This window comes from Bubalus bubalis, chromosome 18, assembly GCF_019923935.1.
Source record: "Bubalus bubalis isolate 160015118507 breed Murrah chromosome 18, NDDB_SH_1, whole genome shotgun sequence".
In the NCBI taxonomy this organism is placed as follows: domain Eukaryota; kingdom Metazoa; phylum Chordata; class Mammalia; order Artiodactyla; family Bovidae; genus Bubalus; species Bubalus bubalis.
Window position 1 is genome coordinate 53124140 of NC_059174.1, and position 121896 is coordinate 53246035.

The 121896-nt window shown below is 50.8% G+C and overlaps 7 protein-coding genes, 1 long non-coding RNA gene, 2 other non-coding genes and 1 pseudogene across 12 annotated transcripts; 6 read left to right on the plus strand and 5 right to left on the minus strand.

Moving 5' to 3' along the window:
* The first annotated feature begins 1405 nt into the window (after window positions 1-1405).
* Window positions 1406-5557, plus strand: PNMA8A (PNMA family member 8A). Of its 2 annotated transcripts, none has more exons than XM_006067472.3 (2): window positions 1406-1690; window positions 1836-5557. In XM_006067472.3, the coding sequence occupies exon 2, from the start codon at window positions 1924-1926 to the stop codon at window positions 3394-3396; it is 1473 nt and encodes a 490-aa protein (XP_006067534.2). In that variant the 5' UTR covers window positions 1406-1690; window positions 1836-1923; the 3' UTR covers window positions 3397-5557. The 2 variants fall into 2 exon arrangements, with proteins under 2 accessions (XP_006067534.2, XP_006067533.2); XM_006067471.3 differs by having other exon boundaries at window positions 1406-1594.
* Window positions 5558-20604: 15047 nt separating this feature from the next.
* On the plus strand, window positions 20605-20677 carry TRNAG-UCC. The gene has a single exon. It is a non-coding gene; the product is annotated as a tRNA-Gly (tRNA).
* A 4588-nt stretch (window positions 20678-25265) lies between these two features.
* LOC102407595 lies at window positions 25266-26502 on the plus strand (annotated as a pseudogene).
* Window positions 26503-31105: 4603 nt separating this feature from the next.
* On the plus strand, window positions 31106-32416 carry PNMA8C (PNMA family member 8C). Its single transcript, XM_044931860.2, is given in 2 exon segments — window positions 31106-31750; window positions 31753-32416. Coding segments are annotated over 2 exon segments (678 nt in total). The 5' UTR covers window positions 31106-31542; the 3' UTR covers window positions 32223-32416.
* A 9949-nt stretch (window positions 32417-42365) lies between these two features.
* Window positions 42366-45741, minus strand: LOC123465151. Of its 2 annotated transcripts, none has more exons than XR_006640272.1 (2): window positions 45552-45741; window positions 42366-43039 (listed from the first exon to the last, which is right to left on the minus strand). It is a non-coding gene; the product is annotated as an uncharacterized LOC123465151 (long non-coding RNA). The 2 variants fall into 2 exon arrangements; XR_006640271.1 differs by having other exon boundaries at window positions 45442-45741.
* Window positions 45742-45772: 31 nt separating this feature from the next.
* On the plus strand, window positions 45773-48661 carry CCDC8 (coiled-coil domain containing 8). Its single transcript, XM_006067470.4, has one exon. The coding sequence runs from the start codon at window positions 46546-46548 to the stop codon at window positions 48076-48078; it is 1533 nt and encodes a 510-aa protein (XP_006067532.1). The 5' UTR covers window positions 45773-46545; the 3' UTR covers window positions 48079-48661.
* Window positions 48662-50502: 1841 nt separating this feature from the next.
* On the minus strand, window positions 50503-53845 carry PNMA8B (PNMA family member 8B). Its single transcript, XM_045163223.1, is given in 8 exon segments — window positions 50503-51249; window positions 51679-51822; window positions 51824-51910; window positions 51913-52276; window positions 52278-52345; window positions 52347-52739; window positions 52741-52847; window positions 52850-53845. Coding segments are annotated over 8 exon segments (1566 nt in total). The 5' UTR covers window positions 53076-53845; the 3' UTR covers window positions 50503-51072.
* A 19096-nt stretch (window positions 53846-72941) lies between these two features.
* Window positions 72942-73013, minus strand: TRNAA-AGC. The gene has a single exon. It is a non-coding gene; the product is annotated as a tRNA-Ala (tRNA).
* A 16974-nt stretch (window positions 73014-89987) lies between these two features.
* CALM3 (calmodulin 3) lies at window positions 89988-97719 on the plus strand. The gene is made up of 6 exons (XM_025269361.3): window positions 89988-90130; window positions 94372-94402; window positions 96561-96704; window positions 96845-96951; window positions 97331-97466; window positions 97547-97719. The coding sequence occupies exons 1-6, from the start codon at window positions 90128-90130 to the stop codon at window positions 97573-97575; spliced, it is 450 nt and encodes a 149-aa protein (XP_025125146.1). The 5' UTR covers window positions 89988-90127; the 3' UTR covers window positions 97576-97719.
* Window positions 97720-103253: 5534 nt separating this feature from the next.
* On the minus strand, window positions 103254-108889 carry PTGIR (prostaglandin I2 receptor). Its single transcript, XM_006067467.4, has 2 exons — window positions 107498-108889; window positions 103254-106445 (listed from the first exon to the last, which is right to left on the minus strand). The coding sequence occupies exons 1-2, from the start codon at window positions 108263-108265 to the stop codon at window positions 106059-106061; spliced, it is 1155 nt and encodes a 384-aa protein (XP_006067529.2). The 5' UTR covers window positions 108266-108889; the 3' UTR covers window positions 103254-106058.
* Window positions 108890-115377: 6488 nt separating this feature from the next.
* GNG8 (G protein subunit gamma 8) lies at window positions 115378-121308 on the minus strand. Its single transcript, XM_044930777.1, has 3 exons — window positions 119905-121308; window positions 115971-116056; window positions 115378-115632 (listed from the first exon to the last, which is right to left on the minus strand). The coding sequence occupies exons 1-3, from the start codon at window positions 119915-119917 to the stop codon at window positions 115504-115506; spliced, it is 228 nt and encodes a 75-aa protein (XP_044786712.1). The 5' UTR covers window positions 119918-121308; the 3' UTR covers window positions 115378-115503.
* Window positions 121309-121896: the final 588 nt, after the last annotated feature.

Genomic DNA, 121896 nt, shown 5'->3' on the forward strand with positions numbered 1-121896 from the left:
TCTTAGTTCCCCTACCAGGGATTGAACCCATGCCCCCTGCAGTGGCAGCCTGGAGTCCTAACGACTGGACCACTAGGGGAGTCCCCAAACCCTGTCTATTTTAAAGAACCAACTTAGCCCTTCTGTGACTCCTGGGTAACTGCTAAGCCTTACAGGATCCTGTACTAAAATGTGAGTGATGGTCGTGGCCTTGGGCCTTGCAGCATCTCTTCGATTTCTGAAGATACTGAAGGCTGAGTAACTAAGGTCAACCACAAGTGTGCTCCATGCAAATGGACTCAGGAAAAAAAAAAAATCCTGGACACTAAGGCGCAGGTGAGCTTCCCTGGTTAATACTCCGTACGTGTTGTCACACGTTGCTGGGAAAAGTAAGCCCATCCATACAACTCTTTCCCAGACTGCCCTTTTCTTTTCCCTTTGCTGACCTTAAGCAGTATCCTTTTCCTGTAATAAACTATAATTGTGAATAAAGAATCCGCTTGCCAAGTAGGACACTCAGGTTCGATCCCTGAGTCTGGAAGATCCCTTGGAGGAGGGCATGGCAACCCACTCCAGTATTCTTGCCTGGAAAATGCCATGGACAGAGGAGCCTGGCGGGCTACAGTCAGTGGGGTCTCAACAGTGTCAGACACGACTTGGCGACTAAACAACAACACCGGAACTGTGAACACTATGATGTTTCTGAGTCCCAGGAAAACTCTCAGCAAATCATTGAACCTGGAATCAATGATATTCCTACTGTGAAGAACAGCAAGGAACTCAGAGAGCTCAAATTATTAGTCTAATACTGAACAGTTAGGAAGCCTCATTGCTAGCTGTATCACTGAGGGCCTGACAGGAAAACCCAAACTGAGTCACTGAGGAGCATTTCATTAATTATTAATAAAGGTGTTCAAAACAAAACAAAAGGGGTTGCCAGAAGGCAGGAGGTTGAAGAAACCGGCAAGGAAATGTGAAGCCCTATCCCCAGGCTTGGAGGGGAAGCGGGGGAAGTCAAGACATTTCTAGAAACTTCTGGATATTGCAGGAACAAGAAAATGTAGCTGAGACGGCTCTCAACAAGAACTGTGGCTTTTGTTGGGGAAACTCAGGGGGCTTGAAGGCGCTCTCTCCTCTCGCCTTACGCTTTCTGATGTCTCCTAAGGGGTCCTGTTGGCTGAACCCAACAGGAAGGAGGAGAATAAGAGGGGTAGTTGGCACAGCCACGGAAGTCAGCGCCCCCAACCCCCATCCTGGAGGCCCACATTTTGAGTAGAGAAGGGTTGAAAGTCTGGGTCAGGAGGGGCTATTGGAGAACATGCAAATCCCTGGCTCGGTCAATAGGTTAACAGTCGCGTTCCCAGCGGCTCCTCAGGCCCAGTTGCGTAGCCCACGCGCTCGGAAGCAACCACCGGTTGCCATGGAGACCGCGGGCAGATGGCGGGAGCAAGCGCGCCCTGAGATGCCTGCCTCGGCTCCGCGCGGTTACTGGGACCTAGCCGAGGCGCCGGGAATCCTAGGAGGGGCGGACGCTGGCGTCCCGGCCCATTCGTCCACAGCATCCGTGCTGGAGCGGCCCGAGCTGGCACCTGGCCAGCCCGGCGGCTTCTCTGTGGTTCGTCTGGGCGTCCAGAGGCGGGGCTGCCTTATCCCTGTCCCCAGGCCCGGTGGGAGGGGCTGAGCGCGGTTTTCGGCAGATTTCAGGACACGTGTGAGCACCCGGGGCCCGGTTTGGGGAGGAAGGCCCTGGGAAAGCGCGAGGCCTCTTGCAGGCCCACCTTGGAGGGGGCAGCTGAGATCTCTGAGCCTGGTCGTGTTTATCGGCTCTCTGACCGCCCTCTCCTGTCACCTTTCAGGATTGCTGCTGAGGGACCGCTGCAGGCTCGGTCCGCCTCCTAGACGCTTCAGCACACCTGGGAATCGAGCCCCGCGGTGTCCACGACCATGGCGGTGAACCTTTTGGAGGACTGGTGCCGGGGGATGGAAGCGGACATCCATAGGTCCCTGTTGGTCACGGGCATTCCAGAGGACTGTGGCCAAGCGGAAATCGAGGAGACCTTGAATGGGGTCCTCTCCCCGCTGGGCCCGTACTCCGTGCTCAACAAGATTTTTTTGAGGGAAGAAAATGCCAAAGCTGCCCTCGTTGAGGTCGGGGAGGGTGTGAATCTGAGGGCCATACCCCGAGAGTTCCCAGGAAGCGGGGGCATCTGGAGAGTGGTCTGTCGGGACCCCACCCAGAATGCTGAGTTCTTAAAAAACCTGAATGAATTCTTGGACGCGGAGGAGCGCACCTTGGAGGATGTGGTGCACCTGCTTGAACTCAGCAGGGCCTCACCACCCCAGACCCAGAATCGGTCCACCGAGAACTGGGCAGAAGCTTTGGGCGTGTTTCTGGGAGCTGTGGTGCAAATCATCTACTATATGGATGCCGAAATGCGCAGCCAGGAGGAAGCTAGGGCGCAAGATCTTGCCAAGGCCCAAGCGGTAGCATCCTTGGCTTCAGCAGCAGGGAGGAAGGTCAAGAAGGAGCCAGGGAGGGCTGCAGAGAGGGGCTCTGCCTTGCAGATGGAGAACCCGGATGGCTGGAATGACGTGGCAGATGGGGGTGACGGTCCTAAACCTTTGGTTCGAAAGGCTGGAGCTCTTACTCACTCCAGGAGGATGAAGCAGAAAAAAACTCCCAAGCAGGAGCCAGTGCCCTGGAAGAAATCCCAAGGCAGCCATTCCCACAGCTCGGCCTCCTTGAAGCATCCTGAAGCTGATGATGGTAAAAATAGGGAGACGTTAGAACAGGTCAGGAACAACAAAAAGCCATGTGTGAAGCAGGAGGGGTTGGCTTTGAAGAAGGCCCCAGTAAAATGTGCCTGGAAGTTTCCCAGCAACCTGCCTCATGTAGCTGCAAGCCGGGGAGTTGCCTCTGAGTCAGACCAAGATGGTGGTCTGGAGGGCCCCCCGAAGAAGAAGGCCATGGGCTGGGCCTCGGCAAAGAGCCCTGCCCACATGAGGAAGAAAAAGAAGGTGAGCTTGGGCCCTGTGTCTTATGTCCTTGTCAATTCGGAAGACCCCAGGAAGAAGCCAGAGGTTTCAAAGAAAGGGCCAGGCTCCGGCCGGGATGCACCGGACCAGAAGGCCCCTGGGGACCCCCAGCCCCATGAGTCACCAACCTCAGCCTCACAGGGTCCAGAGGCCAAGCCACAGGGCCCTCCGCGTGCCTCCAGTGGTGAGAATGATGGCAGAAGTCATTTGGGTTGTGTCAACAAGTGGATGGAGGGGGAGGAGTGGCAGGGGAAGGCCGGGGCACAGGAACCCAAGGGGGCAGAGAGTCAGATGGTGGGTGAGGACCCCAGTGCAGTGGAGGAAGCAGGTGAGCCACCAATTGAGGCCTCAGAGGCCGAGAGCCCTGACCCCCCCTCCTAGGAGCCCCTGAATGCCGACACTTGGGGACACCTGTGGAGACAGGTCAGAGCAAACCCACTCAGCCATCCCTTGTAGATGAGTGTGTCTCTGTGGTACTCTCCAGTCATCTCTCCCTTCGTCTGACGCATCTCCCTCAATAAGGGTGGCATTGTTTGGGGTCATGTTTGTCAGAGTAGAGGCCTTGAGGCTGGAGTTTTCTGGAGGCCTGGTTGGGAGATCAACATGTTCAAAGACTTAGAAAGTCTCAGGAAGTGAAAAATCTTTCCCAACACACCCTGCTTCTCCTCTTGAGCTGTTCTGACTTATCCACAGAACACAGCAGGGACCATCTGCACCTGAGCAGTTGAAGAAGAAAGAGGCTCCAAGTTGGGAACAAAGTTGCTCTCGTTGACCTTTGATTGTTTTAGGAACTCACTTTGTAGAGATCGGACTCTCAGAGGTAAATGGTGTGTAAGGTCTTAGGTGGAAGGAGTTAGGGAGGGAGGCATAGCCCCGTGCTTTTTTTTCCTCGGCTGGTCCTGCTTTTTCACCTCCTCCTAGACACAGCCTCAGAGGATGGAGAGTCATGAAGTACATTGGAAAAGTTCTAGAACATTCACTGTGACTCACAGGCTGGTTCACTGTTACGGTCGCTTATGTTTGGCCTTTCTCCCCCATTCCCTGCTTCCTTTTCTGGATGGTGAGCCAACCTCTCTCTTCAGGGCCTGGCGAGGTAAAGAGGTCGGCAGCCCTTTGCTCCCTTATATCCTCTCTGCTTCGACCACTGGGTAGGTTAAGTCAGGAGCGTCCCTGCAGACCTCACTTCCTCACTCCCACTACTTTTCAGTGTCCATCCTCCAGTTCTCTAACCGGAAGGTGGTAAGGTCCCTACCCACTTACGGCTTGAAGTGTTTGCTTTAAGGTTCTGTTACTAAAACTGGTACTTGGATTCCCATGTGGGTGAAACCCTTGCAGGAAACCTGCAGCCAGAAAAGAGTGATGGGGGGGGTGGGGGCAGGACTCTGCCATTCCTGGGTTCCCTGGCTCTACTTCCATCCCATGCCCCTCCCAGACTCTCTTTGAGGCTGAAGACCAAATCTCCCATTATAGGAAGAGGCGGGAAAATATTCTTTAAAAATTGGCTGATCATTTGTGCCCTCTGAATAGACCAGAATGCCTTGTCTCCTGTGCGTGCAGGAGGAGGGGGAGGGCCAGGTTATCCGAGCTCAATGATTTCCAGACAGTATCCTGGAGAAGCCCAAGGTGTGCTCAAAGAAGTAATCCGAATCTACTTTTTCACATATTTATTTTTAAAAAAGTGACTATTTGAATGTATCATAAGCCAAACAAGTCACACCAGAGACTCAGAATATTACCTTTTGTTCATCAGTGTTTTGGTACAGGTATCCATTTTGTTGATTTCACTATTTGCATATAATCTAATTTTCTTGTAAATGCAGCTGATAGGAAAGGTTCCAAGTGGGAGAAGTTGATCCGGCAAATGCCCTGTCATGAAACAAACACTCTGAAAGAATCCCTTGGTAATCCACATGTTATTGTCCTACTGTGATGCTGCGTTGTTTGATGGCAAAACGTATCAACACGGCGCACAGTAATTCATATTCTGTTTTGTGGTCTATCTTGTGACTTAACGTTTTTGTGATAAAGGATGTGAACAGTTATTAGATGTCGTTAGTGATTCAGCAGGTTTCTCATGGCAATTCATTTCAAAATTCTGGATGAGTCTGAGGATGCAGGAAAAAAGGAAACGGTTTCCATTTGCAGCTCTTCATCTGTGTGTATCACGGTTATCCTTGGGTCGATCGAAGCAAAACAAAACACGGGAGTGAACTGGCTTTTCAAGCTTGTGGCTCTCCAGCTCCTGATTTCAAAATCAGGTCCATTAGGGCTTCATTGTGTGAACAAATTGACACCATGATTAGTAAATGTAGATGTACGTGTCATCAAATAAAGTTCAGCAAACTAAGTGATTGTTGAGTCTCTTATAGATGCAAGTGGCATGAACTGTTTCATTTGAGGAAAGGGTTCCCCCCACACTGAATGATACACACTGTCCTAGACTCCCAGCCTGGGGCGTGTGCATGCTAAGTTGCTCCAGTCGTATTTGAGTCTTTGCAACCCTATGGACTGTAGCCCTCCAGACTCCTCTGTCCATGGGATTCTCCAGCTAAGAATACTAGAGTGGGTTGCCATGCCCTCCTCCAGGGGATCTTCCCAACCCAGGGATTGAACCCTCGTCTCTTACAGCTCCTGCATTGCAGGCCAGTTCTTTACCACTAGTGCCGCCTGGGAAGCCCCAGCGTGAGCTCTTGTCAAACCTGGGTTCAAGCTGGAAGAATCATCAATTTTCCATGAGAGAAAGTCATCAAGATATCTGTCCCCATTGCTATATGACCTGCCACCAATGTGAAAACTCCGCCCCCCCAACCCCAGATCCTGGGGTTTCTAGAGGTTTCTAGGACAGGTAACAGGTGGTATGGATTACCTGAAAGGGCGAGTTTACTTGTAAAAGCAGCTAGAAGATGAAAATCCTCTCTTCCCCTCAGACAGAAATTGAGGTTTTTTTCAGCAAACAATCGAGTTAAATTTCCTCTGCCCAAGCCCCTCCCCTGTTAGGGACCCCTGAACCATGGTGATCACTGTACCAGAGTCATGTGATGCCCTGGAGACCATGGGAAGCTGGACTCTGAGGACAGGGGAGCTAATTACACGCTGGAGTGTGAGCACAAAGACCCCGGTCAGAGGTTAATTTATTGAGTCCTCGCCTCCACCCCTCGCGGGGGAAAGCCGGATTTGGCCAAGATCTTTAAGTACCTCCCAGCAGCAGTCACTCCCTCCAGTTAGACCCAGTCCACCAGGAAAGACTGGTAGTGGGGGGAACATGACCCGAGGTGGGGGAAGACCCAGGGGTGGGGCTCCGTGGGGTACGGGGAAGTCTCCAAGGAAGCCTCTCAGACTGTCTCTGGGATGGGGCAGTGTTCTGTTTGTGGTGTACCTTGGAGCAAGGCCCGGCCAGAGGTGCCTCCCGGGCAAGAGGGTGGGGGTGGGGCGATGCTGGGAGGAGCAGCTTGCACACAGACAGGAGGGACAGAAGGTACAGTTTGGTCATCCATCCATGACTCTGTTTAACCAAAATTTATTGGTCATCTACCTTGAGACAGCCAGAAACAAGACAGACCCCACGGACTGCAGCACACCAGGCTTTCCTGTCTTTCGCTATCTCCCAGAATTAGCTTAAACTCATGTCCGTTGAATCAGTGATGCCATCCAACCATCTCATCCTCTGTTGCCCCCTTCTTCTCCTGCCTTCAATCTTTCCCAGCATCAGGGTCTTTTCCAATGAGTTGACTCTTCGCATGAGGTGACCAAAGTATTGGAGCTTCAGCTTCAGCATCAGTCCTTCCAATAAATATTCAGGACTGATTTCCTTTAGGATGGACTGGTTCGATCTCTTTGGTGTCCAAGGGACTCTAAAGAGTCTCCTCCTGCACCACAGTTCAAAACCATCGGTTCTTCAGCGCTCAGCTTCTTTATGGTCCAACTCTCAAATCCGTACATGACTACTGGAAAACTGGAAGTAACACAATATTGTAAATCAATTATGCTCTTTAATTAAAAAAAGGAATGAAATAGACCAACAAAACAGTGGGACAGAATAATGAGTCCAGAAGTAGAAATTTATTTTGAGTTAGCAGGGGAGAAAGAGGATTTTCTAAGCATAGCTAGTGTTAGGAAAACTGGACAGCCATTTGGAATAAAGGACTAAAGTTCTTTACTAAAGCCGGGTTCTCTACTTCCTGCTTTGTATGCCATTACCTTTCAGAAGGATCACAGTCGTACATTTAAAAAGAAATTAATAAGTGTTTAGATAAAAAGAGAAGTAATTGTTCTTTAGTCGCTCAGTTGTGTCTGACTCTTTTGCACAACCCCTTGAACTGTAGCCCGCCAGGCTCCTCTGTCTGTGGGATTTCCCAGGCAAGAATACTGGAGTGAGTTGCCATTTCCTTCTCCAGGGGATCTTCCCGACCCAGGGATCAAACCTACATCTCTTGCATTGTAAACGGATTCTTTACCATTGAGCCACCAGGGAAGCCACAATATCTTCAGTTCAGTCGCTCAGTCGTGTCCGACTCTTTGCGACCCCATGAATCGCAGCACGCCAGGCCTCCCTGTCCATCACCAACTCCCGGAGTTCACTCAAACTCACGTCCATCGAGTCCATGATGCCATCCAGCCATCTCATCCTCTGTTGTCCCCTTTTCCTCCTGCCCCCAATCCCTCCCAGCATCAGAGTCTTTTCCAATGAGTCAACTCTTCGCATGAGCTGGAGCCTCAGCTTTAGCACCATTCCTTCCAAAGAACACCCAGGACTGATCTCCTTTAGAATGGACTGGTTGGATCTCCTTGCAGTCCATGGGACTCTCAAGAGTCTTCTCCAACACCACAGTTCAAAAGCATCAATTCTCTGGTGCTCAGCTTTCTTCACAGTCCAACTCTCACATCCATACGTGACCACTGGAAAAACCATAGCCTTGACTAGACGAACCTTTGTTGGCAAAGTAATGTCTCTGCTTTTTAATATGTTATCTAGGTTGGTCATAACTTTCCTTCCAAGGAGTAAGCATCTTTTAATTTCATGGCTGCAGTCACCATCTGCAGTGATTTTGGAGCCCCCCCAAAATAAAGTCTGACACTGTTTCCACTGTTTCCCCATCTATTTCCCATGAAGTGATGGGACCAGATGCCATGATCTTCGTTTTCTGAATATGGAGCTTTAAGCCAACTTTTTCACTCTCCTCTTTCACTTTCATCAAGAGGCTTTTGAGTTCCTCTTCACTTTCTGCCATAAGGGTGGTGTCATCTGCATATCTGAGGTTATTGATATTTCTCCCGGCAATCTTGATTCCAGCTTGTGCTTCTTCCAGCCCAGTGTTTCTCATGATGTACTCTGCATATAAGTACTCTGCATATTGTACTCTGCACAATATCTTATTTAAGCCTAAAAATAATAATAATAATAATGGAGAGGGAGGTGCTATTATGTTCCTCCCCATTTTTATAGATGAGGAAACATCATCTACAGATCAATAACCAGGCTAAGTTCACTCCACTGGCAAATGACGCAGCCCAGGTTTGGAGCCAGGGCTTCCAAGATAGGCTGTTACCCAAGATGCCACCCTGCTCCCTCACCTCTTCCATGCATGATTAAAGTAAGTGCAAAGCCAAACAGTCATGCGATCTCATCATTCACATAACAACTGGGCAATAATGCAAAAGTTTAGGGGTGCCCAGTGCTGGAGAGGGTTTGGGGGAGCAGGCTACCAGCTAGCCCTTGTTTGTTTGTTTTTTTTTAATGAGAATGGCATGATGCATTCAAAGTGCTGAAAGGGAAAAACCTGCAACTTAGCAGACTCTACCCAAATGTTCTTAACAGGCATGGAAATCAGTACATCCTCCTGAGAGTGACATGGTTCTGGCCAAATACACTCATCAAACTGTGCTGAGAGATGCCAGGACTGCTGATTATAGCACTTTTGTAAAAGGGAGGTGGAAACTGGAAATAGTCTTCCAAAGATTTATGTGACACCATAGAAAAGAGCACTGTGCGGTTGTCAAGATAAAATGGATCTCTGAGCGCTGATTGTCAGGCCATATTTTTAAAACCTTTTTCTTGAAAGGTAGGTGCATCATACGTGTTCAGCTGGATCCATTTTCACAAATGGAATCCACCTGTGCAGCCCCCTAAACGCCTAAGGCTCCCCCCACCAAACTCTATTCTGTACCCTGCCCATCCCCTTCCGCATCCACCTTGCAGAAGTAAGTTTCATCCAAGCCATATTATTCAGTGAACAAACCATGGTGCCAAAAAAGAAAAAAAAAAAGATGCTTTAGGATCTCTTTTGTTGAATATTTTATCAGAAGAAATAAACATACATTTTTGTGTTAATAAATGCATACAAACATATTTGTTTTAGGAAGGTACAGGTACATATATTTATTTGATAGTGATTACCCTTAGAATGGGAATGGGGCTTCCCCAATGCCTCAGCTGGTAATGAAGCCACCTGCAATGCAAGAGACACAGGAGACGTGGGTTCAACTTCTGGGTCGAGAAGATCCCCTGGAGGAGGAAATGGCAACCCACTCCACTATTCTTTCCTGGAAAATTCCATGGACAGAGGAGCCTGGCGGATTATAGTCCATAGGATCGAAAGAGTCAGACATGACTGAGTGACTAACCTCACATGCTCACCCTTAGAGCTTGGGACTGGGTGGAGGACACTGGAGGCCAGGTGAAGGGGGTATAAGGGGGGCTTTGCAGCTGTCCATACTTTATTTTGACTGCTTGTACTTTGTCAGTTTCTAACCATGCACTCATATTGGATGTTTTGTTTGGTTGGACCTGCAGCTTGAGGGATCTTAGATCCCCAGTCAGGGATCAAACCCATGCCACCTGCAGTATAAGCTCGGGAGTCCTAACTACTAGGCTGCCAGGGAAGTCCCATAATGGGTGTTTTTTTAAGCAGTCAATATTCCGTCATAAAATGATGTGAAGTGCTGACATACACTACATGTGGCTGAACCTCAATGCAGGAGACCTCGGTTCAACTCCTGGGTCAGGAAGATTCCCTGGAGAAGGGATAGGCTACCCACTCCAGTATTCTTGGCCTTCCCTTGTGGCTCAGCTGGTAAAGAATCCACCTGCCATACAGGAGACCTGGGTTCGATCCCTGGGTTGGGAAGATCCCCTGGAGAAGGGAAAGTAAGAGAAGCCAGGCACAAAAGGCCACATATTGTGCAATTCTATTTATATGAAATGCCCAGAACTGGGAAATCTGTAGAGACAGAAAGTAGATAGTGGTCGTCAGGGCTGCAGGGAGGGTGAACGGGTTCCTCTAAGACTGTCACACTTCTACTGCTTAATGAGTTCAGGGTTTCCTTTTGGGGTGATGAAAATATTCTGGATCTAGATAGAGGTGGTGGTTGCCCCAAACTGTGATTGCTAAATGCCAATGAACTGGACACTGTAAAATGGTTAATTTTATGTCTTGTAAATTTCAATGCTATTTTAAAAAATTGTAGTAAAAAAACTCTAGATCATGGACCTTTTCAGGGGGAGGTGGTACTATAGAGACTCTCCTTTATACTTTTCCCTATATTAAAAAAAGCCACAAGGGACTTCTTTGGCAATCCAGTGGTTAAGACTCCGCCCTTCCAGCGCAGAGGGCACGGGTTCCCTCCCTGGTCAGGGAAATAAGATCCCACATGCCTCGGGGTGAAGCCCCCTCACCCCCTAAAAAAAGCCACCATGCCAAATGCCCTCGTTGGCTGCAGACACCACATCATCTCTGGCTGCCGAGTAAACAAGCCGTGCTGCAGATCTTGGAAGAACGCTTTTGCTGTCCTCTTTCGATGTGTATTTGAGTTGTTGTTTTTTTTTCTTTTTCATCAACGTGTTTTCAGTTGTAAAGTTTTTAAGCTTCCCAAGGGTCAGTTTTTAAAATTCCAGCCTGGGCTCTTCTATTCTTGCAAAACTGGAAAAGCAAGAGGGTTTGCAGAGAGTACAAGTCTGGTCAGCTCAAGTAAAGTAAAGTCCTGGGGCCCCCACCTCAGTGGGAACGGTGTGGAACATTGGTCAATGTGTAGCTAATGTCAGAGATTAAGGCCTGCTCTCACGCTCCAGGCTTGTTCTGGGTGTTTCCCCTGTGACTTTCACACTTGATAAGAAATGTGAGTACTTACAGAACGTTCAAGGGCAAATCTCTGAAGCAAAACTTTCCCTCCCACTGTTTTTCCATGATTCTGTACACCCTTAACTGAAGCATTTCCTATGAGGGCAGGCTGGCTGTTTTTAAAACTGTCAACATGTAGGAATAGGGAGGGAAACATCCAAAATAAACACGCAGAAAACAGAGAGATAGGTCAGTCGTGCAAGAGGCCTGGCTGCAGGACTATTTATCTGATAAATATTAAACTGTATGATGAGCCTGCGATAATAACAATAGTTTGGTACAGACTGAAGAAACAGAGCGACCAAAATCTACAAAGAGTGCAGTACAGGTGGAGTTTCAAACTGGCGTGGGAAAGAGGAATTATGCAGAAAGTGGTCTTGGGACAATAGGTAACTGGGGAAAAAACAGCTCACTCCTGATATCAAAATAAATTCCAGACGGATCAAACGTGGAAAATAAAATTGCAAAATTTTACTTGCAAAAATAAACAAAGTAAACTTGTTGTTTATCCAGTCCATAAACAATAGCTTACATTTTCGAACCCCAACCTCCCACTCCATTCCTCCCCTAGGCCCCTCTTCCTTGGCAATAACAAACCTGAGTCTGTTTCATTGATAGGTTAAATTGTCATATTTTAGATTCCACATATAAGTGATATCATATGGTATTTGTCTTTCTCTTCCCAACTTATTTCACTTAGTATGAGCACTTTTCACTTTCATGCATTGGAAAGGAAATGACAACCCACTCCAGTGTTCTTGCCTGGAGAATCCCAGGGACAGGGGAGCCTGGTGGGCTGCTGTCTATGGGGTCGCACAGAGTCGGACACTACTGAAGCGACTTAGCAGCAGCAGCAGCAGCAGCAGAGCATCTCTAGTTCCATCCATGTTGCTGCAGAGGGCATTATTTCATCCTTTTTTATGGCTGAATCGTATTCCATTATGTGTATCTTCTTGATCCAATCATCTGTCAATGGACATTTAGGTGGCTTCTGTGTCTTGGCTATTGGAAACAGTGCAGCTGTGAACACTGGGGGGCATATATCTTTTAGAATTAGAGTTTTCTCCAGATATATGCCCAGTAGTGGGATTGCTGGGTCATATGGTAATTGTATTTTTAGTTTTCTGAGGAACCTCCATACTGCTCTCCACAATGGCTGCACCAGTTTACATTCCCACGAACCATGTAGGAGGGTTCCCTTTTATCCACATTGTCTGGAGGGGAGGAAGATTGTCAAAGCTGAGTGGACTTGCAAAGTGCAAAGATCTTACTTAAATGTAGGCAACCCTGAGACCCAGCAAGGGGCTCCAGTCTGCTGTAACCCAAAACCATCAAAGAAAGCCTGCTTCTTCAGCACTGTGACTAACACAAAAGTTAAAGTTATTACCTGAGGGGAAAAAAAATAACATTAAGTCAAAAGGTAGTGACAAATTGGGGACAAATAGGGATTTCGTGCCTCCCTTTTCGTGCTCATTAAATGATCAAGAGAAAGAACAGTTGAGAAAAATAGGCAAGAACCTCGAATTGGAAGTTTATTGAAAAACAAGTTTCCACAGTAAACGCATAAAAAGAGGCTTGACATCACACTTACAGAAAGAGTGCGTGCTTGATCAGTCATGTCTGACTCTTGGCGACCCCATGGACTGTAGCCCGCCAGGCTCCTCCGTCCATGGGATTTCTCAAGCAAGAATACTGGAGTGGGTTGCCATTCCTTCCTCTAGGGGATCTTCCCGACCCAGGGATGGAACCTGCGCCTCTTGAGTGTCCTGCGGTAGCAGGTGGATTATTTACCACTGCGCCACATGGGAAGCCCAGCTAAAGAAACAGTCATGAGATAAGAATCGACTGAGATAAGGATGACCTGAGAGATCAATGGAATAGAGCCAAGAGTCTAGAAAACAACCAGGACCTTCCTTTGTCCACGAATCTGACTGAGAAACGTTCAAAATTGTGTAATAGCCAGTGCTGGCCAGGGTGTGATGAAACGGTGTCACTCACTGTTAGTGGGAGTGTGAACTGGTTTAAAGGCCATTTGGCAATAGCTGTCAAATGTTCAAAATGACTTTTTTTTGGGCTCCCAGGGAACCTGTTGCTAGCAGTTTTCTCCTGCAACGTAGTCTTAAATGAATCCCGTGGTAACTCCTTCAAGGGGGCTTCCCTGGTGGCTCAGACAGTAAAGAATCCACCTACAATGCAGGAGACCTTTTTTCATTCCCTGGGTCAGGAAGATCCCCTGGAGGAGGACATGGAAACCCACTCCAGTATTCTTGCCTGGGGAATCCCACGGACAGAGGAGCCTGGCGGACTACAGTCCAAGGGGTCACAAAGAGTCGGACTCAACTGATCGACTAACATTTTCACTTCCTACAAACTTTTTAGCATCACATTAGGTCATTTTCTAACAGACGAAACAGCCCAGAACTGAGGCTGGTTCATGCAAGTGAGGAAAGTGCAGTTGGTGTTAAGGAAGACCTGGTGGAAAGAAGGTTCCAGAACCTGTGTATAAAGCCACAACGGGGTGTAGACAACTGTGAGTTCCGCCAGCGTCACACATTTGCCCACTGGAAAAGTCCTCGTCTTCACGTATTGACAAGGGCACTGACCTCGAACACACAGAATCCATCACACCCTCAAAGGGTGGAACCTTGTGCGCAGGAAGTTTATGGAGAAATTCGGGGGCGTGGTTGGTTGGACCAAAATGGAAGTGGGGTGGTGCGGAGAGCACACAAAACTGAGCCCCACTGTACTGAGCAATCGGTTTTTTAGAATACAGTAAGTTCCCTATATACAAGCCTTCAAGTTGCAAACTTTCAAAGATGCGTGTCCCAACGTGTGTCCCGTCAATGCCGGGTGTGTGTGAAATTGCATCTCGCCCTCCGTCTCCTATTGCTGACGACCCTTCGGCTCTACCATCTCCCACCCCTCCTCCCTCCTCCCGTCAGTAACTCTTCTTGCTTGTTCATTCAACGCTAGCACCTGTATGCCAGCTGCTGAACTGTACTATTGTACTTTTCAAGGTACTGTACTGTAAGATTAAAAATGTTTTCTTTATTTTTGTGCCTTTTTAATGCCTCATTTGTGCAAAAGTATTAGAAACCTATTATAGTATAGTATTATAGACTAGATTGTGTTAGTTGGGTACCTGGACTATCTTTGTTGAACTTACGAACTCGATCTCAGAATGGACCTTGTTCATATGTAGGGGACTTACTGTATGTGTCCAGGGTCCTGGCTGTCATGGTGATTCCTCAGAGAAAGGCAACACTGTACTTAAAAAAAAAAAAAAAAAAAGGTGAAATTACCCCCAAACCACATTTACAGATATTGCTAAGTTAACCAGATTTTTCAGCTGTTATTGGCAGCATTTCCTACCATTTTATGGACAAATATTTGCACTTCTTATAAAGCCTCTTTGTCTTGGAAGGTGTATCCCTGTGGATGCTGGTTAGTTTTTAAACACTTTTGGTCTGGGCAGGTCCGTGCCTGCAAAACTCCACCAACTATTTCCACAAAGTGCATGCCTTGTCACGCTCAACTCCATGACAAGTAAACCTCAGGCACGGCCGTCCTGGAGGAGGTTCTGATCCCTGAGTAATAATTCTATAAGAGCCAGTGAATGTGTAACCGCTGTCTCGTGATGGCATGCTGTGGGGGACATAAGCTTGGTGCCTCCCCGTGACTTTGACATTCAGGCTAAGCGATGTGAACAGCTGAGATTCTTATTGACTCTAAAATGAAAGTTCCCCATTGTTCACCTCCTGAAAATTGACATATGCTTGCTAGATAAACTGTCGAAAATTGTTACCGTACGAGAGTAACAGATAAGTTTTGAAGAAGCAAAATTTATGGTGGAGGCAAGATTAAGCCCTATCAGATAACAAAATGCGTCATCAATGGGTAATCATCCTAACCACTTGGGGCCCACAAGTACCAGATTTTCAGTTTTGAAGAAGGCAGTGTTGCGATTCAGCAGGCAAGATAAGAATCACATGTCCAAACCTTTCTTTGGCGACTGAAGGGATAAAAGCTAGATTTCCGTGTTCCTTTCACTGAAATCCAGATGGATCCAAAATTGAAAGGCAAACCACGAAGACATGAAGCACTCCACGAAAAAAAAAAAAATGGTGAATCAAAGCATGCACTTAAAAGAAAACAAAACCAAACAAAACACGTACTTAGAAGTTGGTGGAATCTTTTTCTAAGCAGAAAAACAGAACTCAGAAACTATGAGGGGCAAACTTGATACATTTGAATTTTAAAGCTTGGATGCAATCAAAAAATCAAGAAGTCTAAAATGCTGACTGACAGACTGAATGCATAGATTGGAAATCATTCCATTGATGTGTTTTTTTCTTCCTCCTTCCATTTCCAAAACTTATTCATTCCTGTATTTTTTTTTTTTTAACATTTTCATGGTTGTTAAATGAGCTGGTCTCAACTTGCTTTTCAACAATGTCCCAGCTCTGGTAACAATTTTCCTTGCTATTGTTGTTAACAATTTTTAAACAGCTGTCAGTTCTAATCTCTGTTATACAGATCCAGAAGGATTCAAAGTGGTGTGGTGGGGGAATTTTTTCTTTTTTAATTTCTGATCAAATTGTGAAACTCTTGTCATTTCTAATATTGGTAATGCAGATCCAGAAGGAGTCAAAATGGTGCAGTGGGGTGAGGTGGTTTTTTTTTTTTTTAGTTTCTGAGCAGAATTGTGCAACTTGTCATTTTTTACCACAAATGAGAGACTCACAAGCGAAATACTCTGAACTTGCCAACCTGAAGCCATCTAGAATAGAAAACCATTGTGCTCAAACTTGTTACCCTGGCATTTGTTACCAAGTTCTTAGGTCACAAGGCTGAATAAATCCTTAGCAGATGCTCTTGTCGGTTTTTGGAGCCTGAGGAATGTGAGAGGCAGCTGCTGGATTAAACAATCTCACAGGCGCCGAGTACGGGGCTGTTCCAACATGGCTGAAAGTGTTTTATTCAGTGACAGATTTACAAGAGCAATCAGAGATGCAGAAAAAGGAAGGGGGAGAAAAAAAGAAAGAAAAGAGAATCACTGTGGCTGCTGCCAATAATGTGGTCTTGGCTTCCAACACATTTTATTTTTAGGTTGTGGTGGTTTGGTTTTTATTTAATAAGGAACCATATAAAGAAGAAAATGAGAAACGACCCATTAACCCACAGCTGAAATAGCCCCTGTGGACTTTAAAAATAAGGTAAGCACAGTGTTAGACATTCAAGCAGAGCAAAATTGAAAATAGAAAGCACCCACCCCATCACCCCTCTCCTCTGCCTCTGCCGAAGCCTAAGACCATAGCATGTCCTCATTTTTCCTTCAAAAAGAGAAGACATGTTTATGAATATCCCAGCACATCTCTCTATGTGTGTGCCTTGTGTACTGGTGTGTGTGTACATGTGTCTATGTCCATACGTCGTATGTACATGTGTGTATGTGTGTGTATATTTTTGTGTGTATGTGTATATAGATGCATATGTATTTATGAGTATTCGTATGTACATGGTTGGATATGTACACGTGTGTATGTGTGCATATCTGTATGCATTTATGTTGGTGTGGTACATGTGTGTGTTTGTGTATGTGTGTGTGTGTATGGTAACAGCAGAAGTAGCCAGACAAATGTCTTCATGTGCGCTTATATATCACACAGGATCTGTTAAGAAATATTAGCAGTTCTACTTTCCAGATGGACTCAGAATCCATCTACTTTTTTTTTTACATTTACTTATTTGTTTGTTTATTTACGCTGTGTTGAGTCTTTGTGACTCCAAGACTCTAGAGCACACAGGCTGAGCAGTTGCAGCACGTGGAGTCTCTAGCTGTGGCGCACAGGCTTAGGTGTCCCTCCGTATGTGGGATCTTGGGGCTTCCCAGGTGGCGCTAGTGGTAAAGAACCTGCCTGCCCGGGTAAGAGGCAGTAACAGACACAGGTTCCATTTCTGCATCAGGAAGATCCCCTGGAGGTGGGCATGGCAACCCACTCCAGTATTCTTGCCTGGAGAATGCCATGGACAGAGGAGCCTGGCAGGCTACAGTCCATGGGGTCACACGGAGTTGGACAAGACTGAAACGATTCAGCACACATGCAGATGTAGAATCTTAGTTCCCTGACCAGGAAATGAACTCAAGTCCCCTGCATTGGAAGGTGAATTCTTAACCCCAGGACCATCAGGGAAGTCCCTTTAACTTTTCATTATTATAATTAGAGAAATACTGAGAGTGCCAGTAGTTTTACTGCATGCATGCCTGCTCAGTCGTGTCCTACTTTTTTGTGACCTCATGGACTGTAGCCCACCAGGCTCTTCTGTCCATGAGATTTCCCAGGCAAGAATACTGGAGTGGGTTGCCATTTCTTTCTCCTTAGGGGATCTTCCCAACCCAGGGGTGGAACCCAAGTCTCCCGAATTGTCAGGCAGATTCTTTACTGCTGAGCCATCTGGGAATTAAATGGACATTCAGTTCAGTTCAGTTCAGTCGCTCAGTCGTGTCCGACTCTTTGCGACCCCATGAATCGCAGCACGCCAGGCCTCCCTGTCCATCACCAACTCCCGGAGTTCACTCAGACTCACGTCCATCAAGTCAGTGATGCCATATAGCCATCTCCATTGCAAATAACAGAACCACAGTTCAAACTGGCTCACATTAAATAACATTTTCTTACAAAGGGACTTTTCGTTTTCCCTGATAGCTCAGTTGGTAAAGAATTCACCTGAAATGCAGGAGACCCTGGTTCAATTCCTGGGTCGGAAAGATCTACTGGAGAAGGGATAGGTTACCCACTCCAGTATTCTTGGGCTTCTCTTGTGGCTCAGCTGGTAAAGAATCCACCTGCAACTTGGGAGACCTGGGTTGGGAAGATCCCCTGGAGAAGGGAAAGACTACCCACTCCAGTATTCTGGCCTAGAGAATTCCATGGACTGTATAGTCCATGGGGTTGCAAAGAGTTGGACACAACTGAGTGACTTTCACTACAAAGGGATTTTTTTGGCTAACAGAATTCAAGGATAGTCTGACTTCAGGCATGGCAGAATCCAGGCGCTGAGCAATGGTCTCCCTCTGTCTCTAGAGTTTTTGGGGCATTGGCTGTATTCACAGCACAGTTCCAGCAACTCTGGGCTTCTGTTCTCCCAGATTCATCCAGGGGAAAGAGGAGAGAGAGACCCCTCTCTGAGTCACTCTAGGAAAAGCCCCAGGTTGAGCTGTTCGTGCCTGAGTAGGTCGTGTGCTGACCCTGGGACCAGATATAGAGTTCATGCCATGGGAATAACAGGGAGGAGATGGAGAGAGGCATGATTTCCTGAGGAACATGAAGGTAGTGGTTCTGAACAGGATGCTAGCTAGACCAATATGCAATTCACCACATCATCATCATTATATTACCTGTAATTGTGTTTTATATTATTGTTTTAGGATTGTGCAGCATGACGCAGATTCCCAGTAGTTCTGCAAAACCAATTCCTTCTTTTGCTTTGCACACCTCTGGAAGACACTTTCCTAGCCTCCTTTGCATTTGAGTGTGACCACATGACTGAGTTCTAAGCCACAGGACATGAAAGGAAGGGAATTTAAACCTCCTGCCCATGATTTTCTAAATCTGTTCCTCTTTCAAGCCAGCTGGAAGAGAGATGACCCCCAGAACCTCAGAAGCCAAATATTGAACATGGGTGAGCCAGAAGGTGGAAGGAACTCGGGTTCTTGGAGTTCCTTGAGAACACCTTGAGGAAAATCACCTGCAATGAAGAACAACTGTGACTTTATGTGAGCAAGAATAAATTCCTAACACTGTTTGAGTCATTAGACATTTTGGGGTTGGATTGTTAAAGCAGCTGATGTTACCCTGACTGACTGATACAACAGGAGAAATGAAGTTTATGGTTTCCACAGGTGAAGTCTACCTCGTAGAAAGATACATATTCCTTTCCCAGCTCCAGACCTACAAGTCACAGGTAGATTCTGGTGTAAACGTCATAGAGTCTCTTTCCAGGGAAGAGTGATAGCAAACATCTTCCCCTATGTATTGACTGCACCGAGTTAAGAGGCTGTATTTATTAGGCTATTTTACTTTTAGTCTAGAAGCTTAGGATTCTGTTTTTTAATTTTTAATTGGATGGTAATTGCTTTACAGTGTTGTGTTGGATTCTGCCATACAGTGAAGTGAATCAGCCGTAAGCATGCATATTTTCCCTCTTTCTTACATCTCCCTCCCACCCCAGGCTTCTGTTTTTAAAAGGCTGAATTGCTCTTGGAAATACAATGTGGGCAGAGCAGGGTGGTTTTATTGTTTGTTTGTTGGCACTTTTAGGACAACTGGGAATGTAAATGGTTCTGTCTCTGACTCTGTCCTTTCTGTGTGTCTCTGCCTGTTGGCTTTATCTTTTGAATCTGAGACCAATTTTTGTTTTTCAGGAGAAGCTCCTGACACATTATAAGCTCACATTCCCCAAATTCTTTTTTCCAAAGAAGAATTGAGGCTGTTCTCTCTGGTCTTAAGGTCTGAGAGCCCACCCACTCCTGTACGTCTGTCCTGGCACCTCCAACAACTGTCTGGGTAATGCTAAGTTTCAGCCCATGGCTCTCTGGGCCAGTTTCTCTTCAGTAAAGAATGTGTTTGATGGCAATAGGTACTTATTTTTCTCACATAACACAAAATCTGGAAGAAGGTAGTTTCAGGTATTGGTCCAATGACATCTGATGTCCCAGGTTCTTGGTCTTTCTGCCTCATAATCCCTTAGAGTGTTGACTTTCATGGTCATGACTGTTGCCTCATGACCACAGGATGGCTGCCACAACTCTGACCATCACATCTACAATCAAGGTAGGAAGATTCTTGTTATCAGGGACGCAAAAGTTTACCAGAAGCTTCTCAGCTGACTTCTGCTTTCATCTCTTTGGCCATAATGGTGTCACATGACTGTGAATAGAAGTCAAGAATGCTGGAAAAATGAGTCCCTGATTTCAGCCTCAAAACCAGAAGTGGGTAATGAAGAAAGGGGCAGGGAACAATTGTTGGGTTACCATAGTAACCACTGGAGTCCAGTGTCATGATTGTGATGAATAAGGGAGTGTGAGAGAAGGAAACAGAAGGTCCTGTGGGGGTAAGGATGATTCCTCTCTCTGGAGACTAGGATTTACAGTCTGGGGGACAATCCATGGTAAGCTATGACTCTGAAATCTTCTGTGACAAGGGAGAAGTAACAGCAACAACAATAATAATGCAGCAGTAATAATTAGAGTCTAACATATGTGCCAGGCACCTGCTCTACAAACACAGCCTCGTTTATTGCTCCAACAAACCCTATTATTATTCCTGTGATTGTAGCTTGACTGGGATCATGGATTTACTCTTATTCCTCACAGTGTGTTCCCCACTCAGCAGCCAGAGGGAATCTTTAAAACTGAAGTCAGATTGTGTCTCTCTCTATCTCACTCCCAATAAAAGCCAGAATCCTTGGGACTTCCCTGGTGGTCCAGTGGTTAAGACTCTGCACTTCCAATGCAGGGGACGCAGGTTTGATCCCTGGTTGGGGAAATAAGATCCCACATGCCACGGCCAAAAGATTTTTTAAAAGCCAGAGACCTTGCCTTGGACCCAAAGCCTCAGACAATCTGTTTTTCCTCCACTGGCCATCTCTCTGGCCCTATTTCCCCCTACTTCTCACTGCCAGCCACACTAGCCTTCTTGCTTTTTTCTCTTGAAAACTCCAGGCATGCTCCTGCCCCAGGGCCTTTGCACTTGCTAAAGCCTTCTGCCAAGATTTTTTCCTGATTTCCACAAGACTTGCTCTCTCACGTCTTTCAGGTCTCTTCTGAAATGTCCCTTTCTCTACAGGGTTTCCCTGACCCAGTCCCCCAGCTCTGTCAGGCCCCCTTCTTGATTTGTTAGCTAACCGGCACTTACCACCATCTTATCGCCCACAGAGTTTATTCATTTCTTTTTTTTTTTCTCCTTCTCTAGAATGGAGATGGTCCCTGATGGTCCAGTGGCTAAGATTCCACGCTCCCAATGCAGGGGGACCAGGGGTCACAACTAAAAACCCTGCAACAAAGATCCTGTGTGTTGCAACTAAGACCTGATGTAGCTGAATAAATATACAAAGGCTTCCCTGGTGGCTCAGATGGTAAAGAACCCACCTGCAATGCAGGAGACCTGGGTTTGATCCCTGGGTCAGGAAGATCCTCTGGAAAAGGGAATGGCTACCCACTCCCATATTCTTGCCTGGAGAATCCCATGGACAGAGAGGAGCCTGGTGGGCTACAGTCCATATGGTCACCAAGAGTTGGACACAACTGAAGCACGGAGAAGGAGATGGCACCCCACTCCAGTACTCTTGCCTGGAAAATTCCACGAACAGAGGAGCCTGGTAGACTGCAGTCCATGGGGTCACGAAGAGTCGGATACGACTGAGCAACTTCACTTAACTTTTCACTTTCATGCATTGGAGAAGGAAATGGGAACCCACTCCAGTGTTCTTGCCTGGAGAATCCCAGGGACGGCGGAGCCTGGTGGGCTGCTGTCTATGGGGTCACACAGAGTCGGACACGACTGAAGCGACTTAGCAGCAGCAGCAGAAGCACCTTAGCACATAGCACACACACATATACATACACACACACACACACACACACACACACACATATATATATTTAAATGTTTATTTTTAAAAAATACCCTTCATTACAATGCTGTGATGACTCAGTTATCCCCAATTTACAGACTGAGAAATTGAGGTCCTAGGAGATGAAGAAACTTGCTCCACCAAGTTTCTGCTATGGTAGTAAATTACTGTAAATTCATTCAAAGGACTGATGCTGAAGCTAAAGCTCCAATACTTGGCCACCTGATGCAAAGAACCAGGTCATTGAAAAAGATCCTGATGCTGGGAAAGATTGAAGGCAAAAGGAGAAGGAAGGAGGTGGCAGCGAATGAGATGGTTAGGCAGCATCTCATTGGACATGAATTCAATGGACATGAATTTGAGCAAACTCCAGGAGTCAGTAGAGAACAGAGGAGCCTGATCCTACAGTCCATGGGGTAGCCAAGAGTCGGACACCGAGCAGCGACTGAATAACAACAACAACACAACAATAAATCACCACAAACTTAGCAGCTTAAAACAGCACACATTCATTGTCTTAAGTCCTGGAGGTGAGCAGTCTGTGCAGGTCAGCAGGGCCATGATCCTTATGGAGCTCCGGGCACCAGTCACTTCCCTGCCTTTTCTAGCGTATAGGGGCCGCCTGCATTCCTTGGCCCAGAGCCCTTTCTTGCATCTCTTGGAACTTGGCTTCCCTCCTTCTCTGACTCTGACCCTCCTGCCTCTCTCTTTTCTTTACAAGGAATCTTCTCGATTCTGTTGGGTATCCACCTGGATAATCTAGGTTCCTCTCTCCATCTCAAGATCCTTAACTTGGTCACATCTGTGAAGTCCTTTGCCACCGGCAGTGACACGCTTGCAGGATCAGCATAGCAATTGGCATTGGGGGACGTTATTCAGCCCTCCACAGAGCCTCAAGTTACATCTAGAAACTTGGATGTAACTCGCAGCACTGACATTCAAACTCCCATCTGGCTGACTCCAGAGTCCTGGGCCTGTCTTAGTCGCCAGAACAGTGGGTGGGGACCTGCCACAGCCCCACCCCCGCTCCTGTCCCCACTGTCCCCCCACTCCCACCCCTATTCAGTCCTGGGGGTTCAAAGCAAAGCTTCCAAATTCTGGGCCCTGCGTTCCCTCATTCCCTCCGTTCCCTCCGTCCCCACAGCTCCCCACCCCCAGCCAGTGGGCTCCCGCTCCTGGAGTGGAACTTGTTTCCTTTGGACCTCAGCCTGTGAACACCCTTCCAGGCCCTTCCCTCGCCCTCAGCCTGGGGACGTTCAGCTCCAACGGCACCAGGTGGGCGGGTTGGAAGGACCAATGGGCCAGATGGCGCCAGATTCCAGAGTGCCTGGAGGATTTGCAGATGGTCTGGGGCCTGGGGAAGGGCCCCCTCCCCACCCTGCTGCTCGTCCAAATGCCATGGCCTGCCACGAGGCAGGGAGAACTCCCACAGCCAGCCTCCTCGATTTCACAGAAAACAAACCTCAAACCTCAGATGCCTAACCCTCCTGTTTTTCTAGAAAGTTTTCCTCTCCAAGACTGTGGCTGGTGATTCTCCACTGTCCTTGAACCTCCAAGTGCCCCCACCGAGCCCGAATCCCCGACTGCTGAGCGCACATCTTCCTTTGTTAAGAACAGAGGCCAGACAGGCAGAGGTATTATGGGGTAGGGTTTGAGTCCGGATTCTGCAGCCCAACTGCCCAACTCCAGGAAGACTTGCCTCTTACCAGCTGTGTGACCCTGAGGAAGACACTTCCCCTCTCTGGGCCTCAGGGTTCTCATCTGCAAGATGGGGATGAAATTATAACCATATCTTTCTCTGAGGATTTTTTCTGCAAATAAAATGAGTCATATTTGCAAATTGCTTAGGACAGGGTCTGGTGTGTGAGCACTATATAAATTTTTGTTTAAAAATAAAATTAAATTAAAATTTGCTTCTTTAGAATCTCAGGCTGAAATTCGCCTTTGCCAACATTTACTTGTCTTTCTCTTCTGTTCTTGGAGGAAATGGCCACACTTCCACCAAAAGCCAGTCCCTTCTCTGCAGTGGGGTCCCATCTCCCCTACTTGGGGAAGGTTCCATCTCACACTAACCTGTTTAACAGTCTCTCTTGCATCAATCATTTCTTGTTTTTTTTAGACTCCCTTCCTGACCCCCACCTCCAGCTACCACCTCTCCTTTCCTTTTTTTAAAAAACTTTTTGGCATGCTTGGAGACATGTGAGATCTTAGCTGCCTGACCAAGAATCAAACCTGCTCCCCTCGAAGCGTAAGTGCAGTGTCTTAACCACTGGACCGCCAGGGAAGTCCCTCCCCTGTTTTAAACACCTTCAAAGAACCACCATCCTTGGGTTTGGACAAATAGACCTTTCACTCACTCTTCCAACCCTCAGTATCTGATTCTTGTCCCCACTTCTCAAACGGGGTGACTTTTACCAAAGTGCAGAGGCTTCCGTCATGTAAAGTCAACAAAACAGCTGCTTCTCTGCCCTTATGTGGCCATCCTCCCCTTCCCTGAAATCCTCTCTGCTCTGTGCTGGTTAAATTCTTACTTTGAAATAATTTCAAGCTTACAGTTGAGGTGCAAACCAGGACTAAGAACTGCATCCCTGTAATTTTCTGCCATGAATAAATCATCATTCCCTCTCTCTCTCTTTCTCCCCAGCCCTCCCTTTTTCTTCCTGTTAGGAAATGTGTCCCTCCCCTCAAAATGATATATTGAAGTCGTGAAGTCATAATCCCCAGTCGCTCAGAATGTGAACTTATTTGGAAAGAGTGGTTGCAGACAGAATCGGTTGAGTTGAGGTTTTACTGGAGTAGAACGGACTCCAAATCCCATGTGACTGGTGTCCTGTAAGAAGACAGTCACGTGAATCAAGACCAAGGCACACGTGACAGAGGGAGAAATGGGAGCTGTGCGGTTGTAAGCCAAAGAAAGCCTGGGCTTGTCAGCAAACCACCGGAAGCAGACTTCCCTGGTGGTCCAGTGGTTAAGAGTCTGCCTTCCAATGCAAAGGCTGCAGGTTCAGTCCTTGGTTGGGGACCTAAGATCCACTTGCCGGCAGCGTGTGTATTAAGTCACTTCAGTCATGTCTGACTCTTTGGACTGTAGCCCGCCAAGCTCCTCTGTCCGTGGGGTTCTCCAGGCAAGAATCCTGGAGGGGGTTGCCATGCTGTCCTTCAGGGGATCTTCTTCCCGATCCAGAATTTGAACTAACATCACAGCAACTAGAGAAGCCCTGGAGTGCCCCAGCTCGAGAAATCCGATGCGCCTTGATGAAGACCCTGCTGCTACTGCTGCTGCTAAGTCGCTTCAATCGTGTCCGACTCTGTGCCACCCCAGAGATGGCAGCCCACCAGGCTCCCCCGTCCCTGGGATTCCCCAGGCAAGAACACTGGAGTGGGTTGCCATTTCCTTCTCCAATGCATGAAAGTGAAAAGTGAAAGTGAAGTCGCTCAGTCATGTCCGACACTTAGCGACCCCATGGACTGCAGCCTACCAGGCTCCTCCGCCCATGGGATTTTCCAGGCAAGAGTACTGGAGTGGGGAGCCCAGTGCAGCCTAAATAAATAATAAAATAAAAATATATAAATTAAAAAATCACCAAAAGCTAGGAAGAGGCAAGGAGGCAAGAATGACTTCCTCTAAAAGCTGCAGAAGCATGGCCCTATTGATTTCAGACTTTTGGCCTCAAAAAAGTGAATGAATATATTTCTATTGTTTTAAGCTATCCTGATTGTAGCATTTTGATATGGCAGCCCTAGGAAACTGACACACTCCATCCTCCATCCTTGTCTCTCTATATAGTATTTTTTTCAGAACTTTTTGAGAATAAGTCATGCTTCTTTACCTTTCAGTCTATCAGTGTTCCTTCCCTAAAAATAAGAGGGACTTTTTCTCACAGAACCATGGAAGTTATCAAAAATCAAGAAATTCAGGACTTCCCTGGTGGTCTGGTGGTTAATATTTCACACTCCCAGTACAGGGGCTAAAGTTTGATCCTTGGTCTGGGAGCTAAGATCTCACATGCTACCAAGCAAAGACTAAAAATAAAAATAAATGAAATAAAAGAGAGTAAGACCTAAGTTAAAAACTATTTTTTTGACCAGACCAGAACCACTGAGCTCTAACCAGATTCTCTTCATCGGGGTTGAGACCCGGGCGCCTCCAAGATGCCAGCTTACTACTCTTCCTTCATGGACCCTGACACCAAACTCATTGGAGACGTGGCACTGTTGCCCATCAGAAATCAGTTCAAAGGATCTGCCCCTAGAGAGACAAAAGAGACAGATACTGTGGATGAAGCTATCTATTACTTTAAGGCCAATGTCTTCTTCAAAAACTATGAAATTAAGAATGAAGCCGATAGGACCTTGATATACATAACTCTATGTTTCTGAGTGTCTAAAGAAACTCCAAAAGTGCATTTCTAAAAGCCAAGGCGAGAAAGAAATGTATACACTGGGAATCACTAATTTTCCCATTCCCGGAGAGCCTGGTTTTCCACTTAATGCCGTTTACACCAAACCTGCAAATGTGGACGATAAAGTGATGAGGGCCTACGTACAACGGCTGAAGCAAGAGGCTGGACTGAGACTTTGTGAGAAAGTTTTTGACTCTCAGAATGATAAACCCAGCAAGTGGTGGACTTGCTTTGTGAAGGGACAATTCATGAACAAGAGTCTTTCAGGACCTGGACAATAAAGGCAGCCTTGGGCAGACACTGTCCTCATAGCTGTGGGCAGCATTTACAGCAAGATGTATGTAGTCCTTTGCCTTTATTTCCTAAAGTTTTATACAGAGGAGAGAAGAGTGTGTGTCTTTATTTGAAGAGCTCTTTATCAAGAAATTTGGGGTGGGATGGGTGGGGAAGAATGAGTTGTTGACTGGTGATTTGAAATGTCTGCAGTATTAAGCTGATGCTTAATAAATAATGGTAAAGAAAAAAATACTTTTAAAAAATTCAGAAAGTTCAACATTAGCACCACACACTTATTCAATCTAAAGTCCATATTCAGTCTCGTCAATTGTCCTAGTCATATCCTCTCCAGCAACTGTATTTTTCCAGATTGGGATGTCATGTGAGACCAGAAGTTGAACTCAATCATCTCTTTCTCACCTCCTTCACTCTGGAGCCCTTCCCATCTTTCCTGGATGTTTGTGACCCCGACACTTTGAAAAGGGCAGGCCTCTTTTGTGTAATGACCCTGCATGTGGATTTGTCTGGTGTCTCCTGGCGATCAGATGCATTTTTGGCAGGAATTCCCCGGAAGTGATTCCCTGGACATGTCCTCCTTGGTCTGTCATTGCAAGGGCACCTGATTTCAGTATATTCTACCCCTGGGGATGTTTGCTTTGGTTACTGGATTAAAGTGGCATCTGCTAGGTGGCTCTGGCACGAATCATTACTTTTCTCTTTGTAATCCCTCCCTTAGCTTTAAACACATACACCTTGCTTTGTTATGTAAGCAGTACATCTTGAGGATTTCAGTACATTGTTTCCTAGAAAAGGAATCTTGCCATACCAGCAAAGAGAACTCTCTCCTGCTTTTCTTTTACATGTGTGTGTCTCCCATTATATGGATGTACCATGATTTGCTAAACAGTCTATAGATGGATGGTGCTGGTGGTGGTTTAGTCTTTAAGTCAACTCTTGCGACTCCAAGAACTGTAGCCCACCAGGCTTCTCTGTCCATGGAATTCTCCAGGCAAGAATACGGGAGTGGGATTGAACCTGGGTCTTCTGCATTGCAAACAGAAATTTTTTACCGACTAAGCCACCAGGGAAGCCCCTATAAATGGATATTTGGGCCAATTCCAGTCTTTTGCTACTCCTTTGTTCTTCAAATACATACTCTTGGGGTTCTCCTGCCCTCTCCCTTTTGGCACAATGCTTAATCCTTTCTCTCATTTTCTCCTCTTCTTCCTGACACTGATCCACTATTTTCTCTCCTTTCTCCACACTCTCTCTCTAGATGATCTCACCCTGCTCCTCAGCTTAAAATTCCTCCCATGTGCCAATGATTTCTAAATTTATATCCCCGCCCCATCTCTTCCCTGCACTCCAGGCTTGTATGTCTGTTTGAATGTCTGCTAGGCATATCAAATTTAAGAACCCCTGCCTAAACAGAATTCCTGATCTCATAGCTCATTTCTCCCTAGAGTTTCCCCATCATAGTGAATATACCCACCAACATTCTAAACATTTGAGCCAAAGATGGAGTCATTTAAATTTTTTTTTAATTGAGGTACAATTCATGTAATATAAAATTAACCATTTTAAGCAGGAATAAAGTGTAGAAGTGTTAGTTGCTCAGTCATGGCCGACTCTTTGCAACCCCATGGACTGTAGTCCGCCAGGCTCCTCTGTTCATGGGATTTTCCAGGCAAGAATAGTGGAGTGGGTTGCCATTTCCTTCTCCAGGGGATCTTCCCGACCCAGGGATCGAACCTGGGTCTCCTGCATTGCAGGCAAATACTTTATCATCTGAGCCACCAGAGAAGCCCTTTCACTTTCATTGTTAAGCATGTATGACTTCTATTTATTTTTAAAATACTTTATTTATTTTTGGCTGTGCTGAGTCTTCGTTGCTGCAAGGACTTCTCTCTAGTCACAGCGAGCAGGGACTGTTCTTCATGTGGTGCGTGGGTTTCTTATTGCAGTTGCTTCTCTCATTGCAGAGCAGGGGCTCCAGGGCTTCAGCAGTTGTGGTACATGGGCCCATAGTTGCGGTTCTGGGCTCCAGAGCACAGGCCTAGTGGTTGTGATGCATGGGCTTAGTTGCTTTGCAGCATGTGGGATCCTCCTGAACCAGGGATCAAACCTGCTTCTCCTGCACTGGCAGGAGGACTCTCCACCACTGAGCTACTAGGGAAGCCTTAAAAGTAACCATTTTAAAGTGCACATGAGTGGCGTTTAGTACCATCACAATGTTGTGCAAACATCACCTCTATCTAGTCCAAGAATTATAATCACCCCCAAAGGAAATCTGATACTGATTAAGCAGTCACTCCTCATTCCCCCCTCCCTCAATTCCTGGCACCTGCTAATCAATTTTATATCTCTACAGCTTTACTTATTTTGGAGAATTTTTTTTTTTTTTTACTGCATGGCATGCAGGATCTTCTCTGACCAAGGACTGAACCCATGACCCCACATTGGGAGCACAGAGTCTTAACCACTGGACCACCAGGGAAGTCCTGGACTTTATATAAATGGAATCATATACATGTGGTGTTTTGTGTCTGGCTTCTTTGCCTTAGCATACTGTCTTCAAGGCTTATCAATGTTAAAGCATGTATCAGAATTCCATTCCTTCCTTCGGCTGAATAATATTCCATGTTATGGCTATACCATACACCACATTGTAAATAAACTGTATTTGAATTTTTTAAAAAGTGGTTAAAAAAATTAAATGACAGATGCAGGGCTTAGAATGTTGTCTGGCATGCAGCATATCCTATGTAAGTTGCAGTAATGACACATTTTAAAAACAATACTGTTGTTGTGGTTATTATATGTGTCCTTCAAGATCCCTTCCAGTGTCACCTCCTCCAGGAAGCCTTCCCAGGTGAGTCCAGATAGGATTCATTGCTCAAATTTCCCCAGAATATTTTATTTAGTTCTTTCTTTAAACCTCAGCAAAACATGTCCCAATTATTATACTCTGTATTCTACACCCTACACCAAGGATCAGAATATTATAGTCGTGATAATTATAGTGTTTCTCTCTCTGGCTGTAAACAGGCTGGCCTGGCCAGTCATAACCACTGGATTAAGCTCCTAAAAGCAGAGCTTGTTTCATTCACTCAAATATGCCCAACACGTCGCCTGGAGCCAGGAACAGGGAGACTTCTTAGGCAATATTGGTGGACCCAATAACTGAACCATTTGGGCCCCTCCCTCTCAACTTGGAATGTGCGTAAACCCAGGGATATGCAATGGTGCCCCAAGGATTCATAAATTCATGGCAAAAAAAGTTTTTTGCAAAGTTAGAAATATCTTTATTACAAGTCTCTTTTTCCCCTCAGTTTTATTGAAAAATAATTGACATACATCACTGTATAAATTTTGGACTTCCCTGTGGCAAGGGGTTCTTTCCCTGAGATTCTTTCCCTCATATGGCAAAGAATCTGCCTGCAACTGGGAGACCTGGGTTTGATCCCTGGGTCAGGAAGACCTCCTCGAGGGCATGGCAACCCACTCCAGTATTCTTGCTTGGAGAATCCCATGGACAGAGGAGCCTGGTGGGCTACAGTCTACGGGGTCACAAAGAGTCAGATATGACTGAGTGACTGACACACACTGAATAAGTTTAAGGTGTACAGCATATGGGTTTGACTTACCTGTATTGTGAAATGATTACCACAGTAATTTCAGCCAATATCCACCTCGTCTCAATAAAAAAAAAAAGAAGGAAAAGAAAAAAAAATTCTCTCCTTGTGTTGAGAACTCTTAGAATTCTTCTTTAAAAAAAAAAATATTTATTTATTTGGCTGCATTGAGTCTTAGTTGGGGCTGGCAGGATCTTCGTTGCAAATGAGAGATCTTCACTGTGACATGCAGGATCTTTTTAGTTGAACACACTTGTTCCTGGACTTCCTGGTGGCCCAGTGGTTAAGACTCTGTGTTCCCGGGGCACAGAGCATAGGTTCAATCCCCAGTCTGGGAAGATCGCACATGGCACTGTGGTCCAGGAGGGGGGAAAAAGATATTTTTGCTCTTCTTGATTCATGTTTTGTACAAGAAAAAGTAAGAGCCCACATTCTTCCACCAAACTTTCCATTTATCCATTTATTTATAGCCACATAGATTCATGGATCCCTATTTTATTCAAGGGGCTATGATCTGTTGCCCTCATTTATAACCTTGATGCTCAAAACGTGCAGATTTGACCCGTAGGAGCCCTGTGGGAGCGCTTCAAGCTGGCTCTGTGCCCTTCCCACCTGTTTTCATCATTTAGTATTTCCTTACTTTCTGACCCCCAAATGTTACAAGATCATCTTGTATATTCCCTGTCCCACGACTCCTTGAATCAGTCATTTTCTCAAGGGAGAAAAGGGTGTACTTCTGAAGGCAGGTGGCTGACCCCCTCATTCCTGAATGAGCCCCTCGGACTCTGATTTCTACGCGACTGGGCAGAGCAGAGGCAATGCTCTGACGGTTTCTCAAGGGAGAAAAGAGTGTACTTCTGAAGGCAGGTGGCTGACCCCCTCATTCCTGAATGAGCCCCTCGGACTCTGATTTCTACGCGACTGGGCAGAGCAGAGGCAATCCTCTGACGGTTGCCATGGAGACCACTGGGCCTCGGAGCAGGAGGCGGTGACGTCACTGAGGGAGCTAGTGCAGAGAGAGGCCGCATCCATATCTCCGCCAGGCCACAGGGAGGTGAGGGCAGCCTTTGGGCCAATGGCAAAGCATGAGCCTTCCTGCCTGCTGGACACCCACCCACGATACCCCAGTGGCAGCAGCCCCGGAACGTTCAGCAGTCCCAGATCTGCTAAGAGTGCCAGAGCCTGCAAGACCTTTGAAGACCACCGCCAAGAACGAGGGAGCAGCATCTTCAGACCCTCCATGGTGCAGCCTGGCCTAGGACTCAGGATCCCCCAGACCGCTGGCAGACACATCCCCTGCTTCACACTGTTTAAGTCCCTAAGGAATTCCCAAGCATCCCCTCAGAGGAAGATTATAGAAGGCTGGACACCTGCAGCCCTGTGGGCAGGGCCAAGGGCATCTCTGACCAAACTGGACAAACTGGGCCCTCTGAGGCCTCTCCCTTCACCTTTAAGCGTGGCATCATGGATAATTTTTTTGATTCCCGAGGCAGCTCAGGTGTGCACCTGCAGGTATACTTGCTCCTCGGAGAGCTGGGCAAGATGCTGTTTGGGGGCAAGGACATTACACTGTTGGAGCATAGGTGCCAGGCCCTTTAAGTGAACAGTTACAAGTCCCTGATGATCCGAGGTATCCCGGAAGACTGCAACCATGAAAAGTTTGAAGAGATCATAAGCCCCCGCCCCCACCCTAAAACTTTGAAGTGGCTGGAAAGGCCTTTGTGGAAGAAGAGAGCTCTAGGGCAACCACCTTTAAGCTAGCTGAGGGCATCAATTACGCCGTGATCCCCGGGGAAATCATGAGCAACGGCAGAACGTGGAGCGTGATCTACATGCCCCGGAAGCAGTTCCTGACCAAGCCAACCCTCTTCATGCAGAGCGAGGCGAGAACGGTGGAGGATGTGTCCGGGATCCTGAGACAGGAACTGCGTCCAACAGTGATGGGCCCCAGAGAGCTTCCTGCCAGGAAGTGCTATGTGTAGGGGCCAGGGAAGAAGCCGGGGGCCGGGACCACCAACTGAGTGGTCGAAGTGCCACCTCTGGACTCCCCAGAGAAGGAGAGCAAGGCTGGAGATGGCAAGAAAGGCAACGGGAAGCACAAGAAAAATCATCGACAACACCACGCATCTGACAAGGAGTGGTGAGGTGACCTCGGGTGGGCGTTGGGGGCGGCTGAGTGAGGTTGGGCGTCAGCTGAGTGGGTGCCGGTAGCGACTTGGGAAGGTTGCTGCTAAGTCACTTCAGTCGTGTCCGACTCTGTGCGACCCCAGAGACAGCAGCCCACCAGGCTCCCCCGTCCCTGGGATTCTCCAGGCAAGAACACTGGAGTGGGTTGCCATTTCCAATGCATGAAAGTGAAAAGTGAAAGTGAAGTCACTCAGTCGTGTCCAACTCCTAGCGACCCCATGGACTGCAGCCTACCAGGCCCCTCTGTCCATGGGACTTTCCAGGCAAGAGCACTGGAGTGGAGTGCCATCGCCTTCTCCGAGCGACTTGGGAAGGTGGGTACCCTCTAAGTAAATTTGGGGAATGTGAGTAGTGTGGATGATATGGTGAGGATGGGTATCATTCAAGAGAGTGGGTAACTTTTGAGTAAGAATGAGTAACATCTGACTAGTGTGAGTGAAGGCGGGTATTTTTATCTGAGTGAACTTGTGGGTGACATCTGAGTGGGTGCAGTTAACATCTAGCTGAGTGGGGATCACTGGTCCATTCATTCATTCACTCTACAGATGTGTATTGCACACCTACCATGCTCCAGGAACTGTTCCAGGAGCTGGGGATACAGAACTGAGCGTACCCAACACAAGGTTCTACCTTCACACCCCTTCTAGTGGGTGGTTAATGTCTGAGTTACTTGGGAACATCTGAGTGGGTGTGGGTACCATGCGAACAGATGTGGATAGTATCTGGTTGAGTATGAATCATTCATTCACTCAACAAATGTTTCCTGGACACCTACAGTGGTGTTGTTGTTCAGTCGCTAAGTCATGTCGGACTCTTTGCAACCCCCTGGACGGCAGTACACCAGGCTTCCCTGTCCTTTTCGAGAGGAAATGGCAACCCACTCCAGTGTTCTTGCCTTGAGAATCCCAGGGACGGGGGAGCCTGGTGGGCTGCCGTCTATGGGGTCGCACAGAGTCGGACACGACTGAAGCGACTTAGCAGCAGCAGAGCTTGCTTAAACTCATGTCCATTGAGTTGGTGATGCCATCCAACCATCTCATCCTCTGTCGTCCCCTTCTCTTCCTGCCCTCAATCCTTCCCAGCATCAGGGTCTTTTCCAGTGAGTTGACTCTTCACATCAGGTGGCCAAAGTATTGGAGCTTCAGCTTCAGCATCAGTCCTTCCAATGGATATTCAGGGTTGATTTCCTTTAGGAATGACTGGTTTGAAATTCTTGCTGTCCAACGGACTCTCAAGAGTCTTCTCCAGCACTTCAGTTTGAAAGCATTACCAGGCACTATTCCAGGCACTGTGGATACATCAGGGAACAAAAGAGACCCAAACCTTGCCCTCGCAGCATGCATATTAAATATTTGAGTACATGTGGGTAACGTCTGAGTGGTTTGAATAGTTGAATACATACGAGTGAGCATGGGTCCTTTGAGTGTGTGGGTAGCATCTTGAGTATGAGTGAGTACATAAACTCCAATAGGTAGTATTTGAGTAGTTGTACACAACATTTGGGGCTTCCCTGGTGGCTCAGAAGGTAAAGAATCTGCCTGCAAATGTAGGAGACCTGAGTTCATTCCCTGGGTCTGAAAGATCTGGAAAAGGGAATAGCTGTGGGAGTGATACCTGAATACGCATGTGGGTATTATTTGAGTGGGGTGAGCGTAACTTATGAGTGAGGATGAGTCCCGAAGAGTGTAACAACCCGGAGATGCCAGGGTACCAGCTGCGCAGTCGCAGTTGGAGCCTAGCTGCCGGTCAGAGGGTTGCTATGGAGACTGTGGGCTGCTTCTGGCGCCTGCGTAAACAGGTGTTTTCGAGAAGTGGAAGAGGAAATAGGGTCCGGAATTCCAGGGTTTTGCACAACTCTTACCCGAGTTGAGGAATAGTCAAGCAGGAAGAATGTTTTAGAGAGATCCGTGCTCGGGAGCCTCGATCCCCTTTGTCATTCATAGCGGCAGGAGACTAACCCTCTTGCTGGGTGGGTATTGTGGGGAGGAGGCCCAGACCCCTTCAGCTTTGGGCTCTTCTGGAAATCTGCCCATTGCAAAGCCTACAGCCATTTTTTTGTTTTGTTTTGTCTTTTATAAGGACTGAGCTTCTCTAATAGCTCAGTTGGTGAAGAATCCACCTGCAATGTGGGAGACCTGGGTTAGAATCCGCCTGCCAGTGCAGGAGACACAGGTTCGATCCCTGGTCCGGGAAGATCGCGCATGCCACGCAGAGCATCTGGGCCTGTGTGCTGTGGGCCAGAGTATTGAGCGAGCCTGTGCTCTAGAGCCTGGGAGCTGCAACTGCTGAGCCTGTGTGCCGCAACTACTGAAGTCTGAGTGCCCTAGAGCCCGCGCTCCACAGCAAGAGAAGCCACCATAATGAGAAGCCCACACACTGCAGCTAGAGAGTAGCCCCCCTCTCTACAACTAGAGAAAAGCCCACACAGCAACGAAGACCCCACACAGCCACAAATAAATAATTTTTTAAATGCAATTTACAGACTCAGATCCTTACCTGCCAAATTGTAATAGTGGAGACGGCCCCCCTCCCCTGCCACTCAGTGTATTATGATGGTGGGTGTCAGTCATATCTGTGAATTCCAGCATCCAATCCCCTTTCTTATTTCTGCAGGGCTACCTCCATTTTGCCCCCCTCCCAGAGCCAGGAGGTGGAAGTCCTTTCCCCATGCCCCCACCTTGGCAGCCAGGATGCAGGCAAGCCACCCACCCTCAGGCAGTCAGAAACTCCTGTTAAGACCTTGCATTTGCAGCAGCTGTCAAGACAGAGGAAGTTTCAGAGTTCACTTGCTTTGATATGATCTAAAGCCTGCAAGACTCTGATTTCTGTCCGTTCGGCAAGCTGGCTGTTTACCATCAGCCTCGGAAGCATTTGTTTTGGGCAACGGTTGGGATAAAGCCATTCCTGCCATCCTCACAGGTATATTTGAACAACTTGCAAGAATGTCCATGGTCTAAAAGTTTGTAGCTCTCTACTGATCTTTGTTGCTCAGTCGTGTCAGACTCTTTGCCACCCCATGGACTGTAACCCACTCCTCTGTCCATGGGATTCTCCAGGCCAGAATACTGGGAGTAGGTTGCCATTCCCTTCTCTAGGTGATCTTCCTGACTCAGGAACTGAACCCAGGTCTCCTGCATTGCAGGCAGATTCTTTACCATCTGAGCCACCAAGGAATCACCTAGTCAATGGACATGAGTTTGAACAAACTCCTGGAGACAGTGAAGGACAGGAAAGCCTGACGTGCTGCAGCCCATAGGGTTGCAAAGAGTCGGACAAGACTTGATTGAACAACAACAATTGATCTTTGCATTCCTTGTAAATTGCCAACCTGTGCATACTCACTCACAGCATATTGTACTATTTTGTCTCTTGTTCCCTCAGATTTTACAGAATAAAGGCTACACAACCCTCAGGCACATTCATTTGTGGTGTATGTTATTCTCCCATCAAGACACATTCATTGTATAGCAACAAAGGCCAGTGTGACATTTCTTCTCATCATATTGCTGTATTAAGACTGCATTTGTGCTTCTTGTGGGCTTGCGGCGTTTCCCAGACAACATTCATGTTTGTAGACACAACATGAATGATTGTTCAAGGCTGCTCATAAAACCCCAAACTCCTACCACTTCTCTTTCGAGTTTCTCTAGACCAACTGAAGAGTATCCTGAGATTGTAATGCAAACTGTTGCATAAAACAGTTGCCATTTGAAGCTACTTATCAGTGTGGGTCCAGACAGGGCTGACACACTGCAGACCCTAAGTAAACTGGATGTGCTAGCTGATGGAAGGTTGCAACTGGCCTTTGTAAACCCGTTTTCAAAACGTGGGTTCAATTAAAAATCATTGTTCTTTGTGGTTGATGCTATATCATACAAATATGAACTTATAAAATAAATGGCTTCCCAGGTGGCTCAGTGGTAAAGAATCTGCCTGCCTGTGCAGGAGACAAAAGAGACGCGGGTCCCTGGGTCGGGAAGATCCCCTGGAGAAGAAAATGGCAACCCACTCTAGTATTCTTGCCTGGGGGAAATCCCATGGACAGAGGAGCCTAGTGGGCTACAGTCCATGGGGTTACAGTCAGGCACGACTTAGAGACTGAGAACGAACATCAAGTGCAATCATAGCCCATTCTTCGATGTGTTGGGGGGATCCAAGGTAGATTTAGTTTGGAGAAGCAATCTGACTGCTAAAAAAAAAATGCTTTGAAAACCGCTTCTGTGGGGTGCCCGAAGTTTTCCAGGGCTGCATTGTTTTTATCTTAAAACTAATGTTATTTATTTATTTCTGGCTGTGCTGGGTCTTCGTTGCTATGTGGGCTTTTCCCTAGCAGGGGCTGCTCTCTAGTTGCGGCGTGTAGACTTCTCATTGTGGGGCTTCTCTTGTTGCGGAGCACAGGCCGTAGGGCACGTGGGCTCAGCAGTTTCGGCTCCTGAGACCTACAGCTCTACAGTTGAGGTGCAGGGGCTTAGCTGCTCCTGGGATGTGGAATCTTGCCGGACCAGTGATCGAACCCGTGTCTCCTGCATTGGCAGGTGGATTCTTTACCACTGAGCCTCCAAGGAAGCCCCCACACTGTTTTTGAAAAGGGGTGTTACCAGATCTCATGGCCAACAGAACACAAAACACACAGCTTTCTCCTGTCTCATGGGCTTCCAGTGGCTGATGGGAAAGGTGAAAAAATTTCTCTTGAATAAAAACAGTAACAGCTATCCTGTGTTGCAGGCACTGGGCAGAGTCCTTCATCCTCATTAATTCATTGTATCCTCCCATCCCATGAGCTATGGGACTTACAGGTCCATATCTCCTGATCCAAAACCTTGGCACAACACAGATAAATATCTCTGCAAGTACATAGTGGAGCTAACTCTGAAATTCCTCTAACTGGTTTCCTCACTAGGCAGCCTGCCAGTTAAAGGAGCATGTCTGGTGTGTGGAGGTTTGGAGGTGAGGAGGAGTGTTGAACAGATGGCCTCAGCTCAAGTCCTGGCTCCTCCACTTCGCAGAGCGTGAGCCTGGGCAAGCCACTTAACCCCCGGTGACTCGGCTTGCTTATCTGTAAAATGGGGATAATAGTAACCTATTTCACCAGGTTTATGGGAGGAGTACATTTGTTCAGGTGTGTAACTGATTTAGCAGTGATCCGCAGGGGGAAGCTGTTCAGTGTGGGCCACTGGGATCCTGGGCCCAGTGTCAACTGGCGTTTTGCGTTGACAAAGAACACGTCAACCTGGTATTAGATCTCCGGTTCCAGAACTTGACAAATATGTACCAAGCTCCTTCAGGAGACAATATGTTCTCTGTGTGCTGACAAAAGGCTGCTTTGGAATGTGGGATGCCAAGGGGCAGGCTGGTGAATCCACCAAGGTTCTGACCTTCAAGAGAGAGTACCCAACTGTGGCTGGCATCAAGAGAGCACACAACAGAGGGAGAGGCAAAGGATTTGGAGCTACACAGGCCTGGGTTCAACTCTTGACTCTGCCCCCTGTTGAGCTATGTGCCTCCAGGGAGCTGACTTCACTGCTCTGGGCCTCAGTTTCTTCATCTGTAAAGTGGGGCTACTGGTACCCATGCTATAGATTCTTTGCAACCAGAGATTATACAACCTGCAGTGAAAAACAGAGGCTCTGAAATAGTCATAGCAGCTTTAATCATAAACCCTGGAGTAGGAAATGGCCACCCACTCCAGTATGCCTGCCTGGAGAATCTCATGGACAGAGGAGCCTGGTGGGCTACAGTCTTCCAGGGGGTTGCAAAAAGTCAGACACAACTGAAAGACTAACACACTTTAATCATAAAACTGCTAGGACCCAGATCTCCACTGCCAATGAACAGATAAATTGTGGAGTAATCACACATACTAACAAAAAGAAATGAACTACAGATACACAGAGCAACAGAAATGAATCTCAAAATCACGATGTTAAGTTAAAGAAGCCAGACAAAAAGGGCACGTGTTATATGAATCTTTTGATATAAAATTCTAGCAAAAGCAGCACTTGAAGGACAGAAATCAGATCAGTGGTTGGGGGGTAGGCAAAAGGGGACTGCCATAAAAAGTGCAAGGAAGTTTTGGGTGTTCTATATATTTTTTGGGGGGGTTGGTTTTTTTTGGTTCTGTATCTTGATGGTGGTGATCATGACTCTAAAACTTACACAGGGGACATTTTTAAAAGAATATGTTGTATAAGTTGTAAAGTATACTTTCAGTAAAGCTGATAATGAAATAAACAGTGGGGTGGTATGGAGGTGGGCTGCATGAATAAAGTACTTCATTTCCATGCCTCAATTTTTCCCATCTGTGAAATGGGTTGATAATAATAGTACCTGTTGCTGAGGGTGGTCATGAAGACTCAAAAAGATGTTGTCTGTAAGATCAAGTGGTCAGTAAGGGGGAGACAACTTTGCGAGAAAGTTCAATGAAAGATATATAAACGCCAAAGGTTTAATTGACTCCTGAGAGAAGGGAGGTCTAACCACTGGATTGCCCTGGTTATGAGGCTGGCAACCAGGGGCAGGCAGCAGACAGAAATTCTGCAGGCCAGGACAGAAGGCATTTTAAAACATTTCCAAGGTTCCCATCACTGAAAACAGCTTGCTGGGGGTCAGGACACAGCGTAAGAATTCTTTCACTTCAGCAATAATTATTCTGCAGAGACAAGGTCAAGGAATAAAAGTTGAAGGTTTTAAGCTAAGTTTTCTCCATTGGAGTCTGAGGAATTAGTAGCTACACTAGGGGGTCTGGGTTCCTATCCTGTGGCTGCTGTAAAAAATGACCACAGACCAGCTGGCTCAGAACAACTACGATTTATTCTCTCACAGTCCTGCCAGCCAGAAGTCCAAAATCAAGGTGTCTGCAAAGCTGTGCTCTCTCCAAACACTCTACGAAGGAGGCTTCCTTACTTCTTCCAGCTTCTGGTGACTCTAGGTGTTCCTGGGCTGGGGCCCCATCACTCTGGTCTCTGCCTCCATCTTCACATCGTCTCCTCTGATTCTGTACCTCTTTTCTATGTCTGTATCATCTTCCTTTGCTTCTTCTTTTTTTGGCTGTGCTAGGTCTTCATTGCTGTGCGCAGGCTTTCTCTAGCTGCAGCGAGTAGGGGCTACTCTCCAGTTGCGGTGTTCAGGCTTCTCGTTTCAATGGCTTCTCTTGTTTCCGAGCATGGCCTGTAGGTGTGCAGGCTTCAGTAGCTGTATGTAGTACATGGGCTCAGGAATCGTGATGCATGGGCTTAGTTGCCCCGTGGCAAGTGGAATCTTCCTGGGATCGAACCCATGTCCCCTGCACTGGCAGGCAGATTCTTAACCTCTGAACCTCTAGGGAAGTCCTGCTTCTCTCTTATAAGGACATTCCAGATGGCAGTTAGGGTCCACCCAGATAATCCATGGCAATCTCATCTCAAATCTTTACTGACATCTGCAAAGACCCTTTTTCCAAACAAAGCAACATTTTCAAATTCCAGGGATTAGGGTGTAAAATCTTTGGGTAGATATTTTTCAACCTGAGAGGCCTCCCCACCTCCACCACTCTAAAGGGCTTGTCTCCATTGCTAACATTGGACAAACCCTAATTTCCAATCTGGCTTTTTGCTGGTACTGTGGTACTTCCAGTCGGTCAAGTTCCTATGGGGACATTCAGTTTCTCTCCTACCTCTGCCCAGCCCCACCAGCCATCACCTCTATCAGAGTCGTTTGGGAAGACTTTAAAAAATAGACATTTTAAATATATATATATATATATATATATATATATATTATTGATTTGACTGTGATGGGTCTTAGTTGCAGCATGTGGGATCTAGTTCCCTAACCAGAGATCAAACACAGGTCCCCTGCATTGGGAATGCAAAGTCTTAGCCACTGGACCACCAGGGAAATCCCTGGAGAGATTTTTTAATGCAGTACCCGACCCCCCACCTCAAGACCTTCTGATCCAATAGGTTAGACTCAGGAAACTGGGATTTCTAAAACTCGCCCCAGCGATTTGAGAATCACTACTTTAGAGAAATACACCACATGAATGAATGAATCTTTCTTTAAATATATGGTTGCTCTAAAAGCCAACTTTGCTTCTGTACTCACCAAAAGCCTTTAGATTTGGGATTAGGGAGGGTGGGAGGTGGGAGTGACCCAATTATGTGGGTAGAGTGTGGATCACAAGGCTACTTCCTGCTGTGTTTGTTGAGGACCTACTATGTGCTGTCAGTTAACCCAGTGGTATCTGGTTCAAAAGTGTGGATAATTTATATCCTATTCACTCTAGACAGGGATCTTATTTACGTGCATTTAGGACAAATCTAGTGACTGTGCCAAGAGTCCCTTGGACTGTGTTCCCATGGGAACTGTGGCAAGAGTCCCTTGGACAGCAAGGAGATCAAACCAGTCCATCCTAAAGGAAATCAGTCCTGAATATTCATTGGAAAGACTGATGCTGAAGCTGAGACTACAATACTTTGGCCACCTGATGCAAAGAACTGACTCATTGGAAAAGACCCTGATGCTGAGAAAGATTGAAGGTGGGAGGAGAAGGGGATGACAGAGGATGAGATGGTTGGGTGGCATCACTGACTCAATGGACATGAGTTTGAGCAAGCTCTGGGAGTTGGTGATGGACAGGGCTGCAGTCCATGGGGTCGCAAAGAGTCAGACACAACTGAGCGACTGAACTGAACAGAGTGACTGTGCCAAGGTTACATATGTCGCCTGGGAGAGAAGTCTTCAGAGACTGGCTGTCAACCTTGCTCCCACCCCCAACCCTCCACAGGCAACAGGCCAAATAAAGGAGCTTAAAAGAGTGTAGGACAGGGGACTTCCTGGTGGTGTAGTGGTTAAGAATCCACCTTGCAATGCGGGTGACGCTGGTTGGATCCCTGGTCAGGGAACTAAGATCCTACATGCTGCCAGGCAACTAAGCATGCCCTCCACAACTAGAGAGCCCATGCACCAAGAAGCCTGTGGGCCACAACAAGAGAAGAAAGCCTGCACACTGCAATGAAGACCCAGTGTGGCAAATAATAATAAAATAGTACGAGGCTAGAACCTCAGAAACCTGAGTAATTCAAAGCTCTGCCACTTCCTGGCTGTGTGACTGCCTTTAGCCTCAGTTTTCCTCCTCTAGAAAATGGGAATAATACCTGTTCCGGAGCGGTTGCAGCATTCAAAGAGAAAATACACAGGGTCGGGGGCAAAATAGGTGCTTGAAAAAAATGAATTATTATCAGTATTGTTACATTCCAGGCTTGAAGGCTTACACAAAGGGGAAAGCTGTTGAGAAAAATTGAGATTGATCTGCTTGATATGTAAAGAGTTCAAGACATGCTATTAAGTGAAAAAAGCAAGTTTTATAGCACTAGGTCCAGCCCAATCCCCTCACTCAATCATTCAATAAATATTTCGAGCTCCCATCAGGACTGTTCTGGATTCTGTGAATTCAGCACTGAACAAAGCAGACAAGCATCCCTGCTCTCATGGGGCTAGTATTCTCATGTGAAAGTGAAAGTCACTCAGCCATGTCCGACTCTTTGTGACCCCACGGTCCATACAGTCCATGGAATTCTCCAGAATACTGACAATTCTCTCAGAATACTGGAGTGGGTAGCCGTTCCCTTCTCCAGGGGGTCTTCCCAACCCAGGGAACAAAACTGGGTCTCCTGCTTTGCAGGTGGATTCTTTACCATGTGAGTCACCAGGGAGGCCCAAGAATATTGGAGTAGGTAGCCTATCCCTTCTCCAGCGGATCTTCCCGACTGAGGAATCAAACTGGGGTCTCCTGCATTGCAGGTGGATTCTTTACCAGCTGAGTTACCAGGGAATCCCCAGTATTTTCATAGGGTGAGACAATAAATAAATGAATAAGAAGATACCAGGAGGAAGTAAGTGATGTGATGAAAATAATTCATGATATTAAAAATCCTCATGGGGTAAATAAATTCTACCCATGAAAGAAGTTGTTTTTTTTTTTTTTTTTTTTTCTGGAAAAGTACAGAGGCATTTAACTCTGGTTACTTTGTGGAGAGAGACTGGAGGCTTGGGGCTGGGAGAGGGAGACATTTTTCATTTTACACCTTTCTATAACTTCAGCATTTTCTTAAATGTGTCGCAAGTGGCAACCAAGTATAGCTGGGTAGAGAAATCTGAGCCATGTTTTGTTTTCTTCCTCCATCCTCTTTGGATTTTTTTCATTTCTTTTAAACAAGAATACAAGTGGGAGCTATAATTATCATTTTTTTTCTGGGGCGGCTGAAGAATCTCGCCTGCCAGAGATGAAGGCCCAACAGCGGGAGGCTCAGGGGTTGGCAATTTTTGTAAGAATGTTGAACATTTGAGGGTTTTATTTCTAGGATAATCCTCCACCCCTTCCCCCACCACACACACGATTTTTACCGGTTACAAAATCCGACGCCTAATCTGCGAGGTCATTCTCACGTGGAAGGCTTGACTTCTCAGAGTTGGATTCTTAAACCTCAACCAGAGGTGTCCTAGAGATTTTTAGTTTCCAGCTTCCACAAAACAGCTTCTCTGGGAAGCCGATTTGGGGAATAAAGTCTACGGAAGAAATAAGCTGAGAAGGGGGACTGCCCCGCGCCACCCTCCGCCCACCTCCTTAGAGCCGACCGGAGTGGAGGAGCGCACCTCGTTGTCATGGAGACCGCTGGGCGGCGAGGGGAGAAATTGTGCAAAAGGGAGGCCCGGCTGGGGCTGAGCCCGGCGGCTACTGGGATGGAGTTTGTGAGGAGGAGGAGGAGAAAATCCAGCGAAGCCTAACGACTCGGCTCTGCAAAAACAAAAACAACCGGAATGAGCCAATACCTGTGCAAAAGCCTCGCTGAGACCTTAACCGTCCCCGCCCCCCGCCCCAAGCATTTTTCTTCCTTCTTTCCCTCTCTCCCTTCCCTTTCTTTTCGCTCCCTTCCCACTTTCCCTAAACATCTGCGTGCTTCCTTCAAGAGTGAAATAAAATCACACGTGGTGACTTAAACAAAATTACACGTGTTCATTTTTATCTTATGTTAACGTGGTTAGAGTACAGATTTTGTTGTTGCTGGGATTTTTCTTTAACACTTCTATTTCGTTATAATCATTCTCCTTTGTAATCTCATGGTCGCAATCCTACGCACTGAAACAGTATCTTGAAAAGGGTCCATGGCACAGAACAGGTTAAGGATTCTTGGGCTAGAAGCGGGTAGAGGTCACTCAATAGTTTGACGGGGAGGGCAGTGCAGTATGACTTCTGTAAAATGATGACCTTTGAGCAGAGGGAGATTGCCAAGAGGAGGGGAAAACACAACTCTCTGGACTTGGGGAACAGCTTGTGCAAAGCCCTGAGGTGGCAGTGAGCCTGTTTTTTGAACGAACGGTGAGGAGGCACGTGTGATAGGGCTTTGTGGGCCTCAAAGTTACCTGGAAAGCTTTGCAAATCCTGGTCCCCAAGTCCCAGGGATTCTGACCCCATAGGTCTGTGGCCACATCTGAGGACCTTCTATTTAATTTAACTTAAAAAAAACAAACAAAAAAAAAACTTGAAATCCTCAAAAGTGTAACTATTTATTTTGGCTGACCTGCAGGGCACATGGAACTTCCCCAGCCAAGGATCGAACTTGTGCCCCTGGCATTGGAAACAGAGTTTTAACCACTGAGCCACAGCTTATTACTTCTCAGCTTATTACTTCCCTAGACTTTATTCCCCAAATCGGCTTCCCAAAGAAGCTGTTTTGTGGAAGCTGGAAACTAAAAATCTCTAGGACACCTCTGGTTGAGGTTTAAGAATCCAACTCTGAGTCTCCTGCTGTATCGGCCTGAAGGCGCCCGATCTCGTCTGATTTTGGAAGAATCCAACTCTGAGAAGTCAAGCCTTCCACGTGAGAATGACCTCGCAGATTAGGCGTCGGATTTTGTAGCTTATTTTAATGAACATTTTTGATTGCTAAAAAAAAAGTCTACGCCATCTAACAGAATATAGAGTGAAAAGTACACGTCTGCCACTTCTGGGGTCCCCCGTCCCCCTCCCCATACACAGCCACTGTTGGCAACATTTATACATCCAAAGCTTCCCTGATAGCTCAATTGGTAAAGAATCCGCCTGCAATGCAGGAGACTCTGATTCAATTCCTGGCTCGGGAAGATCCGCAGGAGAAGGGATAGGCTACCCACTCCAATATTCTTGGGCGTCCCTCGTGGCTAAGCTGGTAAAGAATCCGCCTGCAATATGGGAGACCTGGGTTCAATCCCTGGGTTTGGAAGATCCCCTGCAGAAGGGAATGGCTACCCACTCCAGGATTCTGGCCTGGAGAATTCCAGGGACTGTAGAGTCGGACACGACTGAGTGACTTTCACTCACTCAGTCATACATCCAAAGAGAACGTGCTCCCGTCTATGCCATTTGGCCTATGCATGTGAACATGCCCACACACACACACCCTCTCTCACACGTCAGACTATTTCAGATTCAAATCCAGGTTCCCATCTTTCTTGCTCATGTGGCCTTGAGCAAGTGATTTTATTTCCTCAGCTATAAAATGGGAATGAGCATCCTATTAACTGTCTCATAATGCTTTGGTGAAGATTTCATGAGTTAATTTGTATTAATAGAGTGATGTCTAGTATTAATACATAGCTACCACTCCAGTACTCTTGCCTGGAAAATCCCATGGACGCAGGGGCCTGGTGGGCTGCAGTCCATGGGGTCGCTAGGAGTCGGACACGACTGAGCAACTTCACTTTCACTTTTCACTTTCATGCATTGGAGAATGAAATGGCAACCCACTCCAGTGTTCTTGCCTGGAGAATCCCAGGGACGGGGGAGCCTGGTGGGCTGCCATCTATGGGGTCGCACAGGGTCGGACACGACTGAAGCAACTTAGCAGCAGCAGCAGCATCCTCAGTTACTTTTTTTTTTTTTCATAGCTGCCTAATATTTTACTGAAAGAACAGAGTTTCTACTGATGATCAGGTTCCTTTTTGGTGGCTAAGTCGTGTTCAACTCTTTGCGACCCCATGGACTGCATGCAGCACAGCCAGGCTTCCCTGTCCTTCACTATCTCCGGGAGTTTGCTCAGTCTCTTGTCCAGTGAAGCCTGTGATCCCATCCAACCATTCATTCATTCACTCAGAAGTATTCTAGAGCACCTACTGTGTGCCAAGCTCCATCCTGGAGCTGGTACCAAGTTCTCTACCCACCTGTCTGGGTCTATAGGTAGGAAGTGCTGATACCAAAAGGCACGTGATTTTAAAATAGTAACACACAGTGCCAACGGGTTTCAGAGGGACTGCCCCATTTGCACGCCCACCTTCCGGGCTTGGCTGGAACCCGCACGTTTGGGATGGCAGGTTTGGGAACGGCCGCCTTTCCTAGGGAAAGCTGCTGACGTGGGCTTCGCTTCGGCGCGGGGCGATCGGCTAGGAAGACGGGGCCTCACAGAGGCCCGGGGCGCGGCCACACCCCTGTGGGGGAGGGGAAATGAGGGCGTCCCGAAGGGAGTGGACAGCCCCCCTGTCAGTCTTCCCGAGTCCCGGAGTGTAAGATGAGAAGGGGGAAGGTGGGCCCCATCCTGGGGACCGGCGAGGAGGAACTTCCTGCCCGCGCGCGCGCTCCTCGGCTGGGAGGCGGGAGAAGCGGCAAGGTCAGCCTGGCCTGAGGTGGCAGCCTGCCTAGGAGTGGGAGACCCTCCTGGGGAGCTGCGCCGCGGCCTCCGAGCGCCTCGGCCATATTGAATAGCCAAGGCTGAGCCGTCTTTGTCTGCGAAGTCCTCTCAAGTTCCAGGCGCATCTGTGGAACAGGAAGAACCACCGGACGGCCCGTGCGCCCGCAGTTGGAGCCGGGACACCTCGTCTGCAGCTTGCAGTGGGCTGGGAGCCTCAGAACTGACCTCACGCCGGCTCACGTAAGCATCCTGGGAATTGATTCCCACTAATACTTCGCGGGGAGCGGATCGAGACCCGACTTGTTGCAGAGAAAAGTGGGAGGTGAGACTCTGGGCAGCGCTGCGGGGAGAGCAACCTACTCCCCTCTCCCCGCCCAAGACTCGAGGCTACGAGTAGTTTGGGCTCATTGCCCCCAGCCCAGATTTCACCCTGGAGATCTTAAAGACGCTCGAGAAAAGCCATGTGGGGGGCTGGTTCCCCTGGGGCTTCCTCCCGTCCCCCGACTGTCTCATCCTTTGGAGCGTCCCGGACGTCTGCAAAGACGTGGATCTGGACGTTCTCGTCGAAGCTTTGAAGCCCGTGGGGACCTTTAAGAAAATCGGCAAGGTGTTCCGCCGGGAGGAGGACTCCACGGTGGGGATGCTACAGATTGGGGAAGACGTGGACTATCTGCTCATCCCCCGCGAGGTCCGGCTGGCCGGAGGCGTCTGGAGGGTCATCTCCAAGCCGGCCACCAAGGAGGCGGAATTTCGGGAACGGCTGATCCAGTTTCTGGAAGAAGAGGGCCGCACCCTGGAGGACGTGGCCCGCATCATCGAGAAGAGCACCCCGCATCCACCCCAGCCCCCCAGAAAGTCTAAGGAGCCCCGAGTGAGGAGGAGAGTCCAGCAGATGGTGACCCCACCCCCCCGGCTGGTCGTGGGCACTTATGACAGCAGTAACGCCAGTGACAGCGAGTTCAGCGATTTCGAGACCTCCAGGAACAAGGCTGACAAGGGCCGCAAAGGCGCCGGCCGTGGCAGGAAGGTGCGCAAAATGCCCGTCAGTTACCTGGGCAGCAAGTTCCTCGGGAGCGACCTGGAGAGCGAGGATGATGAGGAACTGGTGGAGGCCTTCCTCCGGCGAGGGGAGAAGAAACCCAGCGCGCCTCCTCCCCGCCGCCGGGTGAACCTGCCCGTGCCCATGTTTGACGACAGCCCGGGGCCCCAGCAGTCCAAAGCAGACAGGTGGCGGGAGTGTGTCAGCCAGGTGTCCTGGGGGAAGCTGAAGCGGAGGGTGAAGGGCTGGGCACCGAAGTCCAGCCCCGGGGTGGGCGAGGCCAGGCAGGCCTCTACCAGGGTGGAGAGGGACAGCGCATCGGTGCCAGGCAGCGCCAGCCGGGGGTGTAACGTGGGAAATGCACGAGATGGGCCGGTGCCTGAGACCCCCCCAAGGCGATGGAGGCCCCAGATTAACTGGGCTTCCTTCAGACGTCGCAGGAGGGAGGAAACAGCATCCAGAGCTCAGGGGGGAGAGGCTGCAGATGAGCAGAGGAGGGAGGCCATAGATAATCAGAGGGTGGAGGCTGTAGGTAATCAGAGGGTGGAGGCTGTAGGTAACCAGAGCGGGGAGGCTGTAGATAATCAGAGAGCAGGGCCCATAGCTGTCCAGGAGGCAGAGGCTGTGGATAATCAGAGAGCAGATGCCCTGGCTGTCCAGGGAGCAGAGGCCATACCTGTCCAAGGGGCAGAGGCCCCAGACAATCAGAGGGCAGAGGCCCCGGCTGACCCGAGGGCAGAAGCTGCAGAGGATCTGAGGCCAGAGGCCCCGGTTGTCCAGGGAGCAGAGGCAGTACCTGATGGAGAAGAAGCTGGATCGGTCCAGAGGGCAGAAGCTGCCTGTAATCAGAGGGCAGAGACCCCGGCTGTCCAGGAGGCTGAATCCTCAGCTGCCAGAAGGGCCACAGGGGCCACTGCAGGAACTCGGACCCGGAAACCGGTCAAAACAGTGAGGTTCCAGACCCCCGGACGCTTTTCATGGTTTCGGAAGCGCCGGAGAGCCTTTTGGCACACTCCCCGATTGCCCACGCTACCCAAGAGAGTCCCCAGGGCAGGCGAGGCCAGGAGCCTCAGGGTCCTGCGGGCTGAGGCCAGAGCAGAGGCAGAGCATGGAGAGCAAGAGGACCAGCTGTGAGGTGAGGGCAGGGGGGCCGCGGAGGACCTCAGCACCTTTCACAGTGTGGGTCACTCACGGCATGTCTCTAACTCTCCACACTTGAAAACGGAGGTAGACTGAGGGCCTGGCAGTGCCTCTCACATCTCTACCGAATGCCCCTTTCTTATTAAAATTGTATTTTCTATGCATTGATTTTTTTTTTTTTCTTTCTTTTTCCCCACATGGCTTGTGGGATCTTAGTTTCCTGACCAGGGATTGAACCCAGGTCTCCCCAGTGGTGAAAGTGCTGAGTCCTAACCACTGGACTGCCGGGGAATTCCCTATGCATTGATTTAAAAAAAAAAAAAAATACAGACTCTTTATAGTAACCCAAGGAATGTAATGAAAGAAACCCATACAATGGAGTTGCATCCCCTATGATTTTAACCTCCTCAAATGCAACTCGAGGTGCTCAGCCTGGAAAAGGGAGCGAGGCAAAGGAGAAATCCCTTCCTCTTCCCCTTTTTCTTCCCCCTTTTGCCCGTACACTTTCACTCACTGCCTCCTGGAACTGGAAAAGAGGGTGCAGGTCAACATGCAAATAAAAATATTTACCAACTTATTTCTTGGCTCTGGCTTGGCAACTGAAAAATGCTCCGGGGTGATTTTGTCACAGCCTTGTGTCCCCTTTAATCCCACCGTCCGTGATGCCTACCTGTGTTTAATCACTTTTCCTGCCATTCCCACACATCTGGGTTCTGCAGGCTTGGTGGGTCCAGGTCCTACAGTTTACATGCTTCATCCCTTCTTGGTTTCCACGTACAGAAGAATAATTTGGGAAACATGTCCAAAGTGCGGGTTCAGGGGCCCTTCACATCAGAGCTGTGAATTGCTAGAGCAGGCTGTGTGGCCCAAGAATCTGGGGCAGCTTGGTCACTGGATACATTGGGAAAAAATCACTGCAATAGGAACAGGCCAAAGAACTGAATTGTGGTGTGGTAGTGAACAGTGTATCAAGTTGCTGCTGCTGCTAAGTCGCTTCAGTGGTGTCCGACTGTACGACCCCATAGACGGCAGCCCATTAGTGAGCTTATAATCGGGTTGCTACACACCCTGGGAGCTGGGGGACTTCTCTCTGTATTGTCTGTTTTCCCCCTAACCCAGGGGGAAAAGAGACAGCAAATAACCATCCCCTGGCCTCCATAGAGGCCGGATAAAGGGAAATTCTTGGAGGTAGTGCTAAAGCCCAGCTGGGTCCTCCCGACAGGCTGCAGTCCTGGCCTGGACTTCTTAGACATCATTCTGTAGGTCTGGGGTGGGCCTGAGAATATGCATTGCTAAGAAGTTCCCAGGAGATGTGGATGCAGTTGGTCTCAGGACCTTACTTTGCAGCTTTACTGGAAAGTCGGTTTTGGGCTGCCTGACGTTGAGAAAACAGGCGGAACTTCAAGGCGGTGGACCCCAAGAAGGGTCATTGTGCTCGTGATTTAAGCTATTGGTCTTAGGGCGCCTCCTAGTGGATAAACAAGCCACGACAGCGCTCGCCTGGGTTGACGCTTCCTCCGCAGGCCTAGTTCTCAGCGGGGCGGAGCCTGCAATAAGGAAGGTGGGGCCTCGTGGGCTCCGGGCCCTAGAGAACTTAACAGCGGGAAAGACTTACGGGTTTCTGGCTTCTCCCTCCGGGCCGTTCCAGGACCAGATGACATTCCCGAGAGTCTCAGGACGCCCCTCTCTCCTTTTGAGCCGACCGAGGGGCGGGACAGCTTCCTCCTAGGGGTCCCAGGACTAGGAAGGGGACACGCTGCTGGCATGTCTGCAGGCTCCGACCCCAGGGACCTCAGCAGAGTTCACAACTCCAGTCACGTGGAATGTAATTAGACGGCCAACCCTGTGAAGGGAGGTGGCCTGTTTGGAGACATGGTCTCCTCTATGCCCAGCAGGGAATCCTGGCACCCGAACCCTCAAGGGTTACACATGAATAAACCCCAGTCTCCACAGTGGCTTGGGGCTTTTGCACGGGATGTTCTGCCTCCTGAGGGCGCTTCCACCGGGCATCCGCCCGCCTCACCCCTTCCCTCCAGCGCCCAGGGGACTGCCACCCCACGGGAGGTGGGTAGGGGAGAGCTGGTGGGACATCTAGGGGGAGCCACAGACCTGTGGGAGGTGCACTGCTTGGTACTGCAGAGAAAAGCCAACACACCGTATGTGAATTGTCCCAAATTGAAAGTGTTGCTAAGAAGTCCCATTGTTTGAAAACACTGCAGGTCGAGTATCAGATTCAGCCTGTGGACACCAGCAGGAGGCCTTGGCGCTGAGAAGCTGGTGCGTTTGTTCCAGCTGCACTTCAGATGGGCAGTGTCTTTCCCTCTCCCCCTTCCCCTCCTCCCCTGCTCCTGGTGCCCTGGTCACCACCCCTCCCTCCCCCTCCCCCACCTTTTCTCCCCTCCCCCAGGAGCACACCCCCCTGCCTCTCAGGCTTCTCTGCCTGGAATCCTCTCCTCCCCCAGCAGGAGGTTCAGCCTCCTGGCTCAGCTGCACCCTGACACTCCCCTTGCCCGGCTGGAACCTCCATCACACAGGCCAGCTCCCATCAGATTGGAATGAGGAACAGAGGCTCACAGATGCTGGCCAGAAACATGAGTCTGGAAGGGATCGGGGCTCCACGGAAAACAAGAAAGAAAGCCCCGGCACTGCTGGCCTCTCTCGGTGCCCGGTGTCCGCGGACACACTCGCTCCTGTGCTAAGCTGGGAGACCCAAAGCCAAGCCGGCTGGGTGGGCCCTGAGACCGTCGCGTCACCTGGGGCTGCTGCCTCCGAGGGCGCTCATTACACGTTACATTCTTCTTGCATCAGGATCGCCCGCGCCACCTGCAAAGGAGGGACTGAAAGGACCAGAGAGCGAGCGGTGGGCGGCGCGCACAACTGAGCCGGAATGCGTGGTTCGGCCAGAGCTGCCACCGCGGCGGGGAGGGCGGAGGGAGCGCCGAGCTGGGACCCCACGGGCAGCTGCAGCCTCGCTCCCTCGGAGCGTCCCTAGCGGCACATGGGGTGCAGCCTCCTGCCCCAACCAGTCTTCTTCCCACGCGCCGACTTGGAGCCCGCGGGCGACTGAGCCCTGGGCAGGCCTCGGCCTGAGTCCCGGCTCCCGCGCACCCCATCCTGCTCCTGCTTCCCGCCGTCTCCTGGGTTTTCGTCTCGGGAGGGCGCTCCTCAAGCCTCGGCTGCCGCTCCCCTCCTCTCGGGTTTTGCAGGTTCCCAGAAGGGGCGGGCTTCCCTCGTGGCTTAGAGGGTAAAGCGTCCGCCTGCAATGCAGGAGACCCGTGTTCAATCCCTGGGTCGGGAAGATCCCCTGAAGAAGGAAATGGCAACCCACTCCAGTACTCTTGCCTGGAAAATCCCATGGACGGAGGAGCCTCGTAGGCTACAGTCCATGGGGTCACAAAGAGTCGGACACGACTGAGTGACGATACATACAGAAGGGGCGGGAGCTGACGCTGCCTGCTAACCCAGGGCCCTGCAAGCCTTGCGGGCTCCCTTGGTCCAGGGGCTTCCTGGATGCCCGGTCCTCGGACTCGGACTCCGCTCTCCTCCGCTCTCCGCCTCCTCCGACGCCTCCTCCGACTACCAGTTCCCGCGGGCCGCCTGCAGTGCCAAGACCTCCCCCAGGTGGCCTTTGGACAATTTCAACCTCCCGCCCTCCCAGGCCTTTTCCTTTTCTTCCTCCATCACCTCAGCCACGTCCTAGGTCGCCCGGAGCGCCTCGAGCTCCAGGAGCCCACCCCCCCCCATCTTCTTCCTCCTCCCCCCAGCTCCCCAGCGCGCCCCGGGGAGCCTTCTTGCCCTTGAAGGGGGTCTGGGGCTCAGTCTTGGTGGGGAGACACATTCATTCCGGCAGGTGTTGTCGTTGGCCTTCCTCAGGACGACGGCGGCCACCTGGAAGCCTGCCTCCTGCACCTTCACGCGGTTCCGGAGGTCTCCTCGGCCATGACGGACAAGACCTCTTGTCTTCCTTGTCCTTCAGCCCAGCGACTCCATCACATAAGCCATTTTCAACACCTCGTCCTGGGCAGAGGGGTCTGTATGAGCCACAGGGGCCACAAACTCAGGATTGTTCACCCTCTCTTTTTCTTGATCCCCGTTTTCCTGGGACTCGCTTTGGGAGGCGTCGCTGTCCACGGTCTCCTCACCAGACGCGTCTCCCACTGCCAGTATGGCTGATAAGTCGACCCCCGCCCGAAGGGGGAATCTTTCTCCTTCTCCTTTTTTTGGCTTTGTCCATCACCGTTGCCAGGACCAAGAACTCACGGAGGACTTTGCCCGTCATCTCCTTGGCTCTGGAGGCCCCACTACCAAAGGAACTCTTCCGCGGCGGCCTGCAGCGTGCTATGACCCTCATCCCCGCTTAGGTCCTCCCGGTCCATCTCCTGGATCACAAGCCCCAGGCTCTGCTCAGAAGAGTCTTCCGACTCTCGCTTCCCCGATGTGGATGGCCGCCCTCCACAGTCCCTCTTCTTGCCCGTCTGGGTCCACCTGCTGCCTCTGGTTCTGTTTCCGCCATCTCGATGACCAGATGTTCTAGCATTTTTGGCTGCACCAGGAGCGAAGTCAGCCTCCCTGACCGTCGGCCCCGATCCCCAAGCCTGAGTCTCCGAATCGGGAGGGGTGGACCTGTCCCCAGAGACCCTGGCCACTGCCGCCTCGGGGGGAAGGGAGTTCACCCAGCAGCGACAGTCTCATCTGCCTCAGGACCGTCGTGTCCTCCGCACTTTCCTTGCACAGAATCCTCTAGACGCCGTCCTTGCCCGGATCTCACCGGGGATGGCGCTGTGTTTAATGTTCTCCACAAACTCCATCACGGTGGCTTTGGCCTTCTCGACCCTCCTGGCCCTGGCGTTCCTCAGCCCGAACGTGCCCTGGGGCAGGAAGACCGGCTGCAGGACCGCTTGTATGGCCGCTGGCTCCACGTCCTCTGGGAGGCCCCGTGCATGTCCAGGGCCAGCCCCCTGCACCAGTCCCCCCAGAGGGCCCGTGGCCATGGTGCCGCCTCTGGCGCTGATCGCGGAGCAGGAGGGAGCCCGAGGCGCACGTGGGCTGCGGGGCCCTGGGCAAATGCCACCCTGGAACAGCGCCGCAGGGCCTGGAGTTCAGGTTCAGATGAACGTGAACAGGTTCCGGCTCCCGCTGCTCCCGGGCGGCTGACCCGGCGGCCCTTCCCGAGACCCCCTCCTCATGGGGGTCCTAGCACCCACAGGGAGTTTACGTGGCAAATCCAGGGATGCCACCGGCCCCTCCGCTCTGCCCTTTGTGCCTGACCGAGGCGGAGTGACACGGCGGCGCCCATGCCAGTTGGTGGGGAGAGGGGCGAGGTCGGCACCTAGAGCCGCAGGGAGAGGCGCGTCCCCCTCGCGGCTCCGGGGCCAAGTCTGGCCATGCGGCCTTCTTTCAGTCTCTGCAGTTCTGAGCGGAGGCGGCTGCTCGGCCCTGCGCCTGCGCACACAGGCTCGCCCCTGCTCCCAGCTGGGCCGCGTCACCATGGCAACGCCGGGGCTGCTGCCTGGGTCTCAGTTGCTGGGGTCTGAAGGGATCCAGCTCTAGACGAGCCCAAGCAAAGGAAGACTCTGAGGTTTGGGATCACCATCTGTGGTGAGCCCCCCCAAAGGCCATATTCACAGGGGGCAAGACAGCAGTTAGGGAGATCCGCGATCTCCTTCAGGGGTAGACGCTTCCAGCCCTCCACCGTGTACAGGTGGGGTTCAGGCTGCAGAGACGTAGATCAAGAGCCTCTGGCCGCCCACGGTGGAACCAGGACTCACTTTTGGGGTGCAAGCCACGCTCAAAGTTTTCGGGCCTCACTCAGTGGGAATCGGCTTCAGTAAGGATACACAGGCCTCGGCTGCGAAGTGCTGGCATCCTTTAGGGTCCACAGCCCTCAATGATGGGGTCCGGCCTCACTCTTACAGATGTTTCTGTGGCCATAACCATACACCTACTATTAACTGTGTGTTTTTGCATATGGTTCCTGTGTGGGTGTGATCAGCAGTGAGAATAGACATTACTTCCGGAAGAAGACCTTGATCCTGACTGGGTCCACAGGCTGGGAAGGGTGAATGTCATAGCTACCACGAACACACTTCCCCTTCATCATCCTTGCTAACCCTCACCCCAGCTCTACATAAATCAGGCACTGTGGCCCAGCCATTGGGTTTCTGCTGCTGCCCTCGCTATGACTCTGGGAAGTTTCCTGGGTTTCTCTACACCTCAGTTTGCTCCTCTGTGTAATGCACATAACCATTAACCCTACTCATAGGATCCTTGGGCTTCCCTGGTGGCCCAGATGTTAAAGAATCTGCCTGCAACTTGGGAGAGCCAGGTTTGATCCCTGGGTTGGAAAGACCCCCTGGAGAAGGGAATGGCAATCCACTCCAGTATTCTTGCCTGGGAAATCCCATGGACAGAGGAACCTGGCAGGCTACACTCCATGGGGTGGCAAAGAGTCAGACATGATTGAGTGACTAACACTTTCACTTTTCACTTTCATAGGATCCTTATGGGGATTAAATAGGATGATCCACAAAAGCCCTTGGAACAGAGGTTAGCCCAGAGCTGGTGCTCCCTGAAAGATGGTGATGAGAATTCATTCTTTCTTGACCCTTTTTACAATCATTTAATATAAATATATACATTTAATTGTCAAATAAATATATAAATAAAGAAGGGAATTAAAAAAAAAGAAACCAAAACACTTCGTTTTTGTTTTGTTTTTAATGTAGGAAGAGAGTTTATTGCAAGGTTACCATGGCAACTGGTCCTAGGACAAACCAAACTGCTTGCTCACTCTCCTACCTGCCCCCCAGCTTTCATTTTCCCTGCTTCTCCCTTTTCCTTTCCTTTCCACCAAATGGGTGTCACTTTTCTCTCTAGAGCAGTGTGGCCTAAAAGAAATATAATGCGAGCCCCCAAGGCAAGCCACATGTGTAATATGTAAGTTTGCTAACGGCTACCTTCAATACATAAAAAAAAGGGGAAATGAATTTTAGGAATAGATTTTCATTTATTTACATTATTTATTATTTACAATAGCCAAGATATGGGAGCAACTTAAGTGTCCATTAACAGATGAATGGATAAAATGGATAAACAAGATTCCTTCATCTTTATTGTGTATTATAATATATAGAGGATTTACACATGTGTTTATAAATAAAGAAGATTTTCTATCTATATATATGATTGAGTAATATTCCACTAAATATAATGGAATTTATTATTTAAAGACCCATTTTAAAAAGTAAAAAATCTTGCCATTTGGGATAACACTGATGGAACTAGATGGTATTGTGCTGAGCAAAATAAGTCAGAGACAAACAAATACTATATTATTTTACTCATATGTGGAATCTAAAAACAAACAAACAAATGAACAAACATAACAAAACAGAAACAGAGTTACAGATACAGAAGAGAAACCAGTGGTTGTCAGGCAGTGGTGGTAGGGGTGAAGAAATAGAAAGAGATCAAGATTCAAAGGCAAGTCCCGGAAGTATACTTCAGGAGTTTCTATTAACAGCAGTTTGACCTCCGGAGGGCAGTTTGCAAACGTGATCTGGGCACCTGAAGCGTTTATCGCCCCATTTGGGAAGACTGTATGTAGGCTGCCGGGAACAGTCATGAACTTTGAACTGATCCACATCTTCCCCTACTTTTGGGGATCCCTCCAGGCATTCACACCTATACAAAATAATCAGTTCACAGTGATCTCAGCTCAGAACCTAACTCCATGTAACATACAAGCACACAGCATAGTTTTAAAACTGGTTTTCATCACCGCTGACTATGGCAGCTTCTATTCTAGGGCACCTGCCATCCTTCTTGCATAATTCCAGTTTCTGTTCGTACTCAAGCCCACATTTATTCCCAAAAGATAGGTGCAATGGATCTTTGCTCCATTTTCTGGCCGCAGATGGAATTCTCCCTCATTTCTCTCCTGATCAGAGTGAGCCAGAGCTGAGCAGGAACATGGTCCCAGAAGCCGAGTAGAAACTTAGAGAGCAAGGACCAGCCAGGCAGGGCATTGGGAACCCCAATCTGTCCTGCCTAGCCCCTCTCTGGATATCTGTCCTGGAATTAGGATGCTCTGTTGGACAGAGATGGGACCCATGACTGGCCTAGCCACTGCCTCCAAGCTGGGGAAAAAAAAAAGAGAGAGAGAGAGAGAGCTTATCAAATGTTCTGCAAAATTCTTCCCACTCCCTGTGTTTGAGGACAAACGCTGTGCCTGCTTGTTAAGAAGGAATGCTCAAAATTCTCCAAGCCAGGCTTCAGCAATATGTGAACTGTGAACTTCCTGATGTTCAAGCTGGTTTTAGAAAAGGCAGAGGAACCAGAGATCAAATTGCCAACATCCGCTGGATCATGGAAAAAACAAGAGTGTTCCAGAAAAACATCTATTTCTGCTTTATTGACTATGCCAAAGCCTTTGACTGTGTGGATCACAATAAACTGTGGAAAATCGTGAAAGAGATGGGAATACCAGACCACCTGATCTGCCTCTTGAGAAATTTGTATGCAGGTCAGGAAGCAACAGTTAGAACTGGACATGGAACAACAGACTGGTTCCAAATAGGAAAAGGAGTCCGTCAAGGCTATATATTGTCACCCTGCTTATTTAACTTATATGCAGAGCACATCATGAGAAACACTGGACTGGAAGAAGCACAAGCTGGAATCAAGATTGCCGGGAGACACATCAATAACCTCAGATATGCAGATGACACCACCCTTATGGCAGAAAGTGAAGAGGAACTAAAAAGCCTCTTGATGAAAGTGAAAGTGGAGAGTGAAAAAGTTGTCTTAAAGCTCAACATTCAGAAAACAAAGATCATGGCATTTGGTCCCATCACTTCATGGGAAATAGATGGGGAAACAGTGGAAACAGTGTCAGACTTTATTTTTTTGGGCTCCCAAATCACTGCAGATGGTGACTGCAGCCATGAAATTAAAAGACGCTTACTCCTTGGAAGGAAAGTTATGACCAACCTAGATAGCATATTCAAAAGCAGAGACATTACTTTGCCAACAAAGGTTCGTCTAGTCAAGGCTATGGTTTTTCCTGTGGTCATGTATGGATGTGAGAGTTGGACTGTGAAGAAGGCTGAGTGCTGAAGAATTGATGCTTTTGAACTGTGGTGTTGGAGAAGACTCTTGAGAGTCCCTTGGGCTGCAAAGAAATCCAACCAGTCCATTCTGAAGGAGATCATTCCTGGGTGTTCTTTGGAAGGACTGATGCTAAAGCTGAAACTCCAATACTTCGGCCACCTCATGCGAAGAGTTGACTCATTGGAAAAGACTCTGATGCTGGGAGGGATTGGGGGCAGGAAGAGAAGGGAACGACAGAGGATGAGATGGCTGGATGGCATCACTGACTTGATGGACGTGAGTCTGGGTAAACTCTGGGAGTTGGTGATGGACAGGGAGGCCTGGCGTGCTGCGATTCATGGGGTCACAAAGAGTCGGACGCGACTGAGTGACTGAACTGAACTGGTGGATGCAGAGAATAAGATTGTGAGACAGCATCACCAAATCAATGGCAATGAGTCTGAGTAAACTCCGGGAGACAGGGGAGGACAGGGAAGGCCGGCGTGCTGCAGTCCCGGGGGTCTCAAAGAGTCGGATGCGAGTCAGTGACTGAACGACAACAGCGCTATTGGAGCGGAGGGTCTCAAAGTGTAGTCATGGGACCCCTAGGGAATCCGCAAGGACCTTTCAGGGGGTCCATGAGATCGACGCCATTTTCATAATACTGCTCAAACATTATCTGTCTTTTTCACTCTCATTCTCTCACGAGTGTTCAGTGGAATTTTTCAGAGGCAACAAGACATGAGATACTGCAGCTGAACAAATGCAGAAGCAGGTATGAGAAACCAGTTTCTGTTGAGTCAGACAGGAAAGAGATTTCCCAAAAGATAAAAACAATGCCACTCTTCTCAATTTGTTTTTGTTTTGGAAAATATATCTATACATATGTTATTTGGGTGAACACGTCACATATGTTTGCTAGTGCTATTTTTAAACAAGTTCATAAGTAAATACTTCTAATTGCTCAGTTGACATTCTTCCAAAGGTAAATATAGACAGATTGAACCCATAGAAACAAAAGCTCTTTGGGGTCCTTGATGAGTTTTTTAATAATGTAAGACATCTTGAGACCAAGCAATTCCAGAACCACTGAGTTGGAGACACACACCGCTGAGTTGGTACAACACGAGGTGCCCTAGGGCCCTCAGATAAGAGAAAGGTGACTGGGGGTGCTTCTCCTGCAGGTTATAATTGAATCACAGGAATGAAGTTCACTGCTTCTTTGTCCCCACTCCATAGTCTTTCTGCTCCTCTTTCTTCAATCTCTCCCTCCAGTGGTTACCAGGGAAACCGCAACAGCAGATCCTCAAAGCAAAATTCATTTCACTGCCTTGTGTCTGGATCTCAGTGGCCAGTGGCATGCCTTTCAGGACATCTAGATCCAAGGAATTGTCAACTCCACCTGCTTCCGTGTCTTTAAAATGACATCTGATCCTCACCCCCTTCTCCCATTCCTCCATCAACCTGGACAACTCTTTGCATTTTGTACGTTTTCATGTCTGTCTTTTTCTTTTCATGTGTTCTTGCAAAATGTGCGTTGCTGTTTGGGGGCATTTATGCTATGTTTGCACAATTCCTTGTATGGTATCTATCTCCATTCGTTTCTCACTTCTTTAAATTTTTAATTTTATTTTGGAGTATAGTTAATTAACAATGTGACAGTTTCAGGTATACAGCAAACTGATTCATATATATCCTTTTTCAAATTCTTTCCCCATTTAGGTTGTTACATAATATTGAGCAGAGTTCCCTGTGTTATGCAGTAGTGCTTATCTATTTTATTTTTGCCATGCTGCATGGCATGTGGAATCTTAGTTCCCAGACCAGGACTTGAACCTGTGCCCCCTGCAATGGAAGCTCTGGGTCTTAACCATTGGGCTGCCAGGGAAGTCCCAGTTATCCATTTTAAATATAGCAGTGTCTACAGGTCAATCCCAAACTCCCTAATGTTACCCACTTTCTTAGCACTGGTGATAAAGTGTCTTAGAGCAACACCAGTTATCTTGTCTGTAATTCTACCCGCTGAGCAGGGTTGCAAGATGGTCATTCATCACATTTTACCTTTTTCCTGTCCACTCCTCCAAGAAGAGACACTGATAACAGTTTTAAAGCAAGGCGACAAGTTCTTTGATCCTCCTCTAGGAGTGGGGTTGGTCCACATTCCCTTTTCTTGAATCTGACCCTGGACAAGCTTGTGACCACCTCAACAGGTATGGCAGAAGTGATGCTGTGTCTTCCAAGGTCAGTTATAAGGCTTTTGCCCAGTTCTCTTGGAGTATTTGCTCTCTAGACCTCCTTCCCAGGACATTCCCGCTTGAAGCATAATTGCCATGCTGTGAGGAAGCCCAGCCCACATAGAGACCAGTGTATGTGTTCAAGTCAACATCTCCAGCTAAGCGCAGTCTTCAGATCATCCAAGATGGGGCACCAAACATGACTGATGAAGCTTCCAGCTGATTCCAGACCTTAGTCATTAGAGTCACCCCAGCTAAGGCACCAGACATTGCGAAATTAAAAAAAAATCCACCCCCACTGTGCTTTTTCATTATGCTGACCTACAGACTCCATGAACATAATAAAGCATTCTGTGTTTTATGTCACTGAGTTCAGGGTGGTTTGTGTATGTATGTGTGTTAATGGCTCAGTCGCATCCAACTCTTTGCAACCCCACGGACTGTAGCCTGCCAGGCTCCTCTGTCCATGGGATTCTCCAGGCAAGTGGGTTGCCATTCCCTTTTCCAGGGAATCTTCCTGACCCAGGGATCAAACCTGGTCTCCTTCATTGCAGGCAGATTCTTTACCACCTGAACCACCAGGGAAACTCTGGGGTGCTTTGTTATGCAGCAAAAAATAGCCAGCACACACTGTCCCATCCTTACTACTTTGGGCTGGTAACTAACTTCTCCATGCCTCCGTTCATGTCCCTGAAAATGGGGATCACGTTCTTTTACCATCGTCAGGAAGATAGGAGAGGTTGTGGCATGCTGGTGCCCAGCAACAGCCCCGCAGCCCCCAGCAAGTCCTATTGAGGTTATGAATCAGCGGCTAGTGGCTTCCAGATCACCCACACCTGACCATGATCGCAATGGGGGCAGCTTATGCAGAGACCACTGCAAGTCCCAATACCGAGTCCCCATCCCAGCACCTCGGGTCCCTAACATTCTGCACCAGTTCATCCTTGGCCACTTCCCCGGCCCTCACTCCTCCACGTCCAGTTTTCCCCTCCCCTCTCCCTCCAGAGTTTGGGGAGACAGCAAGGAACGGGTCCAGCCAGAGATTCTGGAGTCACACGGACCTGACTTGAGTCAAGCCAGACCGCCTGGGTTCATATTCCAGCTCTGGGTGACTCTGAGCAAGTCATCTACCTTCTCTGAATCTGTTTTCCCATCTGTAAAATGGGTACAATAAGAGCGCCTACACTTGCTTTTAAATAATCAGCGCGCATGTATTGAGATCTATAAATAAGTTATCGTTCTTACTGTTAGTGCTGAGCTCCAGCCCCCTACATTGGAGCTGAGTCTGAGCAAATTATTTCGCTCATGCTCTTGAGCTCTCGGAGAAGGCAATGGCACCCCACTCCAGTACTCTTGCCTGGAAAATCCCATGGACGGAGGAGCCTGGTGGGCTGCAGTCCATGGGGTCGCTAAGAGTCGGACACGACTGAGCGACTTCACTTTCACTTCTCACTTTCATGCATTGGAGAAGCAAATGGCAGCCCACTCTAGTATTCTTTCCTGGAGAATCCCAGGGACGGGGGAGCCTGGTGGGCTACCGTCTATGGGGTCGCACAGAGTCGGACACGACTGAAGCGACTTAGCAGCAGCAGCAGCTTGAGCTCTGGGGAGGCGCCTTCGCAGGTGCGTCAAGTAGCAACCCTGGAGCGTCGCCTGGTGGTCAATGCTGGAGCCACACTCTGCAGACACTCCAATCGGCTCACGTAGCACCGTCAGACCTTCAACTACTGCTCACAGCCTCCACTATTCCCTCCCCGCGATTCTGCGACATGGAACATCCCTGAGAGGCAGGGAGAGTGTTGAGGGAGGGGGTCCCAGGCCGGACACTTGCGACTTCAGGTTCGGACATTAGATCTATCTCCCCGGCCCTCCCCCAAGACTGAAGGGGCTGGTATTGGAGGTTTGCTGGATTCAAGGTGTGGCACCAGGCTCATGTCAGCCCGTGCCACAATCGCACGATCACACACTCACAAAACGCTTACACACTGGCTTACACGCACTCACACAAACTAACATTGACACACACTTGGACTGAGCCTACATACATACACACACACACATACGCGCGCTCACACACACACAATGTGTACACACCCCAAGACTCGCCCACCTACACCCACGGAGAGACCCACCCAGTCCTCACAAGTGAAACACACAGATAAACTACATACGCCTCAGCCCCGAAGAGAAACACCCACATCCGCAACTACAAGCACGTGAACAAAATCAAATCCATAAGGAGACCTCCAAGCAGGGTCCCCTGACTCAGCGACCGACGCCCCTTGCGCACTTTCACACCCACCCCCCACCCCGTAGGAGTCGGGAGGGTCGCGCCTGCCCATGCTCGCACAGAGCCCTCCCCGAGGGACCCTCTAGGTTATCCTTCGGGCTCACCAGGTTCAACCCGGACCTGCCCTGGGGCGCAGGGAGCTCGGACCCCGTGGGCTGAAGGGGTGCCACAGCCAACCGGAGCTGGAGATTCGGTCAAGTCCGTAGGCGTGTGTCAGGGAGCCCCACTCAGCACCCCCCGGGCCCACCCCGCGCGCCCTGAGACTCCCAGCCTGGGGACGACTCCAAGGTGAGGGAAGGACGCCTGCCTTAAACCAGGACCCCGCTGGGTCTCCAGCTAAGGTCCTGGGGGAATGTATGTGAAAGGAAGGAAAGACGACAGGGAGATCGGAAGCAGGGAGGGAGAGAGGGAAGAAAGATCTTTAAATTAGAAACCTTTGGTCCAGCTTTCTTCTGTGAGCCATGTCTCCCTGTGCCCACCAGAGGGCGCCCTGAAGCAGCAAATCCCTAAAGCATCGTCTCATCTCTCGATACAAAAAGGGATTTAGGACTGTACTGAGGAGAAGGAAGAGGATTAATACCAATATCCGTTACTTAAAGCCCTACTGCACCCCAGGACGTGTGCGAAATCCTCCACGTGCCTAACTCAACACAGTAGCTCAAAGTATCCCACAAAGGAAGAAAATGCGGCTCAAAGATGTTTAACTCTCCCAGCAACACAGAGCGCCTAAACTGCAAAGAAACTTCCAGCTCTGTTCCTGGTGACCCAACTGCCCTCTGCTCCTTGGTCACATCCCTGGCACAATCAGCTCACAATTCCCCGTGGACCTGGCCTTGCCACTTTCCCCACTCAGTCACACCCCACTCCCATCAGCTCTTCGGGTCTCCTGTTCTCCATCCTGCCACCGAGGTTTTTGTACACCAACCCTTTCAAAAGCTGCTGCTGCTAAGTCACTTCAGTCGTGTCCGACTCTGTGTGACCCCATAGACGGCAGCCCACCAGGCTCCCCTGTCCCTGGGATTCTCCAGGCAAGAACACTGGAGTGGGTTGCCATTTCCTTCTCCAATGCATGAAAGTGAAAAGTGAAAGTGAAGTCACTCAGTCGTGTCCAACCCTCAGCGACCCCATGGACTGCAGCCTCTACCAGGCTCCTCCGTCCATGGATTTTCCAGGCAGGAGTACTGGAGAGGGGTGCCATTGCCTTCTCCGCTTTCAAAAGCACTGTCTCCCTTTCCCTACTTCACCGAGGGTCACCTGCTCCCTTCAGACTCTGGTCAATGTCACCCGTTTAGGGAAGTGGGTCCTGATCCAGAATCAGCTCCAGCAATTTCGACCCTCCTCCCCTGAGGATCCAGCCTTTTCGTTTCTAACACTCACTTCCGTACGTGATCACGGAGGCTCTGAGCTCCAGGAGCCAGAGCCCATCTCAATCATCACCGTTCCCAGTGACGTGCACAGGTGTGTCCCAGAACAGACACCAGAGGAACACTGAATGAATGAATGAAGTCTCCAGGCGGGAATGACTTCAGTGAGCACCTAAATGGGTGAATGCTCTTCTCCCTATCAGGACTCCAGAGATTCTCCAACAAATACCCACAACCAAGGAAAAGATCCCGTACTCCCTTTCAGGCCCTTCCCAATCCAGGTACAGTGAGTCTCACTACTGCCCCTCATCCCATTGGGACAGAATCTCCTACTTTCCAGCCCCGTGTCCACACACATTGCCCTAAAACCTCCAACCCCCATCTCCTAAGTGATTCATGTCCCTTTCTCGTTGTGGCATATGCTCCCTCACCTGGAGTGATCCAGGTGGTTCCTGTGGGGATCACTAACCTTCACTCACTGAAGCCTGGCCAATCAAAGCTCCCAGTCCCTCTCCAGTCACTGTGATTGGTGCAGAGGCAGGCACGTGACCCAGCCGATCCAATGGGAGCTGGTCATGAGTCTTTGGCTGAATAAACGGAAGTAGAGGCCTTCAGCCAGACCTGAAGCTAATTCAGCCTGGACTTCACAGTGCCATGAGCCACTGAAGTCCCTTCTCAGCATAACCCAGGACACATTTGGTTTCTGTACTTGAAACCCAGTGTTTTGTGTAATCAGTTTCCCTAAAGCATTCTCCAAGTGTCCCAAGAGGAAGGGGCGTAGGGGCCTCTCTGGGCCCTGGCAGACATTACCTCTGCTCCAAGGGCTGGGGCAGGACTTGAGGGCACTAGGAAAGGGTCTTCCTGATTTCTCAGGCCCGGCACTCTCACTTGCCGTAGGTTCCTGAGGCTTCTTGCCCTTCATTCCTGGGGACCCAGGTCTCATGCCAACAGGGCGGCAGGAAAGGCGGTCTTGCTGCCCCCGGAGCAGACCCAATGGCAGGAAAGTTCTCTGGGCTTGCAGATCTGACCGCGCTTGCGCACGCCCACAGTTCGGCCACCAGCTGGGATGGGGAGAAGGGAATCGCTGATTTTATCTCTAATATTCTGCCCAGATGGAAGGAGGGGATGAATCCTGTTACCTGGGGTCCATCCTGGAGCCTGGGGCCTGGGCCACCACCACAGTGTGGGGAGGGGAGGAGGGACGGCAGGCCCTAGGGTTTGAATGGGCAGGTCGGAGGTGTCATGGGGTGCAGTCTCCTTGATCATCCTGGGGAGCCCTTGGGGTGTCAATAGGGCAGGTAATCATTCAAGCGGCTTCCTGTGGGTCACTATCGTCCGACGATCTGAGCTGGCCTGAGGCCCCTCCCATGGGCGGGACTTGACCTCCGAGCCCCGCCCCCACCTGCTCCACTCTACAGAGAAGGTTCCCCCCCCAGTCCAGAGGGCTGTAAAACCTGGACAGCAGCTGTACCTCTGCCCCAGGCCCGGGCCGCTGCTAGACCCCGACTCAGCCTCCGTCTCATCCGGCCACCTTCAAGGCCCTTCGTCCTGCCGGGACCCAGACTTCCCACTTGCATCCCCACCTCAGCATTGGCTTCAGTCCACACCCCGCCTCCTGGCCCTCACTATTAAACTCACTCCAGACCCAGATTATCCCGAGTGAGGACTGATCCCCCCCACCCCATTAAGGCCAGGTCCCCCCAGACTCGGTCCCCGAGTGAGTGGAATGGAGTTCTCTGTGCGAGGCCCGTCCAGTGAACCAACAAAATGCATCTTCCCATTTTCACTGGGTTTCTTAAAACAAATGCTCAGACACTGGCAACAGCCTAAAAGCGGTTGCCATGGAACCGGAGGTAGCCAATGGGAGAGGGAGGGGTGCCAGCGCCCAGGGAGCCAAAGCCTGCTGCTAGCTCTGATGCTGACCGAAGAAACTGGCAGGATTGGGAGGGGCCGCGTGGGTCACCCTTGGCTGGTGCAGGAGGGAGAGTTGTGGTTCATCATCCAGGAGGTCCCAACTAGTGCAGGGGGCTCCCCAAAGGACCCAGAGCAGGCAGCTGTCAAAGCCGTCCCAGTCTTCCTGCCCAGAACATGAGAGCCGCAAGGGACAAGAAGGCCAAGGGCACCCTGGTAGAGTTTGTGGAAGACATTAATCACACCACCATTCCCAAGGAGATCCCAGACAAGGACAGCGTCTGGAGGATTCTGTACAAGGATCGCGCAGACAACATGAGAGTCCTGAGGCAGATGAAACGATAGCTGCTGGCTGCAAGGCCCCACAGGCTACAGCGGCCAGGGCCCCGGGGACACCCCTCCTAATTAGAAGACCCAGGTCCCCCTTTCTGGTGCAGCCAGCAAGGCTAGCACCGGTGGTAGGGGGAGGGTCACAGAAATAGAGCCAGAGGCCAAAAGAGAGGCCGAGGAGGGCAGCCACATACCTCTGCAAAGAGTGATTCTAAGGACCCTTCTTCCATCAGAGCCTGGGCCTCAGGATGGCAGAGGTGGAAGAGGAGGACCTGAGCAGGGACAAATGACAAGTACAGTGTGCTGCACACGATACTCCAGACAGGCTGCAAGGAAGGCCTGCAGAGACGTGAATGAGGCAGAGAGTCCCATGGAGTTCTTGGCCATGTGACTCTTTTGGACAAAACCAAGAAGGTGACAGAGAAAGAGCCCTTGGATTTGATGAGCTTGACCATCAGAGGAGCCAGAAGCGGCATCCTGACCTGGTGGCTCTTGTGCTCGAGAGGGACACACCTGATAAGACGCTCAAGGGCAGTGACTCTTCCGGAGGTGAGTCCTAGAAATGAGATGGCCAGGTCACCCAGAAGGATGTGGAGGACCCCAAGCTCTAGTCATCGTGGCCCATGGGATTTCATCAGACATCAAAACTCGCGGGGAGATGTTGAAAATGGTTTCTGTGGTGGAGTCGCTGGGCTGAGGGACAAGGAAGACAAGAGGCCCTGCTCCAGGTTTTGTCCGTCATGGCCGAGGACACCTCCGAATTGCATGAAGGTGGAAGAGGCAGCCTGCCAAGTGGCCACCGTGGTCCTGAGGAAGGCCTGAAACTGGGGGGAACCTGCTGGAGTGAATGCGTCTCCACCAAGACTGAGCCCCAGACCCCCTCCAAGGGCAAGAAGGCTCCCCGGGGCGCGCTGCGGAGCTGGGGGGATGAGGAGGAAGAAGGGGGTGGGGGGGCGCTCCTGGAGCTCGTGGCGCTCCGGGCGACCTAAGACGTGGCTGAGGTGATGGAGGGGAAAAAAGGAAAAGGAGGTTGAAATTGTCCAAAGGCCACCTGGGGGAGGTCTTGGCCTTGCAGGAGGCCCGCGGGAACTGGTAGTCGAAGGAGGCGTAGGAGGGGGTTTAGGACACAGGCTCCGAGAGGGCGTCGAAGGACGCGGAGAGCGGAGTCCGAGTCCGAGGACCGGGCGTCCAGGAAACCCCTGGGCCAAGCGGACCCGCACGGCCTGCAGGGCCCTGGGTCGAGCAGGCGGCGTCAGCTCCAGCCCCGTCTGGGAACCCGCAAAACCCGAGAGGAGGGGAGCGGCGGCCGAGGCTGGAGGGGCGCCCTCCCGAGACGAAAACCCAGGAGGAGACGGCGGGAAGCAAGAGCAGGAAGGGGCGTGCGGGAGTCGGGACGCAGGCCCGGGCCGGCCCAGGGCTCAGCTGCCCTCGTGGGAAGAAGACGGGTTGGGGCAGGAGGCTGCACGCCATGTGCCGCTAGGGCCGCCGCGAGGGGGCGAGGCTGCAGCTGCCCGTGGGGTCCCAGCTCGGCGCTCCCTCCGCCCTCCCCGCCGCGGTGGCAGCTCTGGCCGAACCACGCATTCCGGCTCAGTTGTGCGCGCCGCCCACCGCTCGCTCTCTGGTCCTTTCAGTCCCTCCTTTGCAGGTGGCGCGGGCGATCCTGATGCAAGAAGAATGTAACGTGTAATGAGCGCCCTCGGAGGCAGCAGCCCCAGGTGACGCGACGGTCTCAGGGCCCACCCAGTCGGCTTGGCTTTGGGTCTCCCAGCTTAGCACAGGGGCGAGTGTGTCCGTGGACACCGGGCACCGGGAGAGGCCAACAGGGCCAGGGCGTCCTTCCATATCTCCCTGGAGCCCTGGTTCGTTCCAGACTCATGCTTCTGGCCAGCGTCCGCCACCCCAGTCTGATGGGGACTAGCCTGTGTGATGGAGGTTCCAGCCAGGCAAGGAGAGTGTCAGGGTGCAGCTGAACCAGGAGGCTGAACCTCCTGCTGGGGGAGGAGAGGATTCCAGGCAGAGAAGCCTGAGAGGCAGGGGTTGTGCCTCTGGGGGAGGGGAGAAGAGGTGGGGGAGGGGAAGGGAGGGTTGGGGACCAGGGCACCAGGAGCAGGGGAGGAGGGGTAGAAGGAGAGGGAAAGACCCTGCCCATCTAAAGTGCAGCTGGTACAAACGCACCAGCTTCTCAAGGCCAAGGCCTCCTGCTGGTGTCCACAGGCTGAATCTGACACTCGACCTGAGTGTTTAACAGAAACCTTAATTATTTGCAAAGATTTTCAACTCAGAGCAGTTCACGGAAAATCCAGATTTCCAGGTTTTCTCAGTAGCAATGATGGGCATCGCCCTTCCCACAGGTCTGTGGGTCCCTGGCTGGCTGTCCACTCCCCACCCCCAGCACTGATTTGTAGCCCCTGACTTAAGGTGATAATTTAAGGGGATAGGTTTCCCCAGTTCAGCATCTGGGTGAATTAAATGCCAGAAGGGACCCTTAGCAGGGACTTGTGAGGGGCTGAGGCTGGTCTGGGCTGGGGTTGAAGGTGCCCCAGGGCCCGTCTTTAGGAGGGGAGGAAATGTTCCCAGGAGGGAGTGCAGCCTAGCCCTAGAGTCCACTCAGATAGCCCAGCCTGGCTCTGCAGAGCATCAGCACACACTGTCTCAAGTGCGGATGCTTTTGGGACGTGTTCTCATCCCTGTGGTGACGTGGGCACCAGCCCCCACTGTCCATCGTGAAGTTTTCCCTGAATCACCATCTCCATCTCTGCCCTTCCAGGTCCTCTTGTCCTGGAGCCATCTGTGTATCTGTGACTGAGATCCCACCCCCAGGAGGTCAGGAGGCACCCCCCACCCCCGCACATCTCGAGGGAGGCACAAAGGCCTGGGTGTGTCCCCACAGCCCAGCTGGGCTGTCCGAGCCCCACCTTGGATGCCCAGGGACAGAAGCCAACTTGGGAGTTGCTGTCTGGGTCGTGCTGGGAGATGGGACCCCCTCTGCGCTCAGGAACCTTCCTGGGACAGCAAGTTTGAGGATCAGGCTGTCCTCAGCTGAGCCCCTCAACTGCCACTGACTATGGGGGCGACCTTGGCCCTTACCTCCCTGAGCCTCAACATCCTCATCTGTAAAATTCAACCTCAGATGTTCTTGTGAAGTTTAGCTGTGATCGTCCAAGAAATGTATTTAATATAGCCCCAGGCGTGGAGTATTCCATGGACAGAGGAGACTGGCGGGCTACGGTCCACAGGGTTGCAAAGAGTCGGACACGACTGAGCGACTGACACTTTGACTTTTTCACAGGCAGGAGGTGAACGTAAACCTTGGCTTTGCGGCTATTAGGAGCCAGAGAAATAGGATGGGGACTGGGTGTGGAGCGCCCTCTGCTGGACGATGATGACACAACAGCAGGGCTGCCCAGACCAGGGACCACTCAACATCTCAGAACCTCTTCTGTAAAAATGATGGAATGGTGACGTCAGCATCGTGAGGAGGTTATTTGAGAACTGATTGAGCTAATGCATGTAAAATTACTAGATTGATGTGATGAACTAAAGGTAAGTGCAAATTCCTTATCTAGTGGCCTCCCCATCTGGAGATGGAGTTTATTAAGAAGAAAGTGGAGGTGACATTAAGGCTGCCAGCTTCTGCTTACTGACTCTTGGAACACTTGCTCTTGGGAGAGTGTCTTGGAAAACCCAGCTGCTAAGTTTTGGGAAGCCTAAGCCACATGGAGAGGTCGTGGGCAGACGCTGCAGTTGACCATCCCAGCTGAAGCACTGAGAGTCTGTACACCCCTTATCTACACTATGCCATTTGATGGAGGGTAAAGAACCCCACCCAGAACAGATCCCTTGTAGCAGAAGATTTAGATCTAATGGCTGAAAGAATCAAACACTGCCGCATGCTAAATCGCTGCAGTCGTGTCCGACTCTTTGCAACCCCATGGACTGTAGCCTGCCAGGCTCCACTGTCCATGGGATTCTCCAGGCAAGAATATTGGAGTGGGTTGCCATGCCCCCGTCCAGGGGATCTTCCTGACCCAGGGATTGAATCTGCGTCTCCTTCACTGGCAGGTGGGTTCTTTACTTCTAGCACCACCTGGGAAGCCCAATCAAATACTACGTATTTGTGATTTGGGCTTACTATGCCCCAGGAAAGTGAACAAATCCAAAGCCTTTGGGGAACAGTTCAGAGAAGGACTTCACAGGATAAATAGGAAGCATGTAAAGACAATTCATAGAATAGTCGACAGAAAACTTGGGTGCATATGCATGTGATGAATGACTCATCTTTTTGTGGAATTTTTAAAATCCAGGGTTTGTTTGTTTGTTTGTTTTTGGACAGCCCCACAGCATGTGGGATCTTAGTTCTCTGACTAGGAATCAAACCCATGCCCCCTGCAGTGGAAGTGCAGAATCCTAACCACTGGACCGTCAGAGTATTCCTGGAAATTAAAAAAAAAAATAAGTCTCAAGTACTTAGATTCTGCATTGATTAGAACTAGGATTGAAACCATTGGTCCCAAGTTTCAAAGGTGCTGATGGGGGGACTTACCTGGTGGTCCAACAGTTAAGAATCCACCTTCCAATGCAGGGGAGGTATGTTCGAGCACTGATGCAGAACCAAGATTCCACATGCCTCAAGGTGAGGTAAGCCTACACCCTATATTAAGACCCAATGCAACTAAATAAATAAATTAAAATTAAGAAATTTTTAGAAGTGCTGATGGATGTACTTGTTTGCTTGGGCTGCCAGAACAAAGCACCACAGCCTAGGTGTCTGAAACAACAGAAATTAATTTTCTCATAGTTCTGAAGGCCAGAGTCTGAGATCAAGCTGTCAGCAGAGGTTGGTTTCTTCTGCGGCCTCTCTCCTTGCCTTGCAGGTGACTTCTCCTTGTGTCCCCATAAGCTCTGCCCTGGGTCTGTGCCCTAACTTCCTCTTCTTATACCGCCAGTCCTATCAGATTAGGACCTGTTAATCCAATTTAAGCTCATTTTAACAAAATCGCCTCTCTAAGCATCCTATCTCCAAATACAGTCACATTTTGAGGTGCTGGGGTTAGGATTTCAACATACGAATTTGGGGAATGACACAAGTCAGCACATAACAATCAGAAACTTTGGCCTGGAAAGACTGTTGTGGTTTTATTTTTTGGGGGGGAGGCATACCATGAGGCATAAAGGATCTTAGTTCCCCGACCAGGGATTGAACCCACACCCCCTGCATTGGAAGCACAGAGTCTTAACCACCGGACAACCAGGGAAGTCCCCTGGAGAGACTGTTGACACAAATCTTTCCCAGACAGGTGGGGAAAGGTTCTGATTAGGTTTCAAGAATGTAAGATGCAAACAAACAGGAACCAGTGCCTGATCGTTCGCTGCTGCGTCCCCATCGCCTTGAACTGTGTGTGGAACCAAGGAGAAGATAAGTGTTAGCTGAATGAATGGATAAACGAATGAATAAATGAGAAGACTGCCTAGCAGAGGCCACTTTAACCCCACTGTTTTTGGTTGATCTCTTCTGGAATGTAACTCTTCACCCTGCAAAGCATGTTCTAAATGTTGGGGGTGGGAAATTTTATTTATCCATTGCATGTTTTTAAAATAGGAAGTAAAGCTCATTGCTCTGGCTGCAAATACTTAACTCCCTGATGAAAGCATCACTGATCCTGTTATGATTAACTCACTTTGTCCAGAAAGTGGGGAGTCTCCTGGCATTAAGAAATGGATGTGTGCTTTTTTCCCTCCTTTTATAAGTTTATGCAAATAAAATGAAAATAAGGTTATAGTAGCTTCATTTTCACATCAGCTACCTGATCTCTGTGGATATTTGAGCTTGGGAGCCCTAGCATAATCTGGGAAGGAACATGGCTCAGCCTGGAGTGTCTTGGCTACAAGTTACAGATAACCAAACTGACAGCAGACGTAAACAATAAGGACATTTCTCAGCTTTTTAATTAAAATTTTGGAGGAAAGAGGCTTCCAGATTTAATAAAGCATGTTACTGAGAACCAAGAATCGATTCCTCCACTTGTTGGCTTTTGCCTTCCTCCTTGTTGCCTTATGGTTACAAAGTGGCTGCCAAACTCCAGACATCACCTTCTCACACAACAAGCAAAAAAGCAGGGAGGTAGGGGTGATGACATAATCTTTTCCTCTCATGCCTCTCCTCTTTTATCCAGCAGTAAAAATAATTCCCCAAAGCTTCCGGCACACTCATTGCCCAGAACTAGGTTACCACATACCGGTAGCTGCAAGTAGGTCTGGGAAACAGTGGCGCTGACCTTTTTAGTTATTATCAGTTCAGTTCAGTCATATCCAACTCTTTGTGACCCCATGGGCTGCAGCATGCCAGGCCTCCTTGTCCATCACCTATTATAGTATCATAGCAATACATGGGAAGAGGTTAGAAGTGATTGTCAGATTATCCAATCAACATTATTAATGACTGAGGTGAATTCATGCACAGGGCAAAAATAATTTTTAAACATTAAAAGAAAGCGAGAGAGATAAAGATGTCCCTTCTCTCCTGCACTTTCAATGAGAGGGATTCTATTTTGCATTGTAAATCCTTCTAAAGAATCAACTTCAGGCAAGGGAACTCCCTGGCAGTCCAGTGGTTAGGGCTCTGTGCTTTCGCCGTCAAGGACTCTGGTCGGGGAACCAATATCCCCACAAGCCATCTGGTGCAGCCAAAAGACAATAAATCAATCAGTAAATCAAATCAGCTTCGATAAATCGACAGATTACGAATAAACTCAAAACATTCATCTTATTTTCCTTTACAACCAGAAGGCTTGAGTGAATTTTTCTGTTACCAACCTCCTCTGTTCTCTGTTCATTGAAGCCTGTCCTGGGAAAGAGATTTTGAACAGGAGTCTTGGAGATTCTCTTAGAAATTGCTGCAATTTCCAAAGAAAAATAACCTCTCAAAGAAGCCTAGGTTTCTGATTGGCTGTCTTCCTTGATTATTTGTTGCCATGGTGATAGGAAGACTAAATAGCCTTTGTGTATTTTTTTTTTAAAGAATAAATAACTGCAGGTCTTCTCTATCAAACCAGGAAAAGATTACTTCTATCTTTCCACAAACATTACGAAATAAAGGCCCAAGTCTTTTCTAGACTTGCTTTTAGATAAAGAAATTGAAAGACTCAGACTTCCCTGGTGGTGCAGTGGTTAAGAATCAGTCTGCCAATGCAGGGAAAATGGGTTCCATCCCTGATCTGGCAGGATCCCATATACCACAACTACTGAGCTTGCACTCTAGAGCCGACTCGCCACAATTAGAGAAAGCCCAAGCACAGCAATGAGACCCAGTGCAGCCAAAAATAAATAAATAAATAATTTTTTTAAAGAAAGAAATCAAAAGTCTCATCTCAACTAAATTAACAAAAGCATTTAGCAGTGTCTGCTCTTCTACCTGTTGTGTTAGTCACTCAGTCCTGTCCAACTCTTTGCGACCCAATGGACTGTAACCCGCCAGGCTCCCCTGTCCATGGAATTTTCCAGGTAAGAATACTGGAGTGTGTAGCCATTCCCTTCTCCAGGGGATCTTCCCAACCCAGGGATCTAATGAAATCTGGGTCTCCCGCATTGCGGGCAGATTCTTTACCGTCTAAGCCACTAGGGAAACACAAAATACAAAGATGGAGGTACTGGGGATTGAACCCAGGGCCTCATGCATGCTAAGCATGCGCTCTACCACTGAGCTATACCCCCGCATGTTTCTTCAGTGTCAAGTATTAATATTAAATCCAGTGCGCTATCTGGTGGTCAGTGGGAGAACAGCAGGATTGTATTTACTTAAGTTGTTGGCAGACACTGTTATGGTAGCCCTAAAAAGGCGATGGCACCCCACTCCAGTACTCTTGCCTGGAAAATCCCACGGACAGAGGAGCCTGGTGGGCTGCAGTCCATGGGGTCACGAAAAGTCGGACGCGACTGAGCGACTTCCCTTTCACTTTTCACTTTCATGCATTGGAGAAGGAAATGCAACCCACTCCAGTGTTCTTGCCTGGAGAATCCCAGGGATGGGGGAGCCTGGTGGGCTGCCGTCTATGGGGTCGCATAGAGTCGGACACGACTGAAGTGACTTAGCAACAACAAGTAGATGGGGAGACAGTGGAAACAGTGTCAGACTTTATTTTTGGGGGCTCCCAAATCACTGCAGATGGTGACCGCAGCCATGAAATTAAAAGACGCTTATTCCTTGGAAGGAAAGTTATGACCAACCTAGATAGTATATTCAAAAGCAGAGACATTACTTTGCCAACAAAGGTTCGTCTAGTCAAGGCTATGGTTTTTCCAGTGGTAATGTATGGATGTGAAAGTTGGACTGTGAAGAAAGCTGAGCGCCAAAGAATTGATGCTTTTGAACTGTGGTGTTGGAGAAGACTCTTGAGAGTCCCTTGGACTGCAAAGAGATCCAACCAGTCCATTCTGAACGAGATCATTCCTGGGTGTTCTTTGGAAGGACTGATGCTAAAGCTGAAACTCCAATACTTCGGCCACCTCATGCGAAGAGTTGACTCATTGGAAAAGACTCTGATGCTGGGAGGGATTGGGGGCAGGAAGAGAAGGGAACGACAGAGGATGAGATGGCTGGATGGCATCACTGACTCGATGGACGTGAGTTTGAGTGAACTCCAGGAGTTGGTGATGGACAGGGAGGCCTGGCGTGCTGCAATTCATGGGGTCGCAAAGAGTAGGACACAACTGAGCGACTGAACTGAACTGAATAAACAATACAACAGACTCATTCCTGGTAATCTTAGACTGATTGGGCCAGAACACCTGATTGCTTTGACCAACAGAATATGACAGAAGTGGCATTATGCCAGTCCAAGACCTAGCTTTTAAGAGGACAAGCAGTTCCATCTCGATCTCTTGGAGACTTGAGCCGCCATGTAAGAAAAGCAACTACCATAAGAGCTTCCCAGGTGGCGCTAGTGGTAAAGAATCTGCCTGCCAATGCAGGAGATGCTGGATACTCGAGTTCCATCGCTGGGTGGGGAAGATATCCTGGAGGAGAAAACGGCAACCCACTCCAGTATTCTTGCCTGGGAAATCCCAGGGACAGAGGAGCCTGGTGGGCTACAGTCCACGGGGTAGCAAAGGGTCAGACACGACTGAGCTCACACAGGTACACACACAAGGGCATCTTGCCGTGACAAAGCCCTGGAGAATGAAAGGTCCAGACCTGTGAAGGAAGAATTTGTGTGCTTTGCCTCCTATCATAAATGTATGTGGGTAAATGTAAAATTAAGTTTGAGCGTTTTCAGGGTTTTTGTAACAGCTTAAGTGATATATAATTCACATACCATAAAACTCACCGTTTGAAAGTGTACTAGTCAGTGGCTTGGGGTATATTCCCTGAGCTGCACAACCATCAGCACCATCGATTTTAGAGCATTTTTCATCACCCAAGAACAGAAATATTGAAGTATTCAAACAAAAACTTGCATACCTATGTTCATTGTAGCCTTATTCATGATGGCCAAAAGGTAGTAACAGCCCAAATGGCCATCAACAGATAAAATAAAGTATGGCAGGAGACTTCCCTGGTGGTCCAGTGGCTAAGACTCTGGGCTCCCAAAGCAGGAGGCCTGGGTTCCATCCCTGGTCAGGGAACTAGATCCCATCTGCTGCAACTAAAAGATCCTATATGCCACAACTAAGGCTAAGCACAGCCAAATAAATAAATTTTTTTTAAAAAATCCAAAGTTCGGCATATCCATAGAATGGAACGTTGTTGTTATTTAGTTGCTAAGTCATGTCTGACTCTTTTCGACACCACAGACTGCATCTGACATTGCAGGCAGATTCTTTACCACTGAGCCACCAGGGAAGCCCTACGATGGAATATTACTCAGCCATAAAAAAGGAATGAAGGACTGATATATGCTAGTTCTTTTTGCCCCCACCATCCTTTCTGGCTCTCACTTTTCTGACCCTATGGACACCTTGCTAGTAAATCTCCTGCATTAAATTTTCTCTGTTCAAAATACTTAGAGGAGCTTCTGTTGAGAAGCTGCAGCTCTACAGAGCTCAGTTTCTGTGTGTGTATTTTTATTGTGTACATAACACAGCTGGAAAGGGAGTAAGATGAAGAGTGGTTATTATGACAAAGCCTCAACCAGAGAAGAATTCTAGGAAAATAGAACTTTTTCTCAACCTCTACCCACTCAGGCTCATCTGGGAAAAATCCCTTGTTCAGGAGTGTTTAGGGGACAGAGGTGACAGAGAGGTGTGTGTTAGTCTGTGGGCCACTGAGACTATGGGCAGAAGAAGGGAACTCAATATTTTAGTCTGCTTAGGCTTCCATGACAAAATCCCCTCAACTGGGTGGCTTTAACAACGGACATATATTTTCTCACACTTCTGGAGGCTGAGAAGTCCAAGATCAAGGTGCTGCTTTTTTCTGTAATGTCAACCCAAGAGATTCAGAACCAGCTCTTTAACATGCAAGTCCCCAACTATTAACCAAGGGAGTGTGAAAAAGTGATTTGAAATTTTTAATAAAAATAATGTTTAAAATGTAAAAAAGAGGTAAAGATGTCCTTTCTCCCCTGCAGCTAGCTACACACAGAGATGCTGTTTTGCAAAAAACCATCTAAAAAATCCATCCCATAAGGAAGCAAACTGAGAGCACCCATCTGGTTTTCCTGTGCAACCTGGAGGCTGAGTTCCTGTCACCAACCTGGTCTGTTCATTTAAGACTGTCCTTGAAGGATAAGTTGAACAAAAGCGTCTCTGAGAATCTCCTAAAAATTGTTGCCATGTCTTGAGAAAAATAACCTCCGGGAGAAACCTGCAGTTCTGATTGGTTGTCTTCCTTGATCATTTGTTGCCATGGTGATAACATCATCTCTATTATTAAAAGGAATAAATACTTGTCGGTTTTCTCTCTCCATCAGAAAAGGATGGTTGGCACTTTTCTTCCACAAATATAGTGAATATAAAAGCCCGTGACTCTGCCAGATTTCTTAATTTTAAGACAGACATTGAGAATCCTGTCTCATTTAAGACAGCCAAAACCACGTGCAGTCAGATCTGCGCAGACGGGGCTCGCTATGGTCACCGCAATGGAGGTGAGCTGTAATCCTAACTTCATCAGAGCGCCCGCTGCTGGGAAATGAGAGAACAACAGGGCTGACCCGGCTAGAAGAACCCCTCCCCTCCTTTTCTCTCTGGACCTCTCACCACCACCACCTACCCGGTCAGACTCGCGGTGGAGGACAGAGCGAGGACGGAGATCCCTGGAGATTCTGCAGAGGGTGGAGGGAATACCCGCTGCTCTCTCAGCACACACTATGGACACCTACTGTATGCCAGGCATTGTGTTAAGCCTTCCACACTAGCCAACTTCATTGCAACCCCTTAGGGAGGGAATATGACCTCTTGACTTTCTGCAGATGTGGACTTCAAAAACAGAGAGGTTAAGTCTCTTGCACAAAGTTACACAGCCAGAAACTGGAGGAGCCTCCAGTTAGTTAAACCTAGATCTCTCTGACTCTGGGCTTCCCAGGTGGCTCAGTAGCAAACACTCCACCTACCAGTGCAGGAGGCACAGGAGGCACAGGTTCGATTCCTGGGTCTAGAAGATTCCCCGGAGTAGCAAATGGAAACCCACTCCAGTATTCTTGCCTGGAAAATTCCATTACAATCCACGGGCTGCAGTCCATGGTTTCACAGAGTCAGCCATGACTGAGTGAGCATGCAAGCTCTCTGACTCTAGGCAGAGAAATTCAGCCCAAAGGAAGTGTGGTGGGATTCAGAAGCCTCCCAGCCTACCTTCGAGAGAGAATATCCAGCAAGAGACTTTCCACATCCACCCATAGAACAGTCCTAGTAAATTGTGACTAACAGTTATTGAGCACCGGTTACATGCTATATTCTTGGCTAAGCACTTGAGATACATAATCTTACTAAATTCTCCTGATTGATAACTCGTGCCTGCCTGACTCCAAGGGTTCTGCTCTTCTGAAGGATTTGGATGAGAGTGTGGCCCTGACTCGGTGCAAAAAATGCTTTCTGGACCTAGGCAACAGCTGTGCCATTTTCTGATTACAGTCCCTCTGTATCCATGGGTTCCCCATCCATGGGTTCAACTAACCTCAGATCAAAAATATTTGAAAGAATTCCAGAAAGTTCCAAAAAGCAAAAGCTTGAATTTGTGAATAGTTGCTCCAACAACTATTTACATAGCAAATACACTGTATTAGGTATTATAAGTAATCTAGAGATGATTTAAAGTCTACATGAGAACGTCCATGGCCTCTACACACATACTATACCATGTTATGTAAGGGACTTAAGCATCTCAGGATTTGGGGATCTAATGGGAGAGTCGGGGGAGAGATCCTGCAAGCAATCCCTTGTGGAGACTGAGAGACAACTGGTAGCTACTTAGTTTTTCATGTGTGTCACAGTTATCTATTGCTGCATAACAAATCACCCCCAATACCTGGTGGCTGAAAACAACAGCTATTCATTTTGCTCACAAAACTGCAATTCAGGGAAGGTAATGACAGGACTCTGCCCCACATGGCATCGCCTGCTTTCAGGATGGCACACTTTGGGAGACTTCCCTGGCCATCCAGCAGTTAATATTGCACTTGCAATGGAGGGGACACAGGTTAGATCCCTGGTTGGGGAGCTAAGATCCCACATGCTGTGTAGCATGGCCAAAATTTACAAAAAAAAATGCCACACTCATGTGAGTGTGTCCTCACACTCATGTGAGAAGTTCAGCTGGAACTGGGGGCTTGAGGCTTCTTTTCCTCCTCTTCTTCTGGCTGCTTGAGCTTCCTTACAGTATGACAGTTGGATTCCAAGAGCAAGTGTCCCAAGAGAGCAGCTCGGAAGTGTGTGGCATTTTTATGAGCTAGCTTTGGAATTACATAACATCACTTCCACTTTATTAGTCAAGGCAGTCACCAAGGCCCTCTCAGTTCCTGAGGAAGGAGACACAGACTCCACTCTTGATGCAGGAGTAGCAAGGTTCTAGAAGCCTTGCTGCAGCCTAGATGGTTTTTGCAGCCATTTCCAGAAAAGAAAATCTGCCATACTCTTGAAGGCAGCCTAGGGAAGACTGAAATCTCCCCGTGGATCTCTCCTTGCCCCCTCCCTAGGAGGAGGGGACATTTTACGGGGGGTGGGGGGGGGAGACGGGAAGATGAAGATTCTGCCTAGCTTTGGTCTTGAAACCCTAAGAATCCAAGAACTTAAGAATTGTTTTGAGGACAAAAGGTGTCATTTGGGGAGAGAGTATCTCTTTGGGAGAATATTTAAGGATTCATGGGCTGGATCTGCCTTTTATTGAATAGCTTATCAAAGACCTCTAGATAACTCCATGAATAATTCCAGAAGCAGAATAGCATCAGAGTCAAAATCCTGGAAAAGACCCTGATGCTGGGAAAGATTGAGGGCAAGAGAAGAAAGGGGCGACAGAGGAAGAGACGGTTGGATGGCATTACTGACTCGATAGACATGAGTTTAAGCAAACTCAGGGAGATGGTAAGGGACAGGGAAGCCTGGTGTGCTGCAGTCCATGAGGTCTCAAAGAGTCGGACGTGACTTAGCAGCTGAACAACAAGACCCCAGCCTTTGGGGCCAGGCAGGCCAGTGCCCAAACCCAAGCTTTGCCACTATCTATGTATCCCTGGTCCATGGTAACCTCACTTTCCTAATTTTAAAAGTGGGAATCAAAAGAATATTCAGTTGGGACCTAGGGAAGACTGGGGCGCCAGGTGTATGGATCAGAGCGGGATCTGGAGGAAGAACCGGCATTGGCATTGCTGGCAGGTGCTTCAGGTCCGCCAAGGCCAACGTCTGCTTCCATCAGCACCAGAGCTGGTCCCAGTCCCTGGGAGGGGGGGAGCCAAGCTGATACAACTGTGCCATCCAGGTTCACGGTCCCCAGATGACAAGTTCCCCATCAGAACTGCCCACAAGCTGGGATGCTCACCATATGAATGGAATAAAGCAACGACACTTGCCCCAAGGTGAGACATGCGATGAGTTTGCAGAGTACAAAGCCACCCCCTCCAGAAATTTTATGTCTGTGACAGTTTTGCCAGGAAAGAAAAGAAGGTGGCAGAAATATGTGCAAATGGTCCTGTGCACTGCCATTTAGTGGTTACAGACACGAATATGGACCCCTGGGAGCATCTTTGCTGAATGTAGTACCCATCATTTATGTCCTGGGAGAGGGTTAATGGAGGGATGGAGATTAGGCTGTCCTACACTTCTGGGGTGAAAAAGATGATGAGGGTTTACGATTTATATATAATTCATATAAAGACAGAAAAGCACCCATCGCAGCCATGCCTTTGAAGAGTTCTGTACTTGTGAGGCTTCCCTGGTGGCTCAGATGATAAAGAATCTGCCTACAATGATGGAGACCCAGGTTCAATCCCTGGGCTGAGAAGATTCCCCTGGAGAAGAGAATGGCGACCCACTCCAGTATTCTTGCCTGGAGAATCCCATGGCCAGAGGAGCCTGGCAGGCTACAGTCCATGGGGTCGCATAGAGTTGAACATGACAGAAGTGACTTAAGACGCATCCACATGTATGTTTGGGGATCTCATCTTTTAGACTGGATAATTTAGATCCCATCTTTTAGGATGGTTCTTGAAAAGCAATCTGTGGGGGAAAAATGAAGTCATCTAAAGCAAGCAAGTGGAGGTTTGGTGAGAACTGATATTCACTCAGTGTTGGAGTATTTCCCTATGGATTAGTTATTAATTACAAAGGGAGAAAGAGTAACTTTACAGTGAGAAACATCACCATGGGCAGTAATGGGACAAAATGCATTGTCTGCCTCCTGATAAGAGGGACTGAGGACACAGAATGACTTTTACAACAATTTTTCTTCTTTCAAAGTATATAACCTGAATCTGGTTGTGAGAAAACATCTGACCAACCCAAACTGACAGTCTACAAAATAACTGACATGAAACCTTCAAAACTGTCAATGTCGTAAAACAAAAAGAAAGGTCAAGGAACTGTTCCAAATGAAAGTGATATGATAACTAAATAGACTATGTCATCCTGACTGGTAAAATAAAGGTTTAAAACAAAACTTTTTTTTTTGCTATAAAGGTCATTTTTTGAACAACTGACAAACTTTGATAAAGGTCTGTAGATTAGATTATTATATCACTGCTGAATTTCCTGATTCTGATCATTGTACTATGGTTACATTGGAGAAGGAAATGGCAACCCACTCCAGTACTCTTGCCTGGAAAATTCCATGGATGGAGGAGCCTGGTAGGCTACAATCCATGGGGTCGCAAAGCGTCGGACATGACTGAGTGACTTCACTTTCTTTCTTTCTATAATTCCTTTTGGAGAAAGAAATGGCAACCCACTCCAGTGTTCTTAACCCGGAGAATCCCATGGATGGAGGGGCCTGATGGGCTGCAGTCTATGGGGTTGCAAAGAGTCAGACACGACTAAGCAACACACACACACACACACAAACACACACTGTGATCCCATAAGCAAAAGTCTTTGTTCTTAGGAAATTCACATTTAAGCATTTAGAGGTAATCTGACATGAGGCCTGCCACTTATTATCAAATGATCCAGAAAATATATAAATAAATGTATCCGTGGATAATACTGATTCTTGGTTGCTCATTGTAACGTGTCTGAATGCAGGCTTCCTCTTCGACAAATGTCAGTCAGGCAGCAGTCAACCTGCAGATGTCACTGGCTCTCTGCACACATCTAACCTTGGGCATGGGTGACAGTGACTTGGAAGAAAATCCTGGAGACAAAAACAGAGCATCCTTTAAGAAAGGTTGCATCATGATGGCACAGACAATGATGTCTTGGGACTTGCTTGGTGATCCAGCAGTCAAGACTCTGAGCTTCCAATGCAGGTGGCGCAGCTTCCGTCCCTGGTTAGGGAACTAAGATCCCACATGCTGCACAGTGGGGCCAAAAAGCAAAAAGAAAGAAAGAACAATATCTTGAGCAGCAATGGCCCTGAGCAAAAAGGTAAATCTGTAGTAACCTAGAAATAATCCAGAGAACAAACTGGTATAGTATTAGAATCAACCTCAATAGGAGGCTTCCCTGGTGGCTCAGACAGTAAAGAAGCTACCTGCAGTGTGAGAGACCAGGGTTCGATCCCTAGGTCTGGAAGATCCTCTGGAGAAGGGAATGGCAATCCACTGCAGTATTCTTGCCTGGAGAATTCCATGGACAGAGGAGCCTGGCAGGCTATGGTCTACGGGATAGCAGAGTCAGATATGACTGAGCAACTAATGCTTTCAATAGGAGGCTGGATTCAAGATCACTTATTAAAAACTCATCATGTCGATAGATCCTGGGCTGCTAGAGAATGTTGTGGGAAATTGGGCTCCTTTCACATTGTCAGCAAAAATACTTTAAAATACCTAGAAATAATCCTAACCCACATTAGTAGGAGTCAAATGAGGAAATTTCAAAAGAGAACATGCCAATTCTTCCCAAAAATTAATTCTTAAAGTTAAGACGATCATAGTTTTAGAAATCTATTAAGTATCAGTTTTACAAAATCAGCCTCTCTTATAGCTAGAAGCAGCCATGAAGAATTTTAGACCAACAGGATGCAAGCAGAAGTGATGTTTGGAACGTCTGGGTCATCTCCTGTGGCAAAAAATGTCCACTGTCCATTGAATCTTATTTCCTCTTGTTGGGCAAATGGCCAGATAGGTTTCCCAGTAACTCTTTTGCAGTTACAGCTGGCCATGGGGCTGGGTTCTAGCCAATGAAACACGGTCAAAATACATGCGCTGCTTCCAGGACAAGTAACTACATGACGTTCTGTGCCTTCTCTTTTCCCAAATTCTGGCTGGATAGAGGATCCAGAAGAGAAGGCTGAGTGTGCAGGGGATGCATGCGTGCGTGCTCAGTCGCTCAGTCATGTCCAACTCTGCCACCCTGTGGACTGTAGCCCACCAGGCTCCTCTGTCCATGGAGATTCTCCAGGCAAGAATACTGGAGTGGGTTGCCATGCCTCCTCTGGGGAATCTTTCTGACCCAGGGATCTAACCTGCATCTCTTACATCTCCTGCATGGGCAGGCAGGTTCTATACTGCTAGCGCCACCTGGGAAACCCACTGGGGAGAGCAGGACCACAAAAGAAAAGGAACCGGGGCCCTGTAGACCATCTGCCTAAAAGGAACTGCTGTGTTAGACATCGTGTAAGTGAGATACATATTTTTGTGTTAAGACACTGAGACTTAGCAGTTTGTTTGTTACAGCATCTCGAATTATTTACCCTAACTACTGATCTTCTCAGAGACAACCCTAAATGCTCTCCTTTTAAAGATATATTTATTTATTTACTTATTTGGCTGCACTGGGTCTTTGTTGCAACAGGTGGGATCTTCGATCTCCACTGCAGCATGTGGGATCTTTAGTTGTGGCATCTGAATTCTTAGTTGCAACATGTGGGATCTAGTTCCCTGACCAGGGATCAAACTTGGGCCCTGTGCACTGGGGAGCATGGAGTCTTAGCCAGTGGACCACCAGGGAAGTCCCTAAATGCTCTTCTTGGCCTGTTTTTTTTTTGCCTTCCTGCTAATTAGGGCTTCCCAGGTGGCGCTAGCGGTAAAGAACCCGCCTGCCAATGCAGGAAACAGAAGAGTCACAGTTTTGATCCCAGGGTCGGGAAGATCCCTCAGAGGAGGGCATGGCAACCCACTCCAGTATTCTTAACTGGAGAATGCCTCCTCATAGACAGAGGAGCCTGGAGGGCTGCAGTCCATGGGGTTGCAAAGAGTCAGACATGACTGAAGTGACTAGGCTACTTAGCGACTGTAACAGCTGCTTGTGTGCAGACATGGAAGCCACACGTTGATGACAGTACGGCCAACCCTCCAGCCCTGGACGCCCTCACGCAGTAATGCTGGGGTGAGTCAGCTTCGGGAGGGAGAAGGTGAATTTGAGGAAACTGCTTTGGGAGAAAAAGTTTGGAGACAAAATAGAAAGAAGTAAGCAAGGGGCTTGGGCTTCCCTGGTGGCTCAGATGGTAAAGAATCTGCCTGCAATGCAGGAGATGTGGGTTTGATCCTTGGGTGGGGAAGATTCCCCTGGAAAAAGGGATGACAACCCACTCCAACATTCTTGCCTGGAGAATCCCATGGACAGAGGAGCCTGATGAGCTATAGTCCTTAGGATCACAAAGAGTCAGACACGACTGAGGGCGACTATCACACACACACACACAAAGAAGAGGATTAAGAATCTTTCCCCATATCATAGATAACTTAACTCTCCTCCTTTTTTTTACCCCAGGAATTTCCCAAGAAAAATCCAAACCATTTCCATGGGGTGGACCTTTTTCCCTCCACACGTCCCTCTCGCTAACCCAACCCCAGTATTGCCCAGGCGTCAGGTGGCAGTGTACTAAGGAAAGCGAGTCTTGCCCCAAAAGGTGAAGCCTGATTGGTCTAAACCTTGTTCCTGTTTGCTAGCGATTGACTTAGGAGTGATCATGTGATCCATTATGTGCCAATAAAACTTGAAGGGGTTTTGAGAAAAGGTTTATTCTCTCTGATAAAGGGAAATGAAAGAATCTTATTCCATTCCATCCTGACTTCAGTTACTGCCTTGAGAAGTAAGGTCTGAAGCCGTGGCAGCCATCTTGCCACCATATTTCTGTCTTCAAGCAATGAGCTTGAAGACAGAAAATACTGAAGATACTAGAGCAGAAGGGGAAAAAAGTCTGGGCTCTTTGTTACATCATTGAGCCACTGAACCAATCCTGGTCTCACCTGCCTCTAGACCACGTGAGATAACCATTAAGATTTTTAAATAAAAATTAATATGGTAGTAATTATAGATAGGTGATCAATTTAAGGATACTTGGAGCAATAACTATAATAATGCAAAGAGGTAGAATTTTAAAAAGCAGTCATCAATAGCAACAAGGACACTCAGAGCCCAGATCTTCATTTCTAACATCATTCTCCAACAAAAGGGGCCAAGGTTCCTTAGAGAAATGATTGATTCTAGAACTGAAGCAGGAACTATACAATTTGAGTCTGAAACAGTCTATAAGGCAAGAAAGTAAGGAAGTGCTAACACACATACACACACACTCACACACACCTACACACACGATGAGGCTGGTAGAATCAGTAGGTCACAATGAACATAACTTCTGAAACATGAAATGGAATAGTTTCAAAAACATCAAGAGTGCCTTGCCCATAATAAGACTAAGTTTTGTTTCTGAATTTTTTGTTTCAGACTAAATATATAGTTTCTGAAAATATATATATATATATATATGAAACATGGCTGGGTTATGATGTAAAATGTGGTTCTTATTGTGAAGCTCATCCAAAACAATCTGAGGGACTTCCCTGCTGGTCCAGTGATTGGGGTTTCATGCCTCCACTGCAGGGGACACGGGTTCAATCCCTGATCAGGGAACTAAGATCCCACAAGCCACGGGGCATGGCCAAAGAAAAACCGAAAATAAACAAACAAAAAAAACAATTTGAAATGACCAAGGACACATTTAAGAGCAGAATTACTAGATTTTTAGCAAATGTACATGTCCAAGTTGTCTATAGAGGTGGTCAATTAGTTCTCCATGACCAAGACCATGATATGGTCACCACATTCTGTTTCCTATGTCTTCTTCTGAGGCACACAAGAAAATACACTTCTCTATCCCCCAGCGGTGACATGGGACCGTGTGGCCAGTTCTGGACAATGAAATGTGAGCTGAAGTGACAGATGTCACTTCGACTAAGACAATGAAAACTCCCTGGGACATTCTTCAGTCTCCCTTCCCGTGCTGTAGCAACACAGAGGACTTCAGGAGACAGAAAAGAGCCCAGGACACTGAGTGACCACAGGGAGGACAGCTGTCCCATGGAGAGACTAAGACCCTTGGTGGATTTTATGTGAGTGAGAAAGAAACTTACTGTGTTAATTGAGGTTTTTGCAGTTGTTACTGTACTATAACTAGCCTGTTCTCAATGGGACACTCACTAGAGTCTCTGTATCAATATATTCTCCCAGCAGCACTGCAGGAGAATTTCCACTTCCCCATTTTTATCTAGTTATTTTTTTTTAATATTTACTGAGCACTTGTTATATTCCTGGCTCTGCTTTTGGTACTGAAGATACAACAATGAACAAAATAGAAAGACTAGACCCAAGCTTCCCTGGTGGTTCGGTGGTAAAGAATCTGCCTGCAGATGCAGGAGACGCGGGTTTGATCCCTGACTCAGGAGGATCCCACATGCTGCAGAATAACTAAGCCTGTGCGCCACAACTACTGATTCTGTGATCTAGAGCCTGAGAGCTGCAACTGATGAGACAAGGCACAACTCCTGAAGCCCGCAGCACTGTAGAGCCCGTGCTCCACGACAAGAGAAGCCACTGCCATGAGAAGCCCATGCACCACAACCAGAGAGTAGCCCTCTGCTCTCTGCAATTAGACAAAAGCCCATGTAGCGAGGCAGACCCAGCACAGGCAACAGTAAATAAATAAACAAAAATTTAAAAAGAAAAAGAAGACCAGACCTCATGGAGCTTGTATTCCAGTGGAAGAATCAAACTGTAAATAGAATAAATAAGAAAAGTATATCATAATTGAGAAGGCGGTCATGCCTATGAAAAAATAAGGCATAGGAAAGGGAGTCTGGAGTGTTGGGTTACAATTTTAAATGGGATGATCAAGGGAGGCCATCACTGAGGACGTGTCACTTGAACAAAGCTAAGGAGGAGACGAACCACAAAACTATTGTGGGGAGAGCATTTGAAGGAGAGGAAGCAATCCAGAGGTTCATACACAGGAATCAGCCACATGTGTTCCAGCAACAGCAGAGAGGCTGATGCAGCTGAGAGAGAGCGTGAAGGTGAGAGCACCGGGAGATGAGGCCAGAGAAAGAACAAGGCCACCAGATGCTGCTGTGGGCCCAGCAACAGATAGCATTATGGCTTGGTGGTTGGCCAGGATGTGGACTGGTATATTATTGTGATTTTAACTTGAATTTCCCTGACAATAATGGGGTTGAGCTTTTGTTAATTGATCATTCCAAAAGTTCAGAAAACTTGAAGCTGCTGTCACGATTCTTGCCGGGCTGTAGCATAGGACACCACAAAGCCTGTTGGTCCCCGTAAGGTCACTTAAGATCATTTCCCAAACTGGGAAGAAAGTGCCTTGAGATTATGATCATCAGATTTAGCAATTAGAAATACAGGACTCCAGTTGAATTTGAGTTCCAGATCAACAAAAAATATATTTCAGTGTAAGTATGTTCCATGCAACTTTTGCTTAAAAATATTACATTGAGTGAAGGAAGCCAAGACCAGAAAAACGCATGCTATATGGATTCCATTTCTACAAAATTCTAGAACAGGCAGAACTAATCTCCAATGACAGAAGCCAGAACAATAGTTGCTTGAGGGGAACAGGAATCAACTGGAAAGAGCCACAGGGATCTAACTTCTGGGGTGATGGAAGTGTTCTATAACTTGTCTTGGGTGGTGGTACATGGGTGTACACAATTCAACTGAATACTTAAGATCTGTGGCATTTTATTGAGTGTAAATTATGTCACACATGCAAAAAAATACAAGAAAAATTTAAAAAAGAGATGAAAAGTCAAACAATTGGCTCTGAAGCAATCAGAGGTATGGAAGTAGGACATGATGACTGGTTAACACCTGAACCCCATGACCTCTCACTAAATTAGGCACAAGTTGGCTTCCACCAAAACAAGGGCAGTAACCAAAGAGAGGACATGTATATGTTATAACCAAGTGATCCAAAATACCAGTGGCTTAAGCAATATAAAAGTTTATTTCCCTCTCAAATAAAAGTTTGACCCTGGGGAAGGAAAAGTGGGCTCTCCTCAGGAAAATCATCAAAGTCCCAGGTGAGTATGGTCACCATTGGTCTCATGGCCGCTCTACCAGCAGGCAAGAAGAAAAGGGAAGGTATGTCCTGTCCCTTTAAGGTTATACCCATAAGTTTCACGTATTACTGCTGCTCACATCCTTTTGGGCCAGAATTCCGTCAAATGAGGACTCATAACCACAAGGACGGTTACGAAATGTCGTTTTTACTTAGGATGGCAATGTGCCCAGCTAAAATTCTATTAGGCTGGAAAACAGAGAAAATGGATAATGGAAAACAAGATCTCTCCCACCTGTAGTATAATGTGGTTAAGACTGTGGGATTTTCAGTCAAACTGCTGGCATTAAAATCCTGACTCTGCCTCCTACTGTGTGACCATAGGCAAGCTACTTCACTTCTCTGTTCTTGGTCAAGGCTTTATACCTCTCTGATCTCATCTAATTCCAGTGGCAATAAAACAGTTTCAAAAGGTGGAAAGTGAAAGTAACAAACTCATAGGGAGGTTGTAAGAATTAAATGAACTAACGCAGTCAAAGCAGGTGAAATGGTGCCTGGAACACAGTACGTCTTCAAACGTGCTGATAGTAGTACATCTATTGTTTTGTAGGCCTAAGTAATTCAGAACTTAAGGTCTTCCTGGTAGAAATTGAGACTCAAAGACACGGAGAGGAGAAACAGGGAGAGAGAGCATGTGTGTGACTTCCTTTGCTTATTTGTTCAGCAAATGATGACTGGGTCCTTAGCCCTCTCTGTTTCAGGGCCAACGCTGATGACCAAGACAGAGTTTAGCTTGGGTCACATCCATCACAATTCTTTGGTTGTAAGTGACAGAAACTCAATTCAAACCAGCTTGGGATAAATGGGACACTTTTAATAGCTCATATAATCAAAATCCTGGCATGATAGTGTGCAGCTGGCCTCAAGCTGGAATCAGGGAAGGGAACGGTAACAGGACTCTCTCACTCCACCTCTTCATCGCTTCTCCCTGGAATCAGTTTTATTGTCTCCTCTGGGGTGTGAAAAAGGTCATCAGTTCAGTTCAGTCGCTTAGTCGTGTCCTACTCTTTGCAACCCCATGAATCACAGCACGCCAGGCCTCCCTGTCCATCACCAACTCCCGGAGTCCACTCAAACTCACGTCCATCGAGTCAATGATGCCATCCGGCCATCTCATCCTCTGTCGTCCCCTTCTCCTCCTGCCCCCAATCCCTCCCAGCATCAGAGTCTTTTCCAGTGAGTCAACTCTTTGCAGGAGGTGGCCAAAGTACTGGAGTTTCAGCTTTAGCGTCATTCCCTCCAAAGAAATCCCAGGGCTGATCTCCTTCAGAATGGACTGGCTGGATCTCCTTGCAGTCCAAGGGACTCTCAAGAGTCTTCTCCAACACCACAGTTCAAAAGCATCAATTCTTCGGCACTCAGCCTTCTTCACAGTCCAACTCTCACATCCATACATGACCACAGGAAAAACCACAGCCTTGACTACACGAACCTTTTTTGGCAAAGTAATATCTCTGCTTTTTAATATGTATAGATAGGTCCAGATCTATTTCTTCACAGCCTCACCACACAAAAGGAAAAGACTTCCTGCCCCCAAAAGTCTAGATCCAAAAACCCAGGGAAGGCCTCTCATTGGCTCAGCCTACATCCTGTTCCAGGTGTAACATAAAGATTGGTCCAGCTGGACTCACTTGACACTCGTCAGCCAATCACCGAGAGGGGGCAGGGCACAGACGCAAATATAGCCCTAATTCAAAACAAGAGAAGTTAGGGGGCGGGGTGTTGCCGTTTCTGCGCGCCAGTAAATAGCCTCAGCTAACTTTCCCACTCTTCTTCCTTCTGTGGTTGGAACCCTGGAACAAGGAGTGCAAGACTCAGGTGGTCTGCAAGACAGCAAGACAATGGTTGGGAAGTTTGGTATCCCCCTCCCAGCCAACCACAGGTCCCTGAATTACAGCAGGCACCGCACTGAGGCTTATTGAATGAATTACTGAATTAATACCTTGTTCCCAGGGCTGTCCTGGAACAGCCCGTTTCACACACCCTGAACCGATTATAAGCGACGTGAAGCGAGGACAGGGACTTCGCACACCTGTGGAGTGTGTCTCACGGTGCAGACACCTGCCCCGACGGCCGAAGAGCGGAACTTTCAGGCTAAAAGCTGAACCTTGAAGACCCCGCCACCCCGAGGGCCCAATTGGGGGCGGGGCTTCCAGACCAGCATTTTGGATTGCACCATGTTCCATCTGTCGGAGGGGAGAACCAAGAAAGTACTTCTGCACCTTCCGCCATCCTTTTTACCACTCCCTGACCACGAAGACGATGTATTTGCTTCTCTAACAGTCACACAATTTTCCCCTTAGCCTCGTTACGCCTCACGGCTCCACACAATCACACATTTCAGGCTGCCCACCACCACCACACAGTGGCTCGCCCCAGTTTGACGCATTGCAGGGAAGGCCAGACCAATCGGCACCGCGCTCTTATTTCCGCCGTGGCCCAGACCCAATAGCGGCGCGTGTCACACAGGGACGCATCACGCGCCAGCCGAGCGGTGCCCCTCCGCCGAGGAGGAAAGTAGAGAGGGCACAGGGGGCGGGGCGCATGGCGACGGAAAGTAGTCCCGCGACGGGTGCGCGCGCGCGCGCGGCCGACCATAAACCCAACTCTGTGAGGAGTGAGAGAGCCGCGGGCCCGACAGTCTGGAGAGTGGCGCGGAGGGATCCGTGGGAGCCGCAGTGCGGCGGCGCGCGGGCCGGGCGGGGCGGGGCCGGGCGAGGCGGGGCGCGCGCGGCGGCCGTTGAGGGACCGTTGGGGCGGGCGGCGGCGGCGCGGCGGCGCGCGCTGCAGGCAGTGAGTGTGGAGGCGCAGACGCGCGGCGGAGCTCGAGCTGCTGCAGCTGCTGCCGCCGCCGGAGGAACCTTGATACCCGCGCTCCGGACACCCGGCTTTCGCCATGGTGAGTGAGACTGAGGGCCGCCGAGGTTGGGACCACTGAGGCGGGCACGGCGGAGCAGGACCCCTGAGAGCACGAGTGGACTGAGAATGGAGTGGGGTGGGGGAAGGGTTTGGGTCCCGGAGAGCGCCTCTGGACCCTTCTCTGCCCCTTGATCGGGGGCATTTGAACCCACAGTGGGGCGTTTGGCTCCCCAAAGGGAGTTGTGGACTTCCAGAAGCGACAGTTAGTACCAGGTGGGGTGTCTAGACTCCAGAAAGGGCACTTGAGCCCTCCAGGGGGGCATTTGAGCCGAAGATGGAGCATCTGGACTCTTGGACCCAGGATGGGGCGTTTGGTCGCTAAGGTGGGGTGTTTGGATTCCAGGGGGCCGAGGTAAGAGCCATTGGCTAAGGAAGGAGGTGATTTGTGGCCTGATAAAGGATTTTGGGTCCTAATAGGTAGCAAGGAAGGGGGATCGGAGGGAAGCCGGGCTGCTGGGGAACTCCCTAAGAGGGGGTGGTGGTTAGCTGGGCCTGGGTGGAGGGGGAGCCGTCCCGGGAGGCAGGGAGGAGGGTCGCTTCTGCAGATCAGACCCTTGAGGGGAGAAAAGGGGGTTCTCCAAAGACCGACATTGCAGAGGAAGGAGGAGGAGGGTGAGGTGCATGCTCTGGAAGGAAGAGCCTGGGGTGGGTGGCAGCCAAGGTTAGAAGATGCTCTGGAAGCCTTTTGAAGATGCCCTGGAAGCCTACAGGGACTGAAAAGGATGGAGTCGGGGAAGGGGTCAAAAAGGGGTGCCGAGCTTGTCAGTGGTGGGGGGACAGGGGCAGCCAGAGAAGGTTCTGAGGTTCCTATTGGGTTAAGACTATTGAACTAGGAAGGGAGATTGGGGGTTTTTTGGGGGAAGGGAGGCGTTGTATTTGGGTTCATGAAGAGGTGGGTTTTCAAAGTGAGGGGTGGGAGAGAACTTCGGCTTCTGTAGTGGGAGGTGAGATGGAAGGCGATCCGGGGACATGTTAAAGAAAATGAATGGCAGCCAAGGTGGGCCTAGGGTTGGAGGTGGATGTGGTGGGTAGCTCCCTGGAAGTTTCCAGGGCAAAGCCGGGACAAAGACTGTTCAGTCTGGATGGGGAATGGGCTGCAGAGGCCGGAGGGAGTGCCTCAAGGGTCCCTTTCCCAGGAAGAATGGGGCTGGGCAGGAGACACCCAGCAGTGGGAGCAGGTGGGCGGAGTTGTTGGGGCCTCTATTGCGCACCGAAGCCGCATGAAATGGGGGTGGGGAGGAGCAAAGTTTGGGATGCATCAAATGAGCCAGCTTTTAAAGCCTTGAACCTCACCTGCTCACTGCCCCTTTCAGACCCAGAGAGCTGTTTTTCCCAAACAGGAATGCTGGTTTTATCTTGGTCTCCAGCTCCACGCACCGCTCTGCATCTCCTCACTTGTGCCGAATGACAGTGCAGTACAGTGTGGCGTCGGTGACAATCGCACGCCTGTTCCTGTGGCCTCGGGGTGGGGGCTGCAGAGAGGACCTCCACAGGGACCCCTTCATCCACCCCAGGGCCACTTGTTCCTTTTGGAGCCCTCCCTGAGTGCTTCTGTTAATTCCCACAGCTTGGGCTTTGAGAGAAAACCAGCAGACTAGTTCTTTCCTGGTCCCTGCCACCCACAGTCCCCCAGCCCCCCCAGGCTCAGCCTCGGAACCGTGTGCAGCCATCCTCCCTGGCAAGGCTGGGGAGAACAGGCAGCCACTGCTGTGTATCAGATCTCATACTTGCTGACACAGGCCTGATGGCTCCTCTCGCCGCTACCCCATTTTCCCCCAGCAGAGCCTTGCTAAAGGGGCACCAAATCATTGACAGGCGCCAGGAGGCCCCCACCTGCCAAATAAGACCTGAGCTTTGGCCCCACTAGTTTCTCTTTCCCTTTGTAATCATCAAAGTATGGGTGGGACAAGTCACTGTTAACTGGCTTTGGACTTTGGCCTGAGCCCTGTGGCTCCTCCTTGGCCCTGGTGAGGGGCCCTGGCCTTGGTTTCTGATCTCATCTAACACTGCTCTCTGGCACTGGCTGGGAGCTGGGGCAAGGCAGAGAAATAATACCTCTTCCCTCCCCCACCCCAGGATTTTTTTTTTTTTCTTGTCCAGCCTCTTGCTGGAGCCTAAAGGGATGGGGAAGCAGGGGACCAGCTGGGTTATTTTGCAGGTAGTTTTTGGTGAAAGCTGAAAATCTGCAGATCTGGAAAGGGAAAAAGCCCTGAGAAGGAAGGGATCCCCGGCAGTGATCAGTTTTCTGGGCAGCAGCCTTGCTTTGAGATCTCTAGCTGGGAGCTGGGCCCTTTCCTTCCCCAGCAGGGGAGAGGGTCTCCTAAGAGAGGGAGGGAGTGTGACGGCCCTATAGGCAGAGAGCCACGCCTATTTGCAGCAAGCCTGGAACAGTGGCAGTACCTCCTCTGCGTGTTGCAGCCTGGCGGCAGGGAGCGGTAGACACCAGCCTTCAGCGCCACTCGGGCATTCCACGACCTGCCCCAGCCTCCTTGCCCCCAGCCCCTGCAGGTGCTGCCCAGGGTGATGTGGCAGGGGTGCGAAGGGCCCTGGTTGGGTAGCCCTTACCACGTAGGCCAGGGGAAAGGATGAAAGCTGGGGGAGGGCAGCCCTCTCCCAGCCCTCCTCCGCACCCCTGGCACTGCCTGGCCTTGGCAACAGAAGCCCATCCTGTCTTCTCAATTTCCCCCAGCAGCTTCCTCGGGTGTCAGGACCTAGGCGATCGGCTCAGGCTTCTTTGCCCATAGAAGCCAAGGGAAGCAGAGGAGCAAAGGGCTCATGGGCCTGGGGCTGCCAGGCTGGTATGCAGGAGCATGTCAGCCCTGGGTCTCTTTTGAAAGCAAGGCAGAAGCATCTCCATTTGGCCTCCTAACCTTCCCTTTAGACTTCGGACTTTTCCAGAATGTACATGTGTGGTGTGTTTCCTTCTCTACCTTCCTGCTTCCCCCTCCCTTAGCCATTTCCCTTCTGTAATCATCACCTTGATTTCCCGTCCTGTTCTACCCATTTGGGGCTTAACCTCAAGTCCTTCTTCCTTTATGTGTAAAAGAAAAAAAGAAAAAGGACATGTCAGACTTGTTCTAATGTGATTGGTCTTCACATTTGGGATGGGGCAGAAGGGGGGCGGGGGGCTCTTGCTAGATTCCCAAGGAAGTTCTAGAACCTCTGTGTAGAATAACACTAGTGCACACAGTGGCACGCCTTAGTTTGAGGGGCTCTCAGACTCAGAGCTGGAAGCCTGCTGTAGATGTGGAGCCCCTTCCCCTAGTTGTAAGAGGAAATGAGGAAGGGGGCAGTGGTCCAAGGGCGAGCCATGCCTTCTGGCAGCATTCACGGACCCCAAGGAAAATTCCTCTTTTACTGCCTAAAGCTAAACGTTGGGATTCAGCTCCCCCATCCCCGCGTGGCTCCTCCCCCAGAGGATCCCTTTGCTGGGCTGGTTCAGGACAGGCTGGCCTCTGCTTCTCCTCTGCCCCGCCCCCAAGCCCAGCATGCAGCAAGGGCTGCCCAACCCTACTGGCCAGTCCCTAGAGTGGCCAGGGCCAGCAAGGGTTAAAAACTGCAGCGCAGCAGGGGGAGGGGACTTGAGTCCTCCAGCCTCTGCCACCAGCGTCATGCCGGCTGCAGTCCCCTCCCAACACTCACCCTTCCTGCCCCAAAGAGCAGTGGAGTGAATGGTGCCCCATGGCGAAGAGAGCGGGGTCTGCCCCCTGCCTGCCCAGGGCTCTTCAGGCACTCCACAGACACCAGTTGGGAGAACTGTTGCCAGTTGGATCCGCAGTGCTTGGACCTGGTGCTTCCACATTGGTGACATAGAAACTAGGAAAGAGCCGGCTGCCTACCCTGGGCCTGGCCTGCTTCAGTTTGGAGCCTTCTAGAAGAGCTGCTTGATCAGGCTTCCAGGGCAACTGCTCCCTTCACTCAGCCCCTGGGGCGCCCAGCGGCTGTGATGATGCCGAGACGTGAACCAGTGCAGTGCAGCTGGGCTGGGGCTGGCTCCAGAGCCCTGGCTCCGATTGGAGACCCTGGGGTCGGGGGTGTCATCGGGTCCTGGGTCTCCAGCCTCCCGGATCACCAGACTTGATCCCAGTCCTGGCTCTGGCATGACCGCCCTTGCCCAGGTACATGGACTGCCATGTGGAGCTGGCCGCACCAGCGGGGGCCGGGCTGAGCAAGGAAAGATGTGCCAACCTGTGACTAACTTTCTCCTTCCTGCTTTTCCAGGCTGACCAGCTGACCGAGGAGCAGATCGCAGGTGAGCTTGCTTCCCTCCTTCCCTCCCCCATTCCCCCTTCCTGCCCTCACCCTGCCGCATGAATGCCTCTGCACCCCCAGCTGAGTCTTACTGCAGCCAGGAGGGGCATCTGACAGAGAAGCTCACGTGTATGAGAGCGTACCAGTGACACCAGACCCCACAGTCCTGAGCCAGGCCCTCATCAGGTGGCAGGGCTGTGCTCCCCTCCCTGCCAGGGGTCACCGGGCTTCTTAATCGGTGGCTGCAGGGTGAGCTTGGCCGTCTGTCCTGGCTCTTGCCAGTTAGGCTCAGAAGGTGAACTCCCCTGCGGGGCTCCTGGCCCACTTCAGGAGCCACCCAGGAGAGGGCTCATCACACCCACCTCTGCATTGCCCTTTGCGCATGCTTGCACTCGATTCCTGGGCCGGAAGTGCCTTCCCCCAGCTCTTTGCACCAGGCAGCTCCTTCTCCTCCTTTGGGTCTTGATTCAAATGTCATCTTGGAAAGGCGTTCCCTGGTCCCATCTCAAATAAACAGCCTTCCACTACTCTCTGTTTCCTTAATAGCCTTTCTCACCATCTGAAATTAATCTCTGATGTCTGCTAGCTGCACCTACCTGTCACTAGACGAGTCCCTTACTGGGGGCTTTTCTGTGTGTTGGTCCCTGCTGTGCGCTTGGTGCCTACAGCATAATGGTTGCTGCATACATTTTTGTTGACTGAATAACTAAATGAACAAGGGAACCATCACATATCTTCCAGTAAGCTTGCAGAAGTCCTTGAGTCCTGTGTCATTCATTTTTGTAGACTCCCCTAAAGCCCAGTAAGCCACAGCTACAGCAAGCCTGTGTGCTGAGAAGGTTTCTGTGTCCTGTCTCCCCCGCCCCCCCAGACTGTGAGCTACTCTAGAGGACAGGGACCAGCTCCCAGTTAAGTCCCGCAGCCATGGGCCAGCACAAAGTAGCCCCTGGACCCTGGCTTTACTGTCAGGGTCAACAGGCTGCATGTGACAAGCATAGAAAGCCCAGCTTCTGAAGTCCGGGAGACAGGAGTGGACTTGCCTTCTCTTCTTTCTTCCCCTCCCTTCCCCTCTCCACCGACATTTTCGGCTTCTGAACTTTGGCCCCAGGTGGGTGGCTACGGAGACCCACCAAGGAAAACCAGAGAACTGCGTTGTTGTTCAGAGATCCTGAGCGCAGGGTGCCTGCATGACCCCTGAGAACAACAAGGCCTGGGCACAGGGAGGCGCCAGCATCCCCCAGGAGACTCGGGGTCTCCAGGGCCCAGAGGCTCAGGCGGGGGCAAAGCCTCTCGGTTCTACGTGTGGCTCCCGTGCCGGCCATGCACAGCCCCAGCTCTGCCCTCACTTGACACCAACACACGCTCCATGCCACCCCCCACCCCCATCCCCATTAGCGAACTGTCCGCCGCCTCACCCCAGCCCACACCCTCTGGGAATAGGCTGCCAGGCATCTGTTCCCTGAGGGTTTGGGGGCAGGAGCACCAGGTGCCAAAATGGGCCCAGTGGGAGGGCAGGAGCCACGTGCTTCTCCCGCTCCTGATGCGGGCCCAGCTGCGGCCTTCCCACTCAGCACCCCCAGCTCCTCGGCCGCCTGGCTTGGCAGCCGTCCCCTCTCCTTCCACACCCCCTACCCCGCCTACCCAACACAGTCCATCAGCCGTGCTCTGCTGCCGGCCGCCCCCACACTCCGCCCCACGCGGCTCCTCTGGAAGCTGAGAGCCGGGCTGGTAGTCCCCATCAGGCGGGATGCCGTGGCGCCCAGCGCCGTCCTGCAGTCTCTCCTGCCCTTCCTCTCCTGGCCCGCTGACCTTGGCTGGCACACTTCAGACGAGGCTTTCTTGGCTCTCCTCCCTTCCAGGACACTGGTCCGTTTCATCACTCGAGGGAGAGACTGAAGCCAGGGACCAAAAAGAAATGTAGAGGCTCTAAGGCCACCGTCAGCCCGTTTTGCCCCCGTGTCCTCTGAGCTGGGCAGAGCAGGCAGTTTTCCCCGTCACTGAGCAGGTGCTCCGTGAGGGGTGCTGGAAAGAAAGAAGGGGCCTGTTCGCGGTACAGAGGCGAGAGGCTGGGGCTGGCACTGGGCCTCCTGTTTCTTGAGGCAGGCCTGACTCAGGCCTCCCCATGCCCTCACCTCGGGTTCGCTGTCCTCCCGCCGCAGAGTTCAAGGAGGCCTTCTCCCTCTTCGACAAAGACGGGGACGGCACCATCACCACCAAGGAGCTGGGGACAGTGATGAGGTCTCTGGGGCAGAACCCCACTGAAGCCGAGCTGCAGGACATGATCAACGAGGTGGACGCAGATGGTGAGCCTGCACCCAGGGCTGGAGGGCAGCCGCCTCCCAGTGCCCCCAGGGAGCCGCCCTCCAGGGTGGATGGCTAGGGCCCTGGGGTCGTCTCCTCCGGCCCAGGCCCAGAGCATCTCCCTCCCTCCCCCACCTCGCAGGGAACGGGACCATTGACTTCCCCGAGTTCCTGACCATGATGGCCAGAAAGATGAAGGACACGGACAGCGAGGAGGAGATCCGAGAGGCCTTCCGTGTCTTTGACAAGGTGAGCAGGCTTTCCCCAGGGCCTCTGGCACTCTGGCAGAGAAGCAGGACAGGAGGGCTCGCGGGACACCCCGCCTAACCGGAGTCACCACTTGGGGCGGCCAGGTTCCAGTGCCAACCCCATTGCCAGCTTGCTCTGCCACCACAGGAAGCCCCTGCCTGTGCCAAGGGAGGTGACTGACAGGCCCCATGCTGGGGTCTCTCTCCCACTGCCCCCCAGGAGAGAGCCGGGTGAACAGATGCCTCAGGCTTGGAGCCTTTGTCTGTCCCCTGACACCCAGGACAGATGTGCTGGGGTCTCTCTCCCACTGCCCCCCAAGAAAACGCTGGGCAGATGAACGCCTCACGCTCAGAGCCTTCGTCTGTCCCCCAACATGCAGGACGGCAACGGGTACATCAGCGCCGCAGAGCTGCGCCATGTCATGACGAACCTGGGTGAGAAGCTGACCGATGAGGAGGTGGACGAGATGATCAGGGAGGCCGACATTGACGGGGACGGCCAGGTCAATTATGAAGGTGAGCTGCCGCCCCGTCCGTGTGCCCGCGGGGGCTGGGGGAGCCTGCCCTCTGCTGACCTCCTGTCTTTCTCTCCACAGAGTTTGTACAGATGATGACTGCAAAGTGAAGGCCCCCGGGCAGCTGGCGATTCCCGTTCTCTCGATCTCTCTCCCCGCGCGCACTCTCTTCAACACTCCCTGCCTATCCCGGTTTTAGCAAACACCAGTTGATGGACTGAGAATCTGATAAAGCAACAAAAGATTTGTCCCAAGCTGCATGATTGCTCTTTCTCTTCCTCCCGAGTCTCCTTGCAGGCCCCCGCCATCTCTTCCTTCGGCCCTCCCGCCTTCCATTCACATCTTCCAAGGCCTGATGCATTCATAAGATGAGCCCCCCCCGTCCCCTCCAGGGGGCCTCTGCCCTCCTCCTCCAGCCCGGGTGGCTCTCGTCCGTTTTGGTTTGTTTCTGTTCGTTTGTCATCTTATTTTGGGGTGCCGGGGTGGCCGCCGGCGCTGTCCTGGGACCTGCTGGGGAGGGGCTGAGGCCCTCAGGAGGGCCGGGCGCGAGAGGCACGCCTTTTGCTGTTGCATGCGACCAGCCTGTGATACCCTGTGCCCATCCCAGAGCCTGTCGGGGCAGGAGTGCCCAGTGCGGCGTTCCAGAAGGACTGAGGGTGGTGGGGAGGGCCCGGAGCTGCGGTGTTGCCTGGATGTGGCCCAGGAGGAGGCCAGAGGGCGAGGGAGGCTTGGCAGCTGGCATGCTCTTAACACGTGAGGAGGCCGGCCAGGCTGGGCAGCGCTCAGATCCCATTGGCTGCTCTTGTGAAGCATCCGACTGGCTCCCTGAGGCGGGGCGAGTGGGGCCAGCTCCCCTGGTGCCCCTGCACGCTGCCCCCATCCCGTGTTCCCGAAGCGATCTCAAGCTGTCCTGGTGCTAACGTCCCACGCCCACCCGCATCCCGGTCCCCTCGAGGGAACGCATGTGGAGTTGGCCGCTTTGTCACATGCTACTCATCCTTCCGTTTTTTTCTTTATACCCCTTAAAACTCTTAATTTTGTCTGAAACCATGCCGGGCTAGCTGAGGGGCGGGGATTGGGAGGATGTGCCCCACCAAGCGCTCAAGAGAACATAACCTGCAATAAAACAGCCCTGCCGGGCCACCGGCCCCTCCCGCTTCCCGTGGTGGCTTGGCGGCTCCCCAGCCCCATCTGTGCTGTCTGTGCGCCCGCCTGCCTGCCCCCACACTCCCCAGCGGAGAGCATGATCCGCAGCCTGGCTTCTGACTTTCGCCTCTGGGACAAGTAAGTCAACACGGGCAGTTCGGTCGTCTGGATTTTTTTTTTTTTTTTCCGTTCATTTCATCTGCCCCCCACCCCCATCCCACCCCACCCCTCAGGTCGATCAAGTGGCTTTTCCTGGGACCTGCCCAGCTTTGAGAATCTTCTCGTCCACCCTGTGGCACCCAGCCTCCAGGGAAGGGGGGGTGGAGCATAGCGGGAGACCCAGCCAAGAGCTGAGGGTAAGGGCAGGTAGGCGTGAAGCTGTGGACGTTTTTGGAGTGTTTTGGTTTTTCTTTTTTTTTTTTTTTTTCAAACCGGGCAATATTTGTGTTCAAGCTGTGAAGAAAAATATATATCAATGTTTTCCAATAAAATACAGTGACTACCTGACTGCTCCTCCCCTCTTGGTTTCTGGGCCTGCTCCCTGCACAGGCCTGAAGCCCTGCCCAAAAAGAGTCTGTCTGCTGTGGGATCTGGCTCCCTGACCAAGAATCAAACCTGGGCCCCTCACATGGAGTGTGGAGTCTTAGCCACAAGGGAAGTCCCAGCCTGTCAGCTTTGAGTGCTCGGCGCCTACACGGGTGTGCAAGACCAAGCCCACCTTAGTAGGGCCACCTGTCAGTCACACACAGGACCGCACAGTGAGGCCTGAGAAGGCCTGAGGCAGGTCCATCGCGTCACAGGAGCGTCCTCGTTTAGGGGCAGACCAGTGGCAAGCTGAAAGGGTGGTCACCTGCTGTGCAGGAGGAGGAAGAGGAAGGCCAGGTCAGACAGGGTGCCCAGGCCAGGTCGGGGATTCTTGACAGGGCCCTCTGGCTAAGAGGTGACCACTGCCCATTGGCAGGTTAAGTGCTGAGTTTGAACTGAACTGAACACAGTGGGGAGAATAGAGGTGTGTTCCTGAGCTCACAGCTTCAGTTAGTTCCGAGAGACAAAGGACTAAAGCTCAGAACAACTATTGTAAACCCTAGAAAGCTCCTCAACTTCCCCAAGGAAGGCAGAGCTATGGAAAAGAAGGCATGGGACTTCCCTGGCTGTCTAGTGGTTGAGGCCTTGTCTTCCAATTCAGGGAGAGCTAAGATCCCACATGTGACTTCCCTGGTGGCTCTGACAGTAAAACGTCTGTCTACAACGCAGGAGACCCGGGTTCGATCCCTGGGTTGGGAAGATCCGCTGGAGAAGGAAATGGCAATCCACTCCAGTACTATTGCCTGGAAAATTCCATGGACAGAGGAGCCTGGTAGGCTACACAGTCCATGGGGTCACAAAGAGTCGGACACGACTGAGCGACTTCACTTAAGATCCCACATAGTGCCAAAAAACCAAAACAACAAAAACAAGCTCCTGTTGAGGTTCAACAGAAAACAAAATTCTGTAAAGCAATTATCCTTCAATAAATAATATTGTAACAAAGTCAAAGACTTTTTAAAATTGTCTATATCAAAAAAAATCTTAGGTGGGGAGGCCCAGTCCCCAGCTACAAAACCCATCTGATTCCCTCTTGGGCAGGAGTGAACGGTCAATAGACACGGTCTAACATCTGAGCAGCTGTCTCTGACCACGAGGACCAGGCAGGAGGTGAGCAGAAACAGCTCAGTGCAGTAAAAAGCCAACTATTCACCTTTGCCTGGCCTTGGGGGGATGGAGAAGCCTGGTGAGGCCCAAACTCAGGGGCTTTCCTGTGACTTCAGAGTAAATGGTCATTTTAAAATAAAAGGGTGGGGGGAGGATTGTGGTTTCCCTGGTAGTCCAGTGATTAAGAGTTTGCCAGTGTTGGATCCTGATGGGGAAGATCCCACTTGCCCCCAGGGTAACTAAGCTCACGCACCACAACTACTGAGCCTGTGCTCCACAAGAAAAGCCACTGCATTGAGACCCCAAGCACCTCACCTAGAGAGCAGCCTCCAATCTCAGCAACAAAGGCCCTGCAAAGCCAAACATACTCAATCTCTTAAACAATGACTTCAGGTAGGCCAGAGGGCTTCCCCTGGTGGCTCAAATGGTAAAGAATCTGTTTTCAATGCAGGAGACTCAGGTTCGATCCCTGGGTCAGGAAGATCCCCTGGAAAAGGAAATGGCAGCCCACTCCAGTATTCTTGACTGGAGAATTCCATGGACAGAGAAGCTGGGTGGGCTACCGTCCATGGGGCGGCAAAGGGTCAGACACGACTGAGCGACTAACAGGCCAGAGGTAAGGGGAAGGCTAGGCTGAGGCTAGGGTCAAAACTGGAATCTGGGATGAGGGCTGCCTTCTTAGCAGCCAGGATACCTGTGGAAAACTCTGGTCTTATAGTTCAGAAGAAGACAGGTCTTGGTGACATAGAATTGGGCTCCAGCACAATGTGACCACTCACTTAAGTGTCTATACTCACTAAGCCTCAGGTCTTCTGATGCTGCCTGCTTCATAACCTTGGAGCAGTGACTTCACTTCTCTGTGCCTCAGTTTACCCATCTGCAAAATGGGAAACAGTCATCTCTCAAAGGAGGAACATAAAAACACCCATCTCAGAGGGGAGTGCCACTTTCTAGACATCATCTCATTTATGTCTCACTCAGGCCAGGTTGAGTCCTAATAAAAATTTTTTCCCATTTTTTCTTTCCCATTTATGACATGTATCCTCCCCAGTGAGCATATGAGCACAAGTTATCAAGAGCTGACAGGAGGGACTTCCCTGGCAGTCCAGTGGTTGAGACTCTGAGCCTCTACTGCAGGGGTGGGGGGGAGGTGGGGAGGGGCCCACCCAGGTTTGATCCCCGGTCAGGAAACGCATGTCACATAGCGTGTCCAAAAATATACATATTTAAAAAAAAAAAAAGCTTACAGGAAAGGAACAGAGGCCTGGGCAGTAAAGCCTCTCGCAGCACTCTTCTTGGAAGTGGTTGCACTGGGACTTGAACCCCAGGTTATTCACATCCCAAACGCCCACGCTTTTAACCACCGCAGCGCATTGCCTGCACTTCTCTACTGCCTGTCAATTATTTCCCCCCTTGGGCCCTAGTTTTTGAAAGACTTTTACTCCCATACAACCTGCATTATTAAAAAGGCATGACTTCCCCTTCCCATTCTTTATTAACCACAGGCACAGAGATGGCACTCTGCACTGCTAATGGACATGGCAAACGTGGAGGAGCACGCATCAGCTGATTCTGGTTGTGGAAGTCATTTCCAACTCAGGCTCATGGATCCGCTGGGCCAGCTCAAAGCCTGTCACTGAGAAAGTGACGAGGCAGGGGGACACACGTGGAGGTGCCCCAACCGGGGCCCACAGGAGAGAAACCCCAGGCTCCCCTCACTTGCGGGAGGGAGTGGCTGTGGGACCACTTCTCAGTGTCATTCCCACTGCGGCCAGCAGGTGGGGCAGTGACTACAGAGGGACCAGAAAGCGGCAACTCCCGAGGACCCGCCAGGGTGTATATGAGCGTGAATGCTTAAGTCCCATCTGTGCTCCAAAATCAGAAATGAATAAAGAAATGAAGTTAAAAGTGCACAAAGTCTCCTTGAAGGAGGCATACTTGCTCCTACTCTCTCACTTCTTGACCCCAACTCCAGACCAGAGCTGGCACCTCCCTTGCCCTGTGATCTCGGTACATTTCACAGCTTGTAAGTTTGTCTTTTTACTGCTTATTATAATACATATTTCTGTGATTATTAAATTGTCACCCCCTGAGAACTGCCTGGTGATCCAGTGGTTAGAACTCTGCACTTCCACTGGCATGGGGTACAGGTTCGATCCCTGGTCAGGGAACTAAGATCCCACATGCTGCAGCGGGGAAGGAAAATTGTCACTCCCACTGGATTGTGAGCAAGGTAAGCCCAAGGCAATGTCAGTCACTGCTATCTCCCTAAAGGCACAGAGCCGCCTTGAGCCTAGGGCAGGCTCAAGGGAATGCACGTTGAATTGATGAATGAATGAGAGATGAAAGAAAGGAAGCATTAGAAACCAGAGGTAGAACCCTGAGCAGAACAGAAGCTCTCCTCTTTACTTGGCTCACTTTCTTACAATCCTCAGATCCATCCTGGCTAAGCCATCTCCTCCTCCATGCAGCCCTCCCTGATCTTCTCCCTCGACTCCACTTTCCCTGGTCCCAATCCCCCAGCCCTGTCCACTCTGAACGGTGAGCTCCAGGAGAGCAGGGCCAAGGCTATCTGTCATCACTGTGTCCCCAACATCACAGGGACAAAACCTGACATGCAGTAAGCCCTCAATCAAAGCCTGCTGAATAAATGAACAGATGTCTGTGCTACAGGCTACAGCAAGGGCCACCATAGAGCCCCGGAAGTGCCTAGAGCCTCTGAGAGGAGTGATGATGTCTTCAAGGATGAGGAGGAGCCTCAGTGGGACCTTGAAAGGCAAGGGTGCTCTTGATGAATGGAGAAGGGAAACACTCTTACAGGAAGGGTGAGCCCAATGAGTAAAGAGGTTGAGGCCTGAAAGGTCTTGTGCTCTTTGGGGAAATCTTGATTTTCTGCCGTGGCTAAGCAGAGAGCGTGGGAGTTTGGCCCTTGGCCTCCAGGCAGTGGGAGCCCTTGGAGCTTGGCAGGCAGGGGAGGGGCCACTCAGACAGGAACTCCAGACAGGACCGTGGCTGACAGCGGAGACGCTACCCCAGCAGTCAGGAACCAGCCAGGAGAGGAGCTTCCAGATCAGAGCAGATGGGGCAGGAGTTGGACAGTTTAGACATCCACAGTGGGACGCAGAGGAGGGGGCGGAGTCCTGAGCTGTTAGGCCTGGTGGGTAAAAGTCAGCAGAAAACCAGCTTCAACACTGAATCCTCTCCTTCCCTTAATCCACATCCGAAAACGAGGACTGATAGTGGCGCCCACCTTGGGGTGCTGGGGGTTCAAAAGCCCAGCCCTGTGCTGCCATTCAGCGAGTTCTGAGGGGCCAGAACAGAGGCCGGGAGAGGAGGCGCACCCCTACCCCAGGGAATCTTACCTGGATAGGCAGGGGTGGGGCTGGAGGGTGCGCCCTTGACTCCTGCCTGAAACACAACCCCTCCACACCAGGTCCCTTGAGTTGGTTCCTATTGAGGCAGATTTGGTAAACAAGGCCGGACCCCCATCTGCTGTTGCTTGACCCGTTTTCTGGTTTGTTTTGGTACAAGTCAACATGTTTATTATTAAATTCAAGCGGTACAATATGACTCTGGCAAGACTGCTATAAAAGTTTCTAAACTTCCTCAATTTTTGTCCAGTATTACATGGTTTTTTTTTTTTCAAATTGTGGTAAAATACCCATAACACAAAATGTACCATTTTAACCATCTCAAAATGTACAATTCAGTGACATTTGGTACGTTGACGACATTGTACAACCACCATCGCTCTCTAGTTCCAGGATATTTTCATTCCCCCAAAAGGAAACCCCCTACCCATTAAGCAGTCATCTTGATCTATTTTCAACTCTCACAGCCACTCCTTCAAATGAACAAAGTGACTTGGGGGGGGGGGCGGTGGACCGTGGAACAATGTCATGACAATGGAGAAATGGACCGTGGAACAATGTCATGACAATGGAGAAAAGTTTTGTTTTCAAGCCACATGTGCTCAGATGCCAAAGACAACAAACACCAATAGCCACAGCAATAGCAGCAGCAACAGTAACACATACTGTGGGCTTTACTCCAGGTCTTATGCTAAATTGCTTTTTAATGATTAAATTGAATCATTTAATCCTCAGCACAGCCCTGTAAATTAAGTACTAGATTACGATCACCATCCTAGGAGAAAGGAAACTAAGGGAAACTCACTAACCCCATCTGGATTAAGGAAATAAAAGGATAAACCAGGGAATTCCCTGGCTGTCCAGTGGTTAGGACTCCACGCTTCCACTGCAAAGAGCCCTGGGTTTGAATGGAGAACTAAGATCCCACAAGCTGCACAACACAGCCAAAAAAAAAACACAAACCAGCTCCACCTGCAGGCTGCACATTCTCCTCGCTGTGTGCCCTGGGGCTGGTGATTGCCTCCTCTGGACCTTGATTCCAGCTTATGTAGAGTGGCTCTAATAATAGCAGGCTGGAGCGAGGAGGGTGCAACTCACGAGGTGGAGGACTCACTTTAGCCACCGTCTTTATAGGAAGCTCTTGCCTCATCTATTCTTCCACCCACCCCCACCCTCATCCCGCCCAGGGGCAGAATGATTGCTTTAACCCTGAAGCAAGTGGGAAAGTGGGACCAGGGCTGGGGAGAGTCTGGGGGCTTTCCCATTCACCTCCTCCCACCACCCGAAGCACCACTTCCTTTCATGCTCACTCCTGGAAAACCCTTGAGTTCAGTGCCTAAAGGCAGGGGATGGCTAATGAGGAGAGAGGGGTGGATGGCTGGAAAAGCCCCGGCTATCAGAAGGGGAATTGAAGGCTGGAAATCACCCTAAAAGAGTCCCAGGTGAGGCTGAGACCGGTTTGTGTCCCCAGCACCTGGTAGATTCGGGGCCCACTATTTGTTGAATGAATGAATGGATGAATGACATTTTTGCGAGGGTTCCAAGGACACAGGGGGTGCGGTCAGGCTCTGCAGGGGCGGTTGCGGGGGCAGCTGTTTATCCAGGGATAGGTACAGGACTTAGGTCTGAGTCCTTGGGCCGTCCCTGGGTTCTGTAGCTCCCACCCCTTCATTCTCCAGCTTCTCCTGCCACCTGCCATCCACATCTTGCAACTCACCAAGCCATGCAGTTTTTTTCAAGCAACTGTCCAGTGGTGTCACTCCCAAGGCAACAGTCGCCCCTTCTCCCCTGGTGGGGTAGGGGGTGGACCAGGCCTCCCAAGTTCAATGGGGAATCGGGAAGGAAAGGGAGACAGGGAAATTGTCAGGAAATCCCAGGTTTCATGAGGCAGAGAGAGGGTGGCTCTTGAGCCCCCTGCCTCCCCGCAGAGCCGGGCTCAGGGCTGTCTGCTGGGGCCTTGGGGTGGGCATCAGGGGCACCCTGAATGAAGGAAGTTCAGAGGCAGAACCCTAACCAGAGCAGACCTGAGCGCACAGAAGCTGCTGGGAACATTTCTGCCTTCTAAATATTTAGACAGTGAGATGGATGGGCAAGTGAGGGCCAGACCAGGCCGGCCAGGCTGCCGGATATTTTGAGACAACTGTTCTTTTTATGTTCCAGGGTAATTCCTCTCCCCATCTCCCTCCTCCCGCAGCAGCCCCTCATGGCCACCCGGAGAAAGGAGAAATAGCAGCTGATCATCCCCTGAATCCAGAGGGTCCATGTTCCGGCCGGCAGGGCTCCAGGAACCATCTCTGGGCTGATCCGCCCACAGCCATCGGTCATGTCCCTGAATTTCTGGCAGCTGCGGCCGGAAGACAGGGCGGAAGCTCACCGGGCAGATGTCAGCAGAGGGAGCAGGCTGCCTCAGACCCCGCTTTGGAGGGTGTTCCCACGGTACTAGTGGGTAGCTGTACAGCCGGTAAGTGCCCGCCCTGCCCCTCACCCCAGGCTGACAAAGGCACCCAGTTCCCCTTTTTCCCCTCAAGAGCAGGGGGGGCGCTTGAGTCCTTCCTCCCCGAGGCGGACCGAGAGAGGGACGTCCGAGAGTCGCCTTGGGCAGGCCTCAAGTACAGGCAACAGAACCAGAGCTTCAGCCGCTGGAAGACGGACTTGCGGAAGAGGATAAAGACCCAGGGATCCAGAATGGGGTTGAAGGCATTGAAACGGAAGGCCAGGAGGTCTCCCATCTCACTGCTGTCCGGGGCGATGGCCTGGGTGAAGCCGCGGATCTGAGGGCAAGCAGAGAGCAATCAAGAAGCAGCCCAGGACTCCTCTGCCCCACCCCTCAACACACACCCCATTCTGGACCCCCTCCTCTCCCTTGCTCACTGGCAGAAATGAGGGAGGTGCGGCCTGTCAGAAGGGGAAAGAAATAAGATGAGAACTAAATAAGAAATGCATCCAGGGCAGAGGGAGAGAAAGCCCCAGGAGACAGTCAGCAAAGCTCTAGGAGGAGAGAGGTGGGGCAGCAAGGCTGGGTCCCAGAGCTGTGTGTGTATGTGTCCCATCTCTGAGTCCTCCGTCACCCCCTCAAAGGTTTGGTGATTCTCAACTCTAACCCTAGCCCTTGCATTTTGCAGAAAGAGAAGCTGAGGTCCAGACAGTATCAGGAGGACTGGGTGCCACAGGACCAGGATCAGCCCTGCTGCCCTCTGGGAGGGGCAGGGCAGGAGTTCCTGCAGGAAAGGGGTGAGGCCAGGAGAGCCCAAGGGCACCTACATGGGTGGGGCTGGAGAAGTGGGGAGCAGGGTGGCAAGGCGATCAGACCCTGGCTTCAGAGAAGCCCAGGGTGCAGCCCTGCCTCTGTGTGATCGTGGGCAAAATACATCATCACCCCCCACCCTTTGTAGAAATGCCGACAGAAACTTCATCACATTTCTTGCTAAATGCTTATGGAATAGATGCGTAAGATCATTCTCGAGATGATCAGAGAAGGGATTTCTAAACCACTGAGCACAGAGTAGACAAGTGCAGTATTGAATGATGGATCTTATTAGTCTTGCAGGGGTAGGGGAAGGATGGTGGTGGGGGTAGCACTGGCGGAGAGGTGGGGGGCTAGGGATGTGGAAGAGGGGAGACAAGGATCAGGAGGAGTCAAATGGAGCATAAGCAAGTGGGGAGAAACGTCTCTGTAAAGTTTGGAGTTGTCTGACTGTGGACAAAGTCTCTGACCTCTTTGAGCCTCAGTTTCCCCATCCGTGAAGTGGGTGCAAACAGTGGCGGCTAGAACTGGGCGTTGCCCTCCTCCCCACTGCCCACTAGAGCTGCCCAGGGGACTCACCGTAAGAGGCAGGGAGCACACAGCCATGATGCCCGTCATGAGGGCCAGCAGAATCAGGTGGTCAACCTCGTCCTCGCCTGCCCGGGGGCCGGGGACCAGCGAGCCCTGGTGGCGCCTCTGCTGGCGGTACATGCGGCAGAGGCTGAGGGTGACGGAGCCGTTGCAGAGGACGATGGCGGCCACCAGCAGGGCCACGAGGCTGGCGTAGGCCAGCGAGAAGGCGCAGCCGCCAGGCTCGGCCGAGCGCATGCGGATGAAGCACCAGCTGCCGGGGCAGTACTGCTGGTGTTGGCCCAGGCCCAGGAAGGGCAGCGAGCAGAAGATCGTGCAGAAGGCGTAGATGGCCGGCAGCGCCAGGCGGGCGCGGCGGGGTCCGTCCAGCTGGGCATAGAGGTAGGGGTGGCTGAGCGCCAGGCAGCGCTCCACGGCCATGGCGAAGAGGATGAGCGTGGAGGCCAGGCCAAAGAATGTCATGGCGAAGGCGAAGGCGTCGCACAGCGCCGGGCGGCCCCGGGCCAGGCCCAGCAGCGAACTGTTGCGGGCGTAGGCCGCGAACACGGCCGGGCTCAGGAAGCACGTGCCCAGCAGGTCGGTGACCGCCAGCCCGGTGACCAGCACGGCGAAGGCCGAGGGGCGCGACTGCCGCCGCGCCCCCAAGATGCCCAGCGCCAGCCCGTTGCCCACCACGCCAGCCACGAACATCAGGGTGCTGGTGGCCGGGCCCACCGAGTCCCGCACGTACGTGAGGTTCTGGCACGAATCCGCCATCCCCGGCCTCCGGCTGCCTCCCGGGGAGGGGGGCTGGAGGGGTTCCCGGGAGGTGGAGGGTGGGAGGTGTCGAGGGAAGGGGAGATGGGTCCGCCCCAGTGATGCGCAGCACCTCGCTCCCTGCTCCCTTGGGGTCCTTGGTGCAGCTGGAGGGAGGCGAGGGGAGTCCCGGGCTACCCTCCGCACTTCTGGGGCATCTATTTCTCTCTCTGCCCTCTGTCTCCCCAGGCTCCTTCCCCGTCTCTCCCTCCTGTTTCTTTCCTTCGCTACCTCTGTCTCTCCGTCTAGTCCTTCCCTTGCCAAGCCCCTAGTTCTCTCTTCCTCTGGCTCTGTCTCTGGCTCTGGCTCTGGCTCTGGCTCTGGCTCAGTCCCCTCCCTGGTCCACTCCCTTCACCTTGCCTTCCCTCCCTCCCTGTCTCCTCCGACCTATCCCCTCCTCTGCATCTCTGCTTCCCCAGCCCCTCCTCACCGCACCTCTGCCGACTCTCTCAGCCCCTCTGTCCCCCTTCGCTCCTTCTCCAGGGGTCTTGCTCCCTGGGTCCGGCTTCGAGTGGCAGCTTCTCCAGACTTCCCTCCCTCCTCGCTCCCGAACTCATCTAGCCCTGATCACTCACCCCGGGCTTTTCATTTCCTCTCTCTGCCCCGCCTTCCCTCCCCCTGCTTTCTCCAGAGGCCCCTTGGCTCCCTCCCGCCTTCCCTGGCGCGCTCCCCTCCACTTCCCTGCCCAAGACACCCATCCGTCTCCTGCGCCTCCCTCTCCCTCCTCACGTCCTCTCAAGGACCCCATCCTGAACCACCTGCCACCTCCTCCGGCTCGCTCTTGCCTCTGCAACCTTCTGCCTTCCCCCACACTGCCCAGCGGCACCCGGGGGGGGATCACCTGAGTCATCATGTCCCTGGAATTGGGAGCTCGCGAGTGGGGACCCGGACAGGACCTGAGCGGCATAGCCGGTCAGTCTGCGAGGCGGTCTGGGGGTGGCCTCTGGCATCTATTCTAGGCTCAGGCCCCTCGGGGTTAGGGCATTGCCTAAGGATTGAGAAACGACCGGGAAATTCTTCCCTTATGGAGTGTTTTCCAGGCGCAACTGAGATTTCTGTTCCCTGGACACACTTCACTCCTTCCACAAGGCTGGGGGAAGAGGTGGCCCTGCCAGAGAAAAGAAATGCCAGTCCCTGGAGCCCCGTTGGTCCACAGGCTCCCAGCTCACACACACTTCCGTCCCCGCTGAGCCCTGGGGAGGCCGTCGGGGGAGGAGGGACCTGACATCCACAGAAAGGGGACAGCTCCCCCTGCCAGGATTTCCACTGGTCAGTATCAAAGGGGAGCGCCCTCCCGCCCTCTTGTCTCTCACCCCAGCAGCCCTCCCGGGCCCCAGGCCAAGCGCTGGTGACCTTGACTTTAAGGAATAATATTTTAGCCACAGACAGCCCTCCAGTCCAGGGTTCCAACATTGCTCTTCCAGAATGTCTCCCAGCCCTCCACAGACACATTGCCAGCCACACCACCCTCCCGCCTGTGTGGTCTGCCTGTGTGTACCCGCGGCCAGCACAGTGGTCACCAGTCCTTATTCCCACTGAGCCCATTTCCCATGCGGCCTCCCCACCCAAGGGTCAGATAAGACCTCAGAGACCTTCTCAGACGTCCCATATTTTTCAGGGAGGCCATTTAAATGCAGAGATGACAAATTCAAGATCTTATGCCATTTGACTGGAGTTCCTGTCCCCATTTAACCACCTCCTTGCTATGGGGTGGTCCCAAGGCCAGGAAGGGAAGCCAGGGGACCTCAGTGTCCTCGTCTGTACAATGGGGCAACACTGACTCCGTGGGCCTGATGGACTGATCATGGCCAGGGACCCATCCGAGACCCCTCTTTGGAACAAGGCGAGAACCTGTGTAGATATCCCAGCTCATCCAAGGCCGGGAAGAATGGTCCTGACCCTGAGGATTGGACACTGGGCAGCTCCCGACTTCCTCTCTCTGTCCTCATGTCACCCCGGCCTCCATGACCATGATCCCCTCCCCTCTCCCCCATCTCCCGGCTCCCGGCTCCCTATCACCCATGGCCAGCTGGCACTCCCAGCTTCCGCCAGGATGGGTGCCCCAGCCCTGACCATACCAGGGGCTCTGGAGAGGGACCACTCAGCCCTGCTCTGAGGGTGCCTGGTGTTTGTGTCTCAGGCCTACTTGGCCACGTGGTTCCCTCCTCATACTCTGCGCAATCCCCAGCCAGACCAAAGGGAACTCAGGAAGTTCTCTCATATTAATGAAGGATGATGCCTGGCAGGGTAGTGTCCTGTCTTGACATCAGGGGAATTGCAGGAGTGGGAGGGGGTGCTCTGGTGCCCGGAGCCTCCCTATCACTGGCTTCCTGCCCCCGCCAGGCACTGTTGAGCATTCGGGAAGTCCATGCTGCTCCCCTGACCCACCAGGTCTCAGATGGTACCCCCCTCCAGGCCTCGGTTGATTTCCCCACCTTTGCCGCTGAGGGTCAGAAGCCCTGGCGACCTTGCCATGAATTCTGTGCTCCAGAGCAGGCAGGAGAAGTGACGACTCTCACTCCTTCCTAAGAATCCCTGGGGTCCGTGCCGGGGTCAGACACACTCACCTTCTGGGGAGCCCCCAGCCTCCTGCTCAGCTGTGAGAGGTCACCCCAGCTGGGGTGTGCTGGAGGGTGGGGTGGTGGCTTCCAGGGGGGTGGAAAGAGCTGTCGGAGGGAACTGCTCTGAACGGGTGAGTCAGCACCCTTACCCTGCCACGCAGTGCTGAGAAGGGACTCGAGCCTCCCCAGAGGGACCCCGGGGCAGCACTACAGAAGACGGAGGACAGCCCTGGGAGGACTGGGAATGGACACACAGCACCGTGTGGGGGAGGAATGGGTACCCAGAAGGGAGCGTGCTAGAGACTGTGGACCTGTGAACTTCGCGTGTATGGGTTTGGGTCACCTAAGTGAGCATTGTATCAGCATGGTGTGTGTGTGTGTGTGTGTGTGTGTGTGTGAGTGGTGGGTATTCTTTCCTGTAAGGTCTCTTTGTTTATCTGTGTCTATGGGTGTGTTGTGTCTGTTCATTGGTGACCACGTGTTTCTTCATGGCTGTGTCAGCCCACGTGTGTCCGTATGTATCTAAGCCTTGATGTTCTTCATCAAATGGCTGCCTTGCCTTTGTTGGGATGTTGTACTTTGTTCAGCGACTGAACAAAGATTCAGTTCAGTCCCTCAGTTGTGTCTGACTCTTTGCGACCCCATGGACTGCAGCATGCCAGGCTTCCCTGTCCATCACCAACTCCCAGAGCTTGCTCAAACTCATGTCCATCGAGTCGGTGATGCCATCCAGCCATCTCATCCTCTGTTGTCCCCTTCTCCTCGTGCCTTCACTCTTTCCCAGCATCAGGGTCTTTTCAAATGAGTCAGTTCTTCGCATCAGGTGGCCAAAGTATTGGAGCTTCAGCTTCAGCATCAGTCCTTCCAATGAATATTCAGGGCTGATTTCCTTTAGGATGGACTGGTTTGATCCCCTTGCAGTCCAAGGCACTCTCAAGAGTCTTCTCCAACTCCACAGTTCAAAAGCATCAATTCTTTGGTGCTCAGCTTTCTGTATAGTCCAACTCTCACATCCTTACATGACTACCGGAATAACCATAGCTTTGACTATACGGACCTAGATTAGAGACGGAATTCACTCTGCCTGCTTTTAGGGAGCTCTCAGACAGTTACTGGTGGAGTTGTTATTCACTCAACAAACCACCATGAGTAGAGGGCTGAGGGACTCAGAGGTGGTACCATCCGATCGGGGCGTGGTCCCAAGTGACGTTCGACAAGCGGTGGGAGTGGAGGGCCATAGCTGGAGCCTGGGCAGGCCCTCAGCTGAGTCATTCCATCCGGGCGAGTGTCCTCATGTGGACAAGCACCAAGCAGGCCAGGAAATGGGACCGGGACAAGCTCTCCCACTCCTGCCGGCCTGCGCCTACAGCTGCCTGCCCAGGCCTGCATCTGGTCGTGCTGTTGACCTAAGATGCCAGCTTGCCCTGGGCCTGACCCTCTCCTGGCTCCCGGGCTTCCGTCCTCCAGGCTCTGCCCTGGGAGGGAGCTGGCCCCACCTCATACACACACACACACACACACACACACACACACGCCACCAGCTGCTCATGCCTGCCAGGCCCACTTGTCATCTGTGCCCACTCACTGCTGTGAGGAGCTGCCGTGTGTCCATCCTGACCCATCCCTCCTTAGCAGGCCCCAGCCCCTTCAGCTAGAGGCCAATATTCTCTGCCCACCACCCCGTTTTCCAGCCCTTGCCCACCTACTAGTCGCTGCTTCCTTCACCGACCCCTGGTATCCCTACTCTGCCCCTGCCCTGCCTTTGCCTGGGCTGGGTGCCTCCCCTGGGATCCCCTCACTTCTGTCCCTCAAGGCCCCGTTTGAACCCCTCCGGCCCCTCCGGAGGTCATCCATTTGCTCCTCCCACTCCAACCTCAAGCCCCAACTGACCAGGTTATCTCTCTGTGCCCGTCTTCCATGTCTGTAAAATGGGGTTAAGCAGAGTCCTTGTGGGAGCTGCCATTAGAATGGAGTGAGATGGGCTTGTGAAACCGGACTCCTGATAAGTGATGGCCATGATTATGGCTCCTTCTGGCCCTGCTAAGTCCACTCCTACTCTCCAGCCCCTCAGTGCCAAGCATGCGGGGTGGGGTGTGGAAGGAGGACAGCTGGGTGGGGCAGCCCGAAGCCCTGGGGTTTGGAGTGAAGTGGGAGGGAACTGCTGAATACCAGCACTTCCCCAGGTATTCACCTCTGCCTCTTGGCCTGGCTCTGACTGGCCTGAGCCTGACCCCAGAGCTGACCTCACAGCTGGGGGTGGCAGGAAAAGGGAACCAGAAGTCATACCCAGCTAATGAGATTATCGGTTTGGAGGCTGGTCACCCAGGACCCACTCCAGCTTCTGCTTTCTGGCTTCTCGTCTCTCCCAGCCTCAGTCTGGGTGCAGGCTCACCCAGCCCCGCTCCTCCAGGCAGGCACACATTCCTCCAGCTCCCTGCCCACCACTAGGTCAGCCAACCCCACTTGCTTCTCCCCAGCTTCCCATTCCCCAAGACCAATTCCAAGATCCCAGGGTTCAAAGGGTCTAACAGGTCAGGCTCAAGTAGTCCGTACACTTCTGAAGTGCGGAGTCCTGGAATCCTAGCCCAATTAGGGGACAGGACCCCACCATCCTGGCCCCACAGGGTTCAAAGACTCCAGAATTCCAGCCCTCTGAGTTTCTGAGATTCCTTTGCATTTCAGGTTCTAAGATGCAAGGATGCTGAGTCTGTGAAATTCCAGAATCCTTCTGGCAACTTCCCCTCAGCATCACTCCACCTCCCTTCAGCTCATCCTTGGCTCTCTCTGTCCCCCTCCCTGTCTCCCCCGGGGCTCCCACAGACATGATGCAACCAAGGCCGGAGCCAGGCTGAGAGGTGGGAGGCAGGAGGGAGATGTAATTACAGCGTCTCTTGCCTCAATTCAACAGGAAGCTCAGATTTGGGGCCCAGGGGACCCTAATTCAATGTGAATAATGGAGCACTTGCCAGACACAGGCATGGCCCCTCTGGGAAGGGGAGGCCTAGGGAGTCATCTCCACCAGATCCAGGGGTGCAGACTCAAGACAAGAGGGCTCGAGGAGAGGGGAGGGGTCGCAAACTCAGTGGACCTCAGACCAATCAGGTTAAATAATTAACCAAGCCCATAGCTCACCCAGTCTGCGTTTATTTTCCATAGAATCGTGGGTTCAAGGCATTTAACCTTTCTCTTCATTTCTCTGTAAGAAGCTCCTGGCATAGGCTCTGTGATAAATAGTGTCTGACCCCCAGTGTCCCTCACTGGGAGACAATCGGGTGTGGTGGGGATTTTGGCAAACTGAAAAGCCAGGGCCCCATCTCATAGCTTCTGGTCACCGTGGAGGTTATGCAGTTCTGAGGTCACCCAGACCTTGCAAATGGAAGAAGCCATCAAGGTGGGCTTTTATGTGAAGAACTCTCATTTAACTGCTGGCTACATAGGTCCTAAAAGGGCTTCCCTGGTGGCTCAGTGGTAAAGAATTTGTCTGCAATGAAGGAGACATGGGTTCAGTCCCTAGGTGGGAAAGATCCCCTGGAGAAGGAAATGGCTACCCACTCCAGTATTCTTGCATGGAATATCACACGGACAGAGGAGCCTGGTGGGCTATAGTCCATGGGGTCCCCAAAAGTCAGACACAACTTAGCAGCTAAACAACAAATACAGGTCCTGGAGATCACCAGTGTATGAAGTGGGAAACACAGAAGAGGAATCAGGGCTGTCACCGTAATCCGTGTCCCCAGATAAAAGGAAATAGAAAAGAATGTACATACTGATTTGTCTTCTGTAGCCCAACTTCTCTCTTCTCTAGGTCCCCATGTTTAATTCCCACCATGTACCAGCTCAGATGTCCCCTCCTCCAGGAAGCCTTCCCTGACCTTCAAGATGAGTCAGGCCTTCCCTCTGAATTCCCCCATCCCAGCCCTGCCCACTCTGAATCATCACTATCCGAGGACAGGTCTGTCACTCCCACTGGATTCTGAACCCCAGGAACCCAGGGCCAGGGCTGTCTTGGACGTGTCCATGACCCCTGTTTCAACCATTACAGGACCAAGAGTGTTTGGAAGAATGAATAAACGAACAGGGACAAGTTCAGTGCTTGTGGGGGCGGGGCTGTGGTAGGGAGTAGGCCCATGTGTAAAAAGGGGCTGGAACCATTCAGGGGACGAGAAAGGTGGGGACTGGATATTCTAAGGACCTCCAACCCAGGAGAGAGGCAAGAAGAGCCGCCGCTGAGAGGTTCAGGGAGCGGGAGCTTACAGTCTTCACCCCATTCTCTCTTAGCTTGTGACTCTGATTAAGGGACCTCCTTTGGCTCAGTTTCCTCATACAAGTAGCCAATTGCTTTCTGGGGCTGTTGGGACGATTAAATCAATTCAGGATCGCGGGAACACTCGGTGGAGGCCAGAGCCAGGACGCAGGATGTCCTCTGATATCCCCCTGCTCCGCGTCCACATAACCTCGCCCCACACCCCCACACTCCACACACACGAAGAAGGAATGAGAAGGGACACGGGCTCCTCTATGGTGGCCCCAAGTTCTGCATGTGCCTCAGTTTCCCTGAGAGCACAGGCACCCCCGCAGTCACCACGTTTATTGGATTCATATTTTGACGGGGTGCGGGGGTCAAACTGTCGGGAGGGATCAGAGCAGGACGCAGAAGAGGCGCTTGTCTCGGAAGGGGTTCTCTGCGGCGGGTACCGGCGTCACCAGCGGGTCATCTTTGGCGTGAGTCTCGCAGAAGGCCAGGAGCTCGGCCGCTGCCTGCGACACCTGCGAGCACCCAGGGGAGATGTCCACGCCCCGCCCCGCCCCGCCCCAGCCTGGGCCCCTCCTCTAGTCGGGCCCGTCCCTTGTCAGGCCCCGCCCCCGTGTCCGGCCCCTCCCATTGCCAGGCCCCGCCCTTAGGCCCCACCCCAGGTGTGGCCCCGCCCCTTCTCGGTCCAGCCCCCTTGTCCAGCCGCTCCCCACCCCCCACCCCCCTTCCTTGGAGTCCAGTCCGGTTCCGAAGGGGATCTTTCCACCCGGGCTCCCGGCTCCACTCCCAAGTCTGACCAGTCCAGACTCCAGCCCCGAAGCCCGCGGCCTTCCTCCCCACCCCGACCCAGCACCTTCATGCGGTCGATGTTCACCTCCAGCTTCAGCTGCTCGACGGTCTTCCGGGCCTCTGCGATCTTGGCCATGTTGTTGGACATGGCTGCGGCGGGGAAAGGTTAAAAGCCGGTGGGAGTGGGGGCGAAGGAGTAGGCTAGGGCAAAGGTGGGTTCCCAGATAGGGTTGGCGGTGGTGGTGGAACCCAGTAATGGGGGCGTGCGTGGAAGGGCTCACCGATGCGGTGCCCAGAGTGGAGGAAGAGACAGGAAAAGAGAAGAAAAGGGGAGAGATGGTGATCTGCGTAGATGGGGGACCAAGAAGCCGGCCGAAAGAGGGACCAATGAACAGGGACGAGAGGGCCAAGAGAAGGCTTGGAGGGGTGCACAGATGGGGTACCTAGAGGCAGGTGAAGGAGGGAACAGAGGGAAGAGAGGGAAGGCAGCGAGGAAGCACAGATGGGAGGCCGAGAGGCAGGTGGAGGGAGGGACAGAAGGACAGGAACACAGGTGTTGGATCCAGAGATCCAGGTGTCCTCACCTCCCGGGGAGAGTGCAAGAGCCAGGAGGGGGCCCTCCCCAGGCCAATTAGCAGTGGCTCCAGGGAGAAGAAGGAATTAAGATCACCGCGGGAGGGGCGCAGAGGGGGCCTCATTAGGGCCTTGGCAGCAGCTGCCCCCTTCGCCCCCCCTAAGGGAGCCCCCCATCTCAGCCCTGGCCACCTCAAAGGCTCCTCTGCTCATTAGCAGCCAGAGAAAGGGCTGGAGAGGGGGGCAACACAGCCAGGACTGGGAGAGGGACAGGGAGGATGGCGACAGGGACAAACAGAGAGAGATGGGGAGGGGGAGGAGGGATAAAGAGACTGAGGGAGAGAAAGATGGAGAGACAGGCGGGAGGGACGGGAGTAGAGACAGGGAGAGAGGGGTGTGAGGACAGAGACAGAGTGATATGGGAGAGAGAAGCACAGAGCGGATGAAAGGACAGAGGGAGGAAAGAGAAGGGGCGATGGAAGGCTTAGGGAGAGATGGAGTGACGGAGGAGGGAGAGGGTAGACAGAAGGGCAAATGGAGTGCTCGAGACAGGGACAGTGATAGAGGGGAGAGAGGACAGAAAGGGCAGGGAACAGACAGAAGGAAGTGGAGGGGCAGGAGGGGACCCAGAGTGATGAAAGAGGACAGAGGAGGGCACATGGAGAGACAGGGAAAGACAGGCTGACGGAGATGAGCAAGGATAAAGTCACTCATTCACTCATGCATTCATTCATTCCCAGGCAGAGGGACCAGCTGTCGGGGTTCAGGACCATAGCCTCCTACCTGTTGCTGCTCAGGGCTGGGAAGGCCGGCGGGTGGCAGAGACACAGCGTCTGGGTACCCACCTCAGTTCTGCCCCGCCCCCTCTCCTGGGGCACAGCCCCTGAGGACCCGCCTCCTCCTGCTACCGCCACCAGCATACCCATCACCCTCGCGTCCTGTCTCTCTGGGTCCTCTCGTTACATCTGTCCATCTCTCTCTTTGTCTTTGTGTGTCTGTGTCTCTCTCCCTTTCTCTCTCTGTGTCAGTCTCCCTTTTCAATCTCTGTCTCTGTCTCTGTCACACTCACACACACACACACACACTCACAGGAAAAGAGTCTTGGGATGGGCCCTCCCCACCCCCCCCGGCTCTGCCACATTTATCCCACAGTCATCCAAATCTCTCCTGTGGGTCCCACACAGCCTCACACTCCATTACATACGCTCTGCCACCCTGTCACACCCACAACCTCCGTGTCACCCCATCCCAGATGATCTCCTCTCAGCATACAGAATCACACTCACAGTCCCTCGCAGAGATGCACAACCCCTCGCTGTGTCACATGATGCTGTGTACAGTCTCCTGAACCGCCCTAACCTTCCGCGGCGACACAGTCACTCGACCTCTCGAAATGTCACACAGTCCCTCACGATCTCTCCGAGAGGCCCATCACCACCAGTCACATCCTACACAACCACAGTCAGAGGGACAACCCTGAGCGTCAAGTGTAGACACACACATACACAGTTCCACACACCACCTCTCAAGATGCCTTGCTGAGCCTCACACAATCTGTATCACACACAGGTGCTGCCTTCATACCGCAGCCTCCCGGCGTCACAACTTAACACCCATGAGGTTTCTCTTGCATGCTCATCTGAGCGTCCTGGACAGTTGCACATTCTCTAATGCACTGTCATGATACTCTGCCAGTCTCTCAGGGTCCCACACGATCTGTGTTACACACAGGCACACCCGGCATCTCACACGTCATCACTGTGGCTGACACATCCTTGTCGAACACTCACAAGGTCATTCACACTCAGCTTCCCTCCCCACAGGTCTCTCACACTGCTTCTCACACCATTACTTGGTGGGCCATTCTCATTCATTCTTGCCCTCTCTCACACACCGTCTCCCCGTGGACACACACAACTCTCCCATCCTCACCATATTGCACACTGTCACACACGACCTCTTGCTCACACATGGTCTCTCGATGTCACAGTCCCCCAAATAGTGTCTCACAGACACCCAAACTCATGGTGTCACACGCAGTCACCGATATGTCATCTCGGTCACTCACGTAAACGGTCACACACAATGTCTCGGTGTAACACGATTTGAAGAACTGACTCATTTGAAAAGACCCTGATGCTGGGAAAGATTGAAGGCAGGAGGAGAAGGTGACAACAGAGGATGAGATGGTTGGATGGCATCACCGACTCAATGGACATGGGTTTGAATAAACTCTGGGAGTTGGCGATGGACAGGGAGGCCTGGCGTGCTGCAGTCCACGGGGTCGCAAAGAGTTGGACACGACTGAGCGACTGAACTGAACTGAACACGATTTTACACAGTCACGCCCAGTTTCTGGTTGTCAGAGAAAATCTCACAAGGTCACACAGCTACGCACAACCTCTGGACGTCACGCGCGATCTCAGAGTAGTACACACTCACAGAGCGAGTATCACCCACGGATGCCCATAGTGTCCTGCCCTGAACACACTCTTGCGGGCGCTGCACCCTCAGCCCGCAGTCGTCTCCTGGCAGCTCCCTGCTGGCCACACGGGGGCGCCCGCGGTCCGCCGAACCGCCCACCCCGCCGGCGCCAAAGCCGTAGGAGGTAGAAACCCGGAGGGCAAAGCGCCGCCGCTGGCAAGCTGGGAATTAGAGGTGGGAGAGACACAGAAAGGTGGAGGGAGCTACAGAAAGCTCACTGAAGATGGACTGGACACAGAAATTCAGAGAGAGGGAGACAGAGATGCCGGGAGAGACAGAGGCAGAGATAGGGACACGGAGACGGAGATTTGGAGAGATGGAGACCTAGGGACTAAGAGAGACAGAGACAGGCAGAGGGTTGCAGAGATTGAGACGTGCAGGGTACAGGAGAGACACGCAGACAGAAAAGTAGTCAGAAACAGTGACTGAGAAACACGTACACCAAGACACAGACAGAAGGGGGAAGAGAGACAGACACGACCGACCGCGCCTTCCGCTGGGGACCGGACGACAGAGGCGGGGGCTGCAGAGGCGCGTCCCAGAGGCAAGACCGCTGGGACGCCGAAGGGGCGTGGAAGTTCGGGGCCGGGGTTAGGAGGGGCGTGTTCGGGGGCGTGTCTTTGGGGGCGTGTCCTGGGTGTGGTTTGGCGCGAGGGGCGGGTCATGGGACCAGCTCCCTACTACGCCTCCCTAGCCGGCTACGGGAGGGGCGGAGGCCAAGCCCAGGAGAGACGTGGAGGTCTGGGAGAGAAGCGTCTTTACTGCAGTCATTCCATCCCAATTCGGTTTTTACCGCCTGAACAGGGAAGCAAGACCGGCCGGCAGGGGATACGGGCCTGGGTCCCCAATTTGATAGGGGGATATCGGACCCTGGCTCCCCAAACCCCTATCGCGCGGGAGCAGCAGGGCCAGGTTGGAGGGGGGAGGGGAATTAGGCTCACATCTGGAAAGCATCAGGCGCGCCGGACGTGCCAGGGCCCCGGGCCCGGCTGCGGAAGAGCGGAGGGGAGTTAGGGCGCCCCCGTCCCCCTCCCTTAGCGGGGTCGGCCGGCGCCGGGGAGGGGCCTGGGTTTACGCCTAACCTCGGCGCCTCCCGCAGCTGCTTTCCATCAGCAGTTTTGGCCCGGGCAGCCCCCAAGGAGGAAACACGGCTCAGAGCGGGGAAAGACAGGGTGACGACCCAATCTTCCCTCCCTGTCTCTAATGGCAGCCAGAGGCTGGGGGCGGGGAGATGGACAGGCGGACGCTGTCTGAACCAAGCGTAACCTCCATTTCTCTTCCCGGTTGTGGACCTTTTCACTCTACGCATTACCTTGGTTTCCAGATGTGCAACCCTGCCCTGTGCTGCAGAGGAATTCCCCAGCCTCATGGCAGTGGTACTCCTGATCCCATTTTCTGGAGGGAGAAACTGAGACCCTGGATTGCAGATTCAATTCTGACTTGAATTATTAAGGAAACGTGCGATGACTTCCAACAGTAAATCGAGCATGGAATACCCAGTCCCTACCGGACGTTCCATATGAATGTCTGCAGTATCTCAAACTCAGTTGCCCAAAACTGAGCTCCTGATTCCACCTGCCAAACCCTCTCCTACCAGTCTTATTCATCTCAGTTGATGGGTCAATCTTGATTCCCCGCCTCCTTTTCTCACACCCCACAACTGCTCTAGCAACAAATCCCATTAACTCCATCTTCAAAGTCTGTCCACAATCCAGTCACTTCTCACCTCCTCTGCTGCCCCCATTCTGGTCCAGGCACCATGCCCTGCAGCTTGGACAATTATAGTCCCTACTCACTGGGTCTCCAGCTTCTATTAATATCTCTGTCTCCCTCAGCCTGTTCGGCACAGAGCAGCCAGAGGGACCCTGTTTAAAACAAAGTCCCAAGATAACCGTAGCAAGTGCTAGTGAAAATATGGAGAAACTGACACTCTCATACACTGCCCGTGGGGATGTAAAACGATGCTGCCATTTTAGAAAATACTCTGGCAGTTCCTCAAAAGATAACAGAGTTACCTGATGACCCGGCAATTCCTCTATTATGTATCTACCTAGGAGAAATGAAAGCAGGTAGTCACACAAACACTTTGTATTTGAATGTTCCTAGCAGCATAATTCACAAAAGCCCCAAAGTGGAAACAACCCAAATGTTCATCAACTGATAAGTGGATAAACTATATGCGGTCTGTTCAAACAGTGGAACATCATTTGGCAATAAAAAGAAATGCAGTACTGACATGTGCTACAACATGGATAAACTTTGAAACATTATGCTAAGTGAAATACACAGTTACAAAAGACTATATATTGTGTGATTCCACATGTATTTCCAGAACAGGCCACTCTATAAGGACAAAAATAGATCTACAAAAGTGGATCCCCACAGGCTGGGGAGACTGTAGGATGACAGATAAGGGATGCAGAGTTTCTACCTGGAGTGATGGAAATGTTCTGAAATTTACTGTGGTGATAATATAATCACAGGACAACTCTGTGACTATAATAAAAGCCATTGATAAAACCTTGATAAAAGACGTTGAAGAAGACAGAAATAAATGAAAAGACATCCTGTGTTCATGGACTGGAAGAATTAATATTGTTAAGCTGTCCATACTATCCAAAGCAATTGAGAGATTGAGTGCAATCCCTATCAAAATTCCAGTGGCATTTTTCACAGAAATAGACCAAACAATTCCGCAATGTGTATGAGATCAGGAAAGACCCTAAATAGCCACAGCAATTTTGAAAAGGAAATACAAAGCTGGAGGCATCATGTGCCCTATTTCATACTATATTACAATGCTCTGGTAATTAGAACATGGTACTAGCACAAAAACAGACACATAGGTCAACAAACTAGAATAGGGAGCCCAGAAATAAACTGACGCATACACGGGCAATTAATTTATAATAAAGGAGTCAAGGATACACAAC

Coding starts and splice junctions, on each gene's coding strand:
- PNMA8A (XM_006067472.3), top strand. CDS start 1,924: ATGGCGGTGAACCTTTTGGAGGACTGGTGCCGGGGGATGGAAGCGGAC.
- GNG8 (XM_044930777.1), bottom strand. Junction 115,633..115,970: donor TGAACATCGACCGCATGAAG/GTGCTGGGTCGG, acceptor GGGTGCTCGCAG/GTGTCGCAGGCAGCGGCCGA.
- CCDC8 (XM_006067470.4), top strand. CDS start 46,546: ATGCTACAGATTGGGGAAGACGTGGACTATCTGCTCATCCCCCGCGAG.
- CALM3 (XM_025269361.3), top strand. Junction 94,403..96,560: donor GACCGAGGAGCAGATCGCAG/GTGAGCTTGCTT, acceptor CTCCCGCCGCAG/AGTTCAAGGAGGCCTTCTCC. Junction 97,467..97,546: donor CGGCCAGGTCAATTATGAAG/GTGAGCTGCCGC, acceptor TTCTCTCCACAG/AGTTTGTACAGATGATGACT.
- PTGIR (XM_006067467.4), bottom strand. CDS start 108,265: ATGGCGGATTCGTGCCAGAACCTCACGTACGTGCGGGACTCGGTGGGC. Junction 106,446..107,497: donor TGTGCTCCCTGCCTCTTACG/GTGAGTCCCCTG, acceptor GCTTGCCCTCAG/ATCCGCGGCTTCACCCAGGC.